The 107,332-nt window shown below is 42.9% G+C and overlaps 2 protein-coding genes across 2 annotated transcripts in view; both read right to left on the reverse strand.

Annotated features, from left to right (window-relative positions):
* The window catches only part of LOC134568847 (probable peptidyl-tRNA hydrolase 2), a 17,012-nt gene extending 15,189 nt beyond the window's left edge, over nt 1-1,823 (reverse strand). The window contains exon 1 of the mRNA XM_063427534.1: nt 1,627-1,823. The gene's annotated coding sequence lies outside the window, so the exon portion shown is untranslated. The remainder of the gene's footprint in view (nt 1-1,626) is intronic.
* A 13,782-nt stretch (nt 1,824-15,605) lies between these two features.
* Nucleotides 15,606-87,849, reverse strand: LOC134568288 (SRSF protein kinase 3-like). The gene is made up of 12 exons (XM_063426747.1): nt 87,611-87,849; nt 45,670-45,752; nt 45,120-45,228; nt 39,363-39,450; nt 36,780-36,861; nt 30,935-31,047; nt 28,936-29,104; nt 27,600-27,694; nt 23,326-23,433; nt 20,977-21,046; nt 17,937-18,029; nt 15,606-15,914 (listed from the first exon to the last, which is right to left on the reverse strand). Exons 2-12 carry the CDS (start codon nt 45,716-45,718, stop codon nt 15,730-15,732), a joined length of 1,161 nt encoding a protein of 386 aa, XP_063282817.1. The 5' UTR covers nt 45,719-45,752; nt 87,611-87,849; the 3' UTR covers nt 15,606-15,729.
* Nucleotides 87,850-107,332: the final 19,483 nt, after the last annotated feature.

A 107,332-nucleotide genomic window follows, 5' to 3' on the forward strand; every position in this document is an offset into this window, starting at 1 on the left:
GCATGCCACCTGTACCTCCTGCACTATGCATGCCCCCTTTATTTCCTTCACTATTCATGCCACCTGTACTATGCATGCCACCTGTACCCTCCTGCACCATGCATGCCATCCCTGCATTATGCTTGCCCCCTCTACTGCCTGCACTATGCCCTTCTGTATGCCACCTGTACCCTCCTGCACTATGCATGCCCCCTTTATTTGCCCTTCTGTATGCCACCTGTACCCTCCTGCACTATGCATGCCACCTGTACCCTCCTGCACTATGCATGCCCCCTTTATTTGCCCTTCTGCATGCCACCTGTACCATCCTGCACTATGCTTGCCCCCTTTATTTCCTTCACTATTCATGCCACCTGTACCCTCCTGCACCATGCATGCCATCCCTGCATTATGCTTGCCCCCTCTACTGCCTGCACTATGCCCTTCTGTATGCCACCTGTACCCTCCTGCACTATGCATGCCCCCTTTATTTGCCCTTCTGTATGCCACCTGTACCCTCCTGCACTATGCATGCCCCCTGTACCCTCCTGCACTATGCATGCCCCCTTTATTTGCCCTTCTGCATGCCACCTGTACCCTCCTGCACTATGCATGCCCCCTTTATTTGCCCTTCTGTATGCCACCTGTACCTCCTGCACTATGCTTGCCCCCTTTATTTCCTTCACTATTCATGCCACCTGTACCCTCTTGCACCATGCATGCCATCCCTGCATTATGCTTGCCCCCTCTACTGCCTGCACTATGCCCTTCTGTATGCCACCTGTACCCTCCTGCACTATGCATGCCCCCTTTATTTGCCCTTCTGTATGCCACCTGTACCCTCCTGCACTATGCATGCCACCTGTACCCTCCTGCACTATGCATGCCACCTGTACCCTCCTGCACTATGCATGCCCCCTTTATTTGCCCTTCTGTATGCCACCTGTACCCTCCTGCACTATGCATGCCACCTGTACCTCCTGCACTATGCTTGCCCCCTTTATTTCCTTCACTATTCATGCCACCTGTACCCTCCTGCACCATGCATGCCATCCCTGCATTATGCTTGCCCCCTCTACTGCCTGCACTATGCCCTTCTGTATGCCACCTGTACCCTCCTGCACTATGCATGCCCCCTTTATTTGCCCTTCTGTATGCCACCTGTACCCTCCTGCACTATGCATGCCCCCTTTATTTGCCCTTCTGTATGCCACCTGTACCCTCCTGCACTATGCATGCCACCTGTACCTCCTGCACTATGCTTGCCCCCTTTATTTCCTTCACTATTCATGCCACCTGTACCCTCCTGCACCATGCATGCCATCCCTGCATTATGCTTGCCCCCTCTACTGCCTGCACTATGTCCTTCTGTATGCCACCTGTACCCTCCTGCACTATGCATGCCCCCTTTATTTGCCCTTCTGTATGCCACCTGTACCCTCCTGCACTATGCATGCCACCTGTACCTCCTGCACTATGCTTGCCCCCTTTATTTCCTTCACTATTCATGCCACCTGTACCCTCCTGCACCATGCATGCCATCCCTGCATTATGCTTGCCCCCTCTACTGCCTGCACTATGTCCTTCTGTATGCCACCTGTACCCTCCTGCACTATGCATGCCATCCACTCATTGTGCTCAGTGTACCTGCTATTCACTGTGCTCTGGCACGATACTCTCAATCTTTGCTCCTCCTGATCTGGATTGATTGGCAGTGGTGTCTCTCCAAGGCCCGCTCTCGCCCCCTGTGCTGGGTGTTGGGTTCCTTGTGGTGCGATCTCTATATAACGCCTCCCGTGTCTATTCAGGATGGCGCTCTCAGCTCCCAGGCAGTTGCTCAGGAACAAGATGATTACCAGAATCACGTGACAGGAAGCGCAGAGTATAGAGTGCGGTCCAGGAAGCAGCCACTAATGGCGCAGGTGTTGTAAAACAGAGCGGCGCCCTCTAGTGGATGCTGGTGGTATTGCCAGAGTATAACATTCACTGGCAGGGTCACTAAAAAATGAATTTAAAAGGACATTATAGTCACCAGAACAACTACAGCTTAAAGGATCTTTGTTTTCTTGACACTGTAGTGCCCAGAGGGTCCCCCTCCCTTGGCGCTGAACTTATTCCAGCGCCGGGCTCCCTCGGCGCTGGTGACCTCTCCTCCCCTGCCGACGTCAGCTCCCCCGTCCCACGTCAGCGGAGCCGAATGCGCATGTGCGGCAAGTGCCGCGTGCGCATTCAAAATGTCCATAGGAAAGCATTTCTCAATGCTTTCCTATGGACGCTCTGCACGATGGAGGCATAATATGCCTCCAGCGTCTCAGATGCGCCTCCAGTGGCTGTCCAGAAGACAGCCACTAGAGGATGGCTTAACCCTGCAATGTAAACATAGCAGTTTCTCTGAAACTGCTATGTTTGCATCTGAAGGGTTAAAACCTGAGAGACCTGGCACCCAGACCACTATGTAGTTGTTCTGGTGAGTATAATAGCTCCCTTCGGGCATTTTTATGTAAACATTGCCTTTTCAGGGAAAAAGTAGTGTTTACATTGCCTCTAGGGACACCTCCAAGTGGCCACTCCTTAGATGGCCACTGGAGGGGCTTCCTGCCTCAGGGCTGCACAGTAAGCAGCACTGCCCTTCATCGTTTGCTGAATTTTCCTCATAGAGATGCATTGATTCAATGCATCTCTATGAGGATTTCCTGATTGCCCAAAATTGTATTTGGCCCCGTCCCCGTGCCGATTTTAGCCAATTCAATGCTTTCCCTATGGGCCATTCGCTATTTTGATGATGTCACAAATGAGATGAGACACATGGAGGAGCGGGGGGAGAGGAATCAGACAAATGGAGTAGATGGCGGGGTTGATGAGACACATGGAGGGGCGTAGGGAGAATGAGACACATAAGGTGGCTTGGGAATGGGCTACTGTTTTCAGAGGGACAGTCTGTGTTTTGAGTTCTGGCCCATTGTCCCAGGTTGGCTTTCTGGTTTCCTTCTTCAGAGCTCATTAGGGATATGTCCCCAGCCAGCACAGTGTGGGCACTAGGACCATGCCGGTAATGCTTTAGCGGCGTTGTCGGCACCGCAGAGCCAAATTAGCATTGCATAGGGCCACAATATTGCTGAGTCTTGTGGGTGGGCGAGGCTGAGAGCTGTATGCGGGTGGGGAGAGTGTGTCTGTGTGTGCTATTAGAGTGTTGCGCTTGATGACTGAATTTTTTGTGTGAAAGAGGCTGAGTGTTATGTATGTGAAAAGATAAAAGGAAAACCACCAAACACTGGTGTACACAGTAAAAATGGGAAAACAACCTGCTATATGAATGAAATGCAACCCTGGTACAATGCATCCAGGATAAAGTAGAGATTCTAAAGCCAGAAATTACAAACAGTACATAGCGTAATACAATAGGAAAAAGTCAAAACAGTAATAAAATGTAATGGTATTGCACTTACACTTTTAAAAGAAGTAAACAGGCATATCTCCACAGCGGTGGTATAGTGTATAGGGATCTGCTTCTTAAGTAGAAGGTACAGTCCAATAAACAAAAAAAAAAACCCATAAAAACATGCCAATAAAACTAAATAAAAAGTAGAATAAAATGTCTCTGATAGTCCTAGGTTATCCAAACGCGTTTCGTCCTTGGTATAGGACTTCCTCTACACTTCGATCTGTGATGTAATTCCAGTAAAATACAAGTTTAGCAGGCTAAGATTGCCACAAGGCATATGTATGTATATGTGTTTGTAGTATCAGTTAGTTAATTACACGTAGCTAAGATACTGTTATCACTGTACTGACCAGGTGCAGGAATGTAAGAACTGGAATTACGCGTCCCTCTCCTTTGTATCAGATGAGCCACGTGGTTAGACCGGATGGATGAGTTTAGACTCTATTTATTAAATAGGTTAAGGGTATGTGTGGGTGTAGTTAATTGTGGGAGGAGCTACAGTGCTATATAAGGAATGTACTCTATGTATTCAGTACTCAGACTTTGCTGTATTTTGGTGACGCTAGTCCCTCTGAGTCCCGATCGGTGATCCAATAAAGAATCTCTTCCTTCCTGAAGAAACCTGTGTCCATCTCTCTGTGCTTGGCTTCCGTCAGTTTCTCCGGTATCATTTGGTGCATTGGCCGGGAAACTCATCGTTCAACGGTAGCTGAGAGGCAGAGGCGTGAGACGGTCTATCTTTGCCCACGTTCTCTACGGCTGCACCCCTGAACTTCTGCGTGGACCTCCCTTCGTCTCGGCGCCACTGGTCTGTTGTCCAGGAGATCATCGGCCTCTACGTGAGAAGTGCTGGGGTGTCCCCGTCGATGAGTGTGAACTCAGGTTCAGGAACGAGGAGGTAAGACAACTGCTGTTTTAGACGGCAGGACCCACTAGGGGTATACCGATTGTGCGGTAGGCCCAAAGGGGTTTTGAATCTGTGTATCTGCCCCCTCTGTCGGAGGGAAGGAGCGAAGGCGCACCGCTCGATCGAACGCTCTTTAGTCAGACCGTTTGATTTGGTTAGTCAGGCGGGGTCCTGGTGTAAATAGCCCTAGCCGGACACCGGTGTCTTGTCTAGACTAGCGTTCTAGGGTGTATATTACGTTCGCTAGGTCGGAGGGACCGGGAGACTAAGCGGCGCCTGTGTAAATTCGGTTCGCTAGTTCTCATCCTATCTGGGCTAAGTGGGAAGGCGTGTAAATTTGGAACCCACTAGACTTTTGATAGTGCGACTAAGAGGCGCCTGTGTAAATTCGGTTCTCTAGCTCGCTATATATGTGGTGATTGGGCAGTGTGGCTAACCAAAACGGGTGTATATAGTTTTAGGTAGTCCATTCAAGGTACTGGCCAATAGTTTAGTTGGGAATTGTAAATGTGTTAACGATTGTTTTAGTAAAGTGTATATCTTGTTAGATAGCGCGAGCTCAGCCGTCTAGCGAGAGTGTTAATAGTGTGTTGCTGTATTATAGTGCACGGTACCATAACCCTGTATATTTACTGACATTATATAATAAGTACTAATCATTGTCGTCCATTGCATGTTTAACACCATAACCACTAATAATTGTATTGTGACCTTAACTTGTGCTTTGACCTATGCTAACCGTACTGTAACCGCTATTTGTAAAAGACGATGTTACTTGGGTGTGTTATAGACGGGTAATTCGTATATAGAGAATTATAGCGTGGGTGACTGTATAGTTACGCCAAAGGGCATAATATTGATTATATAGTGACTGGTGTAACAGCTGTGTGTGTACGGGAATTCCCTGAGTGTTTATTGTTATTGTGTACGTTTCACTTGGTAACCGTACCACGTGGTGCTGTTGCCAGAGGAAACGGGTGTGACTGTTGAATAGTACGCGTGTATAGTATTCGTTGTCGACGACGTTCCATTGTTAAGTATGGGTGCGTCGCAGTCAACGATTCCGGATCCCTTAGGATGTATGGTTAAGAATTTTAAAAAGGGATTCAAAGTTTGTGATTTTGGGGTAAAGATGTCTCCTGTACGTTTGGTCACTTTGTGTACTAGGGAGTGGCCTACTTTGGTTGCGGCATGGCCGCCACGTGGCAGTTTGGATCCAACTCTGGTACAGCGCTTACACGTGGCTGTATCGGGTAGGCCTGAACTTTACGGCCAGTTTCCTTATATTGACTGTTGGAGACAGGCCGTAAATGACTCGCCAAAATGGCTCCAGACATGCCACGAGGAGCAGTGTCGCCTCATGGTAGCTAGGACTTGCTCGTCCACTAGGACTGGTGTTAGGCCCATTTTGGACACGCCCCCTGAGTCCGAGATCCCTTTGCCGCCCCCTTACTTTCCGTTAAGAAGAAGTGACGCAAACGCAGGAAGTCCTGCACCCCTCCCCTCATTACCCTCATCCACTTCCGCTTCCTCCTCCAGTACAGGATCCACCCCCCTCGTACTAAATCTCCCCTTCCGGAACCAGAATCCACCCCCATTAGAAACGAATATCCTGATTTGGCGCCACTTCAGACTTCCGGTCAAGCTTCATCTAGCTCGGCTCGAAGTGTTTTATTTACGACCTTTTCCCAAAACCGACCTCCCACATCCCCATACCCTATCTCTCCCCGACCGGAACCCATGACTGACGCCTCTCTACGTAGCCCCATCCAAACCCGACAGTTGACTGGTGCCCAACAATTAAAGCACTATCAGATGCCTCTTCGTCTGAATCCCGGGTCAGCTTATATCGATGCCGCAGGTCAAATGGCACACGCTGACCCAGTCTTCGTATATGTCCCATTTACCACAACCGATCTTTTAAACTGGAAGACCCATAATTCCTCGTATACTGAGAAACCACAAGCTATGACTGATCTGTTCACCTCAATAGTACAGACGCATAATCCGACATGGGCTGATTGCCAGCAGTTACTAATGACTTTATTTAACAATGAGGAAAGGACAAGAATAAATCAAGCAGCCATTAAAGCATTAGAGGATAGAGCCCGTGCTTTGAACCAAGCCAATCCAGCAGCATGGGCCGCGACACACTATCCCAACACCGATCCCGATTGGAACGTAAATGGTGCTGATATGGTTCAACTCAGAGCCTATAGAGACGCTATAATTGCTGGCATGAAAGCCGGAGGAAAGAAAGCCATTAACATGTCGAAGACAGTTGAGGTGATCCAGAAAAGCGATGAAGCGCCCAGTGTCTTTTATGACCGATTATTGGAGGCATACCGCTTGTATACCCCCTTTAATCCGGAAGACGCAGACAATTCCCGAATGGTTAACTCCGCCTTTGTCAGCCAAGCATACGGAGATATTAAGCGCAAGCTACAAAAGTTAGAAGGGTTTGCAGGTATGTCCATCACCCAACTAATGGAGGTAGCAAATAAGGTCTATATGAACAGGGATACAGAAAGTAAGAAAGAGGAAGAGCGCAAGATGCGTAAAAAGGCTGATATGCTAGCGGTAGCGATCGCAGGCGTAGATAAACGGGGCCCAGATAGAGGCAATAATAGATGGAGTAGGGAGCCTTTGAGTAGGGATCAATGCGCGTATTGCAAGGAAGAAGGGCATTGGAGGAACGAATGTCCGCAAAGAGAGCAGTACGAGAGAGACCAACCCAGGGCAGGCTACGGAAACTTTAGAGGTAGAGCGAGAGGTAGAGGAGGCCCCGGAGGGAGTAATGGTTATAGAGGGAGTAATGGGAACAGAGGAAGTGTTAGGGAAGACAGGTATATTCCAGCAGCGCAAAGGTCCCGCGATAGAGAAGGTAGGGACTTTGTAGGATTGGCTGACACTGTCATGGAGGACTATTGATACCGACCGGGCTCCATCCCCCTTGGTCGAGCGGAGCCTATGGTCGATGTATCAATAGGGGGGAAAAGGAGTGCGTTCATGATCGACACTGGTGCTGAACATTCAGTGGTGACTAATCTAGTTGCTCCTCCATCTGGAAGGACTATTACTGTGATAGGAGCAACTGGAAGAAGTGCTGAAAAACCGGTTCTTAAAAGTCGACTCTGTACATTGGGAGGCCACGTAGTAAAACACCAATTCCTTTATATGCCTGAATGTCCAGTCCAATTGCTGGGACGTGATATGCTATCAAAATTACAAGCGCAGATTACGTTCCTACCAAATGGAACAACATCCTTAAAGTTTAATGGACCTTCAGGTATTATGACTTTATCCGTACCAAAGGAAGAAGAGTGGCGACTTTATACAGTGTTGACTAGCCAAAACCCTAGGAGTGATGAGACATTGTTTAACATACCAGGAGTTTGGGCAGAGAACAACCCACCAGGACTGGCCCGCAATATTCCACCAATAAAAATTGAACTGAAACATGGGGTTTATCCAGTGAGCCTAAGACAATATCACATTCCGCAGAAGGCTAAGAAGAACATCCAATCCTATCTGGATAAGTTCATACGGTATGGTATCCTAAAATTCTGTACTTCCCCCTGGAACACCCCATTGCTGCCTGTTCAAAAGCCCGGTACAGATGAGTATCGACCTGTACAGGACTTAAGAGCAGTCAATGATGCGGTTGTTAGCATACATCCAGTTGTACCCAATCCATATAACCTGCTTGCTTTAATTCCGGGCGGGGCTACTTACTTCACAGTCTTAGATCTCAAAGATGCCTTCTTTTGCCTCCGAATTGCCGCAGAAAGCCAATGTATTTTCGCTTTCCAATGGGAGAACGCTGTAACGGGCTCAAAACGCCAAATGACTTGGACAAGACTGCCCCAAGGGTTTAAAAATTCACCTACCCTATTTGGTTCAGCTCTAAGTCAAGATCTACTGGATTTCGAGTCTATCCCAGGAGAATGTGTATTGTTACAATATGTAGATGACTTGTTGATAGCAGCAGTTACAAAAGAAAAATGTCAGCAAGCAACGCACGATCTACTACATATTCTCTGGAAGGCAGGATACAAGGTGTCCAGGAAGAAGGCTCAGTTGTGTTTGCCAACTGTCAAGTATCTGGGATTCCATATCTCTGAAGGTCAAAGGATTATGGGGCCAGAGAGAAAAGAAGCTGTCTGCCAAATACCAATACCCAAGAATAGAAGACAAGTGCGAGAATTCTTGGGGGCAGCAGGCTTCTGTAGGATATGGATTCCCAGCTATGCGATACTGGCAAAACCTCTGTACGCAGCCATCAAAGGTACAGAGCACGACCCCTTCTTATGGACCCAAGAACAGCAAACGGCATTTGAAGATGTGAAGAAGGCTTTGATGAGTGCCCCAGCATTAGGTCTACCTGATCACACACGACCATTCTACTTATATGTACACGAGCAAAGAAGAATGGCTGTGGGAGTATTGACACAGTACTTGGGATCATGGCAAAGACCTGTTGCCTACATGTCTAAGCAACTGGATGCAGTGGCCAGCGGACTTCCACCTTGTCTAAGAGCCGTAGCTGCAGCCGCCCTGCTAGTAGCTGAAGCCGATAAACTCACTCTGGGTCAAGAACTTTATGTACGAGTCCCACATGCAGTACAGACGTTGTTGGATTACAAAGGAAATCATTGGTTTAGTAACAGCCGTATGACCAAGTATCAAGCAATGTTGTGTGAAAACCCAAGAGTGCATTTAGAGACTGTAAACACCTTAAATCCAGCTACCCTTTTGCCGCAACCTACTGAAAGTCAACATGATTGTTTGGAAGTAATGGATGAAGTATTTTCAAGTAGACCAGATCTTCGTGATTTTCCCATCCAGAACCCCGATGTTCAATATTACACCGACGGCAGTAGTTATGTGAAAGAAGGGATCCGCTATGCAGGATATGCAGTGACAACAATAGACAAGGTGATAGAAGCTCGGCCACTGGCGAAAGGAACATCAGCACAAAAGGCAGAATTAATAGCACTAACACGAGCGTTACAATTGGCTGAAGGTTTAAGAGTAAATATCTATACGGACTCTAAGTATGCGTTTTTAACCACTCATGCCCACGGAGCTTTGTATAAAGAAAGAGGACTACTGAATTCAGAAGGCAAAGAAATCAAGTACGCAGCTGAAATCCTACAACTATTGGAAGCAGTGTGGGAGCCGAAAGAAGTCGGTATCATACATTGTCGAGCGCATCTGAGAGGAGATGGTGATGTAACCAAGGGAAATCGGATGGCAGATAGTGCAGCTAAGCGTGCTGCTGAATCAGGAAGACAGGAGTATGTGGGGCATATAGCTGCTCTTATACCAACTCCACTGTCCCAATGGACTCCAGTTTATACAGCTCAAGAAGAGGAGTGGTTAAAGACTGAACCGGGAAAGTATTTGGAGAACAAGTGGTATCAGCTAGAAGATGGAAGAATAGTCATACCAGCATCACTAGCGGTAGAAATTGTCCAAAATTATCACAACGGGACACATTCTGGGAGAGACAGTACTGAAGAATCTCTCAGGAAACATTTCTACATACCAAGATTGTCCAACTTGACTCAGGCCATTGTACGCAGATGTGTAACGTGTGCTAAGAATAATGCAAGACAAGGACCAGTAAAGCCACCAGGAGTCCAGTTTATGGGGGGACTCCCCATGTCCGATCTACAAATAGACTTTACAGTAATGCCTAAATCGGGTGGACATCGTTACCTGTTGGTAATTGTGTGCACCTATTCAGGCTGGGTAGAAGCATGTCCTACTCGTACAGAGAAAGCAGGAGAAGTTGTAAGATTCCTGCTACGAGAAATAATACCCCGATATGGACTACCCTGTTCTATAGGATCGGACAATGGTCCAGCTTTTGTTCATCAGTGCCTACAACAACTGACTCATATGCTTGGTATAAAGTGGAGGCTTCATACTGCATATAGACCCCAGAGTTCTGGTAAGGTAGAGAGAATGAATAGAACTATAAAGAACCAGTTGGCTAAAATGTGTCAGGAAACCCAACTTAAGTGGAACGTTCTCTTACCCATAGCTTTATTGCGAATCCGCAGTACCCCTACCAGAAGGATGGGCCTCTCTCCTTTTGAAATCATGTATGGGCGACCACCTCCCGTACTTGGTAACTTAAGGGGGGACTTGAGTCAGTTGGGAGAAGGAATTACCCGGCAGCAGGTTGTAGAGTTGGGTAAGACTATGGAGGAGGTACAGAAATGGGTACAAGATAGATTACCTGTGAATATTTATCCCCCTGTTCATAGTTATCATCCAGGAGACCAAGTGTGGATTAAAGAGTGGAATAATGTACCGTTAGGGCCCAAGTGGAGAGGTCCTTATGTTGTTCTTTTGTCTACCCCTACAGCGATAAAAGTAGCCGAAGTAACTCCGTGGATACATCACTCCAGGGTTAAACCAGCAGCAGTCGATTCTTGGCAAATTACAGCAGATCCAGAGAATCCCTGCAAGATCCGGTTGAAACGCACTACTCAGTCGGAGTAACGAGGAATTATTGTGGATTACAAATTTTATTGTTACAGGTGTGAGTGAGAAGGCCATAATAAAGCCTGTCCGCTTACCAACACATAGTGTATAAGCCAGGAAAGTCTCGAAGGGACACCTGTGAAGACGAGCAGAACTCCATTCCCTGCAGCCCTCACATCCTGGAAGCTGAGGTTCCATCGCACGGACGAAGACTGAGGATGACGGCGAAAGATGTGCTTTTGATTGTGTTTATTTATATGTGTTTTTATATTCAGGAAGGTAGAGGTACCGACACTCCTAGCTGTGAGGTATGCATTAAGACTACGAGAACAGGTAACCATATTTCCCAAACCCTAATTTGGCATTCACAATACGAATGTAAAGGAGAGGTATCAAGATGTAGATACCTAAATATAGACTATAGTGTGTGCCATTTAGGAGTAGGAGAACCTAAGTGCTTCAGTCCAGAGTATCAACCTCGTACAATTTGGTTGACTCTCAGGAATGGAGATCCTCAGGGGACCCTAATTAATAAGACGGTGTTAGAATCCGTACATTCTTCGGGTGTTCTGCTATTTGATGCATGTAAGGCGATATCAAGTGGTAGAAAACCGTGGAATGTATGTGGGGATCTTAGATGGGAGAGGACGTATGGGTCTAATGATAAATATATTTGTCCCAGTAGTAAAAATAAATATGTGAGTCCTAGATGCCCAAATAAAGACTATAACTTTTGTCCATATTGGTCTTGTGTGGGGTGGGCGACTTGGGGACAGACAGTAGATAAAGACATGATAGTGACTAAGTTGCCGACTAGCCCTTATTGTAAGTCTATGGAATGCAACCCAGTCCATATACTTATTAATAACCCCGACAAGTTCCTAGATAAGTATGGAAATTTATTTGGGTTTCAGATATACGGGACGGGTTTAGATCCTGGGACATTATTGTTTATAGGAATAGAGACTGATACGGTATCCTCCCAGACTCATCAAGTATACCATTCCTTTTATGAAGAGATGAGTATAGATAATAAGATCCCCCATAACGCTAAAAACCTGTTCATTGACCTAGCTGAAAGTATTGCCGGTAGTCTTAATGTTACCAACTGCTATGTGTGTGGAGGTACTAACATGGGAGACCAATGGCCTTGGGAAGCAAAGGAAGTAATGTCCGGTTCTGAGGCAGTTGACCAACTAATATCTACACAAGCCGATTATCATTTGAGTGTTAGAGGTAAATCTGAGTGGAGATTAAAGACCTCCATCATAGGTTATGTTTGCATAGCAAGGAAAGGAATAATGTATAATACTTCTGTAGGAGAATTAACTTGTCTAGGGCAAAAAGCTTATGATGATGATACTAAAAATACAACTTGGTGGTCGGCTTCAAATGTCTCAGAACCATCTAACCCGTTTGCTAGATATGCCAGTTTAAAGGATGTGTGGTTTGATTTATCCATCACATCTACCTGGAGAGCCCCAGCAAATTTGTACTGGATCTGTGGTAAGAAAGCCTATTCGGAGTTGCCACAGGACTGGGAAGGGGCATGTGTGTTGGGTATGCTCAAACCATCCTTCTTCTTGTTACCGATTGAAACAGGTGAGACTTTAGGTGTTAAAGTGTATGATGTGAATCATAGGAAGAAAAGGGGACCCTTAGAGATAGGCACCTGGGAAGATAATGAATGGCCTCCCCAGCGTATCATAGATTATTATGGGCCAGCCACGTGGGCAGAAGATGGTACCTTTGGTTATAGAACCCCAATTTATATGCTCAACCGTATTATAAGATTACAGGCGGTGGTTGAGATTATTACTAATGAGACCTCACAAGCACTCAATCTTCTAGCGAAGCATAATACCAGGATGAGGACAGCAGTGTACCAAAATAGATTAGCCTTGGATTACCTTTTGGCAGTAGAGGGAGGTGTATGTGGGAAGTTTAACCTGAGCAATTGCTGTCTTCAAATAGATGACGAAGGGCAAGCAATAGCTGAGCTTACTAGCCATATGGTTAAACTAGTGCATGTGCCTACTCAGGTATGGAAAGGGTACAATCCAAGTAGTTGGTTTGGTAGCTGGTATGAGTGGTTTGGAGGGCTTAAGGCAGTGGTAGGTGGAGTCCTACTGATTTTACTGTTGTGTCTACTCCTACCGTGTCTTATACCCTTAGTAGTTAGGTCTGTGCAAAGCCTGATAGGAAGTATAGCAGAGAGGAAGGCTGCTGCACAGATAATGGCGATATATAAGTATAAGGCTCTAGATCAAGGAGAACCAATGCAGGAAGATGAGTGTTAAAAGATTCACATCATAAGATAAGTCTGGTCTGGTTCATGGTAACCTGAGGTATATGCAAACCAAGGTTAAGTGATGCCTCAAGTAATTGTGAAATATCAGAGGCATCAAAGGGGGGAATGTGATGTAATTCCAGTAAAATACAAGTTTAGCAGGCTAAGATTGCCACAAGGCATATGTATGTATATGTGTTTGTAGTATCAGTTAGTTAATTACACGTAGCTAAGATACTGTTATCACTGTACTGACCAGGTGCAGGAATGTAAGAACTGGAATTACGCGTCCCTCTCCTTTGTATCAGATGAGCCACGTGGTTAGACCGGATGGATGAGTTTAGACTCTATTTATTAAATAGGTTAAGGGTATGTGTGGGTGTAGTTAATTGTGGGAGGAGCTACAGTGCTATATAAGGAATGTACTCTATGTATTCAGTACTCAGACTTTGCTGTATTTTGGTGACGCTAGTCCCTCTGAGTCCCGATCGGTGATCCAATAAAGAATCTCTTCCTTCCTGAAGAAACCTGTGTCCATCTCTCTGTGCTTGGCTTCCGTCAGTTTCTCCGGTATCAGATCTATATGGTGAAGTTCGTCTCTTTGTTTTAAATACCTCGCGGTGAGTAGCAAATGATTTCCACGTGTATTTGGCATGCATCCCACCGTGGAACGCGCTGATGTATTTCCTGTTTCTATTGCGTCCTATTTGGCTTTCTGCAGTGTGCGTTCCACTGGGTATTTCCACCAAACACACTCAGCAATACCATCGATTGTTGACCATTTAACATTAGTGAAGCTGTAAGAGTTATCTAATGTTTGAAGCAAAATTAATACACCTGTTTTTCTAAGTCTGTGTTTTATTTTTATATGACATACATATTAATTTTATGTATTTGACCCAAGATGTGCCATTTTTACAAGAAGAAAGAAAAATATATACATAGGAATAATTATTTTACACCCTCTTTCTGATCGTCTAGTTACTTTACTCGGTCTCACAAAAAGGTTTTTTCTCTAAACCAGGAATTGTATAGAAGTCAAAAGGGAACTAGGAAGATTAGGTCAAAATAGCCAAACTGGGAAAATAGCTGAGTTTGAGAGTTTTTCTCCTCTGTTTTGGTTTATAATTAAAAATTTCCTTTAGAATTATCTAAAAGTCACAGTACAATGAATGAATAAAACCTCAAGGGGTCAGTGTCTACTGCAGTCCATCCCATTGTCGCTCATCAGTTGTCCAGCATCTGCTTCTAATTTAGACCGCACAGCTGCCATCTATTGGTGAAAGTGGGTATATAGACACTGCTCTCTTTCTGTGTCAAAATAAATGGAAAATAATGTATGCTGCCATGGTTACGTCTCCCATTAAATGGTTAGTCGAAGTAAACAAAGGAACATACGTTTTTAATGTAGTATATATAGGTGAATAATTTTTAAAAAATTGACGAAAAAGGAAATAAAAACAAAAAAACCTGAGGTGTGCCATTGGAAATACTTAATGGTTCTGTTGCAAGCAGACATCTTCCATACCAGGATAAGAAGCTATAGTCAGGAGCTTATCACACAATCTCAAGTCCAGCAGGGGTTTATGGATAGCTTGTTTATTCCCAAACTTCAGTTCCATTTTGTCACTGCCTACAGTTTACACACCTGACAACTTTTCGTTGTGAAGATCCAGGAGTGGGGTGCGCAAGCCAGAAAGGAGGAGGTAACATAAGGTGAGAAGAGGGGGCATGTAAGCCTGGCAGAAAAGAATCCCAAATGCAGGATGGTCCCAGCAGTCTATTCTTCATGCACACTGTTTACAGAATAGGTACAAAACTGACACAGGCCAGGTGAGTTGCCTCATAGTACCACTGGGTTTTACTTATCTGTGTTGCTATAAGTCACTCATATACAAGAGAGTGAGCTATGGATTCTGTAAGCCCAGTACAAAGAGCTTAAAGTCCTCACTGCTTAAACTGACCCTTTGCCCTCAGACAATCCTACAACTAAGAGACAATACAATAGAAGTATCAGATGTATTTCAGTAAACCATGCGTTTTTAAACTTTTTCAGAAAAGTGTACAGTATAGTTTTCTCACATTTGCTGTGTAGACTGCTAACTCACTTTATTTAACTCACTGTTATCCAAACTAGTCTGTACACTTTCCAAATAACCTATGCAGAGTCTTCAGTGAATATACTGAACCTTCAAACTCCCTTCTGACTTTAAACTCCCTTGCAGTATACAGTACCATGAATCAGAATCAGTATCCAGCATCAATACTGTTCAGGGGATTATTCATCAAACCAGGAAATATGGAGAACTAACAGCATCATTGTGTATTTTAGGGATAGCTGGATTAACACAAAGCAACCAAAGGCAGCCACATCCTGGCACTGTAGCTGCTACAGCACACTGTAGTGGTTATGGTGCTTGGAGTGTTCCTTAAAGTAAAAGGTACAACAACTAATCCCAAGTCAACAAATTTCTGCTGAGCCTGCAAAATTAATATTTAATCTTTATTATAAGCTTGGATACAGTAAAAAATAATAGTAATCGAGTTAGTCATATTCAATATTTAGAGTATATTTATATTGTGATGAAAATAAAACAATACTGTTCTTTCTCTTCAGCATTGTAGCCAGGGGTGCTGTAGGCATTTTTCTGCACTGGCACGTTTTTGAGGAGCATATTCCAACATCGGAAGAAGAAAACTGGCGAACATTAGGGCCTCATTCATTTGCCACTTATGTCTGTTCACAAGAGTGTCGTGGAGACCACAAGGGTATAGATAAGGGATATGCAGAAGGTCCCCTGTAAGATGAGTTCAATAAAAAGACAAAAGTAAGAACTGGTTGTACTGAACTGGTGGTGGCCAATCTGTTGACCATCCACTGCTGTTGAGCTACAATGCTTCCTCAAGGACATTCAGCAAATGACAAACAAATGCAAACAGTAAATGTGCCATCAATGGGTGAAATCCAAAGAAGTAGAAGTGCAACCAGGAACTTGTCGACTTTATGGGTGGCATGCACAACGGAACTCAGAAATTCCGCGTTCAGGTTGTCGGAGACTTGCACAGACATCGTGGCACTGTGGACATGATGACGTTGACGTCATCCCACCCGGCATGAAGCTATAGGAAATTGAGAATATAAAGCACCTGGAAGGAGTGAGTCAATAGAAGTCCAAGAGGAGCAATTATAAGGGAGGGGGGTTATATTTACTGTTTGTACTTGTTTGTCAATTGCTGAATGTCCCCAAGGAAATCTAGTAAAATGAAACGCGTTGGATGGCCTGTGGTGACTTGTTTTACTGAATATGCCGAGTTTAAACCTACATATAAGTGAATAAATATGTTTTTTGGATATTTTACAAACTACTGTTATTGCCATTAATTTGTTCTCTTCCATCCATGTTCCCCAAAATTTAGTGGAGTGATATTTGACCCACTGGAGGCACATAACAAATCTGCACTTTATTGGAGATTTTTTTCAAGACACATTTTAACTGAATAAGTGTGAGTGGCCAATTGGAATAATTTATGAATTGGTGTTACTGAGTTCCATGCAATATTTTGGTTGTCTGTTGTGTTTTTTTTTTTAGAATATCATCCCCTGTGTATTGTGTATATATTTGCTTTTCGAGAGAAGATGAAAAGTCTCGGGTTGTATGTCTTTATACCAAGGAAAGTTTAATATTTTTTTTTTTTTTAATTCAATCTATTCATCACATTTGCACTATGGAAAAAAACATTAGAAACATGATTAACATTTCAAACAATTAAGTCCTTTATCAAACTTGACAAAAAAGCTGGACTCTTCTTGCACTTCCTTCAGGTGCTGCTTGAAGAATACAGAAGTGAACTTCTCATTAGCCAATCTAACTAAGGAGAGAAAAGATAAGATAAGAGTGCAGGCTGCGGCTTAACACAGCACTCATAGCCTATCACTGTCACCCAAGCTAGTACAAGCTAGTGGAGAAGTTCACTATAGACTACTGGCACCATAACCAGTACAATGGGTTTTAGTGGTTACGTATCTCATTTAATATGTTTTAGACTAAATGGTTATGGTCATTGCAAACATATTTAATGTTTTTTTTTTTACCCATGATAGATTTTTAAATGCTGGTCACAAAATATTTTTCTGGTTGTCCTCAAAGCCTAAAAACATATGCACTAAATGCACTGTGATTGATCAGAAATTAACCAGTGAATTGCAAATTTAGGGCTAAAATTGCCTTGGAGATTGTTTTTCTAATCCACCTATTTTGGTTAATTTGCAGTTCCATGGTTAATTCCAATACGTCACAGTTTAATGAAAAATACTAACAGTTTGTAAACCACTGTAGCTATTAAATCAAGGCTGTTGCTCACGTTCCTCAAAAGTTTTAAATAGCAAATATCAAAGGATAACTGACAACTAGCTGGAACTGACAATTCCTTGTTCCCTCATCTCAGTTAGCTTTAATGAAGTGTTTACTGGGGCCAATAATGCTGCGGAGGTAAGTTAAAAAAACACACTTAGATGCACGGCTTTTCTGTGTATAGGGTAACTTCTCCACTTCATGATGCGTTTGGCATCTACAGTGAAATGTCAGATGGGCAATTCTTCAATGGTACCACATGCGTGCATCTTCCAACACTCTGTTGTGATGAATTTGCCTTGAGAGGCAGACAGGCCATATCAATAAAAAATTAAATTGATGAGACTTTTTAAATCAAATAACACAACAACCCATTGCTAACAGTGCATAAATCTCACTAGAGACCATTCTGCATTAAGTTCTCTTGCGGTATTATTTACGTAAACTTGAGAGATTTCTTACTATTACCTTGCTTGTTGAAAAAAGTTGTTGAATTGTTTCCAGATAATGCAATTTTTGGTGGGATACGACCAAGAAGTTCAATTATACAAGCAATATGATCTACAGTGAGAGAGAAAATAGTTAGCTAGGGTAGTATTTTATGAGAAGAAGTCAGGGCCGGACTGGGAAATAATTTGGCCCGGCATTTTTTAATCACAGAAGCCCACTAAGAAGGAGGTGGGGCAGAGGGGATGTGTTTTGTCTTCACCAATGACAAGCACGCCTCTCTCAAAGTGTGCATGTTGATGCAATGCTCTTCCAGGGCAGACTATGCGCAGAGCTCTGCTGAAGAGCTCTAGCATGAGAAAATGGCCATGTATTTGTTTTGCACAGTGCAAGCAAATTTAATAACATGCTTGTGCTGTTTCCTTGCAACTTGTCTCTGGTGTCTCTATAAATGGGATACCAGGAGACAAAAGGGCCAGGAAAGAGTATTGTGCATGTGTTTGGAGCCTGCTTGTGGGATTGTGTGTGTGTAGAGTGAGCTGATTGTGGTGTGGTATTGTGTAATAAGGTAGGTTTTAGTTGTGTTGTGTTTGTGGTGTAATGTAATGCATGTGTGGCTAGGGGCTGTAGAGAGTGTGTGTATAGGGGATGTAGCAAGTGTGTGCATACAGGCTTTAGTGTGTTTGTGTGTGTGTATAGGTGATGTAGTGTTTGTAGGGGTTCTAGAGAGTGTGTGTTTGGGGAATGAAGTATGTGTTTGCTTACAAGGAATCTAGTGTGTGTATAGGGGATCCAGAGTGTGTATGTCAGGAATGTAGTGTGTGTGTAGGTGGTGCAGTGTGTGTGTGTGTGTGTGTTTATGTAGGGGTCGGTTTAGTGTGTGTTTGAAGGACCCAGAATGTGTATAGGGGATCTAGTGAGTGTGTGTGTATATAGCGGATTCAGAGTGTATAAAGGGATCTAGTGTGTGTAGATGATCCAGAGTTGGGTAAGGGATCTAGTGTGTGTCTGGAATGTAATGTGTTTAGGAGTGCTGTAGTATGTAAATATATATGTGTATATGTTTAGGAGGAATTTGTGTGTGTGTGTGTGTGTGTGTGTAAGTGAGTGGTGCAGTGTGTTAGAGGGTTCTGTGTGTATGTGTGAGAGGTACAGTGTGTGTGAGTGAAGGGTGCAGTGGGTGTGTGAGAGGGTTGCAGTATGTGTGTGGGGTGCAGTGTGTATGTGTGTGAGATGGTGATGTGTGTGAGATGGTGATGTGTGTGAGATGGTGATGTGTGTGAGATGGTGATGTGTGTGTGAGGGTAATGTGTGTGTTAGTGGTGCAGTGTGTTAGGGGGTTCTGTGTGTATGTGTGAGAGGTACAGTGTGTGTGAGTGAAGGGTGCAGTGGGTGTGTGAGAGGGGTGCAGTGTGTGTGTGTAAAGGGTGCAGTGTGTGTGTGTGAAGGGTGCAGTGTGTATGTGAGGGGTGCAGTGTGTATGTGAGGGGTGCAGTGTGTATGTGAGGGGTGCAGTGTGTATGTGAGGGGTGCAGTGTGTATGTGAGGGGTGCAGTGTGTATGTGAGGGGTGCAGTGTGTATGTGAGGGGTGCAGTGTGTGAGGGTGATGTGTGTGTGAGGGTGATGTGTGTGTGAGGGTGATGTGTGTGTGAGGGTGATGTGTGTGTGAGGGTGATGTGTGTGTGAGGGTGATGTGTGTGTGAGGGTGATGTGTGTGTGAGGGTGATGTGTGTGTGAGGGTGATGTGTGTGTGAGGGTGATGTGTGTGTGAGGGTGATGTGTGTGTGAGGGTGATGTGTGTGTGAGGGTGATGTGTGTGTGAGGGTAATGTGTGTGTGAGGGTAATGTGTGTGTGAGGGTAATGTGTGTGTGAGGGTAATGTGTGTGTGAGGGTAATGTGTGTGAGAGTGCTATGATGCGTTCGTTTATGATTGCTTGGATGTATGCAAATACACTGCCACATACATACATACATACATACATACATACATACATACATGCACACACATTAACACAATATAAACACGCTGCCACATACACATAAATTCATATACAAACTGACACATACCTACACATACATACAAACACCAACACATAGATACATCTACTGGAATATGCACACACTGACACATGCACACACCCTGACACACAGATATACACACAGATGCACACCCTGGCATACACACACACACACACACACACACAGATGCACACACTAATGTACATTCTGACATACACACATACACTGACTCATGCACACTCTAAAACACACACACACACAATCTGACATACATAAACACAATAAATGTTATAATCGAAAGGAACAATGCTAAAAGTGGAACCCTGTTATGCAATAGCAGGTTGGCCCTCAATCACTCTGGTTGTACCAATTGGTAAATTCAAACATGGACTTAATTATGGTCTCAACAGATTTCAGTTTAAACACCCAGAGATTTACCACACTCTTCCTCTCACATTCATTGGCAAAATGAGTCTGGCATTAAAGGACCACTATAGGCACTCATATCACTTCAGGTCAATGAAGTGGCCTGGGTGCCAGGTCCCTCTAGTTTTAACCCTGCAGCTGAAAACATAGCAGTTTATTAATCCAGTCTCTAGTGGCTGTCTCCCTAACAGCCACTAGAGGCTGCTTCCGCGATTCTCACTGTGAAAATCACACTGAGAGAGCACTGACGTCCATAGGAAAGCATTGAGTAATGTTTTTCTATGGGTGGTTTGAATGAGTGCGTGGCTCTTACTGCGCATGCGCATTCGGCGCTGATGTCGGCAGGAGGAGGAAGGAATCACCAGCGCCGAGAGAGCCCGGTGTTGGAGAAAGGTAAGTGGCTAAAGGGGTTTTAACCCCTTCAGCCGAGCGGGTGGGGGGGGGGAACCTAATAACCCTATCGTGCCAAGAAAGCGAGTTTGTTTTCCTGGTACTCTAGTGGTCCTTTAAGTGTTATACCTGTAGCCTTATAAAGCATCTCTTACTAAGTCATGTGCCCAGTCAATCTACCTTACAAACAACATATGCTAAGATTAATGGGATTTTCATCATACCATCATTTCTTGAGAATGTATCACCAGCATGTGGCTCAAACAGATAGGATGAGGTAGCCATTTCAAATGCCTGTGGCAACAAAAAACAGTAATTAAATAAACAAATTCCTCTTTAAGTCTGCAAGCCATCCTATCTCTGTGATAGTAGCTGTATATTCAGAAAACAAGTGATACATTCTCACTACAAAAAAAGAACAGAATTCATAAGGGTTTAATCACAAAACACTGAAAATTAAACGAATAGTATAATGTTAGGAATACCAACCTGTCCCTAACTTTATAGGCCCCCCATTGGCCTATTAATGGGTTAAAACCCCTTTTTAACTTGCCTCTTAACTGTGACAAGGCTCCCTCTGTGCTGGCTAGGTTTCATGTGATGTCACAGTGATGGTAGAACAAGTGCGGTGAGCAACGGGCACGCATTAAAACTTCCCTATAGGAAAGCACTGAATCACAGCAAATCAAATGCAAAGACATCCAGCGTTTTGTAATAGAGTAAAACTTGGTTAGGGACTCTGAAGCAACTCTAGCGTCTCCACTAGAGGTGGAGTTAACCTTGAAATGTAATCATGTTTGACAAAATACTGAGACACTGCACCCACTGCCTTTGCTTCAGCAGAAATTGTGAACTTTTGGCATCTTTTCTGACTTTGGTATAAATATATCTAAAATCATCACTACCTGAATTACAAATAAAATGCCTGGATCAATGGGCACATCCACTATCTGGGTGAGAAAAAAAAGTCTGGTTTATATCTAGGCATATCTAAAACCTGGGGGGGAAATTAAAATGCCGGTGTTATAGATAGGCATACATACTAGCTGGGTAAGAATTAGAATGCTTGGGTCAATATGCACACATGATAAATAACGAAATATAACATAGCCAGATAAATAAAACAACACTATTAGGGTTATTTACTAAAGTGAGAATTTATAGTGAATTGGTAGTGACTTTAAAATTTAAGGCCATAGTAGCCAAATTAGACGCATAACTGGCTATTTTTCTATAGCTGAGAATCTTCTAGCTTACCTATCTAAAATTTGAAGCGGAACGGTCACTGTCTCGGGACTTTGAAAAGTCCCCAGCAGTGACGTCGCAGCTGGTGGTCCAGTGGCCAGTGGGGACATGGAAAGGTGAGTTTAACTTACCTGAGTCGTTCCTCGTGGGAACTGCCAGGATCCGACACCTCTGCAGTATGCGTGAGAGTAGAGCATTAAGGTATATGGAGGATCCCGCAAGACTGTGGGATCCTCCACAGACAAGAGTGAAAAGAAGTGTCAAGCGTAGGAAAAATACTGAGACAAAATAGTCCCTACTTTGTCTCAGTATGTCTTTTAACTAGATTGGAATTTCAGTGAAAATCCAACACAGTCAGTATGAGTATTTCATAAAGTTTCTATCTTTATGAAATACTCAGTTTGCAAGGGGAAGGGGGTGACAGTGCTGCTTTAAGTTTGGCGTTTTGAATTTCCCTTTCACAGTTTAGATTAAACCAGTGTGTAAGAAATAGAAGTAACTAGGTCGATATGCAATCATTATCACCTATTTTAGTACGAAGACATGAAAGATAAAATGTGTAGGCTAATATTCATATATAAGTAACAAAATATTCATATATAGTAACAGGGTTAATCACTTAGGTGAGAATTGTTGAGATATTAAAGTGAATTCATAGTGAATTTTAAATTAAAGGTCAAAATAGCTCATCTGGAAAAATTATGTAAATCAGCCATGCTTCAATTTCAGTTATTTTGGCCCTGAATTTAAATTTACTTTAAATTCACAGCAAATCTCAATTTAGTGAATAGGCCTGTTAGTGGATACAAATAAAATGTCCAAGTCAATAGAATACACATTACTTGGGTTATAAAACAAAAGCCCAAATAAATATGCATACATTAAATATGGGGCAAAAATAATACACACTATACCATCTGAATTTCATAAAAAATACCCAGGTCAACAAATATGCATATTATGGAGATGAAAAATAATATGCCCATGTCAATAGGAAAACATATTACATAGGGGAAAATAATATGCCAAGTCGATATCTATGCATATATCTGAGCAAGACATAAAATGCCTGTATCAGGCAAAAGCCACAGAACTTGATGAGAAATAATATGTCTGGATGTATACATACTATATGGTGAAAAATGAAATTCCTGAGTCAATATGCAAAACATATTACATGGGTAACATTTACAATGCCTGGGTCAATATGCATATATACTTCCTGGGAGAGAAACAAGTGGCTCAAGTCAATATGCATACATGCACAAACAATAGTTCAATTATATACCAAATATAATCGTATACATTAATAAAAAGTGATATCATACCATGCACGCTGTGCTCCATATATCTGCAGGGGTACTATATCCTGTTCCCAACAGAACCTCCAGTGCCCTGTATTGCTGGGTTTGGATCTCCTCAGAAAACGGCTTATACTGCAATAAACAAAAATCATATTCAGACACAAATGTCACATGTCAATGCATCTCTATGAGGAAAATTCAGCGTCTCCATGCAAAGCGTGGGGATGCTGAACGGCAGGGTGCTTACTGTGCAGCCCTGAGCCAGGAAGCCCCTCCAGTGGCCATCTGACGAGTGGCCACTTGGAGGTGTCCCTAGGGGCAATGTAATCACTGCCTTTTCTCTGAAAAGGCAGTGTTTACATGAAAATGCCTGAAGGCAGGGCCGGCGCGTCCATAAGGCGGCTCAGGCGGCCGCCTTAGGGCGCACCGGCCCGGGGGGCGCAAAAGTCCGGGTGACCAGCAGGAGGTTGGGAAGCGCACAGCTCCCCTCTCCTGCCGGTCACTTCTTGTAGCGTGACCGAGCGCAAGCCGGCAGTGTCGCGGACTGTGTGGAGGGGGCGGGGATATGAACACGTCATATCCCTGCTCCCTCTGTAGCACACAGCGCGGCTGGCGCCCAGCAGGGGCAGAGCTACCGCCGGCCCCTCACTTCAGCATGGGAGGAAGTCCCCCCCAAGAAGAGAGCAGAGAGGAGGCAGAGATGAGGGGGGCTGGGCAGGACCAGCTCCTCCAACTCCCAACTACCTCAGGCAGCACTTTGGATCCCAGGTAAGCCACCCTCCTGAACCTGTCTGTCAGTGTGTGTGTGTATGTCTGTATGTCTGTCTGTCAGTGTGTGTGTATGTCTGTCTGTCAGTGTGTGTGTGTATATGTCTGTCTGTCTGTGTGTGTGTGTATATGTCTGTCAGTGTGTGTGTATGTCTGTCAGTGTGTGTATGTCTGTCAGTGTGTGTATGTCTGTCAGTGTGTGTATGTCTGTCAGTGTGTGTGTATGTCTGTCAGTGTGTGTGTATGTCTGTCAGTGTGTGTGTATGTCTGTCAGTGTGTGTGTGTATGTCTGTCAGTGTGTGTGTGTCTGTCTGTTAGTGTGTGTATGTCTGTCTGTCAATGTGTGTATGTCTGTCTGTCAGTGTGTGTGTATGTCTGTCTGTGTGTGTATGTCTGTCAGTGTGCATGTCTGTCAGTGTGTATGTCTGTCAGTGTGTGTGTCTGTCTGTGTGTGTGTCTGTCTGTGTGTGTGTCTGTCTGTGTGTGTCTGTCTGTCTGTGTGTGTCTGTCTGTCAGTGTGTGTCTGTCTGTCAGTGTGTGTCTGTCTGTCAGTGTGTCTGTCTGTCAGTGTGTCTGTCTGTCAGTGTGTCTGTCTGTCTGTGTGTCTGTCTGTCTGTCAGTGTGTCTGTCAGTGTGTATGTGTGTCTGTCCGTCAGTGTGTGTGTGTGTGTATATGTCTGTCAGTGTGTGTGTCTGTCTGTGTTTGTGTGTGTGTATGTCTGTCAGTGTTTGTGTGTATATGTCTGTCTGTCAGTGTGTGTGTGTATATGTCTGTCAGTGTGTGTGTATATCTGTGTCAGTGTGTGTGTGTGTATATGTCTCAGTGTGTGTGTGTATATGTCTGTCTGTCAGTGTGTGTGTGTGTATGTCTGTCTGTATCATTGTGTATGTATGTCTCTATATGCCTCTCTGTTTCTTTATGTCTGTGTCTGTATTTCTGTGTGTGCCTGTGTCTGTATGAATGTATGTCTGTGTTTGCACGACAATGTACCTGTATGTGTAGATTGTATGACTGTGTTTGTTTGATTGTGTGCCTTTTATGACTGTGTGTCTGTATATCTTTGTGACTGTGTGCCTGAATAATTATGTCTGTGTGCTTGTATGGTTGTGTGTCTGTATGTTTGTGTATTTGTGCATGTATGTATTTTTGCCTGTATCCATGTCTATGTGGGAAAAAAAGAGAGATAGATAGGGGCTGAGGGGAAGAAAGAGACAGAAATGGGCTGGCGGGGAAGTAAGAAATACATAAGAGGGGTTGTAGGAGACACACTAAAGGGCACAAAGAGGCCAAAGGGGTAAGACATTGAAGAGGTTGGATATGCAACACTAATGGGGGCTAAGAAATTCAAAAGGGGGCTACGAGACACAGAGGTGAAGATGCATTGTTTATTTTTTGGGGAGAGGCGTGGGGTGGGGCGTCAAAATGCATCTTCGCCTGTGTAGTCAAAAATCCTAGCACCGGCCCTGCCTGAAGGGAGCTATTATGCTCACCAGAACAACTACATTAAGCTTTAGTTGTTCTGGTGACTATATTGTCCCTTTAAAGTTCAATTTACAGAGCAGGGGAAAATATGTTAAGGTTACATCTGAGTGAATGTGAAACCATTTTGTTTTCACGTAGGCTGTGTGAGTCACAGCCAGGGGAGGTGTGGCAAGAGCTGCATAAACAGAAACAAAAGTGATTTTACTCCTAAATGGCAGTAAAACCTCAGAGGCAAAACCTATACACAAACACTGTGTTTCACTAAGCTAAAGTTGTTTTGGTGACTATAGTGTTCCTTTAAGCCATTTTTGGAAACACCTAGTGGTGCTTTCCTGAGACTGTACTTCTTTGCTTATGGTTCTATTCTCCATAGCAACTGTCACCTCTCACCTTTGCAGAAACCATTGTTACCTGTCTTCATATGTATTAGCTCCTAGATAGGATTGTCTGTAATTATTCTTAACCTTCCAGTTTATATGCTATTCTCTCATTTATTCCTCTGTGTTTGAATATAGTTAGTTTAGCGTTTCCCTACTAGATCACTTTCTATGTTACCTCAGGCCTTACTTAGTTTTTGTAGCCTCCATTTTGTGTTGTATCAATCATTATGTGGTGTATCATCTCTTCTTTATGTCACCTGAATGCAGTGATTAATAATTCAGCAACCTGTTATTATACTGCATCATTCATTTGCATGACAGGCGCACAGTCGGATTTGCCGGCATATGCGCTAACCTTACCCCAACCCCCATTAAAACACGGACACAGGTTATACTGTTGGAAACAATTAGTCCACAGCTTTATTAAATTATTAATAAAATAATTAAGGAATAACAAATGGGGTCATTGCCAACAAATCTTATTAAAGTTAACATCCCCCCAAATACATAACATACCCCTAGCAATAACCCTACAATAATAACAATAGATAACAATCTAAATAACATGTTAATACAGAAACTGGCCGCCCAATATGACCACATTTCCACCAGGTTAAATTGTAGGGGTGTACCGAGACACCGCTACCCACCATATCGATTGTAGGGGTGTACCAAGACACCGCTACCCAGCAGTTCCAGTGTAGGGTGTACCAAGACACTACCACACCCCCAGGTTCAGAGCCACCGACGGGCTCGAACCTACCAACCACGTGCAACACTGCCCAATCCACACTAAACCTCAGGATGCCCACTTTCTCCTCCATCTACCCTCCGATTTAACCAGGCCATTCCCCGCCGCTGTGAAAAAATGGGATATCAACTAACCTAACCAAATACAGGGAGGGTGGGAGGGACAACTGACAGGTAAGCTTAGGTTCAGTTAAAATGGCCACTTCATATAATGGCTGGTGTAAATACTCCCCTTATGGCTCCGCCCTAACCAGCGTGCTAGCTGTCACTAACTTCCTGTGGCTGCTATGCCTACCTCCTGGCTCTGTCAAGGCCTATTCCTCTTAGCTGCGCTGATCCATGGGCTACATGTCATTTGTTCCATTGTCTTAGTAACTTCACTCATTGAGTTGGTGAGTGAGTTGTGGTCTGTGAATAGAGTTTAGCTCTCTGCCAAGCTCTGTAGGGGAACACTGAGTGGGGACAGAACAAATAATAAATGCATATGCAGTTATAATACAAATTCTAATACCAAAATTAATCCTGTTTCACCATCAAAAGGCTTTTGGAGAATACCATACCACAGACTCATCTTTCTTTGATGTAAGGTATAGCATCAAATGCAATAAACCGGACATTGAATGGAGCTGTCCTAAACCAATTTTTATTCTTTCTCAATGATCTAATTCTTGTGTACATTTTCATTATTATTTGCATTATTTGTGATACATTCTAAATTAGTTGTAATCATTGAATATTAATAAACGTGTATAATATTAATAAACTATTATTATGTTTCCCTGAATGGTGCCTATTGGTGTACACTGTTTTAATATTTTGCATTAAAATGTAATTCTTGCAACTATCATATTGGAATATTTTGTATTCAGAAATTGTTACACGTTTTATGGACATACAAGTTTTATGGACATACTTACAACCCAGCAGGCACTGCCTAGGTCAGCAATTTTAACCCCCAGCATGTCCGCATTCCCGGTCTCAAAAAGGTGAGTGAGGAAGTTCACACTGACTCCTAAAATGGAATTGACAATAATATTAACTCAGTTTTTCATTTTTCTCTTAAAGGAACATTCTAAGCACCAAAACCACTACATTTTAATGGTGTACAGTGGAACCTCATCCTTAAGACCATTGATTTTTGAAGGTCTTCATGCAGAGCATGAGGATGCTGAACACCACTAAGGCTTCTCACAGAGAATCATTGGATTTAGTACATGTGACCTATGCCCCCATTGCTAATATTTGAGAATCAGTTAATTGTATACAGGTAATCAGAATTATTGATGTTATAGGAGGAGAGGCTGCAACAAGAAGAATTTCTCAGCAACGGATCACAGTTGGATTGTATGGCTATTTGTTAACCCTTTTTCATAAGAAGGGGTGACCCCAGCAATCTAAATTCTAAAAGGAACACTGTAATGTTAAAAGTAAATGTATCTATTATTAGCATTCGAGTTGTTCTTTTATTTAGTGTCATGGCTAGTATAAATATGCAGATTATACAAAAGATACAATGAGACAATGAGTTAATTCAACAAGCCTGTAAACATTGGCTTATACTGCTACATGTCTGGCATGATTTTCTTCGCTCATTGTCTTTCTTTATGATAACTAGTGGATTTTTATAGGGCAACTAGTGAGGTTACAATATGCATTACAGTAAAAAATAAATACAGTATATGAAGTCTACATAGTGATTGTGTGAAGCATAGAGGGGTCATTTGTTCTAAACTGGCTTGCTATACACAATATTAAACTTACAACATGATCAATGGTCTCAAAGCTTATTCAACCAAAGTAAAATAACCCTGACATTATATAGGACCTAATAATAGAAATTAAATATACCCATTTGACGCTAGCCTAAGTTGTGACTGCCAGTTTAACAGTATTTTTTTTCTTTTGTATTTTTAACTGCAATTACATTCAATGCCACAGAAAGCATCTTAAGTACAACTACCGTGATACTTTGGCAGCCTTAATAATGGCAAAGTATCATGGAAGCTGTAGTACTAAAACTTCTCTGGACCTACAATGTGGGCACCCCAGATATGTAGAACATTCCAACATGGGTGGATTCTATCTCTACTTCCTATCTGGCTCCATGATTGAAGTGAGCGCCAATGTCTGCTGGAATTGGATAGCCATGTGCTATGTGTTCCAAAAGCACATTTGGACAACCACACTACTGTCATTTCTCTGATTGTCCTGGATAAAAAATTCTACATTAGGTGATAATTCACATAACTGTACCTGTTGCTGGACCTTCTATATTGTCTAATCTGTTTTGGTTCCATACAACCGCCTCCTCCATGTATTGCTGTAGATTATCAGTATTCACACACACTAATATGTTCTCTGGTTTTATGTCTGTGTGAATAATACGACATTTCTTGTGAAGAAAGTTCAGACCTTTTAGCACCTGATGGGACCAAATATTCAGTATTTAGGACAATTTTAAAATAAGGCAACTGAGACAAATGTGCATTTTTTTTGTCAAAACTTAATTCTTGGTCTATTTAATATTTAACTTTGACTAATTCTGACAAATGAAAAGGGGCATCTATTTAATATAGAGATCCACATATATAGAGATAACGTATAAAGATATTATTACAATGCTCAGTGTGATGAAGTATGTCCATAAGGAGCAGTGATATTGAAAGAAAGTTTTTTTTTATAAGAAGAATAATTGTAGCAGATGGTATCAAAATAAAACAAAGCAGACAGGAGCTTCTGGAAATTTATAGTTAAACAACCTGCTAATGTGAAGACAGTAAGATGCATCGAGAGGGTAATAAATCCATCTCATACTGAAAGGAAAAGGGACATAGTATTCATGAACGATAGTTCATAAAGTGGTGGTGTGTTACATAATCAAGAGATTGTGTATACATAATGATTACTTCCATAATACCAATATATAGTTCTATCCTATAGTGTTTCTGAAATTGTATTGCTTTGCATCCTAACTTTTTGTATATTTGTACACTTTTTTGGATATTTGTACACTTGTGCATGGTTCGTCAGAATACTTTTTCACCAAATTGAAATTTTCTGGACATCTGACTATTTTATTTGCTGATTTGAGTCTGTCAAATGTTGCTCATGAAAAACTTTTTGTGAAAACATTAGGATAAAAAAAAAAAGGGCACAAAATTGGGTCAACCAGTGTAGTGAAAAATGTATACGTAATATAAATATTATGAGTATATTTTGCAGTATACAGAGAGGTGCATTTTCTCACCATTTAGTTCACACATCAAATGAAGAAAAAGTAACCAATAGAGGGAAAAGTGAGGAAGAGTAGTAAAAAAAATAAATCTATATTTATATATTTATGAAAAATACAATATATTATTTTTTCCCTTTATTGAACAAAATCAACATTTAGTGACTTCTTCTTAACCATCAACCATCTTTTTTCCCATCAGTTATCTCTTTTTTTTTCTTTTTCATAGGCGGAACTCAGAATAAAGAATGTTCGGCTTTTGCGCTAACTGTTTTTTTTTTGGGTATATGTTTTGGAGTTAAAGAATTCAGCCGAATAGCTGATTGGCCCAAATTCAGCTGAATTGCACAAATCTAGATAATAATAGTTTCCACAAATAAGTAATGATTAATGTTTCATTCTGTTTCAAATCTTTGTCATTTTATCAAAAACAACTAGACCAGGCTTCCCCAAACTCCGTCTCTTTAGATGTTGCTGAACTACAACTCCCATGATTCTCACCCTATTTCATTCATAGAATCATGGGAGTTGTAGTTCAGCAACATCTGGAGGGCCGGAGTTTGGGGAAACCTGGACTAGACAATCGTTCAAAGCTTTGCCTCCTAGTGGCACCTATCAATGTAGTGTTACTGAAACGTTTTGAGGTGTTTTCACTGGTTTTCTTGCATGCATATTTATCTGATGAAAAAGAGTGTAAAACAAGATGAATTTTATGAGTGTTCACCAGTGGTTCTAGTGTGTCTGTTAATTTGCCAGTGCAACCTTCATCAATGATCACTCGACCTTAAACAATATCTATTATCTGAGAAGCATCGTTTGAGATATTGCAGGTGGGCAAATGTAAAATCTCTGCTCATACAAGGCTATACAAATAACCTAAAGACTTACACTGTTTAATGGTAGACTGTTTAATGATAGAGCAAGATACCCTTTAATTTCTTTGAAGACATGCACATTCCCCATCAATGATAACTTAAAATACAAATGAATTAAGGTTCAAGATGTCTGATTTGCTCTCACCTGTTGGAGAATCCTCTTCACACATGTCATGGGAAGACCATTTGTACCATAATTCTTCATCAGATGTAATAGTGAAGGCCCAAGAAGTTCAAATACCAAGCATACATGTAAAACTGAGTTAAGGATTTACTAACGTCAACATTGGTTAATTTTTACATCAAGAGAACTATTTTTTTTTTATTATTCATATGAAGACCTTTGCTTACATTACAATGCTCTGTTTGCACACATCCCCTGTGACTATGGTCCAGACAATATTCTATGTCCCTTTTTATTCCTAGAACTTAAACTATAACCGTACTTCATGATATATTCCTAGAGAATACACTATATCCCTTCATTCTATATTTCTAGAGCTTACACAATGCACATAGTTCATTCCATATTCCTAGAGCTTACACAATGCACATACTTCATTTCAAAATTCCTAGAGCTTACACAATACACATACTTTATTAGATATCAACAGAACTTAAAATGTATACATACTTTATACTGTATCTATAGATCTTGCACTATATCCATACTCCATTTTCATCCCTACATTTCAGATTACATCAATACTTTTTTCTATCAGTATATTCATACTTTGTTCCATATCAATAGAACTTACACTATACTCATACTTTGTTCTATATCAATAGAACTAACACTATATCCATACTTAATTCTATATCCCTAGGACTTACGTTATATCCATACTTCATTAGATATCCCTAGTACTTCCACTATATCCATACTTCATTGTCAATCCCCAGAAGATATATCCACTCCTTTTATTTTATATCTAGAACTTAGATTGCATTTTTAATTCTACATTTATTCCTAGAGCTTATACTATATCCATCTTTGAGAAAATAGCCCAAAGGTAGGATAAACCTAGCCTAAGGGATAGAGAAGTGTTATAGAGGTAATAAAGAGCATAACCCTAAAATACTGATATATGAAACACACTAATGGGGATGGTTGGCTTCTAAATAAGAGAGCCAGCCTCATAGGAATTACCTACTAAGTAAAGAATCAATATAAGGTAATAAACTTTATTACGAGAAGGAAAATATGTATATAAAAAACACTACCACAAAAAGAAATAATAATAATAAGTGTAAATGTGTGACAAAAACAGTGATCAAACAAGGATAAACGACTGCCAAAATAGTACCATAAATGTACACACTCTAGATGTAGACTGCACAGGTAACAAATGCAGCGGCTCAGTACTAATAATTGAGATATACACACAGGTTACTCTTTGTAATACATATCCTTGATACTTAGACTGGCCTGTTACTTTTGTAGCATATCGGCCTTAATATTTAGTACGGAGCTGCTACATTTGTTACCTGTGCAGTCTACATCTAGACTAGAGTGTGTACATTTATGGTACTATTTTGGCAGTCTTTTATCCTTGTTTGATCACCGTTTTTGTCACACATTTACACTTATTATTATTATTTCTTTTTGTGGTAGTGTTTCTTTTTTTTTTTATATTCTTTATTTTTGGTGTGCGGGGGGTTACAGACATATTAACAAACGCCACAACAGCGTATCACAGGGATCACATAGAGTAATCAGCGGCGTGAGGATTCGCACCATTTTATATATTTAGCATGCTTATCTACACATTTGTTCCAACAGGGTAATATTCAGCTAAAATAGCTTGCGTAGAGGAGATAACATATTTTAAGTACAATTAGAAGATTAACATGGGTAAACTTTGCTTATATAATACTAACTTAGAATGGCCTAATGTGCTGTGAGATGGGATGTTGTACCAACAAATATTATGTTATTGCCCATAATGGTTCAGTGGGAGCGAGGCTATGTGCCAGGTACGTTGTGTACTATATGTAAGAGTGTAGAGTGGGACATACGGCAGAGGGCTAGAGTGTACCAGGCTGCAGTGTGTCATCTTGCACCCATTTTTCCCAGGTAAGGACATAAATCGTAACGATGTACATTGCCCAGGTAAGTCAAAAACATAACCTATAATAACATCGTTTTTGCTTTTTACGTAATAAGTTATTATGCTGTGTCAGATGTTAGTCATATATACACCAGTTTACGGGTCTGGTTAAAGATAACATAGGTAAGATGTAGCTTTACAACCATTAAAGATACACTAGCAGAACACTTTAGCCCAAGACTGGCCTGTGGGCACTAGGAACTGTCATGTTTAGATCCGAGGTGGGTACCTTTAGCGTTTAAAAATGAGTAAGCGGATCAATACAGGCTAAGGCTGGCCTGTGAGAGCCAGATAACGTTACATTTACTCTATTCAAGCTAATATTAATAAGTTAAAGAAGGTATGCATGCAAAGTAACTGAGCAAAAACAATATGGGTTTATCTGTACTGCGGCCGTGAATGGTATATTTGTGGTTCCTTCAATTGAGGAATATAGCGTGGTATATAAAAGTACATGCATAGTTCCGAGTAATATACACATCAGAACGTTGGCAGGGTCATATCTTGGATACTGCGCTGATCTCTTTTTATGTCAGATGGGCATAAGATTGTTGTGGCATTGCCATGAAAAGCAAAACATGTAAGCTCTTGGGTATGGCCCCACATCCATGAGGGTACAGAGAACTAATTTTAGCCTTGAGTCACGGTATGGTTGGTCTAGTCTCGAGGTCCGAGACCAGGCGAAAACCTAGGGAAACTGGGGCGGTCGCCAAGAGGGGCAAATCCCGTTATAACATTAGGCATGGCTAGCTAGTTGCAATGAAACAGCAGCGGTGCATAGCCTGGCTGGACAGTTAGGCCCAGGAGGCTGGTCGATAGAGGGGTTTAACCTGGAAGCCCAGTTGCTTTGCGGGGTCCAGTAGCTTAGTGGGGTTATTACAGTTATGTGTGACGCCTCTCATGTGCACGGGCATTCTCGCTACGCCCCTATAGTAGGAGCGAGTGAAGTATTAGCATTACGCTGAACAGTGTGGGCATATAGGAAAAACTGTGTATACATGTGGTTTGGAAAGCTAGAGGGGCGCAAGTTTAAAACGTAGATACTGTCTAGCTAGAAAATTAACATCTGGGTGCTCGACTAGGTGGCATCAGATAGTTACCGCTGGGTCGATATGTGACGTCCTAGTAAGCAGGCATAAACGTGATAACACAATAACTGAGCAACATGGCTAAATCTAGGACGGCACAAGCAGTGCGGGGTTCTATCCGCTGTCTCGTATAAAGACTGTGCTATAAAAGGGTTGTAGGTGCTACAGCGAGCATATATATTAACTAGAGGGTGTTGCTTAGGACCTAATGTCTGTCAGATTATCGGACATCAGCATGAAGCATAACAAAAAGAAAAAAGAAAAAGAAGAAAAAAAAACAAGAAAAACAACTGGCATATTCACATGTCATATGTGTCAAGGTAAAAATGATAAGTTCACAGGCTCTTGTAGGCCTCGAAGGGTCCCTTCTGGGTGGCAGTAGAACTACCCCTTTGAAACTTGGCAATCTCCTGCAATACTGTGTAGTGGGTCTAGGGCCCAGACAGGTGAATGTCTCTGTGTCTCTATGTCGTGACTGCTGAGTATGCGTCTGGCGTGGAGCTTTGGGGGATGAATGGTGTGACCCGTTCTGGGACCCATGTATGGCTGCAGTTGGGGGAGCTGTTATTGTCCCTGGTGGTCTCTCCAGTCGGAGGCAGCAAGTCGTGAGGTAGGTCCAGGAGTCGGAGGAGGGCCGGGGCATCTTTGATGTCCTGAATGCTGTGTAGGGTTGACCCTTGTTGGACCGTCAATGTCCTGGGTGCCCGCCAGCGGCAGTCAACCTTGCGGGTACGTAGAATCGAGGTGAGTGGCCGTAGCGACCTGCGCCAGGCCAGGGTGCCGTTGGACAGGTCCGAGTAAAGTGTGAGGTCCATGTTATCAAGGCGGAAGGGGGTCTTGCCTCGGAGGGCTGATAAGATCGCTACCTTATGGCCGCTGTTGTGGAGTGTCAGGATGACATCTCTTGATGCCGTAGTCGGAGCGTTTGCTGATTTAGGGACTCTGAAGACCCTCTCCGGGGTGATTGTTGGCTGCTGACTACGAGGCAGTATTTCTTGTATCATGCGCTGCATTAGAGAAGGTAGGTCGGCCTCTGCTACGTCCTCCCGGACTCCCCTGATTTTAAGGTTGGAGGCCCGCCTGGCGTCCTCCAGCGCCGCAAGGCGATGTTCGTATTGCCTGTTTTGCTGTTCCAGGGCTTGTACTGTGTGTTGCAGTGTGGCAACATCCTGGGCCTGGGATTGTGAGGAGCTCTCCAGTTTGGAGATGCGGCCTGTCAGGCCTTTCAAATCTGCGCGGAGTGCTGTAATGTCCTCGTGGAAGCTGTGCTTCAGGTCCGCCAGTAATGTCTTCAGGACCACTATGGTGATCGGCTCGGTGTCTTTCACTTTGTCGCAGCGCTGTGCCGTTTGTAGTGGGTTAGGAAGCCGTAATAGTCCCCTCTCTTCCTCGTCGGACAAGTCCTCAGAGAAATCGGAGCACCCACCGTGTTGAGCCGCCATGATTGTGTCAGAGGCTCCACGTGTCTGCCTCCATAACTCTCCGATCGTAAGTCCCGATGTGGGTTTGTGAGGTATCAATTTTTTCCCCTTTCTCCCCATTAGTGCATGGGGTGGTTGCTTGTCAATTGGGTTTGTAGGGAGGGGGTATTTCACACTTTTTCCCTGTTCAAGGCTCGGAGCTCTCTTAGTGTGCGTCTGTTCGCTTCAGTGTTCAACCGGAAGTCGTCGTGGTAGTGTTTTTTATATACATATTTTCCTTCTCGTGATAAAGTTTATTACCTTATATTGATTCTTTACTTAGGAGGTAATTCCTATGAGGTTGGCTGGCTCTCTTATTTAGAAGCCAACCATCCCCATTAGTGTGTTTCATATATCTATATCCATCTTTCATTTTCTATTCCTACAACTTACACTACACTGAACCTTTCCTTTAACTCTAACTTTAATTGAGCTTTTCGTGGATTAAACTTAAATTGTCTAGAATTTGGTGGTCAAAATACAGAATCCACAATAACTCCCATGATGATATGCAAAAAACATTCAAGCGTTATGATTTTACAGTCTTAGTGCTGTCTGCCCTGACCTTTGACTCTGAAATTGCTGTTAACTGAACTCTGCTTAAATTGAACTTACAATATCAAGGATTTATCCTCTGTTTAAGACAAGGGTGTTCATAAAGTAGACCCCAACTATTGCAGAGCTACAACTCCCATAATGCTTTGCAAACCTTGTGAAGCATCTCACTACATACGACACACACTGTATCTACTATTTAGAGTCATTTGCCGTTCGTTCTAGTCGTGGACTAAACCTATGACAATTAATTACACTAGTCTAATCATTCTATAAAAACATTCAACATTCCCATTCTGTATGTTAGGGAAATATGCGTGCAAGTCCCACAATAGCTGCACAATTTCTATTTTAACGGATAAACCCCAATAAACAGCAAATTCCATTGGAGTAGATTCTTCCTTTAGCACTCAGTTTATCCTGTGATCACTATGCCAGCTTCAATGTCTTTGTTCATATTGAACATGGCATTCACTAATGTCGTTCTGGTAGGAATTTTGCAGCACATAGAAAACAAGTGCTTTGTAACATATTAAGTCGAGAAATTTTTAAAAAAGTTGTCCACTAAAATAGATTTATTCAATAAACAGAGCATTGAAGAGAACTGACATCAGAATTGCAGAATGTAGGTAATAACGGACATCTTTCTCCAGCTCATCTCTATTCCAACCAAGTATGTGTATTTTGGCCTCAGCTTTGCAAAGCAGCCATCAGCTCACAAATTCTCTGTTTAGTGAATGAACCCCATTGTTTTACATCCAAATGGATATGAAGACCGTTTTCTCCAATCAATTTGAAATCGTCCAAAAATTGTATTATATTTTCGCCATCTGATTCTTTCTTGCGAGCTCCATTTACCTTGCCAGAAAAATAAAAAAAACACATTCAGACAAATACATAACACATGGCCATGCACATATACACAATAGATTAAATAAATTACATCCCCATTAATAATTACTTTTAAATTAACATGGTTACCCCTTTAATTAATAAAAATTTAATAACTAAATACTAAACAATAATCAAAAATACCCTCATTGGACTCTACCAGAATTGTGAAAGGGATCTGCTTTGCACTGATGCTACTATAAGTAAGTTATTGCATGTGGTTTTCTGGGATCTAGATTAATATTATGTACTTTTTCCATCCAATGCATACCCAATACATTGAGACCAAATTTTGGGTTAAAAATGTTGCTATCATATGATCAATAAATAAACTCTACAAGCACCATAAACACTACAACACACTGTAGTGATTATGGTGCCAGGATTGCTCCCCCCATGTAAGTAGTCAAACCATTTTAGAACGGCGCTGCTCCATGTCTTGGTGGAGGGCTCAGCACATTGTCTGGGAGAGATAAGCTGTCACTCTCAGCCATTGAGACAGCCCTGCATTACAGGACTTAGTTCAGAAGAACTAGCAAAAGCTGCTAAGCAGAAGCTAGTGGCTCTCCTGAGAGCTGAGAAGAGGCATGGAGCAGTTCCACGTGGACACCAGCTAGCTGTAGTGGTTATGGTGTTAGGAGAGTTCCTTTACACAAATTATGACTTGAATGGACAACCAGCATGCTTTTCTAGCAGCCAATAAGAGCACTTTTTAATAGCATAGCTTACAAAATAATCAAATGCCTTAAAGGGACACTATAGTCACCAAAACAACTTTAGCTTAATGAAGCAGTTTTGGCGTATTGATCATGCACCTGAAGTCTTACTGCTCAATTATCTGCCATTTAGGAGTTAAATCACTTTTGACATTTTAAAGACAGACATTGTAAATGACAAAGGTAAAGGTGTAAACATTAGATGACTCTTTACAGGAAGTGCTTAGGAAAGGCTGTGCATGTAACTTTTTTGTTTTCATGCAGGTTGTCACAGCCAGGGAAGGTGCGGTTAGGGCTGCATAAACAGAAACAAAAGTGATTTAACCCCTCAATGGCAAATAGTGAGACTGCAAGGGCATGTTATATACACCAAAACTGCTCTATTAAGCTAAAGATGTTTTGGTGATTATAGTGTCTCTTTAAGGACCAAAAGCTTCACTTTGCCATCATCACAATCTATTCCCTAAGGACTATGTAGCAGCAAGGAACGTCCTACTTATGTACATTATTAGTTCTACACATCCCTGAAGTTCTTTACAGGTACTCCTCACTTACCGACAGGGTTCAGTTTTTATGACCCGGTCGTAGAACGAATTGGTCAGTAAGTGAGGAGTTAAGGGATTCCCTGCTCTGGCGCGCTTGTCTATGTTCGGGGAAATTTCCCCGAACATAGACGAACGCACCAGAGCAGGGAATCCCTCTAATCCCCACGACGGCTCGCACTTAACCCCACGCTAGAGTGCTGGTCGTAAATGTGAACTGTCGTAAAACAGGTAGGTTGTAAAATGAGGACCACCTCTATTTAAGTTGTTTATTAAATTGATTATTATGACTGACAGGGTTAATTTACTAAACTCCAAACCGTAGTGAACTGAAATCCAAATGGCAACTTTTGTTCTTCAGAAGACAAGCTGTGACTATGGCTGAGTAGAAGAATTTGTCCAGATCTGCTATTTTGGTATAGTTTTTTTAATAGATGTAATTATCAATACTATGTGTTTATTTCTTGTGATATTGCTACTCAATTGTTCTGAAAGGCAACCTGCTAGAAAAGCAAAATGGCTTCCCCCACCAACTTTATTTTTTTAATTTATGCATATTCTTCAGAAAAGTAAACTCGTGATTACGGAAAAAGCTGGGGGCAAGGGCAAATATAATTAGATTACTTGGTATTGCATTATAATTTCCTTTATTAAAGATGGTAAAACAATAAGTAATGTCTGGGCTGTCATCGGGCCATTAACACATACTCTGCTCAGGGGTTAATGGCTTGATGGTCGGCCAGGACATGGACCCAATTGGAATCCATTAATGCTGGTTGAGGAGCTGGTGTGTTGCAGTATGTATTTGTGTGTGTAGCAGTGTGTTATTGTATATGAATCTTTGTGTGTGTCTGGCAGTATGTGTCTCGCAGCATGTGTGTACCTGCAAAAGAATATCTGTGCTTGTGTGGGAATGTTGTTATTGCTGTGTTTATTATATATGTAGAATATATATTTGGTATTTGTAGCTGGTAATGTGCATCTGCGTGTGATTGGGAGAGCTTGTTTGCATGTGCATAGGTCTTAGAATGGGCATTTGTCTGCCAGATGATGTGCACAATGATTTTGTGAGGGTGCCTGTGATTTCTGATGGCAGCCCTGGATAATATAAAGATAATATTTATGACATTTTCAATCCAGAATAAAATGTTCAAGAAACATAAGAGAAACAAAACAAAATCCAGTGATGCAGAATGTAGAACATCATTACACATTTTAGCAGTGAGATCTCATCAAGGGCTGTATCACTAAATTTTCTCTGACTTTTACATATTTTCACAGCGAGATTCTTGTTCTTTCTGGAAATGACAAACAAACAAAAAAACTATAGATCAAAGGACAACAATTTAAAGAGTAAGAAGTAAATAAATTAAGTAAAAAAAAAAAAAAAGAATGTATCACTTTTCTTGTAAGAAACAAGAAAGGAGAAAGATGCTACAAAGGTCTCAATCCGAAACAAAGTATGAGACCCTCTGCATCACTTGGATATAAATGTAGCCATGTAGGGGTGAAAAAAAGTATATAAATGTTTACTTAAAAAAGCCCTAACAACTCATGAGGTCATAAAGACCCCAAAAAATAAATTATGTACAAATAACTAATACCACTATCTCTCCAAGGTAAGGACAAGAAGAAAAACCACTGCTAAATAAGTAAAGGGAATGATACAACTGGAATAAAGCTTTATTAAAGAGCAGGCTTAGAAATGAGTATCAATCCCAGCAGTGACCCCTATATATCAAATCAAACCTTATCCAAGAGACTGGCTGGAACCATAGGAAGTATTAAGACTCCAAATACAATTATGCAGAGTATAGAGAGACCCACTATGTAGCCCTCCAAATGGGTTAATGATAAGAGATAGGGTCCCTAGATACAGAGACAGTCTATGGATCCTAATAGCCAAAGTCAAAACATTAATAGATAGAAAAGGGAGGAGGAGTATGAAATAAGGAAGTCAGTTCAAAATAAACTGATGGTATAAATTATCAAGCCTCTCTCCCTATAAAACTATCTAGACAGGTATAGTGGTAGAGAAATGTAATACAAAAGATACAGAGTATTTCAAATCATATTTGAGCTAAAAAGTGAATGGATCAAAGATTGTCCGATAGCCATATTTGAAAATAGAAAAAAGAAGAACGCCCGACGCGCGTTTCAGGTGCTTTGTATGCTGCACCTTCGTCAGGGGCCAACATAGTAATGATCAGACCTCACTTACATATGTTGGGCGCCAAAATTACTGAATACCATTAGCAAATCATGTCCGTAGATCGGGGCGACTCCAGGTGATGCTGCTGTAGAGAGTCACGTGGTCCGGTGATGACGAGCGAGTTGTACGCCAGTATTCCACGTGGTCACAACCTAAAGGTATCTAATTGGTTCTATTCCGATATGTGCTGAAATCGACTCCCCATAGAGGCGGGGTTATTCGTGCCCTCATATGAAGCATGTTACAACGTCCAGCCTCTATGGGCGTGATTAGACGTCTATTCACTGGCGAACTCAGAATAGTATCCTATGAAGTCAAACTCCTATAACTTTCAGGCAGCATAACTGAAATGCCTAGATTAAAATCATGTGGCATAAAAATACAGTGGCCATAAAAAATGTACATGATAGCCGTGTTAAGGCTGTTATGCCTCAGGGGGCTGGTAAATTGAGTACATATAGACACTTTCAAATAGAGTTTAATATTAAAGTGGGAAAGTTCAAGAATTAACTATATGTATCAAAGCTAGCCATGCAGTAACATGTATCCCTGCAAGAAACTGTATGTTGGGAAAACATCCCGTATGTTTAAACTAAGAATAAGAGAACATGTGAATTCAGTGAACCCGAGAAGACTGATTGAGACACCGATCTCGAAACATCTTAAACTACATCACAGTGGATCTCCTGATGGGATTAGATTATGTGGTATAGAAAAGGTTACATTGGGACCAAGGGGTGGGGGATCTAGATAATAAGCTCTTACAAAGAGAGAGTTTCTGGATCTACAAACGTAAAACACTCTCACCCCTTGGTCTCAATGAGGGCTTCTCATACACGTCCTTTATATCGGATTAATCGACCAATTCCATATATAGGCTGGATCACAAAATTACTGACAAATCTGTAAATATGTATATATGCCTGATACACTTAACACTGTTATTTAGCACTAGTAGGTTATGATTATTATCTATACAGTATATATCTGTCTACTTATCACCTAATAATACTACTTATTATTTATTATTATTATTTTTTTATTATTATTATCTACACTTTTCACAATATGACTGTGATACCTGTATTGGGATGTCTGGCTGCCTCACCAATACTTTGGAGATGACCCTTACAATATAACTTAAGATACATGGTTTATATCCACACAGTATCTCTTTTTACTATATGGGATACATGTTACTGCATGGCTAGCTTTGATACATATAGTTAATTCTTGAACTTTCCCACTTTAATATTAAACTCTATTTGAAAGTGTCTATATGTACTCAATTTACCAGCCCCCTAAGGCATAACAGCCTTAACACGGCTATCATGTACATTTTTTATGGCCGCTGTATTTTTTTTGCCACATGATTTTAGTCTAGGCATTTCAGTTATGCTGCCTGAAAGTTATAGGAGTTTGACTTCATAGGATACTATTCTGAGTTCGCCAGTGAATAGACGTCTAATCACGCCCATAGAGGCTGGACGTTGTAACATGCTTCATACGAGGGCACGAATAACCCCGCCTCTATGGGGAGTCGGTTTCAGCACATATCGGAATAGAACCAATTAGATACCTTTAGGTTGTGACCACGTGGGATACTGACGTACAACTCGCTCGTCATCAGTGGACCACGTGACTCTCTACAGCAGCATCATCTGGAGTCGCCCCGATCTACGGACATGATTGGCTAATGGTATTCAGTCATTTTGGCGCCAAACATATGTAAGTGAGGTCTGATCATTACTATGTTGGCCCCTGACGAAGGTGCAGCATACAAAGAACCTGAAACACGCGTCGGGCGTTCTTCTTTTTTCAAATATGGCTATCGGACAATCTTTGATCCATGCACTTTTTAGCTCAAAGATGATTTGAAATACTCTGTATCTTTTGTATTACATTTCTCTACCACTATACCTGTCTAGATAGTTTTATAGGGAGAGAGGCTTGATAATTTATACCATCAGTTTATTTTGAACTGACTTCCTTATTTCATACTCCTCCTCCCTTTTCTATCTATTAATGTTTTGACTTTGGCTATTAGGATCCATAGACTGTCTCTGTATCTAGGGACCCTATCTCTTATCATTAACCCATTTGGAGGGCTACATAGTGGGTCTCTCTATACTCTGCATAATTGTATTTGGAGTCTTAATACTTCCTATGGTTCCAGCCAGTCTCTTGGATAAGGTTTGATTTGATATATAGGGGTCACTGCTGGGATTGATACTCATTTCTTAGCCTGCTCTTTAATAAAGCTTTATTCCAGTAGTATCATTCCCTTTACTTATTTAGCAGTGTTTTTTCTTCAGTCCTTACCTTGGAGAGATAGTGGCATTAGTTATTTGTACATACTTTATTTATTTTTTTGGTCTTAATGACCTCATGCATTGTTAGGGCTTTTTTTAGTACACATTTATATACTTTTTTTCACCCCTACATGGCTACATTTATATCCAGATGATGCAGAGGGTCTCATACTTTGTTTCGTATTGAGACCTTTGTAGCATCTTTCTCCTTTCTTGTTTCTTACTAATACAGGGGTTAAGCCCCAGGAGACCCCTGGAGTCTCCGCGCGGTACACAGGACTGTGAGTACAGACCGGCACTTTCCTTTTAGGATTCAGTGCTTTGGTTTGTTTCTCGCTATCTTGTTTTGTTTTCTATTTGTCACTTTTCTTGTAACCGTGTGACCAGTGGTCAATCAGTTTCTACATGTTCTCTTTCTACGTATCACAAAACTAAAACTCCATGCTTTTCGTTTAATATTAGGTTGCTAAATACAATGACCCCTCATGAACAAAACATGATAATAAGCAAGATATATTTTTCATTTGTTTGCTAAGTGCCAACTGGCATGCGCAATAGCTGGAATTAATGGACATTTTAGACCATTAATTAGGATTGATTGCATGATACACAGAGAAAAAAAAATATGCTGTGCCATATGTCACCAATACAATATACTGGGAAATCTTGCAAGAAACCCTACAGCCTAAAAGTGCAGATGGTCACCAGGATATGTACTGCTGGGCATAAAGTGGCTCAGGTGTATACCGTACTTGGCCTGATAACTTGTTACTTAGGAGCCAGCCTAGGGCTCCGTTTATGTGAGTATCTGAGCCATGTCCACAAAATACTCAGGAACTCAACATTTATAACCATCCTTATGGTTGGGGGTCTAGATTTGCAGATGCATAATATAGGAGTGTGTGCAGGGCCGCCATCAGGGGGTGACAACCATAACGGTTGTCATGGGCCTGGGGGGCCCAGCCGCCCGTGCCCCACGTGTGGGGCCCATCGGGTGGCCCACACACTTAGGGCCATCCGATGGGCCCTATATCTTCAGGGGCCCGGTCAGCGCTGTGGCCATGGTATAGCGCGACAGGGCCCCTTTAAAAAAAAAAAAAAAAAAAAAAAAAGCTCACTCCGTGCTGGAGGAGAGCGCACACCAGTGAAGAGGGAGAGCCAGGCAGTGAAGAGGGAGCCTGCAAAGAAAAGGTAAGAGATAGGAGGGTGGCTGGAAAATGAGCTCTGTGTGTGTGTGTGTGTGTGTGTGTGTCTGTATGTATGCATGCATGCATGCATGTATGTCTATGTCTGTATGCATGTATGTATGTCTGTCTGTATGCATGTCTATGTATGTCTGTATGCATGTCTATGTCTGTCTGTCTGTATGTGTATGTCTGTCTGTCTGTATGTGTATGTCTGTATGTGTATGTCTGTATGCATGTATATCTGTGTGTATGTCTATGTATGTCTGACTGCATGCATGTATGTCTGTCTGTATGTATGTCTGTATGTGTGTATGTATGTCTATACATCTATGGATGTATGTATGTCTGTATGTCATTATATATGTATGTCTGTATGAATGTTGTCTGCATATCATTATGAACGTATGTCTGTGTGTATGTGTGTATGGATGTCTGTATGCATGTATGTCTGTCAGTATGTCTGTCTGTCTGCCATTATGAATGTATGTCTGTGTATGTCTGTATGCCATTATGAATGTATGTCTGTGTATGTCTGTATGCCATTATGAATGTATGTCTGTGTATGGATGTCACTGTCTGCATGTCTGTCAGTATGTATGAATGTATGTATGTCGGTGTCTGTATGTATGTGTCTTTATGTCCTCATGCATGTGTGTCTGTATTCGTGTTAGTATGTGTCTGTCTGTCACTATGTATGCCTGTGTGTATGTCTCAGTATGTGTGTCAGTATGTATGCCTGTATGCGTGTATGTCTGTTTCAGTATGTGTGTCTGTTAGTATGTATCTGTGTCCTTTTGTATCAGTGTGTGTGTTTGTGTGTGTGTATTCCTGTGGGCGGTATTTGGAGGCGGGCCCCAGACCCTGAGCAGAGTTAGGGGCCCCAAAATTTCTGGTGGCGGCCCTGAGTGTGTGCCTGTGTATCTGTATGTACATCTATGTGTCTGTGTATCTATATTTGTGTTTATATGTGTACCTGTCTGTCTGCATATATACGTGTATCAGCATGTGTGTCTGTATGTGTGCCTGTGTATCTGCATGTTTTAGTGTCTTCCCCAGGGTATCTGTGTGTGCCAGTGTTTGTATCTGTATAAGTGTCATTCTGTGTATCTGAATTTGTCATTTTGTATATCTGTGGGTGCAGGGTTCAGGGGGACCAAGTAAATGCTTGCTCAGGATCCAATCTGTATGAAAGACAGCCCTGTAGGAGTCTACCTTTAGTATTATTTAGAGACATACCTTAAGTGGAGGATACTTACTGCACATCATGGCACAGCCAAACGGTAGAAAAATAACCCCATCCAACCTTGTTGATGACTTGGTATCTTCTGTTGAGCACCTCGCCGATTTGCACTGGATGGTAACCACCTAATAAAAAGTGTAGAAATTAACCCAAAATTCCAGACTGATCTGTCTCTTACCTACTTATCCTGTTTTACACCAATAATAAGTAACACTAGATTGACTTGCCTCTTACCATTGCAGTATTGCAATAGACTAACCTGTCTTTTACTTGACTGTATTGGGCCTGTTTGTTACCTAATAGAATGAATGACTTGTGCCTTATCTGGGCATTATCAGCAGTTAACTTAGACTGACTTTGTTTCTACTTAGTTGAATTCAACATCAGATCACTCATTTAATGAGTTGTATTAAAGAGTAACATCAGACTGACCTGTTTTATTATCCTGCAGTATGAATGAGCAACGTCGAACAATTACGGTATGCCTCTTACTAGGCAGTATCAATGAGTAACACCAGACAGATTTGTCTCATACTAGACAGAACCACCATTCAGATGTGTCATACCTGGGCAATATTCTGCAGGGTTTTCCTTCCATTCCTGGTGATTGGTCATAGCAGATTATTTGTGTGGATCTACCCTGGGAATTCTGCAATGAAGCGGGTAGAATTAGTTACTACTCATATACAGAGTTAAGCATCTCTGTGCAGCCTCTCCATGTCCTCACAAAGCCTTTCACCCAGCGCTCGGGTCCTTGACAACCCTGAAATGTGCCAAGACTGCAGGATGGTCTGGCATTACCATCTGGCTCTGACAAGCACAGATGTTAAATTAAGGAGAGTGCTAATCGAGCGAGTAGTGGTGCCAAACCGAGTCCTTCTAGAGTTGAAACCGATCCCAGCTGTAAAGCCCTGATTGTATGAAACTTGCATTTAGAGATTTATTCACTAAACACTAAATTGTGGCAAACGGAAAACCATATTGCAAAATTTAGGCCAAATTAACAGAGATTGAAAATGTCACCAGTTTAGCTCCATATTCAGATGGACTATTCATCGATCAGATAATTATGAAGAATAAACCAGTGAACTGCAAAGTTTATCAAAATATGCAATTGGAAAATATTCTCCCACTCAGAGATGTTTCCAGCTCGGGTATCTTGGCCTAAAATTTCAAATTCACTGCCAGTTCCCAGTTTAGTCATGAACCCTATCTGTTGTTGCAATGTTGTTACTCCTGAGAGAGAAGACAGATACTCCAGGTTCCTTAGCACTCAAGCCATTGTCATGTAGAAGCAGGTATCAGTGCTCCTCAACCCTCTCCTCAAGGCACACCTAAGAGTCCAGGATCTAGGGATTACCTTGGACACGTGTTAAGAAAAAGAAAAAAAAAAACACACCTTAGAGTCTAAGGTGTTTTTAGTTTTTTTAAACATTTTAGACATACCCGGGTAATTCCTAGATCCTGGACTGTTAGGTGTGCCTTCAGGAAAGCGTTGAGGAGCACTGCAGGTATGATCTGATTTGTAGAACAACCCCATTGTTCTGTCTTACCTCACTCTCCTCTGTATCCAGTGCTAGAGGCAAGATGACTAATTGCGAGCAGAGAATTATACCATCTGCTCATTGCAACAGTGTGAAGATGAACAGGAATACTATTGGGACTTATTATAAGCTGCATGATTAGAGGACTTAGTAATAACCCATCCAAGGGTCAATACATAGAAAACAGAAAGCTTTAAAGGGCAACAGTTAACTTTTTCTGGAAAACACACCACTAAATGAACCATGAAAATGACCTGTAACTTGTGTCCATGCTGTGCTCTGTTTAATTCTGAAGGTTTATTAACCCCTTAAGGACAGAGACAACAGCCCAAGTTCTGAGCCAAAAAAAAAACCTGAAACTTGAGCTATATGTCAGTTAAACCACATTTTACCTCTTTCATGTTAAGTGCACTCACACTTATTATACATCATTTTATTTAGTAGAAATAGGACTTTCATTTCACATTAAATAATTATATATGAATCGTAACTGATATGAATACAATCTACAAAGTGTGAGAAATTAAGACATTTTATTTTGCAGGTTCTGCATGGCTTTTAATTGTGAATGTCATAATACTGTTTGGTTTTACTGCAATAAAACAGACATATGTGTATGCTGCGATGTCCCATGAGTATTTTTATTATTATTATTATCGCCGTTTATATAGCACCAACAGATTCTGTAGCGTTACAATATTATTAGAGGGGGGATTTAACTATAAGTAGGACAATTACAAAGAAAACTTACAGGAACGATAGTTGAAGAGGACCCTGCTCAAATGAGCTTACAGTCTATAGGAGGTAGGGTGTAAAATACAATAGGACAGGAGTACAAAGATGCCCACCATGTACAGATTTTCTGGGGTTTTGGAAAGTTAGAGAGTCCAATATAGGGCTTTGTTGGTGCATTCTAATTTTGATGTACATTATATAATTTAATGATTATAATAGAACTCCGATCACATGACACATGATTCAGTCCGGAGGGAGGGCCAGATCATTAGGGCATGCTATGCCATCCTAATGTTGTTGAAGCCCTCATTTTGCAGGATGGCATAGCACGTCCATACGTCAGGAAGGGGTTAAGCATTTTGGAATTAATTTCACAATCCAATTCAGTCCAGGGCACACGTTACATTAGAGGAGAAACAGAAACATTAGAACAAATTTGAAAACCACTAGCCCCCCCAATCCCCCCCCCCACACTCTGGGCTCCAGCGTTTAACCGCCTAAAACAGTATTAAATACGGCCCAATACTGTTTAAAATAGATTATCTCACCAGCCCTGAAAGGGGGAAAGCTTTGGCACTCAACTGATACCCGCATGAAGCTTGCCGCCGCTTGACGGGCGGGCAGAGAGGACCGAGTCCGGCCTACATGCAAGCCTCTGAGCATTGGCCGCCACTACCTGCAGCATGACGCTGTGAAACGGTGCAACACAGAGACAACCCGCCGCAAGGCAAGCATTCCTGGCGTGGGGAGAGCCTCGGCCCGGGGCATGGCCCCATCTCCCTCCCATTGGCCAGCAGGGGATACCCCTGCCACATGGTGGCGACAGGCGCCACAGCGGGAGCCCCCACGTGGGCGCTATGCCGACTACCTAAACTGGCAATGGCAAAGAGAGAGACGGCCTGCCAGCTGTAATGGACGTTAAAACTGAGAAAAAGAAATACCAATATGTAAAAGCACCCTGACTGATGAACAGCAAGCCAGCAGACCGCTCAGAATGCCTCAGCAGTACATAATAAGGAGGACCGTCATGGACAGCTCGGGCAGGCCAAGATGGTTTCAAGCGCTGGACGGAATCTCCACACTGCCTTCACGCCAGCTGGAGCAGTGAGTACCCCGATCTCTGGGTATGGGGGTCCCCGGAGATCAATGTCCCCACTGCCGCAAGCTTTGTGAGGCGGGAGTGTGCGGACCGGTGGCCGAGGGGACTGTGTACCAGCTTCAAGAGTGAGGCCGGCAGTGGGAGAGACATGGGGGTGCTTGCCCTAAAGGGCACAATGTGACGCTGGGGAGGTGCAGGGGGCGGGAGGGCCACGGACTTTGTGGTGGGGTCTAGTGGACAATCTCTGCCCCTGAGTGCCCACGGCACCGCGGAGGACCCAGGCCTGTGGGCGGGGGCTGGTGTGGGGTGAACGGGCAGAGGCTCGGAGACCTGAGGACTACACCGTAGCAGCGACTTGCAAAGCATTATGGATAAAAATGCTTCAGACCACGCAGCAACGTTTCATTTTAAGTCTGATGTTTGACTATTATTCCTATTATTGCATTTAGTTTCTCACACAAACGTTACTTTCGCATGTTACTGACATAACTTACTAGGCGCTACTACTGCATTCTATGTACTGTGTCTGTTTATATATTTCAATGCTAGTACCGCACCGTTAACTACAGCCTAGGTCAGACCGCGCAATATAGTATGATCACTCCACTTAAAAGTGCATTTGCACACATACATTAGAAAGGCACTGCTTACTTAACTACATATAAGGCTACACGTGCTAAAAGCGCCACTGCATGCTTAGTTAGACATAACTTAACCGCGCAATAAAATATGGAGCTCTTTGTTGATCCTAGTAAAAACTCTTCTGCCATATCTGTTTAGACTTAATAAGGCACTGTTGTACTGCACCCACGCAAGATTTAGTGAGTTGACCCAGGCTACCAGGCCGATATAACCTCTATGCAATATGAGTCTCATAAGATTAGGTATTGCTCAGATGAATATAAAGCCTGCACAATGCAATACCATGCCAGTTGAATACCCTTGATATATTAAATCTTGCAAAGTCTATATGTACCCAATTTACTTCCTTGCTTGTTTGTTCTGACTTATACGCCTCTGCGCAGGCAACCATACGTTATTTTTATCAATTCATAAAATGTCTGCCTATACTTTTTTGCGATACTAATATATTATTACTGATATTCAAATTACACAGCTTTCTAAAAAGACCACACTACCCATTGGAGAAACGGCTGGATTAACAGACCAAATGCATAAAAGAGCAGAAACCTCTTGCAGGCGCATTTTTCAAGCATCTGCCTTCCTTAGCAAAGTTGCCATTTCAGGCTCAATAGTTACTAGAGCCCAAAGTGTGTGGATTCAAGAACTGAAAGGATGTCTCACAGGTCAAGTAATGAAGAGCCTGCAAAACTATTTAAAAATATAAGGTTAGCTAATGAATATCTGTGTGAGATGACAGATGAATCATTAAGCAAGAACATGGGACTCTCGTCTATGGCCCATAGAGCTGTCCAGTTAGAATCCTGGACTGCTAATACTGCCTCTAAGTCAGCATTGCGTGAGCTTCCGTTCGAATGTGAAAAAGGTATTGTGTTCAGCTAGATCAGTGCTCCCCAACCTTTTTATCGCCGCGGACCGGTAAACATTTGATAATTTTTCCGTGGCCCGCTTGTTTTGATTTAATAAGACAAAAAAAAAAAACAGTCACATATATTAAAAAAACACACAGACACATACATAGTCAGAAAATCACAAACACAGTCACATAAAGACAGACTCAAAATTGTGTGTATGTGTGTGTGAGCGGTGCAGTGTGTATGTGAGGGTGGCAGTGTGTGTGAGAGTTGCAGTGTGTGTGTGTTTGGGGCGGTGTGTCTATGGGGGGCAGTGTGTGTAGTGTGTGTATGGGGCAGTGTGTGTAGTGTGTGTATGGGGCAGTGTTTGTGGGGCAGTGTGTGTAGTGTGTGTATGGGGGCAGTGTTTGCAGTGTGTGTATGGGGCAGTGTTTGGGGGCAGTGTGTGTAGTGTGTGTATGGGGCAGTGTGTGTATGGGGGAGTGTTTGTGGGGCAGTGTGTGTATGGGGGCAGTGTGTGTAGTGTGTGTAGTGTGTGTATGGGGGAGTGTTTGTGGGGCAGTGTGTGTAGTGTTTGTGGGGCAGTGTGTGTAGTGTGTGTATGGGGCAGTGTTTGTGGGGCAGTGTGTGTATGGGGGCGGTGTGTCTATGGGGGGCAGTGTTTGCGGGGCAGTGTGTGTAGTGTGTGTATGGGGCAGTGTGTGTAGTGTGTGTATGGGGCAGTGTTTGTGGGGCAGTGTGTGTAGTGTGTGTATGGGGGCAGTGTTTGCAGTGTGTGTATGGGGCAGTGTTTGGGGGCAGTGTGTGTAGTGTGTGTATGGGGGAGTGTTTGTGGGGCAGTGTGTGTAGTGTGTGTGTGGGGCAGTGTGTGTATGGGGCAGTGTTTGTGGGGCAGTGTGTGTATGGGGGCAGTGTGTGTATGGGGAGTAAGGAGGGTAGGGAGGCTTTTTTTTTATTTATTTAATTAAAAATAATATATTGATGTCCCCCCTCCCTTCTTACCTTTACTGGGAGGAGGGGGGACATTTCTTAGTCCCTGGTGGTCCGGTGGGGATTCCCTGGTGGTCCGGTGGTGGTGAGGTGAACTCTAGCCCAGTTACAGGGCTAGAGTTCACTCTCGCGAGATTTGGAGCGTTGCCGTGGTTACCGCGGCAACGCTCCAAATCTCGCGAGAGGAGGACCCGGAGGAGCTGCAGGTAAGAGCTCCCGGGTCCTCTCTCACTCCCTCCCCTGCCGGCTGTCAGCAATGTGCCTGCAGACCGGGGAGGGAGATCTCTGATCTCCCCTCCGGTCCGCAGGCACATTGCAGGGCTGGCACTTGGGCAAAGCCAGCCCTGCATTAGCCGGCAGGCTCGCACACCCCTGGGCGGCCCGGTACCGTTTGATCCACGGACCGGTACCGGTCCGCGGCCCGGGGGTTGGGGAACACTGAGCTAGATGATCTGATAAAACAAATTTCAGATACAAAAAGCACTCCCTCAGGAAAAGAGTTTTAAATGGGACAAACGTTTTCAGCCCTATAACCAAAGTAGATATAATTACAGAGAAGAAAAGAACCAGCCTTTTCATAAATCTAACAATTACAAACCCAGGAAAAGGGTTCTACCTCCAGATTTAATAAATCCAGAAAATTCTGACGCCAGAATTTAGGTGGACGACTGAGGCATTTTGCAGAAAAATTTATTCAGACCTCAGACAACCCTTGGATTCCAAATGTCATTCTGCATGGATACAAAATCGGATTTCTCTCAAGACCAATGCCTCTTCTTCACTTACGCATGTCAAAAGAAGATGCTTTGCTTTCAGAAACCCTCAAATTGTTTCAGAAAGTGGTAATAGAAAAAGTCCCAAAAGCTTGAAAATTCCAAGGTGTATAAAAAAAAAAAACAGACAAATCCTTCAGACCCATTCCAACTGTATTCATCACCAACCTTTAGAATGAAAACCATCCTGTCAGTAACCCATATGTTGCAAGCAGAATATCATTATGGAAACTTTATATCTGAAGGATGCACATCTCCACATCCCAGACATCCTAAAGATTCCCAGTATTTGACATAAGAAAGGGCTAAAAAGTTTCATATTTTCAATTTGTGGCTTCCCTATTGCTTCACTACTGCCCTAGGATCTTTACAAAGATTGTTCCACTTGTTGTGGCACTTTTAAAAGAAAAAGGATTTTTATTCTTTATAGTTCCATATCTGTCCGATTGGTTCATCAATGCAAAAATGTTTTTCCAGTTACAGGATTATCTAAAGATTACTCTGACAACACTCGAGGAACATGGTTGACTCAAACTGGGGAAAGGTTTCTTATATCTCGGTCTAGACTCAAAAAAGGCTAAGGATCAACAAAGCTATTTCCATCATTCAAAAAGACCCACTAAGTTCCATTGAACAGGCATTGAGCTTGTTGGGACTACTCACTTCCACAATTCCAGTAGTAAAATGGGCGAAGGTTTACAACAGGTCCTTACAAGGAGAAACTTGAAAAGCTACAATTTCTGGGGAAATTGTGTGAAGTGTTCTTGCCTCCACCAGTAGTCTACAACTAGAGTGGGCGGAGTAACTGTTATTTATTTATATAGCACATTTAATTGCAACGTTGTTGCCCAAAGTGCTTCACAGTTACATTAAAACATACAGTTATAAAAACATTAGCAGGTGTACAAAAGGCCCTGTCTATGACATCACTTGCTGCTCCAGCCTGGCACAGGTCAGAGTATTTTGGCGGTTGCCATCTTCAAACGGTCATAGTTTAAAAACTATAAATCCTACAGCGAAGAGCTTTATATTGTGAGAATCACAAGACCCAGACCTACATTTTGATGCATAGTATGTCTCTAAGATATTAACAATGAAGGCACAGTCGCAGTTTAGAAATTGCCCTTCAAATGTGAGCTTTGCAGAGTGGAGTTTCAATGAATGCCAATGGACGGCATGAGTTGCAAACAAATGGTCATATTGTGAAAACTATCAGGACTATGGCTTAGCCGTGGACATGGTTAGTGGCAGCAGGGATAGCTGAATGTTTTGATATAAGATTTGTGTAGGTGGGTTTGAAAATGAGGGATTGGTGGCAGTTTAGAAATCATGTCCTGATTTTTCAGCTTTTGCCAGCTCCCACTCTAGTTTTGAACATTTTGCCATTCATTCCTATGGGACCAATTTCGCTACAAAAACGACTATATTCCGTGAACCATTTGGCGAAACGTTCCACAAAGTAATAGCAATCCAATCGGTTACAATGTGCACGTTTCGGAATATTACTGTCTATGTAGTGTAAAAACTGTGGGAGGAGTTAGGGTGGTAAATTTGGCTATAATAATAAGAATAATATATGTGAGATAACATTAAGTGATCTTGCTATGCACATATATATTATTATTATTATTATTAAGTGGTCTTGCTATTCAAGAACACTTATTTATACGTTGCTGGACCAGGAATCTAGATAATCGGGACACAGAATTTTGTATCTCAGAACACACCTTAACCCCTTAAGGATCAAACTTCTGGAATAAAAGGGAATCATGACATGTCACACATGTCATGTGTCCTTAAGGGGTTAAAAGACCTCAGTTGGTAAAAAAACCTCAATATTCATTCATTATGGTCTTTCTTTTGCACAACCAGCATGGGTAAGAATCACTATAGATGCTTCCGGAACAGAATGTGGTGCTCGCATGATTTCTTTAATGGTTGAAGGAATTTGGTCCTCAAGTCATCAAATTTCAAAGAAATATATTGCAAAAAATATAATTAAAAAAATCAGGCCATGCAGATTCAGTCCAACAATCTCACCAATGTCATTTACATGAATAAGCAGGGAGGAACAATGAACCAATCTCTTGCAGACTTATGCAATATCATGGGCAGAAAACTATTTCTCTGTAATCTCAGACATTCATGTAAAGGTTATAGAAAATTTGGCAGACAATCTCTGTAGACACCGCTGGAAACAAACGGGTTCTCAACAAACTGTTTGAAAATTTCAAAAAAAGATCAAAAGTATGTCTAATGGCCACAAGACTCAATCGAATAGTTTAAAAATTTGTTTCTCTTTACAAACAAGGCAATCTGGATATCCTAGATGGATTCAAGGTGAAGTCGGCATTTTAAATGGACTACATTTTTTGCCCAGTTGTGAGGATTCCAAGGGTTCCTGCAGAAACATTTAAAAAGACTGGTCCTCTGTCATAGCAATCATGTCATTTTGGTCAAATTGCAGCCAGTTCTCTGCCTGAGGGTGATCCTTGTGCAGAAGGGTCTTTAAGCATGCAGGGATTCGATTGCTGGATTACTGAGGCCATTCAGATCGCTTATTTTTCCCTCAGCAATTTCAATTTCATGGGCCAAAAGAGCAATGTAATCTCCAGAGAATATCTGCAAGGCTTCCACCTGGTCCTCTTTTCATACTTTCATAGAACAGGCTAGACCAGGGATAGGCAACCTTCGGCACTGCAGATGTTGTGTACTGCATCCCCCATAATGCAACTTTTTTGGAAGATTTTACGCACAGGGCGCCTAAAAGCCCAATGCCGTCCCTGAGTCCAAAACATCTGGAGTGCCGAAGGTTGCCTATTCATGGGCTAGACATTTCAGGCTCAGTGGAAGCTTTAAGGTATTAACTACCACCCTTCAGGGTGTGTCTTGCTATTTCCCTCACGTACTGCTGCTGTACACAGGTAAAACAGAATTTACTTACCGTAAATCATTTTTCCATATCAACGACAGTACAAATATGCCCACCTTTCTTGAATAAATTTTGATATTTTACCTTGTAATTGGTTGTGTTGTATTCTTTTGTATGACTGCTCGATTTCTGAGGTAATTCCAATTTATAAGCCTAAAAGGGGAGGGATTTCTAATGTGTGTAGTTTTTTTTTTTTTAAGTTTTTTTTATTTTATTTGTGCATGGATTAGACATGTACATTTGCAATGCCACAATAGCAATTGCGAATTCAAGCAGTAAACATATGAAAACATTTGTTGGCATTTGAGGATACTGCACATTTTTGTTAGAGTATATGGTTCAAGAGGGTATAACTTTGTCCTAAACTTATCATACTGCATACATCTAATGAAATTATCATGATTCATGTCTAGGCTGTGTTGTGATGAAGTGTCTCGTTTGTGTACCTGTCCGCTGATGTACTTATTAGGTGCTTCTGCTATGTGCTTATGGTCTACTGGCCTCATAAGAGTTAAAAGCTCATGTATCGAAACATAGAGCCTAGTCATCTTTGAACATGCGTCTGTGTAGTATATGCATACTGATAAGTGGTTAAAGATAATACAAGTTGTTTAAACAGGTTAGGCTACATCAAGTGACAAGTTGCTAGCGAGTCGTTGATGATCAAAATAATAAAGACCACTGGGTATGTGACCACATTGTAAAGGCATGGGTATCTTAAATTAGATAAGATGGCCCAACCCTCAGTGCGGGGGTAGCATTTTCGCCTACCCGGAGCTTGATAACAGTCCACGGTACGTTGTTTCCAGGTCCCTTGTCATGTAGCCGGCTGGGGAGCTGGTTGCAGAGAGGCCTTCAGAGGGTGCGAGCTGTTGGCGTGGGGGTGTCCCTTAAGGAGCCGCAGCCTAGCGAGTGTTATACAGGCAGCCGGGTTGTGTCGCCGGGTCTGGTGCTGTTGTGGCGGCTCCCGTCTGTCTCCTCACCCTCCCCTTTGTGCTGGCTGTTCTGTGACGCTGGACGGGGTGTGCTCAGTGGACATCGCTGGGGTCGGATCGTAGCAAGCCGGGGTGTTTTCCTGGTGTGAGGGCGTCGGGCAGGCTTCAGCCTTTCATACCTGAAGGGAGGTCCAATTGCTGCAGTTGCAGCCTGGTACTCCAGAGCTGCAGGGGGAGTACGTTGGTGCGGGCTGCTCCGTGAGCTGGGCCCGAAGGCTCGACTACTCCCCTCCATCCATCCCGCACACCCAGCTGGTCGTGGCTTGGCTGTGCCACACTGGAAGTCCGGTCGGTGTGGTACCGCCAGGAGGGTTACCCTCAGTCTTTGCTGTGTCTGGATAGCGGTGAGTCGGGGGCCCCTCTGTATTTGAGGGGGTCTGGCTTGGTTTAGCTCCCGTAAGACATTCTTGGTGTTGGGTCTAGTGGCCCCTTTTGTGGCTAGGTTCTCTAGGGCAGTGAGGTGGGATTGCTGGTGCGATCCCTTTTGCAGGCGGAGCCAGAAGGCTTGGCATATTTGCTCGAATTTAGTATCGAAGGTTTCCCGCCATGACAGGCCTTCAGAACTTGTACAGGCCTGTTGAGGTTGCGGTGCGTCCACCATCTTAGTTGGCCATGCAGTCTCAGGTTTGCAGGCTTGCCGTGACAACATTGCGGGGGTGTGGGTGCACCCAGTGGGGACCGGGATATCCCCTGCCGGTCCAAGGCGGGGGGCAGAGCTGCTTGGGCTTCGTTGGCAGGCTTGAGCCCGGGGTCAGGACAGCGGCTTTCCCTCCCCCCCGCCGGGCCGTCGTCTTCAGTAGGCCGCAGGCTGAGACACTGTGTGCTTCCATCGGGGTACCCAGATTGAGGCTTGGTATGTATGTGGGCATCTTAGTGGTACTCCCCAGGTAGCTTAGGATCGTGTCTCGCTGGATTAGCCTAGGTATTTCAGTCGTTCTGGTTCAGATTGTCAGGAGCTAGCAAAAGGCACATCTGGCCATCTTGGTTATCAGGCACCGCCCCCAAGGTGTTTAGTTTTATAGGAGGCTTACTTGTCCCAATTATACCTGAACATCATAGTTACATAGTTACATAGTTAGATAGCTGAAAAGAGACTTGCGTCCATCAAGTTCAGCCTTCCTCACACCTGTTTTTTGCTTTTGATCCAAAAGAGAAAAAAAAAAAAAAAAAAAAAACCCAGTTTGAAGCACAAATTTTGCAACAAGCTAGGACAAAAAATTCCTTATTGACCCCAGAATGGCAGTCAGATTTATCCTTGAATCAAGCAGTTATTACCCTACATTGAAAGATTATATCCTTGAATATTCTGTCTTTGCAAGTATGCATCTAGTAGCTGTTTGAACATCTGTATGGACTCTGATAAAACCACTTCTTCAGGCAGAGAATTCCACATCCTGATTGTTCTTACAGTAAAAAAACCTTTCCTTTGCCTTAGACGAAATCTTCTTTCTTCCAGTCTAAACGCATGGCCTCGTGTCCTATGTAAAGTCCGGTTTGTGAATAGATTTCCACACAATGGTTTGTATTGGCCCCGAATATATTTGTATAATGTTATCATATCCCCTCTCAGGCGACGTTTTTCTAAACTAAATAGGTTTAAATTTGTTAACCTTTCTTCATAGCTGATATGTTCCATTCCTTTTATTAATTTTGTAGCCCGCCTCTGCACTTTTTCTAGTGCCATGATATCCTTCTTTAGAACAGGTGCCCAAAATTGCACAGCATATTCAATATGTGGTCTTACCAGTGATTTATAGAGAGGCAAAATGATATTCTCGTCCCGAGAATGAATGCCCTTTTTCATGCATGACAATACCTTACTGGCCTTGGCCACTGCTGATTGACATTGCACATTGTTGCATAGTTTGTTGTCTATAACAATTCCCAAGTCCTTTTCGTGTGTTGTTACCCCTAATTCGCTTCCATTAAGGGTATACGTTGCTTGTGTATTCTTTACGCCGAAGTGCATAACTTTGCATTTTTCAACATTAAATTTCATCTGCCATTTGAGTGCCCAGTCCTCCAGTCTATCTAAATCCTTCTGCAGCAAAGTAATATCTTGCTCACATTGTATTATTTTACAAAGTTTTGTGTCATCTGCAAACACTGAAACATGACTTTCAATGCTGTCTTCAAGATCATTTATAAAAATGTTAAATAGAAGGGGTCCCAGAACAGACCCCTGAGGGACACCACTTGCCACCTCTGTCCAGCTTGAAAATTTACCATTAACGACAACTCTTTGTATTCTGTTTTTAAGCCAATGTTCTACCCAAGAACAAGCATTTTCATCGAGACCGATTTCCTTGAGTTTGAACACTAATCTTTTGTGTGGAACTGTATCAAATGCCTTGGCAAAATCCAAATAGATCACATCCACTGCAACACCCTGATCTATACTTCTACTTACTTCTTCGTAGAACGCAATCAAGTTAGTTTGACATGACCTGTGCTTCATAAAACCGTGCTGATTTTTGCTGATAACCAGATTCTTCTCAAGAAATTCTTGAATATTATCCCTTAATAACCTTTCAAATATTTTACCAGCCACAGAAGTTAAGCTCACAGGTCTATAATTTCCAGGCAAGGATTTTGAACCCTTTTTGAATATAGGAACCACATCTGCCTTCCTCCAATCCTCCGGAACACTTCCTGAAAGAAAAGAATCTTGAAAGATTAAAAACAGAGGTTCACTTATTTCTACACTTAGTTCCTTAAGTACACGTGGATGGATACCGTCAGGCCCTGGAGCTTTGTTTATATTAACTTTCTTTAGTTGCTGCAGCACATTGTCTTGAGTTAACCAATTACAATTATTCTGCAAGTTTTTAGTAGCAATCATTTGCACATCTATTGCCATGGGTTCTTCTTTAATATATACAGAGGAGAAATAGTTATTTAGAATTCCTGCCTTTTCTTGGTCTTCATTAACTAACACCCCCGTTTCAGTTTTAAGTGTACCTATACTTTCATTTTTGGGTTTTTTGGAATTTATGTACTTAAAAAATGCTTTGGGGTTGGTTTTGCTCTCTTTAGCTATCATTTTTTCATTTTGAAGTTTAGCAAGTTTAATTGCCTTTTTGCACGCATTATTTGCTTTCTTATATCTTTTATAAGATGCATCTGATTTGTCTGATTTAAATGCTTTAAATGCCCTTTTCTTATTTTTAATCTCTTGTTTTACTTCTCTACTAAGCCACATTGGTTTTAATTTGTTTCTTTTATACTTATTTCCCAATGGTACATACTGAGAAATGTACCTTTCTAATATTTGTTGGAAGATGATCCATTTATCCTCAGTGTTCTTTTCACTAAAGAGTTTATGCCAGTCAATATATTGTAAAGCTTCCCTTATCTTATTGAAATTGGCCTTTTTAAAATTATATGTTTTAGTATACCCCATGTGCTTTTGTTTTTTTGAGTTTATTTCAAAGGACACTATATTGTGATCACTATTTCCCAAGTGCTCACCTACTTGAATGTTGGTCAAAAGATCAACGTTGTTTGTTAAAACCAGGTCCAGACAAGCGTCCATTCTAGTTGGTGCTTGTACAAGTTGTAACATGAAGTTGTCATTTAACAAGTTTAAAAACCTAATTCCCTTTGCTGAGCTACTAGTCCCTATGTCCCAATTTATGTCTGGGTAATTAAAATCTCCAATAATTAAAGTGTTACCAAGATTTGCAGCTTTCTCAATTTGCTCAAACAGCTGTTGTTCCTCGTCAATATTAACATTAGGTGGTTTATAACATATCCCAACCAATAGTTGGTTTCCCTTCTTTTCCCCCAAGCAGATATTTACCCATAAAGCTTCCACATTTTCCTCATCGCATTCAATTTGCTTAAGATTTGGCTTTAAATCATGGTTGACATACAAACATACCCCACCACCCTTCTTGTTTTTCCTATCCTTCCTAAATAATGTGTACCCATTTAAGTTAACTGCCCAGTCATGTGTCTCATCCCACCATGTTTCAGTTATGCCTATTATATCATATTGTTTAGTGTATGCTAATGCCTCTAGTTCCCCCATTTTGTTATTTAGGCTCCTTGCATTAGTAAGCATACATTTAATATCATGCGTCTCTTGTTTATTTTGTGAATTACCAACATTACATAGCTTCTCTGTTCTGAGCTTGCCCCTCCCCCCTCCTTATACTGTTCTAAAGCCCATCTCCTTTCTGTCCTATCTCCATTTTGTAGATTGCTATGACCCTCCCCCCCTACTACTAGTTTAAAATCTCCTCCAACCTTCTAGCCATCCTATCCCCCAGCACTGCAGACCCCCTTCCGTTTAGGTGCAATCCATCACTACTATATAGGTTGTACCCAATCGCAAAGTCGGCCCAGTGCTCTAAAAACCCAAAACCCTCCTTCCTGCACCAAGACTTCAGCCACGCATTAACCTCTCTAATCTCCCGCTGCCTTTCCACTGTAGCACGTGGCACAGGTAATATCTCAGAGAATACCACCTTGGAGGTCCTTTTCTTGAGTTTGCTACCTAATTCCCTGAAATCATTCTTTAGGACCTTCCATCTTCCTCTTACTTTGTCATTGGTACCAACATGGACCATGACCGCTGGGTCATCCCCAGCCCCTCCCAATAATCCATCCACTCTGTCAGCAACATGCCGGACCCGGTTTCCGGCGGGACTGAAAGGAAGTGTGCACACTATTGTGCACACTTCCTTTCAGTCCCGCCGGAAACCGGAACATGAAATTAAAGTTCCTGTACCGCGGTGCAAGCTGTGAAGCCGGCCCACGCTTCAGGACAGGTAAGTAATTATGGGAGGGGAAGTACACTATGGGAGGGGGAAGTACACTATGGGAGGGGAGGGGAGGGGAGGGGGGGGGGGGAAGTACACTATGGGAGAGGGGGGGGAAGTACACTATGGGAGAGGGGGGGGAAGTACACTAGGGGAGGGGAGGGGGAAGTACACTAGGGGAGGGGAGGGGGAAGTACACTAGGGGAGGGGAGGGGGAAGTACACTATGGGAGGGGAGGGGAGGGGGAAGTACACTATGGGAGGGGAGGGGGGAAGTACACTATGGGAGGGGAGGGGAGGGGGGGAAGTACACTATGGGGAGAGGGGAGGGGGGGGAAGTACACGAGGGGAGGGGGGGAGAATACTAGGGGAGGGGGGGAGAATACTAGGGGAGGGGGGGAGAATACTAGGGGAGGGGAGGGGGAGAATACTATGGGAGGGGAGGGGGAGAATACTATGGGAGGGGAGGGGGAGAATACTATGGGAGGGGAGGGGGGGAGAATACTATGGGAGGGGAGGGGGGGAGAATACTATGGGAGGGGAGGGGGGGAGAATACTATGGGAGGGGAGGGGGGGAGAATACTAGGGGAGGGGAGGGGGAAGTACACTAGGGGAGGTGAGGGGAGGGGGAAGTACACTATGGGAGGGGAGGGGGAAGTACACTATGGGAGGGGAGGGGAGGGGGGGAAGTACACTATGGGGGGAGGGGAGGGGGGGAAGTACACGAGGGGAGGGGGGGAGAATACTAGGGGAGGGGGGGGAGAATACTAGGGGAGGGGAGGGGGAGAATACTATGGGAGGGGAGGGGGAGAATACTATGGGAGGGGAGGGGGAGAATACTATGGGAGGGGAGGGGGAGAATACTATGGGAGGGGGGGAAGTACACTATGGGGGGAGGGGGGGAAGTACACAAGGGGAGGGGGGGAGAATACTAGGGGAGGGGAGGGGGAGAATACTATGGGAGGGGAGGGGGGGAGAATACTATGGGAGGGGAGGGGGGGAGAATACTATGGAAAGGGGGGACACTATGGGACGAGGGGGGAATACTGTGGGATGAGGGGGGGGGGAATACTATGGGAGGGGGGAAATTTCCTGGAATTTCTTTCTAAAAATGAGGTGCGTGTTATACGCCGATAAATACGGTATCTAAAGCTCTCTGACAGTTTTTGTTGTCCTCTTTGTAACACAAATGTGCCTTAATCTTCTAGATACAAAATGATCCTCTTGTGAGGAAACCGATATTGGGTCATGATATAATGACTTTCCAGTCCAATGTGAAAGTTAAATGAGGATGTTTGGTCCAGCATTATTTTTTAAACTCGCCAAGCAATGAAAAGGTTAACAGCAGATAAGCCTTTGTCTCATGAGCTCCAGACATTAAGAGATCCTTGCAAGGATTTTTCCATATGTTATTAGATAGTACAACACAGATTGGAGAATTATCTTTAAATTACTTAAAGCTGCCTGCATTTTGCTGGGTTAATCGCAAATATCAATGTAATCCCTACAGATAAACATAGCAATTTAGTATCCTGCAAATCCACATCTAATGTAAAACCGTCTCGCCTGCAGATTAGAGTATCATCCAATGCTGAATTTTTACCTTGTGAAATAAACTTAATGCAACAAAACACATTCAAGTGTGAAACAAATTATGCAACGGGTTTCAGGACAAGTCATTCCAATGGGTTAATCCAAAATATACTTTAATTCTGTGGACTGGCAAAAACATTGATGTGATGTGCCCAGTCATGGATCAATATACACTAATTTATGAGTGGCATTTTATTGCACATTTCATAATAGAGTGCTTGAAAATATTGCCATATTCAGTGAATGTCATCAACACTTGAACCCTAATGTTTCTACATTACCCTAACCAACCCTAATTTACTCAGCTCTGCTATAATAGCTCTTTCAAGTCATTGAAGAGAAACTCTAATCACAAAAACCCCTTTGGATTAATGAAGTGGCTGTGGTGTATAGATCATGCCCCATGCAGTCTAACTGTTCAGTTCTATGCTATTTCGAGTTAAAGGAACACACCTGTCACCATAACAACTTAATCTAAATTATGTTGTTATGGTGTCAGGAGTCTTTCAGCACCCTTATACCTTGAAGGGTTAAACCTTCCCAATCTCCAGGTCCCCCAGGCGACATTTGGCTTCTAAATCTCCGTTATAGGAAGTGCGGAATGCCGCCAGGCAGGGGTACTGTTGATTGGCAGCACCCAGCGCTTTCTGAAACTCAGATTCAGAAGCCAAATGCTGGTTGGGAACCTGGAGATCAGAGCTGAAGACCACCTTTGATAAAGTTATGGTGACCGGATTGTTCCTTTAATTTACTAAATTTATCGAAAAATAGCCACACCTCCCCTGGCTGTGACTCACACAGACTCCTCATACCTCCCAAGCTTCCCTACTTAGGAGGGAAAGTTCCTATTTTGGGCTTGGATCCATCTACCCTTATTTCTATCCTAATGTCCTTCTTTTGTAGAAACTTGATATTGCTGGTGTCTGAATTTACACTAGAGCTATAATACGCACAGTCATATGTCTGTAAACTACACACAATGTGTCTAGATATCAGTCTGTGTAAATAAGATCCATTATCATTGTACTAAATTACATTTTTAATATATAAATTGTTAATATTAAGTCACCTACCACTGGCCACACCCCAGTGCAGTGCATTGGAGATTTTAACACCTGGAAGGCTGTCCAGTGACAGCTGATTGACAGCCTTCCAGGCAGAGGGTAGCCCCTCATTTTGAAGGCCTGTCACAGTCTGCAGAGTCATCTAGGGTGCTGAGTAATGCAAGACACCATGTTTCAGAGTGGACAGGGGCTGTAGTGTGGTGGAATCTCAGTAAAAATAAATTTACTAGGACAAGATTGCCATGTGGCATATGTGTAAATGGTGTATCAGTTAGTTAGTTTCACGTAGCTAAGATACAATCAACACCGTATTGAGCAAATGCAGGAATGCAGAAACTGAAAACACTTCCCCCCTCCTCCATTGTTCTGGGTGAGCCATGTGGTCTAATAAGTAAGGGAAGTTAGGCTTTGTTCAGCTGATTGTGTAAAGAGTATATGGGGGTAGAGTTAACTATAGGAGGAGCTATATGTCTATATCATGCATTTACACAGTTAGTTCTGGGCTCAGATCTTGTTGTATTTTGGTGACATAAGTCCCTCTGAGCCCCGGTCGGTGAATCGAATAAAGAATCTCTTCCTTCCTGAAGAAACCTGTGTCCATCTCTCTGTGCTTCGCTTCCGTCAGTTTCTCCGGTATCATTTGGTGCATTGGGCCGGGAAGCTCATCGTTCAACGGTAGCTGAGAAGCAGAGGCGTGAGACGGTCTATCTTTGCCCACGTTCTCTACGGCTGCACCCCTGAACTTCTGCGTGGACCTCCCTTCGTCTCGGCGCCACTGGTCTTTTGTCCAGGAGATCATCGGCCTCTACGTAGTAAGTGCTGGGGTGTCCCCGTCGATGAGTGTGAACCCAGGTTCAGGAACGAGGAGGTAAGACAACTGCTGTTTTAGACGGCAGACCCACTAGGGGTATACCGATTGTGCGGTAGGCCCAAAAGGGGTTTAAATCTGTGTATGGAATCTGCCCCCTCTGTCGGAGGGAAGGAGCGAAGGCGCACCGCTCAATCGAACGCTCTTTAGTAAGACCGTTTGATTTGGTTAGTCAGGCGGGGTTCTGGTGTAAATAGCCCTAGCCGGACACCGGTGTCTTGTCTAGACTAGCGTTCTAGGGTGTATATTACGTTCGCTAGGTCGGAGGGACCGGGAGACTAAGCGGTGTCTGTGTAAATTCGGTTCGCTAGCTCTCAACCTATCTTGGCTAAGTGGGAAGGCGTGTAAATTTGGAACCCACTAGATTTTTGATAGTAATCGACTAAGAGGCGTCTGTGTAAATTCGGTCCTCTAGCTCGCTATATGTGGTGCTTGGGCAGTGTGGCTAACCAAAACGGATGTATATAGTTTTAGGTAGTCCATTCAAGGTACTGGCCAATAGTTTAGTTGGGATTGTAAATGTGCTAAAGATTGTTTAGTAAAGTGTATATCTTGTTAGATAGCGCGAGCTCAGCCGTCTAGCGAGAGTGTTAATAGTGTGTTGCTGTATCATAGTGCACGGTACCATAACCCTGTATATTTACTGACACTGTATATAAGTACTAATCATTGTCGTCTAATGCATGTTTCACACCATAACCACTAATAATTGTATTGTGACCTTAAATTGTGCTTTGACTTATGCTAACCGTACTGTAACCGCTATTTGTAAAAGACGATGTTACTGGGGTGTGTTATAGACAGGTAATTCATATATAGAGAATTATAGCGTGGGTGACTGTATAGTTTCGCCAAAGGGCACAGTATTAGTTACTTAGTGACTGGTGTAACAGCTGTGTGTGTACGGGAATTCCCTGTATGTTTTGTTGTATGAGTTTGACCTAGTAACTGTGCCACATGGTGCTGTTGCCAGGGAAACAAATGTGACTGTTGTAGGTGTGTTTGTTGTGTTTCTTTGAATTAGACGCTCCATTGCTAAGTATGGCAGCGCCGATTTAAAGATTGTTGATCCCTTAGAATGTATGCTAAATAACTTTAAAAAGGGATATAATGTGTGTGATTTTGGGGACTACCTTATGTAGTAGAGAATGACCAGTTTTTGACTGTTAACACAGTTTGTGTTACTAGATGGTTATCAAAACTGGTCTGTCCATCCCCAATGGAATCTGACCCATCTGACCATCCCTCAACTAAATTCTTTAGCAAAAACTGGTGCAGCTGGTATGTCCCCCTGTGCTCTAATTGTCTCTGGCTCTCAGATGCCTGTCCCCTCCTTTTTCTGTGCCTACCTACCCCCCCAACTGGTTCTTTGTATTCAGTTTTATTATTAGCAGTCAAAATTGTGAGGAGAATTCTTAATAACAGTAACTGAATCCACTGAAATCAGATAATTCTCAGCAATTACAAAACACCATAACCACTGAAAATACCATAACCACTGATAATACCATAACCACTGAAAATACCATAACCACTGATAATACCATAACCACTGAAAACACCATAACCACTGAAAACACTGAAAACACCATAACCACTGAAAATACCATAACCACTGAAAATACCATAACCACTGATAATACCATAACCACTGATAATACCATAATCACTGAAAACACCATAACCACTGATAATACCATAACCACTGATAATACCATAACCACTGAAAACACCATAATCACTGAAAACACCATAACCACTGAAAATACCATAACCACTGAAAATACCATAACCACTGATAATACCATAATCACTGAAAACACCATAACCACTGATAATACCATAACCACTGATAATACCATAATCACTGAAAACACCATAACCACTGATACTACCATAACCACTGATAATACCATAACCACTGATAATACCACAACCACTGAAAACACCATAACTACTGAAAACACCATAACCACTGATAATACCATAACCACTGATAATACCATAACCACTGAAAACACCATAACCACTGATAATACCATAATCACTGAAAACACCATAACCACTGACATAACACTATAATTACTGAGCCTTGTGTGCCTTTAGTAACAGTAAATTAGTTTTGAAATACAACTGGATGAAATGGTCAATGGTATAGGACGCTGGAATACAGTTTTACAATTTTTGGTTACTGGTCAGGCTCCTCCTAGCCCTGTCCGAAACATTTTGTTAACCAAGTTACTGACCAGTAAAATTAATTTATCCATTTCCACCTACCTCACCACTCCCCGACCGGAACCTATGACTAAACAACCCTATCTAAGTCCCACCCTAACCTGACAAATGACCGGTGCCCTCCAACTTTGACATTTACAAATGCCACTGTAGCTTACCCCTGGTCCACCACACATTGATATTAATGGTCAATTACAGTTGGCAGACCCTGTATTTGTTTATGTCCCGTTCACCATGACTGATCTGTTTAATTGGAAGACCCATAATTCCTTTACGAAAGCAGACGAGTAACCTAATGCTTTCTATGAGAGATTGCTGGAGTCATATAGATTATATACTCCTTTTAATCCAGAGGCCCCTGAGAACTCTCGAATGAACAACTCAGCATTTGTCAGCCAGACCCAAGGTGATATCAAAAGAAAATTGCTAAAGTTAAAGGGATTTGTAGGAATGTCCATATCACAGTTCAGGTGTATATGAACAGGGAGATTGAAACAAAGCAGGAGGAAGAACGTAAAATGAGGATGAAGGCAGATATGCTAGCTGTAGCTATCATAAGTGTAGAGAGACAGGGAAGGGAGGTGAATAGAGGAGTTGAGAATAGCCTGAGTAAGGGAGGAAGTAGGAATCACTGTGCGTATTGTAGAGAGGAAGGATATTGGAAAAGTGACTGCCCACAAAGGGAATATAAAGCAAGTTATAGATAAGACAAGAGAGAAGGTTACGAGATGGTTACAGAGGTGGCTATAGAGAAAGTCTTGGAGGGAATGACAGTAGTAACAGAGGAGGTGTTCAGGGAAGTAGATACTATTCCCCTACCCAGAGATTAAGGGATAGAGAAGATAGAGATTTTGTCGGTCTGGCTGACACTGTCATGGAAGACTATTGATACCGACTGGGCTCCATCCCCCTTTAGCCGAGTGCAGCCTATGGTCGATGTATCAATAGAGGGAAAGAGGAGCTTTTTCATGATTGACACTGGTGCTGAGTACTCTGTGGTAACTAACCTAGTTGCTCCTCCTTCAGGAAGACTATAATTATGATAGGAGCTACTGGGAAAAGCGCTGCTAGACCAATTCTCAGGAGTCATACTTGTATTCTAGGAGGCCATTTGGTTAAGCACCAGTTCCTATATATGCTGGAGTGTCCAGTTCAGCTTCTAGGACGAGATCTATTATTAAAGCTTCAAGCCCAGATAACTTTTAAACCCAACGGATCAACGTCTCTGAAGTTTAATAGATCACCAGGCATAATATCAGTATCGGTGCAAAAGGAAGAAGAATGGCACTTCTACTCTATAATAACAAATACAGACCCTAAGAGTGATGAATCCTTATTTGACATTTCAAGAATATGGACAGAGAATAATCCTCCAGGACTTGCTCGCAATATTCCACCAATACACATTGAATCAAAGCTTGGAGCATATCCTGTTAGCCTTAGTTAGTACCATATATTATAGAGGGCTAAGGAAAATATACAAACCTATGTGGATAAGTGTGCAAAGTATGACATCCTAAAATTCTGTACCTCCCCTTGGAACACTCCATTATTACCTGTTCAGAAGCCGGGATCAGATGAGTATCATCCTGTACAAGATCTAAACGCAGTTAATAATGCAGTAGTCAATATACACCCAGTGGTACCCATCCCCTATAATCTGCTTGCTTTAATACCAGGTGGGGCAACCTACTATACCTTCCTAGACCTCAAAGATGCTTTCTTTTGTTTCTGGGGTACTGCTGAAAAATTATGTATGGGCATCCACCTTCCATACTTGGTAACTTAACGGGGGATTTGAGTCAGTTGGGAGAAGGAATTACCCGGCAGCAGGTTGTAGAGTTGGGTAAAACTATGGAGGAGGTACAGAAATGGGTACAAGATAGATTACCTGTGAATATTTATCCACCTGTTCATTCTTGCCATCTAGGGGATCAAGTGTGGATAAAAAAATGGAACACTGTTCCATTAGGTTCCAAGTGGAGAGGTCCCTATGTTGTTCTTTTATCTACCCCAACAGTTGTAAAGGTTGTAGAAGTGACTCCGTGGATTCATCACTCTAGGGTAAAAAAAAAAAAAAAAACAGCGGCAGATTCCTGACAAGCTACCATAGATCCAGAGAATCCTTGCAAGATCCAGTTGAAGCGTGTGACCGAGTTGGATTAAAAGTGTTTTTTTTTTGCGAAGATAATATTGTTAAAAGGGAACATCAACAAAGATCTACAAGTGAGTGTTTTTGGAGTGTTTTTGACGGCCATAATAATGCCTGTCCGCTCACCAACGTGTTATTAAAAGCCAGGAAAGTCTCGAAGGGACCCCTGTGAAGACGAGCAGAACTCCATTCCCTGCAGCCCTTACATCCTGGAAGCTGAGGTGCCATCGCACGGACGAAGACTGAGGATGAAGACGTCGAAAGAAGTGTTTTTGATAATATGTATTTTTGTGTCTTTTTATATTCAGGAAGGTAGAGGTACCGACACTCCTAGCTGTGAGGTATGCATTAAGACTACAAGAACAGGTAACCATATTTCCCAGACCCTAATTTGGCATTCACAATATGAATGTAACGGAGATGTATCAAGATGTAGATACTTAAATATAGAATATAGTGTGTGCCATTTAGGAGTAGGAGAACCTAAGTGCTTCAGTCCAGAGTATCAACCCCGTACAATTTGGTTGACCCTCGGGAATGGAGATCCTCAGGGGACCCTAATAAATAAAACTGAGTTAGAAACCGTACATTCTTCGGGTGTTCTGCTATTTGATGCATGTAAAGCAATATCAAGTGGTAGAAAGCCGTGGAATGTATGTGGGGATCTTAGATGGGAGAGAACATATGGGTCTAATGATAAATATATTTGTCCCAGTAGTAAAAATAAGTATGAGTCCGAGATGCCCAAATAGAGAATATAATTTTTGCCCATATTGGTCTTGTGTGGGGTGGGCAACTTGGGGACAGACAGCAGACAAGGACATGATTGTGACTAAGTTGCCTACCAGTCCATACTGTAAGTCTATGGAATGCAATCCAATCCATATACTTATAAATAACCCCGACAAGTTCTTAGATAAATATGGTAATTTATTTGGGTTTCAAATATATGGGACGGGTTTAGATCCTGGGACAGTATTGTTTATAGGGATAGAGACTGATACGGTAACCTCCCAAACTCATCAAGTATACCATTCCTTTTATGAAGAGATGAGTATAGATAATAAGATCCCCCATAATGCTAAAAACCTGTTCATAGATTTAGCCGAAAGTATTGGCGGTAGTCTTAATGTTACCAACTGCTATGTGTGTGGAGGTACTAACATGGGAGACCAATGGCCTTGGGAAGCAAAGGAGGTAATGTCCGGTTCTGAGGCAGTTGACCAATTAATATCTACACAAGCCGATTATCATATGAGTGTTAGAGGTAAATCTGAGTGGAGATTAAAGACCTCCATCATAGGTTATGTTTGCATAGCGAGGAAAGGAATGATGTATAATACTTCTGTAGGAGAATTAACTTGTCTAGGGCAAAAAGCTTATGATGATGATACGAAGAATACAACTTGGTGGTCGGCTTCAAATGTCTCAGAACCATCTAACCCGTTTGCTAGATACGCCAATTTAAAGGATGTGTGGTTTGACCTATCCATCACATCTACCTGGAGAGCCCCAGCAAATTTGTACTGGATCTGTGGTAAGAAAGTATATTCGGAGTTACCACAGGACTGGGAAGGGGCATGTGTATTAGGTATGCTCAAACCATCCTTCTTCTTGTTGCCAATTGAAACAGCAGAGACCTTGAGAGTTAAAGTTTATGATGTGAATCATAAAAAGAAGCTAGCATCCTTGAATGTAGGTAGCTGGGAAGATAATGAGTGGCACTGGCTACCTTAGCGCGCTTCATTGCCAATAGGAGGGATGTAATATGTGAGGGAACTGGTTAACAGCCAAACTGTATGCCCATGAAGTGTTATTGTATTCTAATACAGGGATTCAAGCCTCATTCTACCATTAGGCAATTATGGATTCCTCTGTAAAGCACATAGCCTTATTACCAGGTAAACCAGTTGGGCTGTTGATAAAGTCCTCCATTCACTTCCAGTGCAAATAGAAGGAGGTGTATGTGGAAAGTTCAATCTCAGCAACTGTTGTCTGCACATAGATGATGAAGGGCAGGCAGTGGCTGATCTCACAAGCCACATGGCTAAACTGACGCATGTACCGACTTAAGCCTGGAACGGGTACAATTCTAGTAGTTGGTTTGGAAGTAGGTACGAGCAGCTTGGAGGGATCAAGACATTGGTAGGAGGAGTCATGTTGATTATAGTGTGTCTCTTTCTACCATGTTTGGTTCCATTGGTAATTAGGTCCATACAGAGTGTCATAGAGAGCACGACAGAAAGGAAACCAGCTGCGCATGTAATGGCTGTTTGCAAGTATGAACCCTTAGCCCAGAGAGAATATATTCAGAATGAGGAGTGCTGAAGGAATTTGTAAGGATGCTAAGATGCTTACGAGGTCTGTTCTGATTCATGGCAACCTGAGGTGTAAGCAAACTATGGTTAAGTGATGCATCTGGAATTGTGAAATATCAGAAGCATCAAAGGGGGGAATGTGGTGGAATCTCAGTAAAAATAAATTTACTAGGACAAGATTGCCATGTGGCATATGTGTAAATGGTGTATCAGTTAGTTAGTTTCACGTAGCTAAGATACAATCAACACCGTATTGAGCAAATGCAGGAATGCAGAAACTGAAAACACTTCCCCCCTCCTCCATTGTTCTGGGTGAGCCATGTGGTCTAATAAGTAAGGGAAGTTAGGCTTTGTTCAGCTGATTGTGTAAAGAGTATATGGGGGTAGAGTTAACTATAGGAGGAGCTATATGTCTATATCATGCATTTACACAGTTAGTTCTGGGCTCAGATCTTGTTGTATTTTGGTGACATAAGTCCCTCTGAGCCCCGGTCGGTGAATCGAATAAAGAATCTCTTCCTTCCTGAAGAAACCTGTGTCCATCTCTCTGTGCTTGGCTTCCGTCAGTTTCTCCGGTATCAGTAGTGTAGCCCATGGAGCAGTGAAACTAAATGAAATAGGCCTTGACATAGCTAGGAGGCAATCTTACAGGGGGATAAGGTTTAATTGGTTTGAATAGGGTGAGGGGGTCGGTGCCTATAGGAGTATTAATAATGGACATTTTAGTGTAGGGGCCATTTTAACTAATCCTGACTCACTTGTTGTTGTAAGCAGCAAGTTTGTTTGGTGTTTGTTCTTTTTCAGATGGATCCCAATATGGAGTCTTTTATGGAGAGAGTCAGGTCCTCTGTGCAGGGGAGAGGGATGTCTTAGCTGCAGGAGTGCCTTGGAGCTGTGGTTCCGGTACCAGGACCTTCAGGAGTGCCTTGGAGCTGTGGTTCCGGTACCAGGACCTTCAGGAGTGCCTTGGAGCTGTGGTTCCGGTACCAGGACCTTCAGGAGTGCCTTGGAGCTGTGGTTCCGGTACCAGGACCTTCAGGAGTGCCTTGGAGCTGTGGTTCCGGTACCAGGACCTTCAGGAGTGCCTTGGAGCTGTGGTTCCGGTACCAGGACCTTCAGGAGTGCCTTGGAGCTGTGGTTCCGGTACCAGGACCTTCAGGAGTGCCTTGGAGCTGTGGTTCCGGTACCAGGACCTTCAGGAGTGCCTTGGAGCTGTGGTTCCGGTACCAGGACCTTCAGGAGTGCCTTGGAGCTGTGGTTCCGGTACCAGGACCTTCAGGAGTGCCTTGGAGCAGTTGTTCCGGTACCAGGACCTTCAGGAGTGCCGGCCCACGATGCGGACTAGGCCGCCCCAGCTCATGAGCCCTAGTTCCATTCCCAGGCACAGCAGGAGGAGAAGCCCGTCGGCAAGGCCACAGACAGAAGCGTAGGCAGCCAGGGAGGAGAGGTTTGGTTCCAGCATTCGGGGGAGGCAAGCTGGCATGGCCGCACAGCAGCTCAGTGCTCATGGGTCTGGCGCGGCCGCCGATGGATCCGGAATGACGCCGCACTGTATGGCGGACGGAAGGACCAGTGAAGCTGCACCTGCGGAGGGCTCACGGGGTTGGAGAATCGCTGTAGCAGTTCAGCACACAGTGAGTCAGCCTCCAGTGGGTTAGGACGTACCGGAAAGGGGGGTTCTGGGCTCTTGGAGGGTCCCCCTTCTATTAACTAGGGCAGCCCCGCAGGGGTGGGCATCCCTGGTCAGCATGTTAGGAAGTCTGCACAGGATCAGCACGGCTCGGGAGGAGTCAGGCAGGCTGGGAGTGATGGGTCCCCAGGAACGTCCTTACCTTGTTCGAGGGCCGGTACCTCTGCTGAGGTGGGTCTGCGAGCAGGGCTACAGGCACCGCAGCAGCATGCTGTCTTCACGGGTGGGCTTGGAGAGCAGCAGCAACGGCCCCTGAAACAGCGCATGCACCCTGCTGGTTGGAACAGGGGGTCAAGGACAGCAGTGGGTCCCCGGGAGGTGCTTATGCTGGGGAGCTCATTAGGGCGGCTGATGTATGGGTGGGTGTATCGCGCCAGTTCCCCTAGTGTTATGTCCATTGGAGAGGCTGGCAGGTCTCCTCCATGCCGGCGTCCTCGCCGGCGATGATTAGGCAGCCTGCGCAGCGACAAATGGGGTCCTCGCGGGAGCGGCTAGGGGGTCATCAGCCGTCCCCTTCCTGTAAGGCTCACAGGGATAGGGGGAGTGTTTCCATGTCGGATAGTGGAAGCTCCCCTGACAGGAAGGGTCATAAGGGTTGGGACTGCGGGCGCAACCACCATAAAGGCTGAGTGGTCATACTCAGGGTTCCCATGCAGACAACAGAAAGGTCAGGGAAATGTTGGACGGTCTACCAAGTCTTTGTTCTCCTTCCAGGGTCTTGGAGCGTTCTCTCACAGAGCGGGCGCAGGTCCCAGAATGTTGGAGCGGACTCCTGGGACTTTGGATTGCGGGGAACGGATTTCTGCCCCACGAGTGTTACCTCCTGGGGGTTCGGCTGGTGAGTTATCTACTGCTCCTCCTTCTGGGGATCTTTTACAGGGGCTTCGGATTTTTCTGGATAATTGGAGCACAGGGCAAGGTTATTCAGGGAGCTTCGGGTAAGTGTGGGAGCCTAGCGCAGGGGGTACGGGTTCCGGGGTGCTGGGTTTGGCACACTTGGTTGGTAATAGCACAAGTGTCACGGAGACAGCTTCAGCGTCCACAGGTACGGATTTTGGAGTAGAAGGCGAGGAATTGGCAGGTGGTTTTCTGGATGCGGCATGGCAAAACGTGCATGTTTCCTTTGCTGGCCTCCTGGGCTGTCACTTGAAGCCGTAATTAAAGGAAAGGATTCTCCCGCTGGAGGAATACCTAGAAGGAAGAGGATAAAAAAGAGGAGAAAATGGAGGAGGAGAAAAAAACGGCAGAGGTACTGTCAGATACCGAAGTCGGTTGGGAACTGGTTACGTACCTTTTGCATACTGGCCAGGGTTCTGGGCAAAAAACCCTGAAAATCTTTCTCAATTCTTTTGTTACTTGGATGGGATCTGGGAGGCGTACCGCATGTAAGGTGGTTTGGCTTGGTGGTGCTATGATGAACAATTTCATCAGCGTCTAGTGGTTAATCCAGGTATGAATTGGGATCTGCCTTTATGGATTAAATGAACCTCCTTACCCAACTTGTCCCTAACAATGTCTGGAAATTCCACAACCAGTTTCAAGTTACGGAAACGCAGAACATAAACCCTATCCCGAAACTGGTTCATTATTTGAATGACTTTATGTGTTGGTCCTTCCGGGTCGGATGCTTGTTGGATGGTGCTGCGATCTCTGGAATGGGTGGCTCTGGTTTTTGGAGTGCCTTTAGTGGCTGACAAAACGGTGGAACAAACTACGTGTCTGTTTTCTGGGTCTGGAGATAGATTCGGTGGCAGGGTAATGTCGCTTACCGGTTGACAAGTTGATGGCGCTTCGGCGGACCGTTCAAGAAGTGCATGCGGCATGGAAGGTTACGCTGCGGACGCTGCAATCCTTGTTAGGTCATTTGAATTTTTTGTAGGTTCCTCGCGAAGGCAACTTCAGTTCTCTGCATCACTTTGTCCGAATTACAGCACCAATGAGGGCGGATTTGGAGGTTTGGGATGTTTTCCTTCGAGATTTTAACAGCCAGGACTTTTTCCAGGACAAAGCTATCTCCTCTCCAGATTTGAAACGGTTTACGGATGCTTCGGGGCAGCGTGGGGTTTGGAGCCTTTTGTCGCCAGTCAGTGGTGCGCGGAACCGTGGCCGGAATGTTGGAAAGTCAATCCCATCATCCACAACTTGCCGTTTTTGGAACTATTTCCCTTAGTGGTTTCGTTGGCATTATGGAATCCGATGTTACGTGACAAAAAAAAGTTATTTTCTTTACGGACAATAGGTCAGTGGTGGGAGCAGTAAATCAGTTATCGGCTTATTCGGTACCTGTGATTCGCTTGTTGCGGCGCTTTGTTCTACTTTGTATGAAGTATATTTTTTTTAATATCATTGCCGATGCGTTGTCTTGTTTGCAGTGCAAGAAATTTTGCTCGGTGGCCCCTGGGGCACAGCTGGAGGGGCTGGTCTGCCTGGACGACGTGTGGCAGCTCGGGACCTCTTGCTTGGACGAATGATACAGGATTCCTTGGCGCCTAGTACTTGGACGGCATATGTTAAGGTATGGAGGGCGTGGGATGAGGCGTGTGCTTGTGCAGGGAGACATCACTCATCCGAGGTACGGTTGGATGTTCTGTTGTGGTATTTGTGCAAGTTTATTTTTCACCGGAGCCTCGCCTTCGGATGTAGATCGGCATTTGACGGCGTCAGCATTCCTGTTTAAGCTGAACTGGTGGGAGGATGTCACAAAGAATTTTGTGGTTTGGCAGGCATTGAAACGTTTTCGTAAGGGAAATAAGAGCACGCCGGATACGAGGAGGCCAGTCTGTTTTGCAGTTTTGGAGGGGCTGATCGGGGTGCTGCTGGATATTTGTTTTTCTCATCATGAGGTGCGGTTGTTTACTTTGGCATTTGTCTGGGTTTTATTTGGGGCTTTAAGGGATAGTGAATTGGTCCGTAGTAATCAAGCAGGTGGCGGGGGAAGAGGCATTCAATCGGATGATGTGGAGTTGGGTTGTACCCGGGTGTCCATTCGGCTACGGCGGACAAAAACAGACATCTTTGGCAAAGGGTGCGTGGTGGATCTTCGTCCGTTACCAGGTTCATTGTTGTATGTTTTTTGTGCTTGTTTATGGATCATCCCTGTCGCGATATCAATTTCTCGGGTTTTCGGTTGAACTTGGGCCGCTATGGTTTGTTTGCTATGCAGTTTGAGAAGGTTTTGGGAGACAAATTAGTGAAAAGAATCGGTCGGTGGGAGTCTGTGTGGTTCAGGTTCAGGTTCGTATGTTAGGCTGGACCGTTTAGTGTAGTTTAAAAGGGGGCAGTAGGTTCCTCTGTTTTGTATTCGGTAATATGTATCTTTCTTTTGTAGGTTGGGTCGGTTGGTTGGTGGGTGGGCCACTCATACATTGATTGGGTGCGCCAGAGAGCTGCAGTTCGGCAACAAGGAGGACAGCTGAACTTTCCATGGCGCGTGGTTCAATTGTGTTGGTTTGGCTATAGGGATTTCAGTTGGATGGAAGTTTGTTTTGAGATTTTTAGGAGGATAGGTTCTGGGCATTCCCCTGATTTGTTATTGATCCACGCATGGGGGAATGAGTTGGGTCAGGTGCCAAAGGGGGAGCTGGCACAATGTATAAAACATGATGTGGAAGGGGGGCGGAGCTTGAACTCTGAGCTGAGCGGACGTGTACTGTGTGAGCTCCTGACCGATAGATGGGTCTTTTTGGGGAAAAAACCCAGAAATCTCCCAGCGATTGATGCCACACTGGGCTAAATAGTCTGGGTACACAGAGACAAACCAGCAGATACCTTTCTCAAAAGTCTACGGTACCGTTAACCGCGGCTGCAAGTTGAGGCCTGCAGACGGCTAGGAGGGGGAAGGACGGCCGACTTCCCCGCCGACTGGTGCGTCCAGCAGACACACTCTGCTCCTACCCCCCCCCCTCTGGACCGGTGGGGGTTATCCCGGTCCCCGCTGGCCGTCACCTCGAAGCCTCTCAGCGAATAGAGTTATCACACGCGGAGGAGCCGCGCACATGATGGCGGCCCGACGGCACACCACAGCAATGGACACAAGCACCAAGCCAGCCACTTGGCCCCTGACTGCCTTCGATCAGCAGTGTCAGAGCTTCTGGGCGATACTATGCAAACGGGGTCTAACCCTCAGACAAGCGACGAGAGCGGTGGCCCCCTGGGTTCGCCCGGTCACCCGGCGCCGATACTATGGACCTCTGCCTCAGATCCCCAAAATGGCCGCCCAGCAAAGCAGACAACAGCGACCGACAAAACGGGCAGGGGAAGCACATGGCACTCATGCCGACACTCAAACTCACAGCAGCTGGAACATTGACCTAGCTCAACAAACGAGTACCTTACTGGAAACTAAACCGGGGGACCACCATGGCGCACCCCCACATTCTATAGCCCGGAGGCGGGAACCGGAGGAATCAAGGAAGCTGAAAAGGCACACTCCAAGCCCCCTCCGACTACCCCACACGATACCCACTGCCCCCTCAGCTATGCTGTTGGACTGTCCCACATCACAGGTGACCACGATAAAACCTGGCCTCCACACAAACCTCTCACCTGATCCGGGAACCGGTGCACGACACGGCTCCTGTCATCCCCTTCACGCCACTGCAGCAAAGCGAGAAGCCGCAAAGCTGCACACTCCACTGCACGCAGGGAAAGCCGACTCCCGGTCCAGAAGCGCCCCTGAGATGAACACCACAGTCAAGACACAAATAGCAGCAGTGGGCATCGGCTAAATGGACTAACTCGGTGCCTCATGTACGAGCACGCCTCCATGGGGACAGCCAGCAACCACCAGTTTATCCTGCCCGACCCCATCCTGAGGGACACTACGGGACTTTCCTTTATCTGATCGTACCTTTATGCCTTTATGTGATATGTTCCAATAAGCACACCGTCCTTAATACTACCTACTAAGTAACCGCTGCAGCACCAGGAACGCTTTCTCACCTACTAGCATACCCTGCATTAACATGTTTCTCATAGCCTAGCATTGTGCAAGGATAGCTAGCCCTGTTAGCATGATCTGCCCCTCTTCTCTTAACTATTAGGCATCGAAGAGTTAACATGTTTTAGCGCTGTTCAATGATAGCAATGTTATGTATAGTGTGAATCATACCTACAAAGCCTGATATCACAGTGTTTTTTACACATAATGTATATCAATGTTTCAACATTACGTTAATTAAGCTAGACAACCGAGACATACCTTATAACCCACCCGTTTGAATACATCACTGTATTAAGCTTGTATAAAAAAAAAAATATAAAATGAGGCTGTTAATTCTAGGAGATTTTGTCACCTGTTATGACGACATTAACCTGTATAACCCCTGCAAGTCTCCCTCTCTTTATTCTGTACCACCATAATCGTATGCCTCAATAAAAGAAAGATTGACAAAAAAAAAAAAAAAAAAAACATGATGTGGAAAGGCTGAGGTGTCTTGTCCCGGGCATTATTTGGTCGGAGATGGTGCCTCGGTAAGATTGGCGGCATGCTAGGGATCCGGAGACAGTAGCCAAGATGAGGGGTAAGGTTAATAAACTGGTGTCAATTTTTTATCAGACGGACCAGGTGTGTGGTAGTCAGGCATGTTGACTTAAAATCTTTCTAGTGGGATGGGGTGCACCTCTCAGACATTGGTAATGATTTCCTTAACATGGGTTTCCAGGAAGGCTTGCAGCAAGCATTGTTTATGCGTGGGTGGGGTGCTCAGATAGCTTGAGGCTTCAAGCTCTGAGCTGTGACGGGGGATGTAGAAATATTGGGGGTAGGTACCGCGAGGAAGCGGGTACCAGAGGTCAATATTGTTTTAACCTGCACCTGGGTTGGTGGGAAAAGGAGGTGGTATTCTCTGCACAAAACTCACAATACACAGACTTCATCTATGCATGGAAACAGTACATAGATGATATCCTAGTGATATGGACAGGTACCAAGCAATGCTTTGAGGATTTTGTGACAACACTAAATATAAACAAAATAAACTTGAAATTCACTATGGAATTCGGTGATCAAGCCCTCAATTTCCTCGACTGCACTTTCACGATAACTGAATCTTTGAAGATTAATACCACCCTCTTCCGTAAACCCACTTCAACAAATAACATGCTCAGATGGGAGAGCTATCATCCGATCCCTCTGAAAAGAGGCATCCCAGTGGGACAATACCTGAGGCTGAGGAGAAATTGTTCATCAATAGATGATTTCAAGACGAAAGCCAGGGTACTGAGGGAAAGATTCAGGGAACGAGGGTACCCCATAAGATGCCTCAAACAAGCCTACCAAAAGGCACTGGAAAGTGACCGAGAAACCCTTCTACAGAAAAATAAGAAGGATACGGACAAACAAATTAGGTGCATAGCCACGTATGATGCCGGCTGGGAGGAAGCGAAAAAGATCCTAAGCAGATTTTGGCCGCTCTTGACACAAGACCTACACCTAAGGGACATTATCCCCTCTAAAGTATCGGTCACGGCCAGAAGGGGGAGAAATATAAAAGATATATTGGTACCTAGCCATCTATCCACATCCAGACACACATCAAAAAATTGGCTGACGGTGCAGGGCACATATCAGTGTGGGAGATGTGTCGCGTGCAGTTTTATTGCCAAGGGATCCAAAACAATTATGGACTCAACTGACACCACCACTATCCCCATAAAACAGTTTTTTAACTGTAATACGTCAGGAATGGTGTACCTGCTAACATGCAAATGCGGGATGAAATACGTTGGCAAAACCATACGCCCATTCAAGAAAAGAATAATGGAACACGTGCATTCAGTGACGACAAATAGAGACACTCCAGTAGCCAGACATGTGAGATCTCACCACATTGATACACCCCGCTGCATCAAATTTGCGGGCATTGAAAAGGTTCTTATGGGTAGGAGAGGGGGTGATCTGGACCAGGCACTCAAAAGAAGGGAGTGCTACTGGATCCATAAATTGGACACCCTGTCTCCTAAAGGACTCAATGAGGGCTTCACATTTACGCCCTTCATTAGCTAGTAACCTTAAGAAATCCATTATTGTATATATGTATATAAGAATTTGTCTACTCGCGACCCATTTAGCACCTAAGATACAACAGGGTTTTATTATTTAACATAAGCTAACTCATAATGTGACACTAGCCCAGCACATCTACTTCCCATCACTTAATAAGAAGGCACATGAACCCAATGGTGACTCATATTGAGCATAAGGATCACCAGGGATAACATAGATACAGACCACAGAAAATGGCGATATGTTATTTAAGCAATAAGAGTCTGAGATGAGGATAACAGAATTATTCAAACCATAAGTGGTGATAACCTCTGTTACCGCTATACACCTCGACCCTGCTTAATAAAAAACATATCCTCCTTAAGTGAGCATCCATTAGCCTTCATAATCGGGTTAGGCACATCACACTATATTGTCCTAGTAGCATCTCTTTTAGGATTTCTATATACTCCTAACAGAGGAAATTGCCCTCTGATCATACTTGCATTCGTCAAAGCAATTTGTTTCCCTGGAATATGGGATAACTCGAAGACATTAATTATGGTACAGTAGAGCAATAGGACAGTAATATATGTATACTCCCTCTCTACAATCCGTTAGGGGAGTAAACTGTGTCTAGGATCGATCTTCAGGATCGATATAATGTGCAACACAATTATCTCGTCCCCACATAACCTTTTTCGGTCATGCTAATTCAGGATCACATGGGCGGCAGTCTCATACACGCCCCCAATGACGAGGATGGGCGGAGCTACGATACATAGACCGCCCACTACAATTCTGGCGCGAGAGTATCCCAATAGGGGCGCCCTCTGATTGGCTACCTGACGAAAGGAAGGTGTTATAAAAACGAGCCGACGGCAGTGTCTTCTTTACCTTTGAGAAAGGCGCTTGCATAGCGCCGAAACGTGCGTTAGGTTTATGCTTTTTTAAACTATCACCGAGCACTTTGTGTGTGTTCACTAGGTGGGGGGAGGTAGATGAGTATATAGGAGTCTGATGGACATATCAGTTTAGAGTGATTCTGGGCTTCTTCGAGTTTTGTGGCCGTGTTTTCTCAGGTTTAGAACTTCAGTTTAGCACCTCTGTTACAGGAGTACTAGTGTGATCACTATTATGCCTAGGGTGTGCTGCAATTTCCTGGAGAGACTATAATTTAATGATGCCTGTATAAGATTTCCAGTGGCTAGACAACATCATATTAAGAGTACCAGTGTGATCACTGTTATACCTAGGGTGTACTGCATTTTTGGAGAGACTTTAGCTTAATGATGCCTGCATAAGATTTCCAGTGGTTAGCACTTTTACCCCGTATGTAGATAATTCAACGCAGACTCAGAGATATAGGTCTAATAACCCTCCGTTAAGAGTAATAGCGTGTTTTATCTGCTACCTATGCTGTTGCATACCACAGCAATAGCCCTTCACTTCTGGGCTGAGCACAATACCATCCTGTAATTTAAGCCTATACGAATAGTCAGGGGCGTATTAGCCGCGAGGCAAACAAGGCATTTGCCTTGGGCGGCATTTTCCAGGGGGCGGCAAAAAACGCCGCCCCCAAATGCCCAAGGCAAATGTCCTGTTAGCCTTGCGGCTAACAGACATGCTGGGCTGGTTGCTGGTTGTTGGGCGGCCGACGAGGGAGCTCTTCCCCTGAGCTCTCTGCTCAGCTCCCTCGCGCGCCGCCCGCAGAGTGAGACTGGGAGCCGGAATATGACGTCGTATTCCGGCTCCGCCTCCCAGCCTCACTCTGCGGGCGGCGCGCGAGGGAGCTGAGCAGAGAGCTCAGGGGAAGAGCTCCCTCGCCGGCCGCCCAGCCTGCCCGCCAGTGCCGTCCTGCAGCCACTTGACCACCAGGGAATTCGAGAACCCCCCCACCCCCAGCATTCCCAAAGGTAGGGGGAGGGGAGGGGGAGTAAATAAAAAAAAAAAAAAATGTGTTAATGTGAGTGTGTGTGTGTGTCTCTGACTGTGTGTGTCTGATAGTGTGTGTGTGTGTGTGTTAGTGTGTGTGTGTCTGTTAGTGTGTGTGTCTGTTAGTGTGTGTGTGTCCGACTGTGTGTGTTTGTTAGTGTGTGTGTCTCACTGTGTGTGTCTGTTAGTGTGTGTGTCAGACTGTGTTTGTTAGTGTGTGTGTCTCACTGTGTGTGTCTGTTAGTGTGTGTGTGTGTCCGACTGTGTGTGTTTGTTAGTGTGTGTCTGACTGTGTGTGTTTGTTAGTGTGTGTGTGTCTCACTGTGTGTGTCTGTTAGTGTGTGTGTCAGACTGTGTGTTTGTTAGTGTGTGTGTCTCACTGTGTGTGTCTGTTAGTGTGTGTGTGTGTCCGACTGTGTGTGTTTGTTAGTGTGTGTCTGACTGTGTGTGTTTGTTAGTGTGTGTGTGTCCGACTGTGTGTGTTTGTTAGTGTGTGTGTCTCACTGTGTGTGTGTGTTAGTGTGTGTGTCAGACTGTGTGTGTTTGTTAGTGTGTGTGTCTCGCTGTGTGTGTCTGTTAGTGTGTGTGTGTGTCCGACTGTGTGTGTTTGTTAGTGTGTGTCTGACTGTGTGTGTGTTTGTTAGTGTGTGTGTCTGACTGTGTGTGTGTTTGTTAGTGTGTGTGTGTGTGTCCGACTGTGTGTGTTTGTTAGTGTGTGTGTCCGACTGTGTGTGTGTCTCACTGTGTGTGTCTGTTAGTGTGTGTGTGTCCGACTGTGTGTGTTTGTTAGTGTGTGTGTCTCACTGTGTGTGTGTGTTAGTGTGTGTGTCAGACTGTGTGTGTTTGTTAGTGTGTGTGTCTCGCTGTGTGTGTCTGTTAGTGTGTGTGTGTGTCCGACTGTGTGTGTTTGTTAGTGTGTGTCTGACTGTGTGTGTGTTTGTTAGTGTGTGTGTCTGACTGTGTGTGTGTTTGTTAGTGTGTGTGTGTGTGTCCGACTGTGTGTGTTTGTTAGTGTGTGTGTCCGACTGTGTGTGTGTCTCACTGTGTGTGTCTGTTAGTGTGTGTGTGTCCGACTGTGTGTGTTTGTTAGTGTGTGTGTCTCACTGTGTGTGTGTGTTAGTGTGTGTGTCAGACTGTGTGTGTTTGTTAGTGTGTGTGTCTCGCTGTGTGTGTCTGTTAGTGTGTGTGTGTGTCCGACTGTGTGTGTTTGTTAGTGTGTGTCTGACTGTGTGTGTGTTTGTTAGTGTGTGTGTGTGTGTGTCCGACTGTGTGTGTTTGTTAGTGTGTGTGTCCGACTGTGTGTGTTTGTTAGTGTGTGTGTCCGACTGTGTGTGTTTGTTAGTGTGTGTGTCTCACTGTGTGTGTCTGTTAGTGTGTGTGTGTCCGACTGTGTGTGTTTGTTAGTGTGTGTGTCTGTTAGCTAGTGTATGCGTATCTGTCAGTGAATGTGTGTGTATTTAGAAGGCGGGGCAGGGGGGAAGGGTTGGGTGGGGGTGGCGCGCGCGCGGGGGGGGAGTGTCTTAGTTTTGTCCTGCCTAGGGCAGCACAAAACCAAGATACACCACTGCGAATAGTGCATTCTTGGCACTCGTGTAAAGGCAATTATTTCTAATAGGCACAACAGTGTGGTCTCACGCTATTCGAGCTAGATACTCAATATTTTTTCTATCCTAGTGCTTAAGCAGTACACCAAGCACTGGGAACGTCCTCAACTCTTTTTATGGACAGCCTAATCAAGTAGCCATATGTTGAAGCCCAGCAACTAGAAGCATTGAGTAATAGATTCAATAAGACTTTTTCAGTCCTGGATACATTTGATACAATGTTCTAAGCTTTATTACCTAACTGTATCTATCGCATTGTTGACAAAGTTATAGCTCTACATATAATACTATTTCTTTTAGGGGCTTTTTTAGCCCTCAACTAGCCGTGTCTGTATTTTACACAGACCTCTCAGATACACAAGTTAACCCTGGTCAAAGGGTCTTAGGTATCCTATTGCTCACTCCTGTCTCATTTGTATATATTACTACCTCTCTCGATTTATTTTATTAGATGTGTTAGCATTATTTATAAGTTTCCTTTATCTTTTTGGGGAATGTGTACCCTATAATAAAGGTGTTTTTATTTCCATACAAGAGTAAACTCATAGAATCTTCCTTGGTACCCCTGAGCCCTGTCTTGTATTGGGCTTGGGCCCACCAGCAGTTCCTACATTCATTTTGACATTAAGGGTTATCCCCTATCTAAGATTCTATGGACACACCATAAGACCCTGTACTATCAGGGATCTTATTTCTTTATAACTATAATCAATATTCTTTTAAGAATACAACTTAAACTTTGTATTTCTAACTCTATGGAATCCATTTAACCCCTTAAGGACACATGCCCTGTGAGACCTGTCATGATTCCCTTTTATTCCAGAAGTTTGGTCCTTAAGGGGTTAAAGCAAGTTCCACTTCCTTTGTCAAGCTAACAAAAGGTGAAGCTTGCCTTAATCTCAACCTTTTGTCAGCAATACTAAGTGTAGGGAAACAATCTAAGTAAATAGACGTATATCTGAAATGAAGAAAAGAAGAACGGATTCTGAGGAAGAGGAAACAATATGAGAAAGAATGGACATTTACCCTTTAAACAATGTATATAAATGTTTAGAGTTTACACATTTTCTAGTATGTGTTTCTATATTAATTTTCTGATTTTATTCATAAATACTAGGATACAGGAATTGTACATAACAATGCATTAAGGGTGGTCAGAATGTCCAATTTAAATTTTGCTATAATTTTCCTTCAAAGATTGTAACAGGATTGCAATGCTTATATTAGATTCTATAACACTCTACCATAACTCATGGCAGGTCAGATTACCCCTGAGAACCCATGAAGAGTGTTAAGATATGATAAACTGCTCTCACCACGTTGGTCAAAGACACCCAATAAGTGACTCACTTTTGAAGTTTTCTCATATCAGCGCTATACAGTACCTGTCAACAGCTATGGGTGTGAAAAAGATATACCACTTTCCAACAACTCCTGAGATCACAATTGCTTCAAATGATACTTTACACAAATTTAAATGACAAAAACCACTCACTGGGTTATTTACTAGTGAGAATTCAAAGTAAATTTTAAGGTCAGAATAGCTGAACTGAAAACAGAGTGGATTTAGAGAATGTTTCCAGGATGGCTACTTTGACGTTTAGTTTGAAATTCACTTTGAATTAATCTTGAACCCTGGAAGTGTATTTGATATTTAAAGCCACTCTGCCAGGTTAAATGTTTTATGTGTTTATCAAAGTTGATAAAGGCTCAGAGAGGAGCCAAAACGTTGTCTCCACTTTCTTGTTTGGAATAAAAAGACTGCCTTTTAGAAGAAACCTCAGGTGTGCCTGATATTCCTTTTTTCCCATTTGATGTCTTCAGGGATTGGCCCTACCTTTCTGGAGCACCTTGCAGCAAGTAATACCCCTTTTTTAGTGTGTGCATTATACTTTTTTTTTTTTTGCAAACAAAGCTTGAGAAAAAGGTAGAGCTCCAGATACTCCATAGACATTAGCATTGATCTCTCGCGCATGCACGACAGTACATCTCTATCCTCTTTTCTTTTTTCTGGCAGAAAAAGCATTGTTCATGCTGGCAGATAAAGCAACAGGATCTCATGGAAGAAGATGGCACTACCCATTAACAGGTTCAGGTAAGTAAAAACTACCTGCCCCTGCACTTCGCAGCCACACAAGAATGCAAGTGAAGTAAAAACCATCTAAGGGTCTCTGCAAAACATGCAAAGACCCATATGGTGACAGAGCTGTATTAAGGCCAAAAGAGCTGAATTAGAGACATTCTCTATGTCAGCTATGATTCTACCTCAGCTACTTTGGTCTAAAATTTGAATCCATTTTGAGTTCCTGATGATTAAAATTTTTGGTAACTAAACCTCTCAAAGTTTTTTGTTTTTTTTATTCACGTATGGTTATACACTAAATTGAGAATTGTCAGGAATTGTAATCTCAAATGAAATGATTCTCCAAGTCAAATGGGTTTTCCGTTCAAAAATTTGGCCTAAAATGTAAAGTTCACTTTAATTAACTTTGAATTTTTGACAATTCCATGTTAAACCTTAATTAAAGTGCATAACCTTTAGTTAATAACCTTGTCAGACCTGAACTCAATGCATTGACTGGGCTCTGTTTTATTAGAAGAGATATGTACTTCTCTGTTCATTGAATAGTATGTTCTTATAGACTTTAGGAAACTGCAGTGTAATAGGAGTTAAAGCTCTCTTTGGTAATATAATCCAGCGCAGTAATTGGCATACAGTTGACTTTTTTAATTACATTGGCCATGCTGCACATAGTTCTGAGCAGTTTAGCTTTTTACTTCTAGGAGACTTGTGGTTGAGCTCACCTCACTTATAAATCTCTGCGGATGATCACAGCATAACTTTGGGTTTAGTATACAGATCACCACATGTCACAAAACATTTTTTACAGTCACCTACTCAACAAATATCACATTGCCTTCTTTGGTCCAGATATTCAGACCATCTACAGAACCATTACAGAAGTATCAATTACAAACTCTCCGAAATTAAATACACTGCCTGGCCAAAAAAAAGTCGCCACCTCGATTTAACTAAGCATATAGGTAAGAGCCTCCCTATTGGATAGTTACTGCATGGGCGATTATCTTTCAGCTGGCAACAAGTTATTTAACCCCAACTGATGCAATGAGTAACTTCTCATTTCTTAAACAACCAAAAAAGATGTTAGTCTGTTTGAGATGGGCCAAATTATTGGCTTGCATCAAGCAGAGAAAACATCTAAGGAGATTGCAGAAACAACTAAAATTGGGTTAAGAACTGTCCAACGCATTATTAAAAACTGGAAGGATAGTGGGGAACCACCAGTGATGGGTTCATCAGGGTAAGAAGAGAGGCATGTGAAGTTATGCACCCATCATGCCTAGTGCCTACAGTACAAGCCTGTGGGGGCAGTGCTATGATCGGAGATTGCTGCAATTGGTCAGCTCTATGTGCAGCAACATTATGTGCCCAAAGATTGAGGTCAGCTGACTAGCTGAATATACTGAATGACCAGGTTATTCCATCAATGGATTTTTTCTTTCCTGATGGCACGGACATATTCCAAGATGACAATGCCAGGATTCATCAGCTGAAATTGTGAAAAAGTGGTTTAGGGAGCATGCAACATCATTTTCACACGTAGATTGGCCACCACAGAGTCCAGACCTTAACCCCATTGAGAATCTTTGGAATGTGCTGGAGAAGGCTTTGCGCAGTGGTCCAACTCTCACATCATTAATACAAAATCTTGGTGAAAAATGAACACTGGATGGAAATAAATCTTGTGACATTGCAGAAGCTTAATGAAACAATGCCACAGCGAATACGTGTCGTAATCAAAGCTAAAGGCGGTCCAACGAAATATTAGAGTGTATCACCTTTTTTATGGTGGTGACTTTTTTTTTTGTCCAGGCAGTGTATAACAAGCGAGTTAATCCAAATTACATAAGTACTACACTACAGCACTAAACCTATCGATATGTTTTCCCTCTATTTTCAAGCATGACCCAGTGCGATTTTGTTTTATTTAAATATAATTATCGTAAATGCAGCTAGCACTGACAGTCTTTAGTCAATTGCAGCTTTATTAATTAAACTGGCAACTGTGGTGCACTATCAACATAATTGCAAATTTTAGGTTAAAACAGCCATCTTGGGGAAAAAAAACCCTACTTTTTACACCTTGGCTGTTCTGGAGAAAAAAAAATAGCATTTTTTTCTTTCTTCTGTCATTAAGAGTTTGTTGAAAAATTAAGAAGTACATATATAACAATGTCAGGGCAAATCCGACAATGAACAAGAAAAAAAATACAAACAAACGAGTTCACTAGTGCCCAAATTGCTCTTGCAGTACCAATATAAATAATAATCAGAACCCAAAGAATCACATTCTTTTTCAATACTCCACAGTTCATAATTTACTTAATAAACATTTTAGCCATGTCTTGGACAAAATAAAAACAAATCAGTGTTCTACATGGACATAATCTCGTGGACATACCTGTGATGTCCCACTAACCTAAAAGGGACCAAGACATCTACTGGGCCAATGTTGTTTGTTTTTCTGCAAAGCCAAATGTACTAGACATCCAGAAAATCTGTGCTGTTAACCTTTTGTGTATTTCAAAACATTAAGTCTAGTGACAGGCACTGAAATCCCCCATCTAGAAAGATATACATGAAAATCAAGTAAAATTCAGCATAATACTCAAAGCCATTAATTGGGAAATTATAAAATTTATCATACTTGCCTTGAAAGCTCTTCACGTATCGTTTATTTCAATCCACAGTTAATCATGAACTTTAGAACCAAAGTTGTTGGATAGGCCTTAATGTCTTCTGCAAAGTCATCGAGCCTGCAAGAGGGCAAGGCTGTGATTAGTTATCCTTTTAGTTCACAGCAGTTCAGAGTAGGGAATGATTTCCTCTGAACGAAAGAAGGAATGTAGTGAGGGAAAAGAGGTGGGAGTCATTTCAAAATTTCAAATCATGTTTGGTCCTTTAGAGTTTGCAGCAGGGGTTGAACTGTTGGCGAGGGGGGGGGAGTGATCATAAACTCGAGACAGCTGACCGGTGATCAGGTTACTGTCATCTTAGAGTTGCACCTGTTTTAACGCTTTCATCTCCTATATACAATAAACCATGTGCCCATACACCTGACATCAGTCTGGCATTCTGGAGAGTCCAACGACTCATGCATCTGGGTGATCTCTAATTATACCAAACGGACGTGACCGAGGCCACTGCATACGTTAAAATAATAACTGCCATTCTTTCTAATTCATCCATCTTAATTAATTACAAGTTGAAAAAGTGTTTTGTAGTCGGACACTTTTTTTCTCATGCATGCTCTTGCAATATTCTTCATTATAGTATTAGGATTCTTAGAAAGCGGCAACATGTTCAGTGGCAGCGTACAGAGCACATAATCACAATTAGAAGCTATGCAGTGGAAAAAAGCTTAAATGGATTAAAATGATTTTCCAAAATTTACACTTTAGAAATTAGTTATCTCAAATCTAACTTGAACTAGATAATGTAAAAGGCATAGAGGTTGCTCCCAATCTTGTTTGGTAACTTTTGTAACATATATTATATAAATTTCTACTTATGTTTTTTTTTTTTTTTTTTTAACAAAAGTTGCAGGAAACATTTTTAATAAGTGAATTATTCATTACAAAAATAAACATCTTGTGTTTTGCTTTTGTTTTATGTAACTATAGAAACTTGCATTTATGTTTTTTTGACTTACATTCGAATGGGACGAGTAGCATTGTAGCTCAAAAACGCAAGTCATCACTATGTAAGTTACATGGGAAATCATAAGATCTGTGCCTTTGCTGTCCTAGATCTCTCAACCCTGCTTTCTTCCTGGATTTCACTAGTTGTTTAAAAGGACACTCCAGGCGATATCACTAGAGTATTTGATAGGTTTTGGCTTCATATTAATGCGGTATTGTTTCCACATTAGCCACACTCTCTCTTTTCACAAAGTTACTTCTTTATTAGACTACTCTGCTACTACTATTAGACTAGTAAGTTAGACAACGCTAGTACTATGATTAGACTACTGAGTAAGTGCTCAGCCAATGTGAGGTCAATGTGGCCTTAGGTTCAGAGCTGACTCCACCCCACAGCCAATCAATAGTCTCATAATATCTGTTCCCATTTACCTTAGCAAATCTTTGATATACTATACAGAAAGGAAGAGGACAATGACTGGCTGTGAAGTGGAGACTCTCGTTGACTGAGCTACACTGCGATCTTTCGATGTTTCTTGCCTGACCTGAATACACTTATTGTCAATAAATCAAGGAAAGTCATTACTGAAATGGGTTACAGATCCAAATCTTTCCTGTAATCTGCCCTCCACTCTTTTGGATTTTAACCGTTTTAGAACCATTTAACCGTTAACTCAATCAAACGTTCTGCAACGGTTAAAGTCCATCAGTTGTTCTCGTATCATTAACATGGTTCAGTTCAGTAGTGTTCCTATAACCCATTTCAGTAATGAATTTCCTTGCTTTATCAACATTGGTTAAAGACCGAGAAACAGACATACATTTCCTACAGGAAAAAAAAGTTTTACATGCGCAAAGAAATTGCTCTTCAGGTCATGAGATGACATTGGCATTAACAGGAAGAGAGAGATGGAGATGTTAAACGAAGATGCCGAGAAGACATACTGATACATTCTAATATGTGGTTCACAGCTCCTAAATTAGACTTCAAAACAGCTATATTTGTAGTATATTCATGGAGTCACCAGTACACAACAATTTCGTTTTATGAGCATTAACATCAGATAAACAAGAATACATGTGTTAACTAGAATAATTACGAAAGAGGTCTGTGTAGCTGCTAGTCTAAAGAATTCTACAGTGACAGTAGAAATAGACGAAAGTTTATTTTCTTAAAGGAAAAGCAACATTGTCCGTATATTGCCAGAGCAATGGGTTTTTGGAGGAATTTAAGAAACGAATGACTGCTTCCTTATTGCTGTTCCAGAGTGAAGTAGCCATGTGTTAATACCCATTATTAAAGGACCACTCTAGGCACCCAGACCACTTCAGCTTAATGAAGTGGTCTGGGTGCCAGGTCCTTCTAGGGTTAACCCATTTTTTCATAAACATAGCAGTTTCAGAGAAACTGCTATGTTTGTGAATGGGTTAAGCCTTCCCCTATTTCCTCTAGTGGCTGTCTCATTGACAGCCGCTAGAGGCGCTTGCGTGATTCTCACTGTGAAAATCACAGTGAGAGCACGCAAGCGTCCATAGGAAAGCATTATGAATGCTTTCCTATGTGACCGGCTGAATGCGCGCGCAGCTCTTGCCGCGCGTGCGCATTCAGCCGACGGGGAGGAGAAGAGGAGGATCGGAGGAGTTTTAACCCCTTTCCCCTTTCCAGAGCCGGGCGGGAGGGGGACCCTGAGGGTGGGGGCACCCTCAGGGCACTCTAGTGCCAGGAAAACGAGTATGTTTTCCTGGCACTAGAGTGGTCCTTTAAACAGGATATTCGGCCTGGCACGCTGACGAATGGCGATCATCCAATCATCTATCTGATGAAGATGACTTACATTTGGGTGGAAATCACTCACTGAACTTTGTAAGACAGGTGTCCACACACAGTCAGTGAAATCCATGTGGGTAAAGGCAAAAGTTAAGAACAAAACCTGTTGGGACATTCATAAGAGCATGTTGGATTCGCAACTATGTGAATTCATGTTTTGGGAAAATTTAAACAGTGATGAAGACGCATTTCTAAAAATAAAGAGTTTGTAGTATTGGCGCCCAGAGTAACATTGCTACATAATCTGTTATACTGTATATTTCACAGTTTCAAAATGTATTAAGATTAAGATAGGTGAAATTAGGTTAGATTCAAAATACCAAAAATAGCTACCTGATTTGTTATACTGTATATTTCTTATACTGTTTATTTTTTAAACAGTTTCAAAATGCATTAAGCTGTCTACCTTCCAATCGGGAAGACATTTTGAGACAAGACATGGCTCTACTTGAATATGGTTCCTTCCTCCTGTTTATGATCTAATGACTATCCTCATTTCTAGACATTTCAGTTTGTCAGTGGGGTTTATATGTTAAAAAGGGAATTTAGAACAAAGGTCAATGTAGGCAAATAAGCAAATAATGAGTCAATCTCACTTATTTTTCCATTTGACATATTATGGCCTATGATTTGAAATTCCCTTGTCAACTTTTACACATTTTCCCCTTTTTAATGAATAAACCTCAATATTCTAGACCAAAATTTGGAAAACATTTTCCATGTCGTCTACTCTTCTAGATCAGCTGTTTCGTACAAAAGTTTGCATTTGCATCATCAATTCTTGGGTATCTCCAGTTTAATGAATAACCCCCAAAATGTGGGCCTTTATAAAGCTAATAATCTCTTGGACACTATTGCTGTGTTCCTATAAAATATCCTTTAACTAAAGGCATGCCTATGCTAAATCATGCTGGTGCGTGATTCATTTTGTTTTCAAGAGGGGTCAAAAAGCAATGGAGGGGAGAGGATAAAGTGTTTGAGCCAGTTTAACTTTCCTTATCATGTGAGATTGACAATAAAATGTACTGGAAGGCAGCCAGTAGCTTTTCCCGTCTACTAAGATGAACGTATGGTTGCTGTCCATCAAGGAAGTGAAGACAGAAGCACATATGGCTGGATATATATTTAACTTTGCGATAGCCAAAAACTGAAGGCTATTATGTTTGTCTGTTAACCTTTTAAGTGCTGGATAAGTAGCTAAGGACTGTTCACTCCTCTGACAAAGGTTTAAATAGAAACACCTCACAAACAAACAAAAATGTTTTAAAGGGACTTTGTCATACAGTAGTTGAGTCTAATTGACTAAAATGTTATATATACATTGTACAAGTGAAATATATATTAAGTGACTTGATTAGAAGGTAGTTTAAAAACATAGTAGTGGTTAAATCCTGTTAGCCTAGAGCAAAGCATTGTGGGATCAACTGCAGACATTGCCATGTGGCATGTTTACATTGAGTTTCTGTGAAGACAGCTTGTGGCGCAGGTCCCCCCTCCTATATGTGTCATTCTATACACTTGTTAATCCTTTGGCTAGATGATGATGAGATAGTTCAGTGGATAAAACTCCAGCTACAGAGTCCCCAAGTCACACGTGCACTGCCCAGTTGGGCCATTCCAGCCTTTCATCCTTACTGAGGTTGATAAAAAAAATGAGTACCATTAAATTGGGTAAAATAATATCTACACCCCTGGATATACATAAAAAAAATAACAAACATTAAATGTTAAAATTTTGATAAAATAATTTAGGATTATTAATGATTTTATATCATATTCTAACAACTTTATGTTTTATGCGTGACAGGGTCCCTTTAACACACAATGCAGTATTTAGTGTTTCCATTGTCTGTAATAATTCTCTAGGGCAGAATTGGGCAAAGGTAGATATACAATGTAGTGGAGCTCCCTGTACCCCAACCAAGGACCGCTTCCAAGCTGGAACAGGGGAAAACCTCTGTGCTTCTGCCCCAGTTGCCGTGGCTTGACTGGGGTCCTCCTAGTGCCTCTCCGTCCTGGAAGAGGATAGGGGACTAGCTCTGTTCCATCCCAGGGACTGGATGACACACAGTCCTGGGAGCTCTAGTCCTTACAAGGACTATCCACGCCAAATCCTACATGAGCGGGAACAAGGTGCTAAGCAGTGATTATAGCCCTTCCCCTCCCAGTAACTAGATGACACATAGCTCTGGAAGTACAATTGGTTTAATGCATCCAAACACAGCCTCCATTGTCTTCACCACAAGCCCCTCCCGGGAATCTCTGGGCCTGAGAGATAATTGCGTTAAAGACTGGTAAGCTAATTATCTCCCAGGGACAGAAAGGCAAAAATAAAATCATAAAACATAAAAATACCCAAAAACATAAAATAAGGGGGGCGGAGCCAGCACCCAAGCAGGATAGTCGCACAGCACTGCTGCTCCGTGCATCGAGCCGCAAAAACGCTGCCCAGAGGCAATAAATACCGGCTCACCAGCTCACCAAAGACGGGGCACGGACTCCCTATATCATGGGTAAGAAAAACAAAAAACAGCGGGCAGATCCGAGCGCATGATCTGGAGATATCGGGGCTTTTCTTCGCGCAGCCACGCGGCCGACAAATCCTTAGATGGTGCCGGAGGCTTACACCTCGAATCCTCAGACGAGGATAGCCACTACACTGAACCCTCCATACTGAGCCGAGGGCGCCAGACACCTCAGGGACCCCTGGATCAGGGAGACTCAGCACCCGCCACCAAAGCGGATATCAAAGCCCTGGTGAAAGAAATCAAGATCATGTTTCAGGCAGATATGGCAATGGTGAGGGAGGATATTGCTACGCTAACCAACAGGGTGGCAGCAGTGGAGGAGGGCGCGAAAGGTACAACGCTGGCGCAAAATGCCACAGATGCCGCACTGAACGCCCTGCGCAAGCAGTGTGCCGACCAGCAAGCACAACTGGCGGACATGGAAGACATATATACACCAAAAACAAGTAAAAAATAGGCGCTGGTAAAGATTGTCTAAAAGTCTAAATGCAAATGTCAAGAAATATTGTAAAAACAGAAAAAGCTGCACCTTAACAAGTGTAAAGCTCCAACACAACACTCTTACAACAATACAAAACAACTCCAAAAGGTGCGCTGTGTCTTTAAGACCAAATTTCTAAAGTGCCAAAAGTGCAATTTGTGATAAAGTACAAAAATATACAAAGTGCACTCAAAGTGTTAAATAAAATTATACATACATATATGTGTCCTCTCCAATAGCAATGAACATGTAAAAGGGAGAGACAAAAAAGCAATAATAGTGTAAATCTATTTTAAAAGACTTATTAGTATAGTGATATCAAATTTACACTCACAAAGATAGAGCAGAAAAAGCCTGCTCTAGCTGTATCAGCTTCTTCAAATATTTCCTTAAGGAAAAAGACTGCACGGACAAAAGATTATTTTCACATATTTAATGCCCAGCTTAGCACAGGTACTTCACCTTCCTCTGCATACAGTACGTGATCAAAATAAAGCAGGTCGTATGTACTTTGGGGTGTCGACAAGTCCCTTAGTATTCCGCCGATACTGTGGCCACTGTCTCCGATTCAGACTTCCGGGAGGAGGAGTTACCAGTTGTGCGTAATGCGTGGTGCGTAATTAGCGTGATGACGCGTTTCGCCGTGTTCACGGCTTCATCAGATGTGTCCGTTATCTTCCTCTTCGATCTTTTATACACATCTCCATGGGTGTGTTTAGCTTATTAGCATCAAATAGTCTTTATTGTGAACTCCCAACCACTTTTTTTTTTTTTTTTTTAATTCTTTATTTTTCAGGATGCTTTGTTTTAATACAAGGTTGGACACATAAAAAATTGAAAAACACGTTGATTCAGATACAAGTATAACATTGAGTATAGCATTACTCTTAGAACTGGTGCGATAATTAATTTTTTAAACAGCATCATTTTTTCTTTTTGGTACATGCTTAAACTTTGTTTGGGGACTGCTAGAGAGATGTCGCTCTATAGTGAGCTTCTGCTTACGATTTGCTCTGATTGCGGTCCCTGTGTGCGTTGTTTACGACCTATGCCCTGAGGTAGTGCATGTTGATGGTTGGGGTTGCGGGTTGCAGGCACTTGTCATGTGTAAAATATGTAATATCATGCTGGTTGCAGGTTGAAGAGGTGGTTGCTTATCGCGAGTAATGTGAGCATGTGCGCTCTTAATAATGTGGTGTTGAGGTAAAGGGATATGTAACCACGCTGTGGCCCCTGACCCAAGGGGGCGGTGGGGGGGGAAGGGTGTGGGGGAAAGATATGCCATTTGGTGTTAGTGGATATGCTTGTCAGCCTAATCTGCCCTTGCTTGTGCTGGGCTCCGGCCCGTGAGGGCACTGTGTAGTGTTGCCATATTTAAGCGGGGGACTAAAATACCCTCTATACAGTTAAATCTACCACGAATAAACACTGAAATAAAACAAAATAAGATAACATTGAGTTGCAAAGATAGTCCTCGGGAGTTAGCATCCCGCAGTCACGGTGTCTCTGGCTGTGGGTTCCTCTCTCTCGGGGTGAATGGTGTGACGGACGCTGGGTCCCATGAGGTCGCCTGGTGTTCGGAGGTGGAAGGTGCGGTCGGGTGCAGCAGACCAAGTGTACTCAAAAAAGTCTGTGCAGCTCCCAAACTCGGTAGCATATGTGTAGTCCCGTTCTGAGTCACTGTTAAGGAGCCGTTCGCTCCCCAGTGGTAAGCCAGACCTGCGTTTCTAAGCTGGCTTGTGACAGGCCCATAACTTTTACGGATCTGGAGGGTGGCCCTTGTAAGGTCCTGGTAGAATGTGAGGCTTGAGTTCTCGAATGTGAGCGGTGCCTTATCTTTGATGGCCGCCATAATTTGGAGCTTATCAGGTAGCGTGACGCATCTGAGAATGACGTCTCGTGCCAAAGGCGTTGTGCATTGAGGAGGGCTTGGGAGACAGTATACACTGTCTATGTTTATTCGTTTGGCCACAGTGTGAGACATGACTGTTGTCACCAGTCTTCTAACGTAGTGTGGCAGTTCTGCTGCCGTGACCGCTGAGGGTATGCCCCTGATCTTGATATGTGTACGCCTCTGGCGGTCTTCCAGGGTTGCAAGCCTGAGTGACAGGGTCTGGTTTTGGGCTTGAAGCTCTTGTATAGAGGTATCCACGGTGGTTAGGTGGGTTTGCACTGTTATTATGTCCTCCTCTGAGGTTCGCACTCTCTCAGTGACTGCCTGCACCTCCTTTTTAACTTGAGCGGAGTCCGCCGCCAGTAACTTGTGTATTTCTGGCAGGAGAAGTTTTAAATCCCTTTTTGTGGTGGGTGCTGAGTCATCTGGCTGCTCATGTTGCTCAGCTTGAGGGGTTTGTGGGGATTGTGAGCTTCCAGGTCTGTCATGGCCTGCTGCTGTGCCCATGTCCCTAGCTTGCGTGTTTTCCGCGGGAGTGGGTCTGAGTTGGGCGGGCCTCTGTAACATGGCCCCTATATCCTGACCTTCTGCCTGGTTTTGGGGCTTTTGTGAGCGCCTACCTTTCCCTGGCATTGGTGCTGGTGAGGCTGGCAGTGTTTGGAGTTGCGGGCTGTCTGCTCTGCTCGCGGTAAAGCTCCCCAGTATTCCTTCCAGGCTGTGGAGTGCTCGGTAGGCCTCAGACCTGGGCTTCCTCCTCGTTGTTTTTGGTGCCTGGAAAAAAGGCATCAGTCGGTTCCTCTTGCCCTGCTGGATCCAGTTCGGTGAGTGCTGTGGCTGGATTGTTGGTAGTATTGCCGATATCGGCAGGATTAGGTTTGGAAGCTGAGGAGCTGCTAGAAATGGCGTCTGATCGGGTCCGTGGTTAGGCTCCGCCCCCCCCAACCACTTTTTAACACTGTGTACCTCTTAAATACGAAAAGCTAATTAAAAAACAACTTTATTTCAAAATGTTATCTGTTAAAACCTATTGGTATAAAAATCTATTGGCTTACAATTGTATATGGCCAATCCCACTATATCATAGTCCAAATAAACCTTATGTACAAAAATACATTTAAAATTTAAAGAAACAGTACATAACATATAAAAGCAATAAAATCACCTTACTTGAAAATTCCATCTTATTGCAAGTAGTAAAAAAAATATATTTATAGCATTAGAAAAATGCATAATTGCTGTATAAAATATAGAGAATAGAAAATCAGTACATATATCCATTACGATATAGTAATACATTTTGAACTGAACAATTATCTAGAAAAATTATAAAAAAAATATTTAGAAAATATTTAAAAATGAAGGAATTTCTCTTTCTTTACTCTTTTTGGTAGAAGCCTAAATTATTAATATTTTAGCCTAAAAAATTAAACAAATCAAATTCTATATTCAGCCCCCTAGGTTCTAAAGTATTTAAGCTGTGGACCCACTGCATCTCTTTTTTTCCTATATCTATAATATGATTCCCTCCTCGCCACAACTTCTTAACCATCTCTATTCCCAAAAATACTAAGCCCTTAGGATCTTTGTTGTGATATTTCTTAAAATGTGCAGAGACACTGTGATTATCGTAACCCTTAGTGATATTATTCACATGTTCGTATATTCTTTTGTGTAGTGGGCGAATTGTTCGCCCTACGTATTGAAATCCACAAGGACATATTAATAAATAAATTACATTTTTACTAAAACAAGTAATAAAATAATTTATAAAAAAATCTGCCTCATTTGTTTTACTTATGAACTTACTAATACCTTTCAAAGTTGCGTTTCTACTACATCTACATCCTGCACATTTATTACATGAATAAAACCCTTTTTTATTATCCAAAAAGGTCTTAGGAATTACTTTTTTTGGATGGTTAAAAGTTAAAATACGTTTAAAATTAGGTGCTCCTCTAAAAGTAATAAAAGGCTTCTCTGGAATTATTTTCTTAAAGGACCACTCTAGGCACCCAGACCACTTCAGCTTAATGAAGTGGTCTGGGTGCCAGGTCCTTCTAGGGTTAACCCATTTTTTCATAAACATAGCAGTTTCAGAGAAACTGCTATGTTTGTGAATGGGTTAAGCCTTCCCCTATTTCCTCTAGTGGCTGTCTCATTGACAGCCGCTAGAGGCGCTTGCGTGATTCTCACTGTGAAAATCACAGTGAGAGCACGCAAGCGTCCATAGGAAAGCATTATGAATGCTTTCCTATGTGACCGGCTGAATGCGCGCGCAGCTCTTGCCGCGCGTGCGCATTCAGCCGATGGGGAGGAGAAGAGGAGGATCGGAGGAGAGCTCTCCGCCCACCGCTGGAAAAAGGTAAGTTTTAACCCCTTTCCAGGGCCGGGTGGGAGGGGGTCCCTGAGGGTGGGGGCACCCTCAGGGCACTCTAGTGCCAGGAAAACGAGTATGTTTTCCTGGCACTAGAGTGGTCCTTTAAGTTCATTATCTTTTTTAAGGACATGCCAGTGTTTGTTGATTATAGATCTTATTTTGTTACAATCCTGATTAAAGTAAAAAACTAGAGGTAATATCATTTCTTTTTTCTTATTTACATTTTCTATATTATTTTGTTTATTTAATAAATGACCAGGTTCTAAACTGATCACTTAATTATATGTTTTTTCTAAAATCTGTTGTGGATACTTTTTTTGTTTAAATTTGTCTATAATTACCTTGGCTTGTTCCTCAAATTTTTCTTTATCAGTGCAGTTTCTCCTAATTCTCTGTAGCTTAGGGATATTATTAAGCCAGGGAGTATAGTGGCCGCTATTGTACAGAACATAATTATTAGCATCCACCTTTTTAAAGAAATGTTTTGTTTTGATCTCATTATTTTCTATATATATTTCTAGATCTAAATAGTTGATATGTGACTTGCTAAAAACACTAGTTAAGGTTATACCCCAATTATTCTTATTAAGTCTTTCTAGAAATGTAATAAGATCTTCCTCAGGTCCATCCCATATAAAAATCAGATCGTCAATATACCTATAATATAGGACCAGGCTTGCCCCCCATTCTGGGCTCTCATATATATATTTGTTTTCCCAGCCTGACATGTACAAACTTGCATAGCTGGGGGCAAACCTGGTCCCCATGGCAGTTCATTGACACTGTAGATAAAAACTTGAATTAAATAAGAAATAATTATTGTTTAAAATCCAATTAATACTTTTAATTAAAAAATCAATATGTTTATCTGAAAATGTATTTGATTTATTTAGGCAATCTTCTATTACCTGACAGCCATGGATATGTGGAATAGAAGTATACAGAGAAGATACGTCACTTGTTACCAATATGTATGAATTTTTCCACTTCGTATTTTAAAAAAAATTTATCACATCCAGTGTATCTTTCAAATACGAAGGTATTATTTTGACTAGCTCCTGCAACCATGTATCTACATATTTAGAAAGGTTAGCTGAAATAGAAATAATCCCCGAGACAATAGGTCTCCCGGGGTGATTCTCCTTATCCTTATGGACCTTGGGCAGGGTATAAAAGACTGGCATCCTGGGGAAATCATTATGTAAAAATTTGTATTCATCTTCATTCAAGATGCCGTCCTCCTTCCCCCTGTCCAATAGTTCATATAGGGAATTTTTTATTCCTTCTATAGGATATTTTTCCAAAGTTTTATAAACATTTGTATCTTGTAATTGTCTATGACATTCTTTTATATACTTATCAGAATCCTGTATCACTATACTACCCCCTTTACCTGCTGGCTTTATTATAATCTTTTTTTTTACTTCTTAGTTGTTAGTTGATGTAATTTTCATCTTTGCTTTAATTATTCCTTCTATTTTTAGTATTTTTCTCGAGTTTCTCAAAATCTTCTATTACTGACTTCTCAAATATGTCAATAGCACTGGTTCTAAAATTTCTAGGATAAAAACTAGATTTATTTTTTAGAGTTGTATGGGTATTATCTATAACCTTTTCTTTACATTTATTTAGATAAAAAAAAACTCTTAAGAGTTAAACCTCTTGAATATTTCAACATATCCACATATGCAGAAAAAGAGTCAACCTTCCTACTAGGGGCAAATGTAAGCCCTTTATCTAGGACTTTACATTCATTATGTGAAAGATTATGTTTAGAAAGATTGATTATTCCCTGCGGTTTCCTATTTTTCCTTTCTTTTCGAATCTGTAATTTGACTCCTCCTCTGCATCCTCTTGGTCTCTGATTCTCCTTCTTTTTTGTGGTGAAAAAAATTACTCTCTCTTTTCTTTTCTCTAAAAAATCATTGCCTGCCTGTTTAGGTGTTTCTTCAGACAGAACTTCAAAACGATTTTTTGTTGCAATGTCCATTGTATTTTGTCTTTTAACGGGACTATGATTTCTATATCCTGTGTAATCAGAGCTATTGCTTGCTTTTACCCTGGTCCATTCCCCTTGTGTTTTATGTTCTGGGGTTCTCCATATTTTTTTATATGTTCCATGACTATTTAACCTTTTTCTTTGTACGTTTTCACGTACGTTTTTACTTTCTATATTTTGATGAAAGTTATACTGGTTGTTCCTAGGATTGTCCCTTTCAAACCTGGAAATGTTTCTGACTCTATTGTTTTTATAGTCTGACATATCTCGTTTATACTTTTTGTATTTACCGAATTTTACCTGTTCCTCTAGTTTACCCAAATTTTCTTTTGTTTTCTTTGTCAGTTCATCATAATCTCTAGTCTCTGATATCGGTTCCAACCTTTTTTGAAACATTTTTATATCTTTGTCCAGCTGAGAAAGTGCTTCTAATCTACATGATATCACTATATTCATCATTTCTATAGAAAATCTTTCCAAATATTCACATATTTTGGGTTATTATCGTTTTCAAAAGTTGGCGTTTTGAAAAAACGAAGGCCACTGGGAGTAATTTCATCCTTTAGATATCTTTCCATTGTTGCCACTTCCCATTTATATTTAATTTCTTTTGCTAGCAATTTCTCTAAATTTTTAAAATTCACTTCTATATCATCATTTTTTTAGACATTTATATCATCATACATCATACAGACTCTCTGGCCCATCAAAACCGAATTTTAAACTTTCTCTAAAATCAAATAAAGACATATTACAGCTGCCTTACTTGGAAAGAGCTAAAAATAGAATATATACACCAAAAACAAGTAAAAAAATAGGCACTGGTAAAGATTGTCTAAAAGTCTAAATGCAAATGTCAAGAAATATTGGAGTTGTTTTGGACATGGACAACAGGCACAAGGCACGGAACCTGAGGGTCTGGGGAGTACCAGAGACAATCTCTGGCACCGAACTGACACATTTCTGCCGACGGCTCATCGCCACGCTGCTGACACCACGGCAAGCGAAGCAGGTAATGATTGACTCCTGCTTCAGGCTCTCCAGGGCGATCTCTACGCCACAAGAAGGAGTTAGCGACGTCCTGATAAAATTCGTGAGAGACTCTGACCGAGGAATACTTATGGGGACTACGAGAGACTCTCCCACAGTGCCGTTTGAAGGGGCACAACTAGTTTTTTACAGAGTGAATCCGACAGTGGGGAGTACTACTTTTACAATGAACCTGTTCAAGCCCAGAGGGCGTTCTTAATGGGGGGGGGGGGGGGGGGGGGTACTGTCACAGTTCCCCCCATGCCATCCAGATGGCTAGGTGTGGCTACCCCACAGGTGCCCTGCAGGAGATTTGATCCTGGGTCCTTTGGTGTTCTGGGCCCGCTTTCTTGCCTCTGAGCCACTTAAGGGTGAGCGTACATCTCTGCACTTCGGACTCCAACCAAGGTAAGATCGTGACATCACAATGCCAGATAAATTGTCTGGTAAAAGGACTGATCTAAGAACATTCATTACTGCCTGTGCGCTAATGTCCACCTTGAAACCACGCACCTACCAGAATAATTACTGAAGATAGACACTGCAATCAGCTTACAATCAAGCCAACCTCAAGCGTGGGCTCACCAACTACTTCATACCAACAGTCCTAACTTTGCTTCATGCTATGCTAGTTCTATATGATAATCCCTTAAAAGCATCCACTGCATGCACAACCCGTGACAAGGGAAATACCTGTATAGGATTACACTACAGAATTCAGAGAGGTGGCCCAGATACAGGTTACAGTGAGATTGGTCTCATAGAACAATATCATCTGGGATTATCTGAACTATTGAAGGAAGAGTTGGCTAGACTAGGCATAACGCCCTCTTTGGAGGAACTGATCCTGCTTGTTACCTAATTAGACAGATGCTTCCGCGAAAGGGGGTCTGAAAGATTGCAAGGGCATGCTCCACCCATACTCCCTGCTCAAACCTCTACTACTTCCCCCTCACATACCTTGGAGAAACCTCTGTCAGATGAAGAACAGGGACTCTACTGTGGATAAGTAGATAATTTATTGTGAAAATGCCATGCTCCTCCAACTCCACCTTCAGATAAGCTAAACATTGCCTTTACCTCCTGGAACCTCTCAGCTCCATCAGTTTTATCACATGCATTGGGAATTCCTTGTCTTAGGGACTCACAACCCCTCTATTGACAAGAACAAGCAAACTCTTACATTTCCTTCCACGTCCTGTACCACCACCTGTTTAACTCCAGGTCCTGCACATCTACTTGTAATATCTACTACCCCTCCTGTTTCTCTGCCTAACCACATGCACCACTCCTGCAAATGCTCTCTGTTCTTTGCAAACTATCGTTACAATCCCACTGGACTCCCAGACCTGACTTACCCTACGATTGTACCTGATGTAGCCCCAAGACTAAACAAGCTCAGAGATCTCACGCCATTACCTATGAGCCAGTAGACAATGTATGGCTGTCCACAAAGAATATGCATTTGTCCTGTCCCTCAAAGAAACTAGGAACAAACTACATAGGACCCTTTAAGATAACCATGGTTAACAATCCTGTCTCAGTATGTTTGGACCTTTCTGCCATCCAGTGTCCCGTGTCTCTCTTCTCAAGCCCTGGAAAGCTAACCAATTTCCCTATTATAATAATGTTCCTTTTCCACTAGTTGGGTCTGAGGAGTACAAAGTTCAAGAGATCCTTGACTCCAAAAGGTGAAGGGGTCGTCTTGAATATTTAATCCATTGGAAACAGAGGGGTAACTAGAAACCACCAAGCCCCAGTGTGAAAATTGCCTTGCCTCCCCCTCCCACCAGTTGTCATCAGGTTTAAGAAGTGCAAAGTTCAAGAGATCCTTAACTCCAGAAGGCCTCTCTTTGTCGGACTGTCATCACTAATTACCATGCCCACTGCTCATTTATGTGTTTTCCCCTGTGCATTGTATGTTTCCCCGTGTATTTAATGTAATCTGCCCTGCTGACAGTTCGGGAACGCTCCTGTGAACAGAACCCGTTCGTCCTCCAAAATCGGATCACCCCAGTGCCCCATTAGAATGTGGACACCAATCAATCAGAACGTTCGCGCCTGCAACAAAAGTGTGAAACCACAAGGGAAGTAATTAACTCCCCTGGGTGGCCGCCATTTCGTATAGACAAACGCCACCCAGGGGGAGCATTCGTATTCCGAAAGGATATGCTTCCCTTGCAGGGTCTTCACACCAAGACTCCACGAATGGGTGCCTGAGGTTGGTGTGGACACTGTTGGGGTGCTGGCGGTTCGAATTACCCTACCTGCTCCTAATGGAGCTATAATCACTATTTTCCCCTACCGGGAACTGCCCAAGGAGCGCTCTCCTTGTGGCTGCCTAAGTGGAGGCAGCCACCGGAGAGAGGCACAAGCCCCAGCGGAGACCCTGTGGCTTTAAGTCGGCTTCACAGCTGCAGAGTCCCGCTGGCTGCCTGGAAGTCTGTGCCGACCAATCGGGAGAAGGAGCTCCCATTCAAACTGGGTTTGCGCCATTCTTCTGATGGGTCAGCACGAGGGAGAGCTGATTGGTCGCTGCAGGGCGCAGGCGACCAGTCAGAGAAGGAGCGCCAATTCATACGGGGTTTCGCGCCATTTCTCCTGATTGGGCGGTGAAACCCTTCTCCTTCCCGACCGCCGATTGGTGCACATGGGTTTTGGGCCTTTTAGCTGACTGGCTGTTGCATGGTTTAGGCGCAAGGTTTGAATTCACTGGACTAAACCAAGCAATGCTGTGGAACTATTTTCGGGGATGTACAGAGCCCCAAGCCCAGACTTTGTATGATGGTTTCTCGGGCTCTGTACATCCGATTGCCCCGCTAGAGATTCTAGTTGGGACCTGGGGCTATCCAGCGATGTAGGTTTCATGTGTGTACCCTATTCCCTTCCTGGGGTGCAGAGTCCCTAACTGTTCCCCCATATATGTACTATGTTTTACTGTTTGTAATATGTTTTAATGTGTGTAACTGTGTGTTGTTGGTATCTTCCAGAGTGGGAGATGGGTGATCTGTAACCCATCCCCCTTCTCCTGTCTGGGACAAAGGGAAGTGTATTGAAAGAATATGTGCATAAAAGCTGTGTGTACCAATAAAGGATTGTCAGTGTTTTTACCTCCAGAACTGTGTGGCGTCCAGTTACTGGGGGGGAGGGGGGGGGGGGGAATGGATGCCTGCTTGTTGTAAGGGTTCATGAACGGCTGAAAGAAGGGAATTAGTCGAGGTAACCGGTCAGGGTACCAGGGGGTCTGCTACCCCTCCATGTGCCTCATTTCCCCCTAGCCCCTTCATGTGTCTTATTTCCCCCCAGCCCCTTTATGTGTCTCATTTCCCCCTTGCAGCCTCTCCATGTGTCTCAATTCCCCTCAAAGCCCCTACATTCCTCTCATTTCCCGTTCAGCCCAGGGCCAGACTGGGGATAAAAGCAGCCCTGGAAAAAAAATTTATGCCAGCGCCATATATTGTCTCATGTAATATGTAAGGCTATGTCTTGCCACCCCAGATGACAGATGATTGAGTTATATATATATATATATATATATATATTGCTTTTTCTAATATAAATGATTGGTCCTTTCAGAGTAAAACGTTTAATTATACAGTAAGCATACTCACATGCAGACAAAGACAATCTTACTGACATCTCAATAACACACACAAGCTCATTGATACACAGCCTCATAGACAAACAATCTCACTGATATACATCAGCTCATTGACATAAAAACACAAGCTCACTCACTAGCAGGCACACACATGGAAGCAAGCAAGCTCACTCACTAGCAGACGCACACACACACAGCTTAATGTAGTGGTACTGGTGTCTACAGGCTTTTCAACGTAAAAACTGACTTTTCAGAGAAATGGCAGTGTTTACATTGCTTCAAAGTGACACCGCTAGTGACAGTCACTCAGACGGTCACTAGAGGTGCTTCCTGTGTCAGTGCACCTACATTCAGGGCCTCCACACTCTGGAGGCGCTGAACGTTCCCCATAGAGATACATTGATTCAATGCATCTCTATGAGGAGATGCTGATTGGTGTAGCGTTTTGCAGCCAATCCTATGGCAAAGCATCAAGCTTCATGATCTCAACCATAGAGGCAGGGCCAGTCGAGGGGAGACCAGCACGCTGCGGCGGGAAAAAAAAGGTGATCAAAAACACTGTTTTTAAACACACATATACACCATGACAGACACAGAAACACACATATACCATGACAGATACACACCCCATGACAGACACACACACACCATGACAGACCACGACACAGACAGAGCCACACACACACCATGACAGACAGACACACACACATACCATGACACACACACCATGACACAGACAGACACACACCTCATGACGGACAGACACACACCCCATGACACAGACAGACACACACACCATGACACAGACACACACACACCATGACACAGACAGACACACACACCATGACAGATAGACACACACACACACACCATACAGACAGACACCATGACACAGACAGACACACACACCACGACACAGACAGACACACACCAGGACACAGACAGATACACACACACCATAACAGACAGACAGACAGACACACATACCATGACACTGACAAACAGACACACACACACCATAACAGACAGACAGATACACGCACCATGACAGACAGACAAACTCACACTGACACACATTACTACTACCTGCCAGGGGGTTGTGCAGTGCAGATGGCCGTCTGTGCTGGCGGCCGCTGGGGGACCTGTGCTGGGGGCCGCTGGGGGACTTGTGCTGGCGTCCGCTGGGGGAGATGCGCTGACTCTGCTCTCCTGCCCCTGCGTGCTGCTGAATGAGATCGCGGCCAGAATATGACGTCATATTCCGGCCCCGGTCTCCCCCAGCGGCCGCCAGCACAAGTCCCCCAGCGGCCGCCAGCACAAGTCCCCCAGCACACCCAGCTGTTTGCCCGGCCCCAGGTGCCGACGGCCCACCAGGAAATTTCCCGGTATCCCGGTGGGCCAGTCCAGCCCTGGTTCAGCCCCTCCATGTGTCTCATTTCATCCACCAAGCCCTTCCATGTTTTTCATTTTCTCCCACAGGCACCACCATATCTGGCTTCATCACATCCTCTGTAATTAAAGGCACATTCCCTCATATATCTTCCAGGTTCCCATATCACTCTAAGGCACCTGGAAAGGTCGTGCTTGCAAGGGATTGCTGTTCCAAAGCAAGCTGGATTTCTGTCGAGGGTAGTATATTTTTTTCATTCTGACTGTAACGCTTTTTGAACTTTGCCCTATATTCCAGAGACACTATTCACTGTTTCTGAAGTCCAATGTTACTTGCTAATGACCATATAAATGCATCTACACCAGGAAATCATACTGTTACAGTAATGCCAATGATCCAAGTTGACCTTTCACTAGCTATATTTTCGATCATGTATGCAGCGTCATGAACATTAAATATATTTTGGATATAGATCTGAAACTGGACCCTGGAAGTGATGTTGGATCAGGAGAGCGGAAATTAAGAAGGTGGGAGTAAGATGAGATACTGAAAGCAGGTTATCTCAGGACCCATTTGAAGTCAGATTTTTTTCCTTTAATAGAAAGTCATTGCACACAATTAACCTTTTGAAGCATCATAAAGGGTGAATTGGTTAACGCTATGTCTGGTAGGTTTTAGGATAACAATTTGCCTCCTGTAGATTAAAAATAATACAACTTTAGCTGCATAGATCCTGCCCCTGCAGTCTTTCTGATCAGTTTTTCGGCTATTAGGAGTTAAAATCATTTTGTTCATGCAGCCCTAGCTCACCACCCCTGCCTGTGATTTACACAGAATCCCTACTCTAGACTTGTACATAAATCCCATTCAGCCGCTTTGAACAAATCCATCTATTGACTAATTAATTGATTTGTTCGGATTTGCCTACTGAATCAATTCATTCATTCATAGATTGACTGGCATTTGATTCACACTTCCTGTAAAGAGAGATCTAGTTATTCCCTCCCCACCCCCCTCCCATACTTTTTTAAACATATAAAAAAAAAAATTACTCACCTAGCGCCGATACCACCACAGTAATGTTTACCTTGACACCTGCGACAACATCGAGGAGGCATGGCCTCCTCTAGCAATAGTCCAATCCAATGCTATTCATAGAGGTGCATGCCGAATGTGCATGCACAGTGACCACCGCACATGTAGTACGACAGCCACTAGAGGCATGTTTTACTCTTTAAGGTAAACATTGCCCTTTCTGCAAAAAAACAGTTTAATAGTAAATAAGGATCACTAGCCACCTATAGCTGGAACCTCCACCAGTAATAACCCCAGCAATGGGTGCTGTGATAGGCTTTAACCCCTTAAGGACCAAACATCTGGAATAAAAGGGAATCATGACGTGTCACACACGTCATGTGTCCTTAAGGGGTTAAGAATCACTTCTGGTTTCTTTCCAATCAATCTTTATTACTCAGTTCCTTTCACTAGTAGTTGTTATGGGTTCTCCTATATACTTATTCCACTTGAGTTCCATGATAGCAGGTGACTGTGTTCTGTTTCCATGGCTACCACTGCCGAGTGTGAACCTGACACCAAGGGCATGGG

Source organism: Pelobates fuscus, chromosome 7, assembly GCF_036172605.1.
Source record: "Pelobates fuscus isolate aPelFus1 chromosome 7, aPelFus1.pri, whole genome shotgun sequence".
Lineage (NCBI taxonomy): Eukaryota > Metazoa > Chordata > Amphibia > Anura > Pelobatidae > Pelobates > Pelobates fuscus.

Excerpts from the sequence above, each read along its gene's own strand:
- LOC134568288 (XM_063426747.1), bottom strand. The coding sequence starts at position 45,718 with ATGACCAATCACCAGGAATGGAAGGAAAACCCTGCAGAATATTGCCCA. Across the intron at positions 36,862-39,362 it reads AGATCTCACTGCTAAAATGT|GTAAATGGAGCTCGCAAGAA; the intron begins GTAATGATGTTC and ends TTTTCTGGCAAG. Across the intron at positions 21,047-23,325 it reads TATGGAGCACAGCGTGCATG|GCATTTGAAATGGCTACCTC; the intron begins GTATGATATCAC and ends TTGTTGCCACAG.